This window comes from Anser cygnoides, chromosome 4, assembly GCF_040182565.1.
Source record: "Anser cygnoides isolate HZ-2024a breed goose chromosome 4, Taihu_goose_T2T_genome, whole genome shotgun sequence".
In the NCBI taxonomy this organism is placed as follows: Eukaryota; Metazoa; Chordata; class Aves; order Anseriformes; family Anatidae; genus Anser; species Anser cygnoides.
The window spans coordinates 40,640,576-40,778,650 of NC_089876.1; the positions used below are offsets into that span (position 1 = coordinate 40,640,576).

At 43.8% G+C, this 138,075-nt stretch overlaps 1 protein-coding gene and 1 long non-coding RNA gene across 4 annotated transcripts; one reads left to right on the top strand and one right to left on the bottom strand.

Annotated features, from left to right (window-relative positions):
• Positions 1–60,858: 60,858 nt before the first annotated feature.
• LOC106040974 (uncharacterized) lies at positions 60,859–102,903 on the bottom strand. 3 transcript variants are annotated; one of them, XR_010831472.1, is made up of 6 exons: positions 90,032–95,076; positions 89,017–89,238; positions 87,997–88,106; positions 74,306–74,421; positions 68,242–68,371; positions 60,859–66,823 (listed from the first exon to the last, which is right to left on the bottom strand). It is a non-coding gene; the product is annotated as an uncharacterized lncRNA (long non-coding RNA). The 3 variants fall into 3 exon arrangements; XR_007167456.2 differs by lacking the exon at positions 87,997–88,106 and having other exon boundaries at positions 90,032–95,073; XR_007167455.2 differs by lacking the exons at positions 87,997–88,106; positions 89,017–89,238; positions 90,032–95,076 and adding an exon at positions 101,747–102,903.
• Positions 102,904–133,607: 30,704 nt separating this feature from the next.
• On the top strand, positions 133,608–137,588 carry NOCT (nocturnin). Its single transcript, XM_048074956.2, has 3 exons — positions 133,608–133,998; positions 134,102–134,389; positions 135,118–137,588. Exons 1-3 carry the CDS (start codon positions 133,623–133,625, stop codon positions 135,951–135,953), a joined length of 1,500 nt encoding a protein of 499 aa, XP_047930913.1. The 5' UTR covers positions 133,608–133,622; the 3' UTR covers positions 135,954–137,588.
• The last annotated feature ends 487 nt before the right edge of the window (positions 137,589–138,075 follow it).

The following is a 138,075-nucleotide window of genomic DNA, read 5'->3' on the forward strand; positions in this document are numbered from 1 at the left end:
ATTTCTTCATTTTCCATTTATTATTTATCCTTACATTCTTCCCAGGGATGTCCTTCTTCTCCTGACACAATATGCTACTGATGCTGCATGCAGTGCATAACATCTGAAAGATACTGCAGGGTTTAAAAATATTCTTATCAATATATGTTTTTTTGGCATCAGCCTCTAATCCTTGTAATTTTTACTACCTCTGGAATAACAACTTTTCCAGGTGAAGAGATGCATTATTATCTAAATCACAGTAATGTCAAACAAAAGTATATGCCACTAGTGCCATGAGGAAGATTAAAAAAATTAGTAAAAGATTGTATATTATTTGAACCAGAAAAAGCCTTGCAATAAATAAAAGACAGGTTTCATTTACAAAAACAAGTTTTTGGTTAAAAAAAAGAAAAAACTTTCAGAATCTCTCGTATACGATGGTATAAATACTCAGAGCCTGTGGATTCCTTTCTCTTACTGCCTGCTATTTCCTGGACTGTTTACACCGTGTGTGCTTCAACTGCTGCCTACGTTTGGATGAAATACACAGCAAGAATTCCCATATCGTTCTCTTTTCCCTCTTGCCACCTGTCACAGGCTTCCTCCTACACACAAAGTACCATTAGTATCCAAGTATGCTTGCTAATTTCCTGTCAGGCAGCTCCTGGGATTTACTTGAGAGTTAGAAGGAGGAGGAGGAGGAGTAAAGAGCTGCTTGTTTTCCAAGCTGCTTTTCATCCAGGCTATTTTCCCCATAGGAAATTATGCCTACTGGACTATCTAATTGGACCCTCTCTCCAAATGTAATGTGGTAAAATATAAAATATTACAATTTAATACAGTAATAGTAACTAGCAGCAAGTGAAATTAGCTGCTGCCCATTTGGCATCGACTCTCTGCCTGCCCTGCGATCAGCTCACCACAGAGGAAGACTTGAGGCTGCTTTGATGGTGTTGCTGTCCGGCCAGATGTGGTCCACCAGCTCTCGTATCATTTAGAAAGGGTTGGAGCTAAAACCCAGGGCCTGTTCCCCATTGAAAGCAGGGAAAAAATCATTTAAAATAATAATAGAACAAAGAAACAAAAAAACAAAGGTCGTACAAGACAGGTTAAACAAAACCCTATGAAGCCAAAGCCTTTAAAATTGGTGGTGTTGAGGGGGACAACGTTACAAACTGACCAGAGCCCTGCACAGTATCAGCTGCCAAAGGCCAAGAACAGGAAGGCTTCAGTCACTTGCCACTCCAAGGAGGTCTACTGAAACTGAACAAGACAAATCATACAGGGAAATGAACCTAGATTCCTTACAAAGCATAAAGTAACTTAATCTGTTTTAAAAGTCACATGGAAAAGCTCCCCATCCATTCCCAGAGTAGGAATCAGTGGTTTTGATTGATTTATTCATTTTCCATATATCATTTTTAAAAGTGCTGTGAAACCACAGCCAAGGTGATGCCACTGGTTAACTATGTCTATGCAGAACTTAGGAGATAAAATGATTCCAACATCAATCTCTTTTTCCAGTTTCTTGCTGAAAAACACAGCAATAAATTGCAGACAGTTCACTGCAAGGCTAAGATGTAATGTTGTAAAAACTTCTATAAAGCTTCAGTACCAACTTTAACTCCAGTGATAGGCTGTATCACAGGGTCCTATTGCTGTGGCAGGAGATGGCTTTGGTAAATGGTAGCAGCAAATCAATTAAAAGTTGCGGTAAATAGCACAATCCCTTAAAAGCCTCCACTGTACCAACATGGTAATGCTCGATGTTCTATTTGGAAATAGGATGCGAACACCCCGCGAGTGCATTTTCAAGGTTTGCTTAAGGATAAAACATAACTGTGTGGTAACTATAGCCGAGGAGGTTTAAGGAAGCTTCACGGAGGCTCTGTCGTAAGAATGTTTACAGCACTGCTGTGACATTACAACTCTCTGCTCTTCCGTGTACAAGTCCTCACGCTAATAAGAACCCATTCTTTGGCACACGATGAAATACCAACTGCCCATCTGGAAGCCCGTGCCCGCTGTGAAGGGGAGGCATTGCGTGTTCGGTGGAAGCGCCAGAGCCCCTGAGGCAGCAGACAGGAGCTGGGGAGCACGAGCAGGAGAAGCAGAGGTGGGGCAAGGGCCAGATCCTGGCTCTAGGGCAGCACTGCCGTGCCGCAGGCCACTGCCCCCAAGAGCCAGTGCTGCCCTGGGTTGCGGCTGGCAGTCCCAGCACAGAGGCACTGTGCTGTGGTTCACACAGAACCTGAAAGATGCAGGACACAATTTCTGTACTTTAATCTTAGGCGAAAATCGGGGGTGAAATGTTAACACCGTTAATCTGAGATTAGCATATACGTATATGATGTTTTCCAAGTAAAGGCAAGAGTATAATTATGTGTGATATTTGCAGTTTGGATGTTAGAGAGCTACCACCTTATTAATGAAGACAATTTATAAACCTTTGGAAACAAAGAAAACCAAAGAAAAACAAAGTGATCTCAGCATTTTCAGAGACAGGTCTTTGAGCTGCAGACGGTTACACAGAGCTCAGTATCGACAAACCCCACACTAAGCCCCTATGAACACTCCTAAAAACAAACAAACAAACTTTACAGCCTGCACCAACAGAGGACTCCTGCTCCCAGCTAATGTAAGCCCGCTATTTGCTCCAGAGTCTACTACAAACGAGCACAACTGAAAAGATGAAAAGAACTCCGGATAACGTTTCATCATCTTTCATCTAGATGTGGAAAATTATGGCCAGCTAATATTCATGAAATGAATCGTGTTCCCCCTCAGTACAGGGCCTCCTCTATAAATAAAGAATAAATATCTGATCCTGGCAAGAACGCGTGCCCCACACCGTACCCCGTACAGCGCCCCCTGGTCTTTCAGTTCTGCAGACAGAAGGCGTGTTCTCCTGCATGCTGGAAATAGCCCACGTGCAGGACCAAGTGCAAATACATTAAAGGCTCTGGCAGCCCATCTGCAGATCTCTCCTTTACTGAACAGCACAACAAAACAATAAAACACATTTCCCTCTTTATCATGAGCATCAGCCCCGCTGGAATTTAATGCACTCATCCCTTTATGCATTACAAAGTTTACTCCCAGCTTCGGTGGAACAGATGGGGACAATACAGAATTAAACAGAGGGAGAAAACACAGAGATGACCACAGGCTAACAAGGCATATGCAAGCATGCACACGTATATATTTTATAACCTCAGTACATCCCACACTGCCAATTACTCATTTAAGGATTTGGCAGCAAAACCACCAGTTACAATGACCACTTTTTTATTGCGTTCATTTTTAAGTTTAATATATCTTTTTCACAGAAGTGTGAGCAATTTAAAGACCCAAAATTCCATCACGCTGCAATGGAAACCATTTTTGTGTGCATCTATGCAACCCCAAGAGCAGTACAACCCCAAGAGCAATTGGAGCCTTTGTGTACAGCTACAGTAGATCTAAATATATACTCACACCCTTTCTGGCAATTTTTCTGTGACAGAAATTTAGGTCATAGGCTTACCCGTTTTAGATTAACAGCTTCTGTCCAGCTCCTTACAGAGCTACCAAGGATCCAAGGGCACCGCGTTGAAGACTGTGTCATTTTAAAATGATTTTAGCGTAAAGACTAAAACATTAAAATTGAGAGCTCCTGCTTGTGCTTCTAGAAGTGGCCATCGCACATAACACTTATATGTTAAAAATACACTCTGGCACTAACAAGCAGAGAATTAGGAATAGCAAAATTGGTACACAAGTAAGACTGGGGAGGGAAGTAAGCCATTAATGTGGGGTTTGGGTGTTTTGATGTTTTTGGTTTGCTTAAAACAGCAAGGCAAGAAATAATACTGATACATTTGTTAAGATTGGGTTTTTGTGGGGTTTTTTTGTTTTTTTTTTTTTTTTCTGAACAGAACTCTGTTACGTGTACATGTACAATGGTGGGACATACGGTAGCAAGGACATCATCTTTCTCCTCCTAGGGAAATATACCTGTTAGATACAGACACATGCACCCAACTCACATGCAATTATGTCTGCCACTGCCCTGCTACTTGTAGGCTTGCCTGATGCAACCCCAAGAATTGTGGCTATCGTGTCCTTCCCTGCTGCTCAGACTAGCGTTCGGCAGCATCTCATCAGCAGTGAACTCACACCACCACCAAAAGCTCTCTCCTCCCCGTGCCAAGGCTGCCCTGAAGGATCCCAAAGCACGTGCAGGACTCCCCCAAGGTCTCCACATTAATTCTCACCTGAAGGGCACCAAAGGACTCAAACCACGGGGAGAAGAGAAGGGCACCTGCATGAACAGCTCTCTTGTGAACCCCTAAAGCTATGGAAAATGCCAGAATATTTTATAGCTAACGAAATTACATCTTTTCATTTTTTTTCTCCCTAATGTAAAGGCATTCCACAAACAGAAGAGAGAGCAAACAGCATAAAGCTGAACACATTCTGCTTTGAACTTCATGGGCATTTCTTGTAGAAACAGCCACCCTACACAATCCAAAACCTTATAAAATCTTAATTGGGCAAAAATTAATTAAATGCATCAACTAAGCACATGAATAGTCATGTGTTCTGTACACAAACTAGAATAAGCATATACAGATTATGTTAACTCTATATACTCTAGATGTTCACAAAATTTCTATATGTAATTATCAAATTTGTCATGCTAAATGTGATATAAATTCCATTTTATCTAAAATGCATCACAAAAGCCATGTTTCTGCACCACAGTATAAAATTATACAGGTTACATTTTGCTTTCCTTGCATTTCATTCTGGAAATAATTTGAGATTCTACAGTAAAATGATGTAATGCAACAAGTTTTTACCTCTTAAAAGTGTCACACAGTTAGAGAGATCAGAGCTCTAGAGGCAAACTTTTCAAACGCATTTACAATTATTAGCTTATCACTTTTTAGGACCTCCAAATTCATACCTGTCACAAATACACTTTGAAACAATAGCAATATCCTCCCCTTTCCTTTTCAAATGCTAAAGTGATGCTTTATAAAACCTTTTTGTTCTGCTCAAAAAGAAATCAAAGTAAATAAGGAGAAATGTGTAGGTCTTGCACTGCACTGGTAGCAGGACTGAACTTGTTAATTTGATGAATTGTCAAAGTTAGGCTATAAAGTGCAGAAAGTGTCTGTGGCGTACATAAGAGGAGTTCTGGAGTTTACAACTTCCCACTACCACTTACTTTGAAAATTCACAGTCAGCAGTAACTTCCACGCCAGAAAGCTAAAACTCACATTATTGTTTTTCATAGTCAAAGGAGGCGATAATGCGACTGCTCTTAAACAAGGCTACTTCTCTTTCCATTCACAATTCCTACAGAAGCCAAGACAAATTATGTTTTCCATACTATCCTATAAAGGCACAATCCCAACCCGCTCTTGTAGCCATACAAATCCAAACAAGTGTTTTATTTAAACATATGCCTCTTCTCATGATCAGGATCCTACACATAGGAAACTTGACATTCATTTTGGTATACTCACATTTTTACAGCTGCTATAGATGGGCAGTTACTTTGAGCTAATATGTCATGTTGAGTAGTCTACACTTTTAGGCTCATTTACCTAAATAAATGCAGAATGTGGCATGGTCCACACCAGTCACAAGTTTGCTCCCAAAATGTCCAGGAATGTCAAATCCTGCCAGACTTCTTTTTTCCTTACCCTGCAGTGGACAGTTTTCTAAACAATTCTAATTGATTCCCATCTGCATTGAGCACAAGTATTTGACTACTTCTCTATAGACAGATAGCTGGCAATAAAAATGAAGCCCGTTTCTCCTTTCCCTCCTGTATTTTCTTTAATCACCGCCATGACCCATCTAGCTTTATCCTGACCTTCTTATAAAGAACACCTTTGAGAGCAGCTCCCAGAATCTACCCGCACATTTTGGGGTAACCAAAGGGGGCCTGCTTTTATTTCTATTCTGTCAGTGTGTAGTGCAGCAGTCCTTACTACCTGTTGCTTCTATCAGCAATCCTCAAAAACCACAAACACCAACTTTTCTGCGTTTAAACGCAACTTATGTACCTCATCTCGCTGGTAATCTGTAAACAGACAAAATTGCAGGTTAGCTGGCTACATGAATTTCCCCATTACCATCTTCCCTGTGAATCAAACTGAGATTCAGAGACTAAGCATTACAAAACCCAGGTCCTGTAAGGACACCTGGGTGTGCCTATCATACCCAGCCGCACGGCACAGCCATGAGGCACCTATACAGCACCAGGAGTCTGTCAGCTACGCCATGTGTACGTCCCTGGCTCCCCCCAAGAAAGATTAAAACTGGGGTTCAGGGCTTCTCCTGAGCTCAAAAGAGTGCCCTGGCATGTGCTGTCAAAGGTAACAAGTGGTGAGCACCTGAAAATAGAAGAAAAGTGGGAAGGATAAGTGTGTCTTTAGAAAAAAATTAAGGTCATGGAACTTAAATATTTTTTCCAACAAGCAACAATTTGTGCACTGGCAATACAATGGTGCAGGTATTGAGCCACATTAAGAATGGGCCTTCAGGGCACCTCTTCTCTGCCTGTCTTCTGATGGAAATCAATGTGATATATACACAGTGCACAAGTTGAATTGCATCCTCCATTTTGTGAGGCAGCAAATACCTTCTTCATTGATTTCATCTCATCTTTGCTTTTTCATTTGTTAGAAAACAAGGGCAGTTGCATGTTCCAGCCCCTGAGAACATTATGCTGCCACAAAGATACAAGAATCAGGTATAAGCAGCTTGAATCCCTAGACATCTGGAGCCTTCTTTCTGCTCAAGTAAAGACAAGTGAAATAAGATTGAGCTGCATTGCCTGCTGCATGGCACATGCAGTGATGCGAGATTATCACTTCAGAGCCCTATTTTTGTCAGCTTTAGCTGAACTCTAGTGTTATTTGCTTATACATCGTGTTCTATGTACAGTGCTTGAGAATGAGTGCGTGAGAATGATTTAATGCGCAAGCATTATTAATAGTATCTGGAGGCAGTTCTTTTTGCCTTAAAGAGTAATAAATGGGTGCTGGACTCGTTGGGGGAATTCTGATCTCAATCCAGCAAAGCATCTTAAGAGGTTGAGGCTTCTCATATGCTTAAAGCTGAGCATATGCGAAAATATTTTGCCAGGCTGCAGCTTTTAATAGCTCCACATACGCTTATAATTAACACTCTGTGATTATTTTTCATTATTGGATTTTTGTGAAAACTGCAGGAGACCTGACAGACCTGTCATCGTCTGCAGTCACTCAACAAAAAAAATGAGGCAAGCCCATATTAGTGACATTTAAGTCCATTTGAGTCTGGTAACAGCAGAAATCCGAGCTGTAAAGGAGACAATTTTACAGTGCCTGCTCAATGAAACAACACATAGTCGTGGTGGTGATCAGAATAGCTAACTACAGCAAGAGAGTCACCTTGCTAAATAGCTGGATGCTACCCAGTACTAAAATTGCCAGGGCTTTCACTTATTTACTTAGCTGGCGATCACTGATGGGATTTGTCCTTTGAAGTTTTATGCAAGTTTGACTTGAAGTTGTATGTGTAGGTGCCCTGAAATGGGAGCCAAGGAAGGACAAATGGTATGTGCCTCCTGCTTCCCTGGGAGAGGGGGAGATGCCTGGGGAAACCCGACCAACTCCCTCCATCTGAAACTAATTTTTACCTTTCTCTCTCTTCTTTCACAATGGTTATATACACACACTCTGCAGCTGGAAATGGGACTGCAACGCCCATAGGAATTCATCTCCTCCACTCAATCTAGCCAGCAGAGGTGACAGAGGAAGCAAAGGACTTCTGCACAACTTTATAAAGGAAGAATGTGCCCAGGCTTCCCAATGTTTCCCCAGAAGCATACAAGTTGCTGGCATGCAGGTCACCCCATCTTTGCTGCAGCTATTAGAGGTACTGATCATGGCAAAACAAGCAACACCCCACAAGTCAGCCACCTTCTGAACTAAGGTCTCGGACGAAAGACTGCTGCAAAAAGAGACTCCCCCTTTGCACAGCCCCATGGTTACGTTCCACTGTTAGACATGGGGAGGAGCTGGGATAGTGCTGTGGCACAGGGAGCACACATGGGGAGACCGAGTTTACCACCTTCACTGCAAACAATAGCCATGAAAACACATGCACGCCTTTTGTTTTACAGTGCAAGCTGGGAACATCCATCTGTATATTAACCCTCTTCTCTTACATCCTGCCTACCATGCCACACTAGCTTTCAGTGCATGCATATTGTTTAAAAATAAGCAATTCCATCCAAAGCAGTTCTTATTACCAAAATTATTCGAGTTCTGTTAAGCTACATTCCTCTCTCTCATTCGTACAGAAAGAGGGATCAGCACAGATGGAAAACTGGTGCGAGCACGTGGTAGGGCACAGATAAGAAGGAAAAAGAAGGCTTTCGAGGGAAGAGAGCTCTCTACCCCCATCTCTTGATCAATATGGGGAGAGACGTAACAAAGGCATGCAGCAAAAGTTTTGCTACCTGCTTCCATTACCAGCTCTTTGACGAGGACAAAAAAAAAGTTTAATTTCTAGTTAAATACGGGGTAGCTGAATCTTGTCCTAATTGAACATCTAAAGGTCCACACAACTTACTGTTCTGTGAGCCACCACATAACAACCCAGAGGGCAGGATGGTGGAACTGAAATCACATCAAAACCAGAGGGGAAAGGGGGGCCGATGGCCAGGAAGGAGGCTCTGGGTCTGCTGGAGACTTCTGTATGGGTTGATTTCCTACCACGGTGTGATCACAGAATTAATTAGATATTGTTTTCCTATAGTTCAGGAGCAGGAATGGAAAGAAGCCTTATTCCATACGCCAAGGGAAGAGTTTCTAGAAGCTAGTACTTTTAATGCCATCAACATCCTGGGATCGGATTGCACAAATGTACGTTCCCCTCAGAATTACCACATCATTGAGACCAAATTATATGATTTCATTACCTGTATATCAACCTGAGTGAAGACAGGTGTAAATCCCGGTTTCCATCGTTGGGTTTACCTGTAGTGCAGCATTCCCGACTCGGGAATCCTGATCCTCTCTAAACACCGCAGACAGAAGGTGCCAGCTCCAACAGCAAAACCTGCCCAAAGAAAATATTGCCCTAGCCTAATGTTTTGATTCCAGGCCATTACAAGTGACAAATTACAGTCAGAAACAAGATTTTGGAAAACAATGTGTGTGTATACTTTTAACCTTACAAGTCTGAGCAGAAACGAGTGTTTTACTGGCCAAAATAGACAGGGAATGTCTGAATATAATAAAAGGTGCATCTCATCTTATGCCTCACTCCCCGAATCTCACTTAATAACAAAGATAAATCCTGAGGTGTGATATACCCAAGTTAAAAATAGAGTACTGCAATCTATAGGACTTTGTTCTCAAAAGCACAAAAAAAAAAAAAAAAAAAAGCTTTTCAGTTCATGAAGCCAAGACAGAAGAAAAAAACAGTAACAGCATGGGATGCTGGTCATCTTTCAGTGGAGAAGTTTATTTTCAAATGCTCTAATATACGTAGACATTCAGGAATCCAGGGAAGGAGTCCAAATAAACACATCCTGACTGAAAAACTAAACCAAAAACTTTGGATGCACAGGGAAAATATATTGAACTGATAGAGAAACACTCAAATTATGTGGTCATGCATAAACCCCTCCAAGGCTCTGTTTCATCTTTTGATGGTTGTAGGCCTTTTAGCAGGGCTCCATCTCACATTAATACCAAATCTAGGCACTTTGTTGTTTTAAGAACGGCTTCTTGGTGCCAACCAGCTAGAGATGTCCAGCTCTCTAAGGAAAAAAACATCTTAATCGTCAGTCAACTCTGATCTCCGTCTTATTGACATGCAGAAAAAGAAACCCTCGCTTTTAATAATAGGGCTTCCTTTCATGCAAAGATAGCGGAGGCTTTCAAAAGATAAATAATTCATGGTCTTCCAAGCTCTGAGAATAAATTTGTTCCTTTCCTGTTTTGCTTTCCTTCAGGATATGACATCTTAGGCAAGCAGGGGGAAGGAGACTGCTCTTTGCTTCTAAGGATATAAACACACTCAATGTTTCATTCCCCACTGCTACAAAACTATAAGATCAATAGACAAGCGCTGAAAAGCTTTTCCCACCAGGCAGAGACTGTGCCATCTAAATAGTCTCTCAAAAGATATAATCTCACAAGCAGCAGCAACAAAGGAGCATCCGACGCATGGCTAGGGAGCATGCTCGGGATAATCTCACATGGGGGACAGCTCCACAATAAGGCATCAAGTTAATTAAGCTTGATCATATCAGTGACTGGTGACCTGTAGCTCTGTCTCCATTATTTTAAGTTTTATCTAAACTCTACGGGGACATGGGAAAGTTGTTTTACTTACTGTTGTGACATATTCTGTAAACAAGAAAAAGAAATGTAGACCAGGTTGAATAAAAATGCAACATACTCCGTCTGGCAAGCCAGGCTGTGTTTCAGTAGGCCTAACACGGCAAAAAAAAAAAAAAGCCTGGATAGAGCAATGTCCAGTTTTCACCAGAGGCTGACAACACCAGCAAGCTAAGCATTGGTGCTCAAAACTCAGCGGGGCTGATCCTGTGCACAGGAGTCACTCCGTTCTCAGCCCAATTGCATTTGCAAAGGGCCCAAAATTCAGCTTGGAGACAATTCTAATGTCTCCTGTTTGTAGCATGGCAGGAATCACCTTGCTTTGGGTTTACTCATGAATCACACAACGTGGATGCATGAAGATAAAAGCTGCCATCTGGCCAGGCCAGGCCAGCTGGAAGTCCAGGAAAGCGTTTCTCCCAAGGAAGGAGGTGATCCTGGGGGATGGTGTATGAGCAAGAACACCAGGGCAAATATCCCTATCCGGCCTGCAGGACTATTCCCTAACACACCCTTAGTCAGTCTTTAGTCACAGTTCACATTTATAAAGAACACAGGTCTCCATACTTGCTTTTAAGAGCCCCCAAAGCATTATGCAGACAGGTTATTGCCAGCAGCCACAGAATAGCAAATGTAAACACAGTTCTGCATATGACAGAGTAATATTTTCTAATGATAATTTTAAGCAACTTATCCCTCTTCAGGAGACTGAAAGCACATTAATATGAATGATTTGCTGACCGAAAAGGGAGTAGTGTCATTTGAAACTTATAGCTGCCGAATGCAAAGTAATGTTGGGGAGGATGGGGAATGAGATGACTGTGTAAGTGATAAGTCATTAATTTGCACCTCAGTGCTGAGGATGAATTATTTCCTGCAATACTGACAAAAGAAGCCATGAAAAAAATCTCTGCCAGACATTTTTATAATGACTGTTATTGTCAGCACTTCTAATCCAGTTAAGAGTCTACTCAAGTGATGAAGGAAGTGAAAGATAAGGCTTCCACAAACACGGGCCACCCTATGAACCAGTTTGCTGATTCAGAAACAACTGTATCAAACAGTGTGTGCTGGTATCCACAAAACCACAGCTTTAAAAACACAGCGTTATGAAAGAGGAAAAAGCAAAGAAAATCCAGTGACTGATTGCAAATACTTTGCGTGACACCTACAACCATGTTTCTGAAAAGCAGTGAGGTTTGAGGACGGAACAGAGGGGAGAGCACTTGAGTGCCGAAATGACACCCACAGCTGCTGTACCTGCAAGCTCTGGGAGCGGAGGTTTGGATACATTATTGAAATGGTACTGAAAATGCATTCAGTACTCCTCTTCACAGGAATTTCAGTTCCAAAGCAAGGGAGTTTTGCCAGCTTTGAGGATTTATCTTCACCACGGTGTGCATGCTCACATGGTGGAAGCAGAGTTGTATGTCTTCTCCTGCTATTCCCTGTTCACTCCTTGTCCGTTTGTTGGTTTTGCTCCCGCCAGCACAGCAAAGGTGAGGGGAGAACCCAGCAATGCCAAATTAAGCTCTTTTGCTCAGCACACAGTACACGTTATTGATCAGGTACTATGGTAGGTATTCAGCAGCAGTCCCACCAGCTGTGGTCCCGTTGAGCACGGTGCAGCTAGGCAAAATCTTATTTCTGCCAACTCCGCACTGCTAGGACTGCAATACAACTACTACCCCCACCAACTACATTGAAATTAGTTCAGGTAATCCTATCCCTACGATACCCATTAAAATCTAAGTGCATCCCCTGCCTCAAAGGTGCTGGGTTTATAATGCCCAGCACCTCACCAATATAGTCAAACAGCCTCAAAAATCGTTTTCCTTCAGCAATTTAAATGTATGTGTGTTTTTATACACACACACACATATATATACTTAGTACTGCCTTCTTAACCAGTACAATATAAATATAATAAAGCAGACGCTCTGGTGTGTGCACCCATCAGCACAGTTTTTCAGCCAAATCTTCGTTCCACGTTTTTTGCCAACGTATCTGTGTCTGTCAGGAAAGTGATCTGGAACCAGAAGACGAGCGTCAGGAAAAGCTGGCAGGGAGGACACAAGCTGTAGCAAAACTCCACTCAGGCCACCCAAGTTTATTCACTTAGAGAGTAGAAATAAGACAGGCTGACAGAAGTACAGCTTTACCATAGCCTTGCCATGTATCAGATGTGCCATTATAAGCTGAACGCTGTTATAGATCTGACCCGAGCAGAGAAGCGGAGCAATTCATGAGAAATTAATTTCACCAGATGACTAGAAGGGCCTTTCGCTTCCCAAAGAGAGCACACTTTGTCAGGTCACGGGGGCTCAGCTAATTAGAGCTGCTTCCTTCTCTTCCAGGACTGAACGTATGAAGCAAAACTGGTTACAAGGAAAAAGTTTTCAGAGAAGAAAAGGTATCAATTTCATACTCTCAACACTATTTTCTGTCCCCCATCCAAATGTCTCTCTAAAAAAAACGAGGGGGGGGGGGGGGGGGGGGGGGGGGGTTGTAACCTTGGTAATAAAGTCTGCAGAGGCCAGTACTAGATACTCTGCAACTGCTGATTCACTGTCTGTGCAAAGGGCCCTTAGCAGCATCTTGTTTTTTGGGATTTCCAGCAGCTCAGCCAGCAGCCCAGACAAATGACCACTGTCATTTGGGCAGCGGGTGCGACGCATCCTGAGCTTGCACCATGCACACCACAGGCTCTGGCTACGCGGACACCAGCAGACCTGCAGTTCCTACAGACCTGCAGTTACAGCTTCAGCTTCTTCCCAAGTACAACCCATGCACAGCGCAGTCGGCCTACTGATGCCATGACTTCACTGCATGTAATCACATTTTTGCCCAGGATTTCTCAAAAGAAATTAAGGAAACTTCCTGCTGTACAGCCCCTTGAATCTCCCTAATTCTCTCTTGAGTTTGGATCACCCCAGTTCAACGCGCACTCTTAACACATGGCCGTGCTTGCAAAATCCCCTAAAGGATGCTTTTCCTGGGTTCAATCCTTGTGTCAAGGGGTGCCTTCATTTCCCAAAGGAGGAAAGTCTTTCCGCAGTTCTCTGTCTGCTGAGAACTTTGTTAATGCAGTTTTACACAAGCAGGACAGGGTGTTTTCTATCAAAGTAAGGCCAAAACATGCACAGTATATCACATTCTGTAGTCTTGGTTTCAAAATCAATAATGCCATGGCCCTTGCATTTTTCTCCAGCGTTTTTCAATGTTTAACAGTTTTGTTCCTACATTACCAACTGATGACTATTTCTCCAATTTGACACTGTACTTCCTTTCCAGATCTCATCATTTCTCTCCTAAACTGCTTTTGCCCCAGCCTGCAGCATGTCATTGTCAGAAAAAACTGGCTATAAGAGCCCCGTGTAGCCAGTCTCCAGCACTGTATCTGCTCCCCTCAGATCCTTCCTGGTGCAAAAATCCTTTCAAGTTATTGTCTGAAGAAGTCTTTTTGTGTTAACTGTTCATTCGACAGAACTTGTTTTAGGGTTTTACTCTCAGAAGGCACTCAGGGTTGAGAAACAAGTGGCTGTGGAAGAGCAGGTCCACCTCTGCTGTCATATCATGGAACAAGTCAGCCCCTATTTCAGCTTCATTGCTTAATCATCCTGTTGTCTTTGATTAATATAATTGGGTTGCACTCTTTCTTCATACACTTACATTTATTCAGTTGAAAATGACAATGTAGAGCACGCTTAAAGACAACAGGTTTTATTACTCAGGATTAAGCAAGCTAACAACAACAACAACAACAGGAGTTTCTCTGCCAGGAGTTATGGGACTCCAGAGGGTATTTACACACTGCACTGTTTCTGGCTGCAACTCCGGGCCGTATCCAGAGCCAGCTGAAGCCTGCCTTGTGCCTCCTGCCAGCAGACCCTAGGCAGTCTTTCACTGATAATTTAACTGTTTCCAAGATCAAGCCAGACCTGGAAAGTAATTGATTCCTTGTGTGCTAGAATAATTAAAATAATCGAGGGCTTTCTGAACAGCCTTGAGGGACTTGGAGCCCTTTCCCTGAAACTACATTAAAAATAGTTCTGAAAATATTTAGAAAAAAAAAAAAAAGTCCAGAGCATTTCTCACAAACGATCTATAAGAGCCAGTTATTGTTTGCCTTAGATCTAATCAGTTAGTCCATAAATAGTGAGAGTTTAGACTAACTTTAATAGAATTATAGTGAATTATTTCTTCTTTATTCTCAGATTTATTGCTCTTCTACTGTAAATCATCTGCTCTCATGCTTCATAAAAAACTTACAGGAAGAGAAGAGCAAAACTAAAACCTTTATAAGCAGCTTAACTAGTTCTTATAGAGATCTTCTAGGGTTTGAATTCAGTTGGCTTGCAGGGTGCACAGGCTGATCTTTGAAAATAAACATGTTTCAGAATCTTTCTTCAAGTTCAGACCAATCCTTCAACTTCAGTAAGATTTTGGATGTATGAGAAACTCAAACTTGGTTCTCCCATGTGTGTGCTTTATAAGCATCTGCAATTAAAGAGGGAGGGAAGCAGCTTTACACGACTACCTTTGAAACATGCCATTACAGCATTTAAGGGAGAACAGAGAGAATCCATGCCCTCAGGCAGAAAATACAAGCAAAACAAGGGTTATTTAACGGCTGTGGGTTTATTTCAGTTTCCTTCTAAAACAGGAATTTTGTACTGCGGTTCCTGTGTGGACAGCAGCACCTGGTCATCAGATGTTACTGCAGGCTCTAGGCTGGTTTCCAAAATACACCTCAGCTGGGTAAAAAGTGTAAACCTGATTTATAGGCTGTAAATGCAGCTAGAAAATGAGCAGCTTGGTTTTGATGATGTTCCTAACGGCGGAAGGTAAGAAGAGCCACTGGCTAACCCCTGACGCACTTGCAAAAGATGCTATAATGACTTGTTGTGCAACCCACAGAAGGCCCAAGGACATTTCAAGAGGGTGCAGTTTGTCCCAGAAAGAACACGGCAGCACACGGGGAAGATGAAGGGGGCCAGTACAGCTTCGGCACTGCCGCACGCAGCAATTCACCTCATTCCCAACGAGCATGGAAACAGTAAAGGTATGTCCTGCTTACACGAAATCCTTCAGCCCTGTTAAACTCCTTTCCTTTCTATGGGAAAGAGGGAAGGGCTGCACCCTGCCCTGCAAAGGGACGTGCACAAGGCCACGTCACCCTTAGCAGTGCTTGAGGCTGCAGAATGCCCTGCTTTGGATTCTGGGCCCACCTCATCGACTTCAAGCTGAACATTTAATGAGCACAAGAATTAAAACTACAAGTTGCATTAGTCAAAATCCAGCCCAATTCCTACACAGCCATCGTTGCTCCCCCAGCACCGCCATACAGCCCCCAGGTTGTTAGAGCCCCAGAGAATCCCCATTCTTGCTAGCATGAGGCTTTTAAACCCATAGCTCTCATATACTTAAGGCCAATTTTATTATTTCCACAGCTGAAGGCTAAGACATCAAAGGGGGGCTCAAAGATTAAGCTTCCATTGGAGTTTACACGGAAGGAGCAGGATTGTGAAGAATGCTCTTAGTCCAAGTTTCTTCACAAATTGAGAAGCCGGTAATCTTACAAGAAAATAAAGATTTTTTTTAAAGATAGTTTTTAACATTTCAATACAAAAATGATTTCAACAGAAGCATTTTCAGAAGGGTAGGGAAGCAAAATGAACCAAACAAGGAGAAGCAGTAAGTAACAACTACAAAAAAGAAAGCAGATGATTAAAAAAAAAAAATTCTATTAATAGTTGCACTAACACTTGTAGCAGCTGGCTTCAAAACCTTCAGGTTCAAGATAGCCTTGAACCTGAAGAAAATTGCACAACTTCACATTTGGAGCAGTCCCATTCCACACAAAGGAAAAGACCAGCTGAAAATGAGAGATACTGATCTATTTACATGGATTTATGCAGCAGTACAAAGGACCCTGGGATGGCACTGATGAAGATGCCCTGAGGATCGATGCATACTCAGAATAAATTTAGAATGTCAACAGTAAATATAAACATATATTTACTTAGGGACATGGTTTAGTGGGTGGTATTGGTGGTAGGGGGAAGGTTGGACCAGATGACCTTGGAGGTCTTTTCCAACCTTAATGATTCTGTGATTCTGTATAGGATCCTCACGCTACTTTGTGTAGTGGTGAAATCCAGTCTTTCAAGATGGAAAGTTGTGGTGACATCTAAGCAAACTTCCTGAAATCTCTAGAGATTCCTGGGTCCATTACAGGCACAAACAGTTAATTGCTAGTCGTATAAATGCCTTTTTTCTTATGTTTCATGACAGATTTAGTAAACTGAATAAGCATTTCAAGGGATAGCAAAGTATTTACATTTTGTTTATTTTTCTGTTAAAAAAGTAGCCATCCACTACAACGGGGATTTTGTGTACTACACAGCACAAACCATGCTGGATAAGAAAGCACAGCTTTACAGTTAATTATTAGCATATGAGTTGCTTCTTAAAATGGAAAACACAGAAAAGCTTACATTAGCTGAAGCTGGGCTTGCTAACCCCAAATCTTTCAACTGATGTACAATGCAGCATAATTGTGACAGCATGCACTTGGCCAGCATACAGATTTCTAAACAAGCTGTTAATATATTTATCGAGATTACATTATGATTGATTATTAATTCATTTCCTATGTGACTGAATCAATATTCAAAGTCTAAACTTAAAGCCCCCTGTTAATTATGCAGGAAGATGAATGATCTTATAGGTTAGCTTTGTCAAAACCAGTTGCACCATCTGTCAGAGATTAATTAGGAAAAAATTTATAAGCACAAATGAATTTGTCACATTTACTGAAGAAAAATGACTTAGCTGATGAGAATTATTTTCTAATGAATATAAATAATAAATACAACTGTAACCTCTTGAACTAGACATGAAACTTCGTTTCAAAATAAGGAAAGAGACAGAAGTATGAATTCAGAGCTCTGATAGATTTTCATGGATGCCACATAAGGAAAACTGTACTAAAGCAGATTCTTTTATCTTTATATATGACAGCGCAACCTGTCATATATATTCTTATTTAAGCCTACAATTCTTTCAGGTCCTTTTTACTTCTTAGTAATTACTCAGATAACTTCAAATCCACCATTAAGTGATTGGTCAATAGGTATTTGTGTGCTTGCAGAAATAAAATAATAATTAGCTTTAAAAAAAAAAAAAATCAGAGGAACCCTTCAGAAAAATACAAAGTACTGGACATAAAATTTTGCCTGGACTCTTTATAAAAAAAAAAAAAAAAAGCAGGTACCATTCAGAAACCAAGGACAGACATTTGCATTGAAGTAAATGTTAAGATGATAATGTTGTTCTTTCTAAAACAGGATTGGAAATTGTGTTTTATCTTTTTAATGTAGTTATTAATTATTACTTACTATTCATATTGCATTAGCCCCTAGCAGATTTGTCTGCTAACTCTTACACAGAACTGTTTAGATCATTTCACTGATAAAGGTGTTTGTAACAATCACAAGAAGAATCTTAAATTATATTCTCAGTTTAATACAAATTCATCTTCTGACTTTCAATTTTCTGCTGGCTTAATCTTAGGGCTTTACTTTTACAGGACAATGCATTCTGAAATCTCGCATTCAATACCGCTCTGAAGACCTGACAAAAGTACAGTACTACCACCCTCTTTGTATTCCATTTTCTTCCAGAAATGCAGTTCAAGTTGTGTTGTGTTTAATGCCTGCTAGGGCAACTGCTTGGGAGGTACATCAGCACCAACTGCTCCAGGTGCTTCGAGGAGCTGAACAAGTAGGTAATAAACATGACTAGGTGCAGATATTGCAGAACATGTTCAGATAAGGCCATCACAAGCAATTCTCTCCGCAGACCTGCACATCAAACATGGATAGATTCCCCAAACCCAGGCAGCCTGAAGGAACATCGTGGGTTATTCCAGGAGCTCTAAGCGATGCCATTTCTTTAAAAATATTACCTGGGGGGGAGTGAAGGGAGGGGGGAAATATAGCTGCCTTTTCCACATTATTTGCTTTGTGTTCTTACTTTTCTTTGTTGCATCTCCTGAACAGCAGTACTGACACACCACAGATAGTTATGCTTAATGACAGTGCTCTGCCTTCCCACACTATCCTCTTTAATTAGCACTGATGGTGGTGGTCAGCAGTCATAAGATAAGCAGTATCAACAGAAAAAATAAGACTTAATATTGCTACTAATTGAAAATGTTTCACAGTTACCGTGGAATAACATTCACAAAAAAAGCTCAAGGTTCAACAAGATTCAACAGGATTTTTTTTAATTCCCACCTATGGGCTCAGTTGAACAATTCACCTCCACTGGTTCTTGTACGTTGTGTAGCAAATCCAGGCTGCAGCAACAACAGGTCTCCGACAGAAATTTCCAAGCAGCTGGAGGCTGGCCATAAGAAAAGGCAAAAACAAGGACGGCTCTGTACAACACAGTGGGATGGTCTGAAAACGCAAGAGCCGGAGGTAGCTCAAGTGGGAAGAATAGAAATAAATGAACGTAAGAAGGAAGGCAAGAGGAACACAAGACTCTTTTGTAGGAAGGGAAAGGAAAGGAGTTTGTTTTGGTCATGTAATAATGAATTTTTTATGCACTCTGAGGCAAATGTTAACGGTGAAACCTGTAACAAGCAACCCATGCCGGCTAAGGCAGCACAAAAGCATAGATGTGATCCTTTCTTGTAGTCCTCAGAAGAAGCACAATGCTCTCAGCCTCAGTGCCCATTTATATCAGTACTAATAATAAGGTATAAATTGTCATCCTGGTGGTACCACTGCCAGTGCTTGGGTTAATGAAAGCCCTAACCAACTGGAGGACCATAGCTGATGTTAATGACAACACGTTCGCTCTGTTGTGCAATGAGGTGATGTTTGCTACATCTGGGCTTGGACTGCAGGTACACCGTGCACTAGCAAGCATGAGAACAGATGGGCGAGAAGAGAGAAAGAAGGTGTTTGTGGCTGCCTAAATTTTACACTGGCTCTGTCCTCAGCACAGTTCAGAGCAACATTTATTTTATGCAGCAATTTGCTCTGCTACCATTTTAGTTATAATCAAACAAGACCATTAGTTCTGCTTCTCAGAGGAGGAAAAAAACCAACGAAGTCAGGCTCACGATACATCTGTATCCACCATCCCTTGCCCCTCTGTCTTCTTCCATGTCGATACACCAGCTCCCTCCTGACACCTCCACCAGGGGAAGATAAGAAATTTACAGACAATTTGCACCATCAAATAAAGCCTTATTTCCCAAGGAAATCTGCCTAAAAACACTTATATATAACATGTCTTAGATTCACATACCAACCTGGACATTGGTTGCTGCTTCTCAACAAAATTAAGGCTAGACTATAGAAAGAGAACCCGAGCACGTGTATGTCCTGTACATTTTGATCAGTATGAGTGATACTAAATGAAGGACAAATCCAAAGAGAAGGACAGCAAGATCAACAGAATAAATCTAGTGGGCAGAGTACAGAGTTTATCCTATTTTCTGCAGTCAAAGTAGACATGAAAATCTTCAGAAAAAAAAAAAAAGTCATACCAGACAGTACATAAGAGTAAATAAGAGTACATAAGAGTACACAGAAATCTGTTGGGTGTCTCAAACCACAACTCAAGATCTGGTTTAAATGGTTCATCAAAAATCACTTCAAAGAGCAGCACAGACTTGTCCAAATCTTCACAGTAGGACAGTAAGAAGGTCAGTAACTCTTGTACTTTGCTTTTAAGCAGTGATCGGTCTGGTCCTTTCAGTCAGTAAGTAGTAAAGTTTACTATACACCTAATTAAAAGGTATAACAACCTTGAAACATCTTGATAACTCACTCAAAAAAAAAAAAGCCACCTGTTTTTTGTAGCAAACAAAACAAGCTTAATTCAAGAATCAACTCAAATCATTTACACAGTCCTGGTTTTTTCCTACCCTACCTAAAAAGTTTTATTTCAAACTTACAAATACTTTAGCTAGTACATATTTCATGTATAATTTAGGGTCCCATGTATACAGAGGCTTAACTTTATATCAGTGAAGGTGGTAGTTTAAGAGAACTATTTATTAGAAGAAAGCCAAGCACAGCCATAAAAAAAAGTTTGGTGTGTCATGATTTACCTCGTACTTTATGCTGCTCTGGAATACATTAAAAGGCTTTGGTCCTTAAGGCTAATCCTTAAGGAAACAATTCTGCCTTTAACCATCTAACTACTCTGTGTGCCTATTTACAGCAAGAGTCCAGGGCCCTTTCTCTGCCCAGTGAGATCACCTTAGACACATAGCACGGAACCGGAATAGCACCACTGTAGACTTGAACGTTGATATTTTCTTATTAAGAATTCACTTTTCCTCTGCTACAGTCAACAGACATCTTTTTGCTACCATCAGTAATCCATCACAGAAATCCAGGACACGTGTTTGCTCTCAAAGCACTTATCGATACCCACTTGTCCAGGTTCATCCCCACAAGCTCCAGGATTCTTCTTACAAGAGCTCCGACTGCAATGCTCCCTTTGTAAAGTAAAGCCTGTCACAGGCTGCAGACATATTCAGTAGGGTCAGAGGAAGGTGTTACCAAATACATTACTACTAGGTGGAATTCCACCTTCTTCCTGGCAGGTACTTAAGTGTGTTCAGAGTTACTCCAGTACTATCATATGAAATACCAGTGATCCAACCAACAACAGAGGAGCTCTCTCCAGACATTTCTCTCAATAAAAACTAGCAAAATAAACATGCTGTATCATAAGAACCAATGAAACAAAATACAAAAATGTATTTAAAAAATAACTCATATTTACTTTAAAGTCCATGTTATGACCGCAACTCATTCAAAAATGTCTTAGAAAAAGTTATGATATATTGGTGAAAAAAGTTATGATATATTGGTGAAAATTAACTATAGTTACCACCATTCCAGTTGGTGCCTCTTTTGAAATAAAAGGTAGACCCGCATTACCAACTGGTAATGAGGCCAGAAGCAAGATACAATCTGCAGCAGTCTTATGTTTGTTAAGACCGCATACAGGGGGATGGATGCAATGAACTTTACAAGTCCCTTCCAACCCAAACCATTCTACAATATCTACATTATATCTTTATCAGCAGTAAAATTTGCCCTGTCTGCCAGGCTTGTGCAAGCCCTGCATATGCAGAGGACTAATTGCTGAGGGATCTGGCAACCAAACAGGGAGCTCCAGATTGTGCCCTGGCCAGAAAGCTCTGACTTATGAACCAGTGGTGTGCTCAAGTATATGCCACAATGCAAATCCAAACCAAAAGGAACACTAAGTTGGTAAAGTGAAACCTACATAAACAAAATAAAAATAATCCTGGCAAAATCTTGGACAAAATAGGCAGGATTTCCAACTGCTTTTAAAACCAGATTGTAGAATAACCTAACCCAAAACTTAGCCAAAACAGAAGTCAGAATAAAATTCTGTGAAGCCACAGACTTCCTGTTGCATGCTAGTCCCCAGGGAGACACAGTAAACATACTAAATGCAAGAGATCGACAGCCAAGTTTGTCAAAGAAGTCCTTCAAAGAAAAAAACAAAACAGTGATTCAACTTTACTGGGATTCAGAGGTATGACTTCAAGAAAGGTAGGTTTTTTGAATCTGAACCGAGGGCGTTTATCTTTCTCACAAATACTATATACACGTGCATCCCTCTTTTTCTTTCTGTTCTGCTATTTCTAATTTGACGGAGAAAATTAAGCAGTAATTTCAGCCAGGTTCTGCTTTTCTACTGAAATCTATTTTCATCAGATTATCACTTCCAGCAGTGATAGAAATATTAATGATTTTTTTGAAAGGGAATGTTGCACTTAAATATTTCAAAACTATTGTTTTGTTTGTGTCAATGAGAAGGAAACATATTGACTGGAAGCTGCAGCCAATGCTGCCTTTTATAAATCTCCTGTCAGGCAAAGAATGGCTCTCCATAGATTCCAATATGATGTAGAGCTCTAAAGCAAACACTGCTATTGCCAAGAGGCTCAAAGGGAACTGCCATTGCAATATCGTGGCCTGAATAGTGGGATTTGAGTTTATCTTTCCTACCACAGAAGCAGAGTAAAAAGAGGAGATAGCTCAGAATACTTCATGTAGAAAGTTGATTGATTTACCGAAATGTCAAAACCTTTCGATAAGCAAAATCGCTACGCTGAAGTTTACAGGCAATTTCATTAGATGACAGGATAGTAGAGACAATGCATTTGAAGCTGCTCTCACCAGCACTTGGACTCTTACTTCAGTGCAGCATTGCACACACATATGCTCGTTGTGTGGGAATATACAAATTATATAGCATTCTGGCTGCAGTGTCTATGAAGTCTACAAGTATGCCGTCAGCTGCCTGGTACAAAAAGAATATAAGGAAGGACCACTGCAATGCTAGAAAATGCATATTTAAAATCAGATACATTAGCATGATCTAACTGTTCCTAACTGCACACTATGAGAAACAAAGATATAAATCAGCAACAAATGATAATTTAGCTAATTTAATCCCCTATGAGATTCTATAAGAATGGTTTGGGTTGGAAGGAACCTTAAAGATCACCCAGTTCCAACCCCCTGCCATGGGCAGGGACACCTCCCACCAGACCAGGCTGCCCAAAGCCCCATCCAGCCTGGCCTTGAACACCTCCAGGGATGGGGCATCCACAGCTTCTATGGGCAGCCTGCTCCAGTGTCTCAAATGGAGACATACTTCACAAATTTCTTCAAATATCCTGGCTCACAGTTTAAGCCACGCAACTATTCAGAAATTTGCAGGAGGTGGCTGGTTCCCCCAGTGGTTGGGACAAATTTTGCATACAAGTTACTGGGGCATCAAGTCTTTCAAGAACCAGCAGGAACAGATGAGAGGAAGTGCTGCACTATGCCCAAGAACAGCCTTGCTGCTTACAGAAAGGTGTTTTTGTAAGGTTTATGCAACTGTGGAGACTGCAGTCATTCGGTTTTCTGCCATCATTCATGAGATACAATACTGCCAAAGCACCCTGGCCACGTATATTCCAAGAGATACAGCGCTGCACGACACAGGGAAAAAAATGCTCATCTCGCACGGTTTAAATCAAATCAGGATTGAAGTAGTTTATTGACTTATTAATGACACATAATTAACCAGAAAACAGTGAACTATACATGTTCAGGATCAACATCAGCAACAAGGGAAAAACCCCAGCACCGGCCTATTTCCAAGTGTTAATGAGCTCACATGGACGTTTCTAGCCACCTTTCTACAGCTAAACCCCAACAAGTCTGCAGCACCCATATGCTCCCCAACTCATAGCCCCCAGGGATACCCAGCCTCGCCTCAGCTCACCTGAGCTGGGACTCAGGTGTTTGACTGGTGTTTGACCCCAGGCTGGCGATGCCAAAGGAGCAGATGACCACCAGCTGGATGAAGCAGGGACTGGGGAATGGCTGAGAGGCTGCTGAGCCAAGCACCCTCCGGATGATTTCAGGTTTTCCTCACAGACACTGGGTACATTCACGTGCCCCATCCTAACAGCTGCTTCTGTCCAGGCCGTTATGCTGAGCCACGAGAGCACCCTATGCTACTTCCTCTGGATTTCACAGGTCGAAGAGTGCAAGTTTTTATGGTTTGAACTTCAATTCAACAAAAAAGGTCTTTTTTTTCCATGGATTTTAAACCAGCATGAGCAGCTGCACCAGGGGACCCTGCCTGTCTGCCCAGGCAGGTCCTTCACGGCAGGCTTCCCAGGTGCCCCACAACACATGGGCTCTGGTTGGGAGCAGAGGACACCCCCCAGCCCCTCTCCACCAGTCTGAAAAGGCCAAGCTCACACAGCTGCACTGCCAGGGTACAGCAGTGTGGCACTTCCCTAGCCAGGCATCCATTTCGGTCAAGTGCGAGACCCTTCTTGGTTAGCCATTGCAACCGTGTTGACAGGTAGGGCTGAAATTGGTTATGGGGCTCGACAATGACAAATGTTCACATGCATACACCTGGTATGACAGCAAAAGTTTGTTTCCTGAGCAAACCAGTTAAGCGCTAGAAGAAATAGAGCATCTAGAGATCACAAAGGCTCGGTCAGGAAGCAAGAAGGTGCTGCAGTAGCACTACAGCAAGAGTTACCCTCAGATAGCCTCCTCACAGACTAGGCACAGAGAGCCATCACCCACAGACCCACCAGAGAGACACGGCACAGTGCTAATGCTTGGAGCTGAGCTCTGATAGAAGGGGTAACACTGGCACCTTCTAAAAGATACCTGCACAGCTTTTTGGAAAGCAAACAGGAAACAGGATTTGAAAAACCTTGCCATCGCTTCCAAGCAGGAACTACTGGACAGTAAGTCTGCAGTTCATCGCAAAGATTTCCCCATGCTGTTGTTCTTACTCATGGAAGCACCTGCAAAACTACAGCAAATATACACATCCCATTCACACAATAAATATTATGAAAAATCCCACAATCTAGTAAGTAAATTTTGAAGGAGTTTATTCACAACGAACTAAAGGATTTGACAAATGAAATTCTGTCTGTAGCTCTCCAGAAGCAATTGTTTTGATTACAAACTAAAGTAACTTGGTCACTTTCTATTTTCCAAGTTCCTCTCCTATGCAAATCTTCAAAATCCATTTTTTAAACACATCTTACCACTCTGGTGATAATGCTTCTATTTCTGTGCCCAAACCCCACAGGCAGCAAAGAAATAATAATTAAAATATATACTTGTCTGAATTTTTAATTAATGACATGCTCTGTTTGTTCCCTTTGTTTTATTGACAGATACTTCAGACACATTCATTAAAGGGTTCAACGAATTTTGTAACAGATACATTATACACATCAGCCATTCCCTGGGGACATACCTCCTACCAGTCCTGCAGCGTTCTGGTATCTGGTTTATATGCCACCAACCATCTTGTTTGCTGTTGGGTGGGCTGACACAGAGGACTGATGTCCAATTTAAGTTGCAGAAAGTCAGAATTCCCCAGGAACTAAAGTGTTTCCTTCCAGAAAATCTCTATGCCATCTGAGCTCAAAGTATAACGTAGGAAAACAGGCCCAGAAATCAAACAAGGCTTGAGCTTTAAAGAAGCATCACATTTTAAAAAGGGCATGCCACTCAAGTAATAAGCTAGTTTCTGGTTCAGGTTTTCAGAAGAATATCTGCTCAGCTGCTGGACACATTCTGAAGAAGATTAAAATAAACCTTCATCCTCTGCTACAGGCTCTGGTTACCAATTTCTGATTTATTATCCATTTATTTGGAGCAGAGGAATTGCCTCTAGTCCTCTTATTCTCATCCCAGCTGCCTACCCTCTCTGTGTATGTGGATGGCAGAAATGGCTCCATGTTCTTTCAGACGGGGCAATCTTTTTAATCTTGATGGGTTTAAGTGACAGGAGGGAAGCACTACTGCGGCAGAAAACAGTTTCTTTCTTGCCTTTATTGCCTCCTAGAACTGTAAATCTAGCAAGGTCTAACCCTGTTTCCCCACCTTCTGATTCACAAAACCCTCATATTTAGTTTCAGATCGTACTTTGACCTGGCAAAAAGACGTACACAGTACTACAAAAACAAAAATTCTGTTTTCAAGTAAGTTTCATTTGCGTGGACACCACTCCATACCCCACTGTAACCCATGCTTTTGTTATTCACATTGGAGCAAATAATTGTAAAATATTTCACTCCAGGATTTTTGGAAGTAGAAAGTAAATGTAATAAAATATAGGATTCTCTCTGAAAGTCTTCAGCTGCAAAACATATTGCAACATTTTCTGTAGCTTCATGGTCTCAGAGTTACAGGGAAGAAGCTCTCTGACAGTTGGCATTGGCAGTGGAAACAAACAGGAAGGTTCCTCCCTTGGGAAAGAAGGGGAACTTGTTCTGTACGTTTGTTATCTTTCTCTGGAGATGCATCTGTTAGTCAAAAGGTATTTAAATTTGGGTGGAGAGTACTGAAAAGTCCTCATGCTGTGTAGCAAGGAGAACAGAACTGTACCTAATCTCCCTGAGGGGAGACACCTTCCTGAGGAACGGTGCACATGAGGATACATGGAAAGCTGGCTGCCTATTTGAGACAGGAATTTCTGGTAGCCCCAGTTATCCGTCAAGTTCCCTCTCCCCACATCCCCATTGTAACAGCAAGAAGGAAACAGTGAAGCTGCTTCTGGACATGGATGGGTGGTGGTCAAGTTCAGGGTTCCTACTAAAGCTGCAGAAGATACCAGTGGAGCTAGGGTTACCCATGCGAGGATCACCCTTTTCTACTGTTCAGGCACTTGAAAGGAAGGAGCTGGAACAGTAGGGCCATAGGGCTGCAGCATCACAGACTTCATTCTTGGGTAGCAAGATAGTAACACAGAGGCCATCTTGACATTGGAGACACCAACACAACACAACCGAGCACTGAAGCATCCTTCACAGTGTGCAAGTAACCCTTAGCATCCGGAGCTGGACTTGCCAGATGCACCTGGGATTTCACAGTCAACTGGTAATAAGCAGCAAGTGAAGCTAATCAGGAAGGTGGGGAAGTGCTATGTCAAAAGGCACAAAGCAGCCTTTTCTGCATGGGATAACAAAAGCATTGTGCTGTGACTAAATTAATGGTCTGTATCCATTCAAAGGCCAGGAGTGAATTTGCATCTGCCCAGAAAATGCCACGTCAGCATACCCAAAGTGCAAGCAGGCCACCAGGCATCAGATCCACACCAACCCTAGCGTCACAGGGAGAGTGAGAAGGTGAGACTTACTGTTGCCAACGCAGCACTGCTTCATTGCTGTTAACTGTGTGCCTTTCCCTCCACAAGAACATTTTTGTTTGCCTTCCCACAGCACCAGTACTCGTGAGAATAGAATATTTGCTTAGAGTTTCGGAGGATTAACTGCATGAACAAGGTCTCCAGGCAGACGCTAGCCAGCATGCTTTGAGAGGAGCCCTGGAGGTATCTGAACCTTGCTATTGTTTCCAACGCCATCTGAAGGGAATTTCACCGGTGCGACAGGTCACTTATTGCCCCAGCAACCAGAACACATATTAAGAATAATATTACTCCTTCGTCTTGGGTGTGCGCTTTGTGTTTTCACTTGTGTCCACTGTATAGGGATAATTTTAGATACTAGCTGCCAATAGCTGGTCAATATCTCACTTGAAGGAATGCTGTATTCATTTGGAAAATAATTCTGCCTTGCGTGCTGGTCCAACATCCTGAGACAACTTGCAACATGTTGAAGCAATATGCTCAAGTCCTGTAATGAAGTATATTTTTTGAATCCTCAGGTCACTGACTATCAATAAACATTGCCATTTAGCTAAAGATACCATTTCTCTGGAAGGTAGACACAGTGCGATCAATAACATCACTGCAGCAATCATATCCCTTGTGCTGATGAAATCAGGAAGTATATTTTGAAGGTAAGTTGGAAGTAGAAAACCAATTATTAAAGAGAGAAACTAAATTTTGTCTTGTTGATTGACACAACCTTCTACCATCAACATTCAGTGCAAGCCCGATGAATGAACAACGCTATGCAAGTCAAGATGCAACAAACATTACTGATACAGCATCACAGAAATCGGATTCCTTCATTCTCCTCTTGTTCCTGACTCTCAAGCTGGCGGCAAATCTCTAGATCACTTCTATGTTATGAAGGCAGCTGCAGAACCAATAAAACCTTGCATACAGCACTGCTGATATTTCATGAGATGGTGGGGAATGGCATCCGAAGTTCAATTCTGGGTCATAAAAGTAGTCAGGAAGGGGAAAAACATCGAGTTAGGTTTGATCATCTGGGAGGCACAACCCAAGAACGACATGCAGGCATACAGCTACTCGGGACAAAAAAATTAAATAAAAGTCAGCTCTTGTCACCAGAGAGAAGCAAGGTGTGCCCTAACAGGGGTGTGGGCACACAAAGGGTTTCAAACCATCTCCTCCATACGTCCCTCAGCCTGACACAACAGCTACTGCACTGGCACGCTCTTCCCTTGCTCTTTAGGCACTGCCCAGCACTGTTACCCCAGCGGGTTCCCCTGCCAGGCCAAATCAGTGCTGGTAACCCACAGCCCAGCATTGCCCATGGTAGAGTTGCATGTTAAAAACAGGGCTTGCAACCAGTCACTTCTTCACCACCAGTTAATTACCAGTTGGTAATTAACTGCCAACGTTTTGAAACACAGCTTGCGAAGTTGCACAAGCTATTACCAGAAATGCTGTTCAATGAGCAGGAAGAGGTGATTTTATGACCAACTAGCAACTGTGCCGCACAGTTTTGAAGACTTCATAATGCTGCTGTGTGTCATTAATGGACCTGAAAGCAAGAGTTGCAGGGCACCATCATCAAACACAACACCAAGCAAAAGGAGCTGGAGCACGAGGACTAGACGAAGCAGCAGGACAGCCCACAGACAAACAAATAGGCAGGGTCATTAGGAAAACAAGAGCAAGCTCAGCTCACCAGGCAATCAGCTGAAGCAGAACAACATCACCTGCAATGGACTACACATCTACAAATGTGCACTCTATTAAACATCTGCCTGGCACATACTCTGTAGGCCAACCGTAGTCAACAGGAAGCTTTCTGTGACTTCAGCACAATCTCCCCTTAACTCTCGCTGAGTTTAAAAGAATACTTTTTGTCCTTTTAATGCAACCATGTAATAGACTCGAAGTGGAAGGAAGGAGGTCTTATTTAAGGCTTGAGTGAAACCATGAGTGAACTAGTTGTCTGAGGAGGAAGGCATCTACCAAAGAAGAGGAAAGACATTGAAACAGAAGAATCACACATCATTTTTATATATCTTTTATGAAACAAACCTTGATCCCATTTCAAAGCTTCTAGACTCTTCCGGAATTTGAGTGAATAAACAATTACACCAACTGCCAAAGCCTTCAATAAATCACTGCACTCCATCAATCGTAACAAGTACAGTCCATCAGTTAAAACTGACATGAGACACACAGAAGGCGTAAAGATAAACCATCACTCCAAGAAATAAATTTTAATCCCTATTCCAATTCAAACAGGGAGCAGGAAAGTTAGGTACAAGAAGTCACATAAATTAAACTCAGGAGGGTGGGGAAGGGAACAAAATCACTACATTCCTGGCCTCGAAAGCCAAAGGCAGCACTATGATTAAATAATTAAACTGTCTCACCTTGTGCAGTCAAGCTAAATTTCAACAGGAGTAATTAATCTTCATGTGGTCTTTTATACCCTGCCCTATCTGTACTTTCAACCAAAGTAAAACACTTCCTCATATTGCCTGTTTCTTTCCGAAAGGTATAAATATATGAGGAAAGAATAACTTTTCATTTAAATTAAATCAATGCCACTTACAAGGTTGCTATTCAAACATAAAGGCTTGTCCTTGAGTAAGTTTTCACACACGCTCGTAGAGCGTATTGCTGGATAAGCACTAGTTTGCTCTTCCTGAGAAAGTACTGAAACTTTTAAAAGATTTCTGGAATTTCTCTGGAATTTTTATCCACAAACAAACAAAGAAGGAGGCACAAAGCAGGAGACAATAACAGTCCAGGCCTTAAGGCCCCACCTACTATGTGGAATACCAGATCCAAGCCTCCTTACTGAATTGGTAAACCACGGACTTACACCTTGGTCTCAGCCAAGATGATTCTTTCTTTCTTGTATGTTATTTCCAGACTAATTAACTTATCACACTCTAAGATATTTAAAAAAAAAAAAAAAAAAGGCAGCTTTGGCTAGACTAGATCTAGCCAACTAGATTTTCTAGACTTAAAGGCTTTGGGGAGGAAGAAGAGCATTGTTGTGGGTTTTTTTGTTTGTTTTTGTTTGTTTGTTGTTTTGTTTTTGTTTTTTTGTTTTGTTTTGTTTGGGTTTTTTTGGGGGGGGGAGTGGTACAAAACCTGCTCCTCCAGCTTCCTGGCTGAGTCTGGTTAAGCTGCGTGAGTTGATGCTCCATAACCACAGCATGCTGGACAATATACAGGCAGACAGCTGCAAATCCCAAGAGCTCATTCCACTGCTATTCCCTCAGCAACAGCAAAGACTCTCAAGTATTAGACAAACACGACTAATGTGACATGGCCTGAGCCAAAGCAGAGGTTCAGAGTCACATACTAAGGGAATGTTATCACATGGGAATAGCACTGCATTTAATGCCAGCTACAATATCAAGGCAAGCTTTATCTAGGCAAGCTTTACACAAAAGTGGTTTTGAGCATCAGTGTTTGGACCTGACATTGGATTAGGAACACTTCAGGCACCTCTTTGTGAGGTGCCATAGCTTCATGTCACATAAGCCCACTTACAGAAAGTCCGGGAACACATTTCGGACCAGAGATGCTATTAACAAAAGTGAATAAAGAACTCAGAAGAAAATGTTGCACACACATTGCATCAGCCAGCCTGCCGGAATGCAGTGCAGACCACTGAGAGCTACCAAGCCCTCATCTATCTAACCTGGCATTGAGGCTGCCTGTTTGCTTTGCCTGGCTGAAGATAGGACTCAGATTTGGATGAGATAAGGTCGACTATGAGTGGCAGCAACTGAAAAGATGGGGGAAAGAAACAGAAGGAAAGAAAAGAATGGCTTTAAAACTCCTCCCTGTAGCCTTGAACTGTTGCTTATACAGCTCTTACCAGGCACAGCTTGACTTTCAGGGTTCTTAGGCTGCTGTAAGAGGCAACTTGCAGGCAAAGCATGCCTCCAATTTAATCTTTTAGCAGTTGTTTTAAATGAATACTCCAGGTAGCTGTTTAGAAACAGGAAAGGTGAAAAGGAGACGACGGATAAGCAAGGAATAACAGGACAATAAGAAATAACATGAGAACAGTGGAAAAACAGCAATTTTCCCTTCCGGGAGGTGATTAATTATCCATCGTAACATATCCTGGAATATCTCAATGCTTTAGTACCAAACCTTATACACTGTGACAGGGAATCCACAATGTATTAAAAACAAACAAACACAAAACGTTTTTTCCCCTCCATCTTGACCAGCGTTCTGGGCTGGTGTTTCTTTTTCTATTTCCTTGGGTTTTTCCTCTCTCGTTCTTTTTGTCCCTATACCCCTGCCCCCAACACACACTTTTTTTTTTTTTGAATTTTATTTTACTCACTTTTTCATTTTTTCCATTAACGAGGGAGTAAAGAGCAAGCATCCTCTCATTCAAAGTGCAATGCTGCCCTCCAGAGCTGTCAGGAAGAAAATTACTTCAGGAAACATGAAAGCATCTCAGAGTAAACTGCAGTCGTTCAAATGAGATTGCTGGAGCTAGTCTCATATTTATTCTCTGGATTGAAAGCCAGTCTGCACAGACACGTTATCTGGCTTAGCCTGGTTTACTGACAATCATTTTGCCAGCTCATCCAAATATACGATCTGTGCGCAGATTACAAAGCAAACAAGGAACTTTTCTCCTGTGTAGTAGAATCATGGAAAAAATCCAAATAATAAATTAAGTCATCGCTTCTTAAAGTCACTCAAAATAAGGAATGATCGTAAACTTTTCAAATCGTCACTGGAAGGCTCATTCGAAAGAGATTTACTGAGAAGAAAAGCTCCAGAAAAATCCTGGGTCTGACAGGAATTCAGGTATCAAAAAAAAAAGTATTTGATTTTAGATCATTCTTCAGTCTTAGTCTTGGGAATAGATGTTCCTACACACACTCCCAAAAATGATGGTTCTGGTGCTGTATCAAATCATATCAGGCATCTGTTTTCTACAAAAGATAAAATTTCGGCTATAACTAGAGAATAAAATTACTCCAGTGATTTATAATAATAAAAAAATGCACAACTGGAACAATATTGTTAAAGTTCTGCCTGGAAGAGCTGCCTTGTTTATCATCTGCAAAACCATAATGTACAACCTGCAAGGAGCTTTCATTTTCTGTAACACCAGGTTCCAAGTCAGCAATTTTCACTAACTTAAAAGATGCATCACCACAAAGAGCAGCCCTCCCTCTTCTATTCATTAATATCACTTCCTAACGGCTTCCAGGAGGTAAAAAGCAACAGCAACAACAAATAACATGATTTCCAAACTGTTTTCTCTCACCTCTGAAGTCTGGTGAAGAAAGTCTAGAGAGGGCCTTAAGCATTAATATACAAATGTGGGTCCCAAGCCCTCCCGTCGCACTGCAGAAAAGTTGGAGCATGGCCGTACACAGTTACCACGTCTTAGAAGGCTACATCCAAACTCGTTGTTGGGATTTATCTGGACTCTACTGAAGCTCAGGACCCTTCCAGTCTGGGGAGACGACAGGAGAGCAACGGGGAAGACTGTTTCAGGGCTACCACCTGGTGGGGGGAAGCACTAGCAATTTCACACAGCCAGTTCACATTTGTTTTTCATTCTGATTGAACAGAGCAAAAGCCACCTTCCTCCTGACAGCACCAACCCCAGAGCTCGTGACGTAGCTCTCTCACCAGCTTGCAGATGCTCTCATCTCCTTCGCAACCAAGCTGCAACGGGTCAGACCCTTACCAGTGTGGATCAGCTCACTTTAACAGATACAGCCTGGTTATGGCAGGTGGGACTACAGCCCCATTTATTTTTACCAAAGAAAGCAGCAATCCTGGGCAAACGCAGCTCCCTACTGTTTTGAGCAAAGTATGTCTAGATGATTGTTGTCATTCCCAGCAAGTGTTCAACCCTTGCAAATACTCAGCATTTCGCGTGCAGGGATCAGAGGAGCAGGCAGGAAGCCCTCCAGGTGGAGACATCCTGACACACACATGCTGCATCAAGGCAGAGAGATCCCAAGAGGTGATCTGAGCTACCCTGGAACAGACACCCTGGAGACCAGATTTACACGTTGAGCTCAACAGAGGCAGTTTATGATTCATGCACTTATTCCTGGATTTCAGTGCCAAGCAGAGCGAGTGAGAAGCCTGGGAAGGGCCCCAGCCCCCCAGGCACAGACAAGGAGGAGACGTCCTGCGAGCAGTCCTCTCCCAGCTGCTGTACCACTTGGTGACCCATGATTAATTCTGCTGCACTTTGCAGCTCCATCTTCCCATCTTCACAATCAGGAAAAAAAAATGCTTGTTAATACCTACACAACCTCCACAGTGCACTGAAAAGATCTCTGAAAGAAAGCTATTAAACAAGCAGACCTGGAAGACAAACAGCAAGAACAGCAGGATGTGTCTTGATTGTTGATTATCCATTGAAGAACAAAGAACAAAGTTTCTGCTAAATTTTAATTCAGATACCGGTTTGCTGAGCTCAGAGGGTTTTGTACACCATAATTTAACTCCGTTACGCCTTTTGGTCGCTTACCCCTCACATCAGAGTCTAGGCATTTTATCCTGTGTACCTGTATCCTGTGTACTTAGGATCTAGGATTACATGCAATCAACATTCATAGAAATATTTTAATTAGTGTTATAGGAATGTATTTTATCTATAGCTTGAGGCAATGGGACAAGGCTGATAGCTCTCTGAAAATCTTTTTATGACTGCAATACTAAAGTTTGGACACTGCCATGTTTACTCCCATCATACTTTTTTTTCCATTTCTACTTAATTTAGATTTTCTGCTCAGTTTGTGCAATTTCTAAATCTCTCTCGCCCCATTTCAGGCATTTCTGTTAGCTATGAAACCTTAAAACGAAATGTTGTATGGCTAAATTTGCTCACTGTAAAACCACAAATCATGCACATACACCAAGGGTATCATACGTAGTGTAGAGGGACTAGAATTCAATTAAAGTACTTGCCATATTCCAACCTACAATCCACTGAGAACAACAGTTGGAGTTGAAAAATAGATGACAGCTTTTTTAATTATTATTGTCTGTTTTAAAGACCAATTTTCCAGATTGTCTCCAGATGGTGGAATTTTAAAGCCAATTTACCTATTCCCTTCACTGAGGGTTTTGCAGTGGTTTTCTTCAGAAAGCTCTAATATTAGTAAAATTATGAACTGCTTCCAGTAGGAATAATCCAATGAAAAGAAAAGCTTGTTTATCTAAATTGGTATTATGTTAGATAATCAGGGTCCAATCTTGTAACCCCTTCTGCAGTAATGGCTTCTGAAGTGTTTCTAGCAGTGCCTGGGCCTTATCCAGTTTTCCTTTCCTTCTACGAGACACATCCAGTTTTCTGGGAGCACGTGGCATTGTATGTTCTGGTCCTCAGCTGATGCTTGATGGGTTCCCAGAATATAAAGTGCACATAGGTGAAAAGCTGGGGATCTATAGCCAGAAAAACTAAATCATCATACAGTGACTGAATAGCAAGATGTTTATAGGAACGGAGTAGCCTCTTCCACAGCAGCACAACACAGGTGACCCTTAGCAACCAGCTCTTTAAAACCCCAAATGGCTCAAGCTCTGGAGTCAACAGTTGCATCACGGTTTTCTGGAAAATCCTGGAAAGTTCAAGAGCATACAGACCCTGATGCCATGTGTGACTAGGAGGACAGAGGGATACTCCTTCAGAGGGTACTGAAAGGGAGCGAGCAGGTCAAACTACAGGTCTGCATGAGAAAGCGGAGGGGATCAGAAGATCTGGGGATCTAAAGCGGCTGGAAGGGGTGGCTGGAGGTCCCCAGTCCCCGAAACCTCCCAGTCAAGGTACCAACCACCTCAAAGGCAGGTTGGTAGTTAGGCAGTGGCAGACTGCACTGAGATCCCCTCAGGGCTCCTCGGCTTTGGGCTGAGCACGGCCTGGTCCCTCAGCCCCAGAGCAGCAGCAGGGCCACACGGGGAGCACGTAAAGCCATGTAAAGCAGCCAGAAAAAAGGCTGGGAGCAGGAGAGAGCGTGCCCACAGCTCCGCACTGACAGTTCATGTTTATCCAGAGTTACGATGGGCACCTACTACAGCCAGAGGGGCAACAGCAGGCAACTGGCACCTCCAGGACTAACGGTAAGCATACCTGAAGGAGCACCACAGAGAAATTACAGGGAACTAACCAGTGCGAGGACAATTAGACACCCTCCCAGTGACTCAAAGTGAGGGAATGCAGTGGGAGGTAATGAAGTCGAGTTAACAATTTTCTCCTTCCTTCCGAAAGCTTTGGAAAACTCACCGCGGCTCGGGCAGGTGACAGTATGCCTTTCTAATGCCTGACAAACAGGATGAGAAAGTTGACATAAAAGAGAAGAGGTGGCAGCCTGAAATGATGTGGGATCAGCGTGTGTTATAAAGCATAAAGCTTTGTAGCGCCAGGGTTTCAAGATTCAGCATTCCTAGCATCCATAAATTACAGCAGCGCAGTCAGAAGCCAAGCAGGGCTGTGAGCAACGAAACAATGCACGGCCCCAACAGGGGCAGCATGACACGTGGCAGCCAAGGGAATCCTTTTTGCCCGGGCATACAGAAGAGACAAAACAAAACCAAAAGCCTTGACTCAGAAATGCATGGCCTCATCTTTTCCCTGATAAGATCCTGCCTATACATAAAAATATATAAACACAGCCTGTTAGGCAGAAACTAAGTATTTTTGAGAATTTTGTTCTGCAGCCTGTTTAGAAGCCTTCTTAAAGGATGTCTAAGGAAATTTTTGGTTGCAACACTGATTTATTTATTTTTTTCCTACCAGGAGAGATGCTTAAGCTGAAGCAGGTCTATAAGGATCAGAGCTAGGAAGAAAATGGGGCTGGGTGAAAGAGAGAAAAATGAATAGGAGGCAATACTGCAAACAAATCATCCATCTTTTTGGCTCTGCTCTGCCAGCAGCAATAATGCAATGCAAAAGCCTTATGTCCCATACAACCTGCCAAGTACAAAATCAGCACAGCACATCCTCTCTGTCACCGAGATGCAGGAAGAGATAAATTTCTTGAATCTCTCTGAACAATAAGTAGATGATGTAGTGTTAATCCCATTAGGAATAAGAGAAAGAAATCATTCACAACCATCCCTCATGAGTTGCCAAAGCCAAATGGCGGGGGCGTTTTATTACTTTAGTCTTAAAAAAAAAAATAAAAAAAATGCAGTCTTCATGAACATGATAGACAAAAAATAGTGTCTTATACTGAAGGCCCGTTGATCATTATTAACCCGAGGCCAGCCCAAATCTGCTGGCATTGGAAGAAAAATGGTTTAGCAGATCCTTGTCATGGCTTGAGCCAAGTGCACGACACCAGGGTTTTAGACAAACAGCACAGGTTGTCTCTGTGGAAGAGGAGAAATGCTAACTCTGAGGCAGAAAGCCAGTGCAGAGGGGTGAGGGGGTTATAGCAACAGAAACTAGATGAGATAAAAAACATCCTGCACTACATGAGAGCTTGTCCATCGCTGCAGAATATAGAAGACAATACTCCATACCACATTTGGGGGTTATAACTGTTTAAATCTCTCGTCTAAAGTGGTATCCCTAAATTGCATCTCCCCATCTCCTGATACTCACTGCAGCCAGCTCAGCTGCCCTGTGCTGAACTCCTCCGTGTTTTCACCTTCTCCCCCTTCAAAGGCTGTTATCACACACTCAGCTGCCTGGGGCCCAGAGCCATGCCAGGAACCTGTGCTCAACCTCATCCCTCCAGGCTCCTCATGGCGACATTTCGGCAGGGACAGTGTCGGCCCCCTCGGTTGAAACATCACTGCCCTGGCACAGCACAGCCTGCAGGGCTCAGTGGAAACACACACACAGAGGGCACCTAAGCAGGTCCCTGCGAGCAAGTGCAAGCTCGGTAAAATTCAGGTTAGTGGCACGTATTTAGAAGGGCACTCAAGATTTATTTTTTTTTTCTTTTTCTGATTAAAAGAGAAAAGAGGCCATCTTTTTTTTTTTTTTTTTGAAATATTTTCTCTCATCTTAAAGAGAAAAAAAAAAGAAAGCTCAAGACCAAGGGAAGATACAGTAAAGAAAATTTTATTTTTCCCCTGTCATCCTCCAAGGGAAGGCCATTAGGAGTATCAACTAGCAAGTGTTATTTCACTATGGGCAGGAGTTCCTTACAGCAGTAGGGTGATTATTTGCCTCAATTCTATAAAAGCCCCCTCTATTGTCGAGCAATGCCAATGACCAAAGCAATCAGCTCCATGAAAGCTCGCCGTGATGTGCAGCACAGAGTCTGAAGCACCTGGTAGTACCAGCAGAATCAGTACAAGTGTGATAAATAGCCAGCATGCCAGAAGGGGCTCATACCTGTACCTGCCCTAACCCACCCATGCTCCCGTGGCTCTGCGTGCTCGGTGCACGTCCCTTCCAGTGGGCAGGCACACGGGGACTACATGCAGCACACAGCCCCAGCTAAAGCCTAATAACACAGATAACACAGAGGCCACAACGCTATGAGCAATGCTTACAGACAAAACCCAAGTCTGCAGGTGAGGCCTGTGATTCAGGTGTCCACATGAAGAAGCAGGCTGGGTTACGTGGTACCTGAACTATACATAACATTAGTCCCCTTTTCCCCTCTTTCCACCCATTTTCCCTTATTCTAAGGGTTTAAGCAAGGATCAGGGTTTGGGTTTTTATCAGCAACTTCAGCTCTTTTAGACAGAGCCACATACAACATACTTTTTCCTTTTGTTTTCTTTTATTTTTTTCCCTCTTGTCTTGAAGGCTTGAGCCAAAGCCAGTCGAAGTCAATTGAAAGACAACTGATGACTTCAATAGGCTTTGGCTCCAGCCCTAAATGCACACCACATGCTAGGCATGATGACTGGTTCTATATCTGTCTCTAGGAAGCACTTAAAAATTGAAATGAGGAAAGGGAAGAAGAGAGCAAGTCTGTGTATATCACACACTGTATGTTCAATTGGCTTCAATAAATTTCAGAAGCAGCGCACATGCTGGGAGTTGTTTTCAATCAATAAATAACACAGAGGTTGAATTGTTCACCTGCCACCTCATTACTGCCCCCCAGCAGAGGTGGAATTATCTTTTAGCCTCAAGGTTACTTGCAAACTAAAAGTTACATTTACAGAAACATCTATTTGCCAGCCTTTTATTTTTTTCCTTTATTTCCATTATAGGCAGCAGCAGTATTTGACACCCACAAGGACCCTTCTCAGCAAGACATTATATATCACTCCATGGAAATACATAAATGACAAATTATCCCTGATGGCATTGTGTCTCTGCTGACCTGATCAAGGTTTAAAGGCAGCTGGCAATTAAATGCCATGGCTACAGACCTGTTAAAGGCTTAGGCAGAGCCGTATTTATATTAAGCAAAGGGAATTGTACCTAATGGTATTTTGTTGATGTATTTCTCAAATGAATTTGTGTTGTATTCACTCTTTCACTTCTCTTAGTGAATTCTCTCTCATGTATTATTGCTTTACAAGCTGAATTCTGACTTGCACTGGCAATTGTATGTCTAAACCAAGAATGCTGCTTCCCCTCAACTCCCATCAAGTATTTTGGTAAGGACTGAGAAAGTAGAAAGATGCCACTTGCCTCAAATCTACAATAGCTGCAGATCAGTTAGCCTCCATTACCTTCCCCAGGGAGCATGCATTCAGCCTAACCACTACCGAGAAGTCCTAGAGAAAGGACTTAGAGCAGATCATCTAACCCTTGACTCCTGGAGAAACCGTAGGCAATGCACTTGGGCAGACACGATGATGAGACTGCTGCCGCCCTTGTGGGTGATCCCGCTGGGATGGAAGAGGAACGTGTGGCATGCTGGCATCTCTCCGAGGTTCAGCGCTCCAGTGTGGCCCCAGGGCAGGGGTACAGGTACCTCCTGAGGGAGGCTGCTGACCAAAGATGACTAGGCATGAGAGCAACTCCTGGCTCCTCAAGCCTCCTGGCTGAGCAGGAGTGGGAAGGGAGAGCTGCCACACTCAGAGGAAGCGGCTGATAACCAGAAAGGAGGATTGCAGGGGCAGCAGCCAGAGGAAGAATGGCAAGTCAGTGTTTTAAGAGTTGGGAGTGAATCTGAAGCTACATTAGCTCTGTTGTTTGGTCTGCCACGCATGCACGTGTTCCTGGCATAAGCCAAGAGGTTTTTGGTCTAACTTTTATCAGAGTTAAACAGTTTGTGTTCTAGTCCCCATATTTTGACGTTTCAAGAAATTAAAGGTCAGTGCTCAAATAATACATGCCACAAAACTTCCCTCTCCTTACCTTCCACAAAAGCCCTCCTACCTTACTACAATTTTTTCAGCTAAAATTAAGTAACTCTGAGAGCAATTAGGCCTACAGAAATAATAAAACTTCCTTTTTTTTTTTTTTTAAACATAGCCAGGCTTAAGCTGGTAATACCCATGTCAAAGTTAGGAGGCATTACAATTCAGATCCAGAAGAAAACATCCTGATGAAGCTATAAATCTCTGTTAATTAATAATTCTCTCATCATTAATAAGTCTTGGCCATTTAATTAATAACCTTATGATTTGCAATAAACCCAATATCAAAGATAACTTTAATCTTCCATCCACTTAGAAGAAAGCCCCTTCCACTTCAGATGAAGATGACACAATCACATCCTCAGCTCTTAGCATTCCTAGACTTTTCCCTCAACACTTACTAGAGATACAAATAATGGAATTTTCAAATGCGTTCAGTGCAGGAAAAACCTCTGCTCCTATCCCAGTCAACAGGAATTTTCCAACTGATTTCAAAGGAAGCAGAATGAAGCAAAATTTATGTACTTTTTAAAGTTCTATGCGCGTGGAGTTTTATTGGCTTGGGGTTGTTATTTTGTTTGTTTTGTGGTGGTTTGTTTTTTTTTTTTTTTAAGTCCAAATAATAATTGGAGTTATAACGTATAACAAATTTAAAAGGAGAACATAATTTATGTTACAATTCATTAATATACTTCATAGGGATCTCAGAGGCTACAGCCTGCTGTTTTATGATCAGTATTCCTACCATGCTTATCAATTAAATTCAATGATAAACTTTGCAAGCCAGACAGTTTTTCATATTATGTCAGAAAAGAAAAGCTATTCCATTTTGTATGATAAAAGTATCGTTATTAATCATGTTTATTGAACTACTTTCTCCAACCAGCTATCATTGAACTACTTTCTCCAACCAGCTATCACACAAGCTAGGTCCTCTACGTGCACTGGACCAAAGCCATCTCTCCCTTGTACAAGACAGTCCCCATCTCCACACTACTTTTGCTAAAAACTGTCAAGATCCCGGCATGGCACGGCAATCTTAGTTGAGTCAATTGCTCTTTTCGTACTAGCAGAGATCTGAAGTGTGCCTAGCGTTAAGTAAGCCATGGATCTGACAGCCCACTGACTCAAAGAAAGATAAGACCATGCAAAATCTTTAGTAGTCAGAGAAAACCCAGCAGAGAAAACTAGTGACCTGCAGAGGCATCCTTCTCTTACAGATGCAACATCACAAGGTAGCAAAGGATTTGTTGGAGAAATAATTGAGACATCCAGAGGTACCTGGTCAGGACAAGGAAAGCAACCAGAGGACCAAAGTCTTTTAGGAAGGAAATGGAACTGAGGAACAAAAAGGTTTACAGTTGGCAAGGAAGAAAATCAGGGACCAAGGCACCTTAAGAGACTGAGAATGGGATTGAAATAAATCAGGATAAGTAGTAGAAAGACACAGATCTAGGCAGACTGTGAACATTTAAGGAAAAGTTGGTAAGTAGATCAAGGAGAATTTTCTGAGTAGTGCACAGAGAATCTAAAAGAAAATGAAAATTCAAACAGCAAAATCACCTATGCCTTTTCAAAATGTCACTATTTAATTCTAGAAGGGTTATTTTGACCCAAAGGCTTTTTAAGCTTTTCAGTCATTAGTAAGGTCAGACAAAGCTTTGGAAATGAAGGGTATATGATTACATCTATAGGTTACCCTAGAAAGGGCACTACAAACAGTAGGTGGATTAAGAATTTTGCATGAAAGCTGTGCACCTTGTTTCCTTTATATCTCCCTTCTGCAAGGAGGACACAGTTATTTACACCTTTTAGGTCCAGTCCAAAGCAGACTGAATGCCTCCAGGAATATCCTTTTATATAGCACCAGGAGACAACTGAGTTCAGTTCCAACATCTTTAGAAAGAGACAGGACGTGCATAAACTGTGGTCATCAACAAGCAGGTAAGTGAATAAAACAAACAGTACAGTTTAAGACTGAAACACTTTGCAGACAGGCCCCAGTCACTTAAAGCCTTTTAGTCTTACTCTCCTGACACATACTGTTTTAGTTAAAAGCAGACACTTCTAAGGATTGCTCAGAAAGATTAGCTTTGTTTGTAGCATGAGACAGAGGGGAAAAGTTTGCATAGGACTGAATCTTTGTCAACTAAAAACAGTATTCAAAAGATGGAACTGGGTGGCTTTCATGTGAATTAAGCAGAAAAACTCTAAGAGCTTTGGGAAGAAAGGCTCATGATGTGAAAGCAAATCTCACACAACAGATATGAATGTAACCAAGCAAGTTATTTGACAGTTGACCCTCCTTTTTGTTTACAAAGTTTTATGTATTTTTATATATAGTTTATATATATATATATATATATAAACACAGATGTGTGTATGAAATCCATGCTACTGCCTCAAAAGCTAACATATAAAAGAGAGACTGTAGGCAGAAAAATCACAAGAGCACCATCTCCACTACTTACAATTATCACACAGGAGAGATCCTTTCTTGTTGCTGTTTAGCAAGGACATTCAATTCACACATTTTCCATCTTAATTGGTCAGCAGTAAAAAGCAAATGGCTCTACTATACTTTACTACTAGCTCTCTAGTGTCAAAAAGTCTCTTAACCGAGCCTAAAGATATTTCTCTCACAAACCTTATTCTCCCTCACAAACCTTATTCACAAACCTGTTCTTCCCACGTAAGATAGGTGGGTGGCAATCAAGTCTCTTCCAAGGAAGAATATTCTATGTTATTAACTGCTTTTCCATTAGAGGAAGGCATGTCAAAGTCATGCACTCTCTTTCTAAACCAATAGTGTGTATGTGCAAAGTACACATCTCTTATACTGTCCATTAGCTTGGAGTATTTCACTTACAGTTATAATAGTCTATTTTTCCTTCTTCCATGGGTAATGGTGCATGGAATGAATGTCTGAATCTTGAAATGGCACTGTAGACTACTAATCTTTAAAAAAGTTTCCAGCAGCAGGAGAGGCACAGGAGAGCAATTGTTTGCAAGTGTCTTCCTGATGGGGGAGAAGCCATCAGCTCAGTTTCACTGTAAGTCAAAAGACTTCAGTTACAGCTTTAAAGGGAAAAGAAAGGGGAAAAAAAAAAAAAGAAAGAAAAGAAACCAGACTTCAAGGCAAAATGTGAAGCACACTTATCAGAGAAACCCTTCTAGAAACATATGATTTTGCTTACTATACAGCTGCCTAAGATTCCTGGTGCAGGACTTAGTGTCCTAGATAGTCCATTACAGTCCTACACTTACACTTGCCCTGTATTCAATCTGCTACTGAACTGTTCTCTCAGCCTCTCAGTTTTGCTGAAACTGTTTCTGTAGAGTAGCAAAGACTTCAAATGATTACTGGGAGCTGCCTTTCAGTTTCAGTATGCTCTGTTATAAACTGGATAAAGTACTAGACAAAGCCTGTGAATTAGCTACACCTGCATGTATCACCAGCTTAGAGCATCCTGCCATTGTTTGACTTTTACCTTGATAGTACCTGAGATGTATTGCACTTAAATTATTTCTAGACACCTTGTTAGATTAATCTTGGACTCTTTGATGCAATATGAAAGTCCTGAATGGCCTCCTGTCAAAGTGACATGCCTCATACTGAAAAGTATTGCAAATGAAGATATTTAGAATTCAAGACTACTGTCAAGAGCATGAACGCTGGGCAATAAGAATACAATGCTAGAAAAGCAAATTGAGATGCAAGTACTTCTCTAAAACATTTTTTTTTCTGTTCTTATTACTGAATAGGGTTTTAGGAAAAATTAACACCACCTGAAAAGTGAAGCTTTATTTCCACAGAGCATACATAATATCAACACACAGAAGTCGTGCTTCACCTCTGTCTTTCCAGGAGACTTCAGTTCTGAATACCTAGAATTGGGACAGCGATACAAACTTCATGCCCATTCAGCCCATTGCCAGTGCCCCCCACTGGGTAAATGCTCTTTCGACCCTAACAGTAGCAGCTATTGCCTGTAGTCCAGGCACTTATCTGCTCAGAAATAAGCTGCAAAGCTGGTGCCTGGGAAAGCCTCTAAGGAGCAGTCCTTTAACAACTCCTCCTCCCAGCTAGTTCCCTAGAATTAAAAATATGGACAGTTGACCATTCAGTGACCAGGATGCAAAGAAAAAATAAATCTGAAGCAGGGACCAGCAACGCCGTGAGCAAGTTCTCCCAAGACTGCAGAAGTGTCCAGTGATCACCACCCCTCTCCTGAAGGCCTTGCTCACACAAACACAGCCTCGTGCCCAGCAGCAGGCAGCAGCGAACATGGTCCCAAGCCTGTTGAGCGCAGGGCCCTTAGCACACCGCTTCCTGCCACGACCCAGAGAGCCCACGTTTAGGAGACTTCTTCTTAGAAAAAGTGATCAGGCATTGGAACGGGTTGCCCAAGGAGGTGGTGGCGGCATCACCGTCCCTGGGGGTGTTCAAGGAAAGGTTGGACGTGGTGCTTAGGGACATTGCTTAGTGGGATGATATTGGTAGTAGGGGGATGGTTGGACCAGATGAACTTGAAGGTCTCTTCCAATCTTTATGATTCTATGATTCACTGTGCTGGTGGAGCACAGAACTGACCGGCTCTGGCAGCCACAACGCAAGGTGAGGAGTAGTGTTTGGAAAGTACACTTGACAGATAGAGCAAATACCCCCATGTGTGATACTAGTGACTTAATGCACCATTGTTCTTTCAGCTAGAGTCAGGGCTCCGTGCAATTAGTTAAATGAACAATGCGCAGTACTGAAACCACGGGGACCAGACAGCGCAATTACTAAATTGTTTGCAATAGCAGGACAATTGCAGAGATGGAAACAGAAGACAGACCAGTAAACTCAAGTAGTTGCTAACCATCATACAGTATTTGTACAGGACAGGGCAAGAAAAGAGCATTTAATGTTTTGTTGACATACAATGTCCTAAAGGACAACTTTACAAAATGGATTTTGTGCACACAGGTGATAATCAAGTGTGATAACACATAGCCATGGTACAAGCGAAGATCAGTTAATTCCACCTACTTGTTAGGTTTACAGTATGAAATACAATGTTGTGTCAAGAAAAATACAGGCAATACCTCAATTCCCCCTGGCAGATGCTCTAATACACAAGCTGCTGCCCTGAGAAATGCAGTGATAAAAGGCTGCGCCCTTTTGAAAATAAAATTGTCACACGCACACCTAAAGGCATTTTGTCAGAAATAACATGAAAGAAGAGAATGATATACTGCCTCTTACATCACTGGTGATAATTATTCTGCAAGCCTGCCCCCCTAGATGTCAGTAAAGGGCATCTGGAGCCTTCCATCCTTGAAAGAGGGCCATAACATAACAACCAGGCAGCCAAGGAATGGGCTCAGCTCCACACCGCCCAAAACCCCACGTAACCCAAGGCACAGCTCCCAGCACGCAGTTACCTGTGACTGCTCGCCTGAGGGTAACAAGCCTGTCCAACATCAGTCCGATTTCAACCTCTGCAAATAACAAATGGGTCTGTGAAATACGGCCTGCTGCTGGATAACTCAGGAACAGGAAAACAAGGCATTATGAAACTTCTGATTGAGTCGTAATTTTTTCCTCCTCTTTGACATGTCTACAGCAGGCAGAGCGCGTTAAAAACCATGAAGATGCAAGAAGGAGCAATAAAAAGCAAATCACTTCATAAGGTTTTTCTAGTAAGGCGATCTGAACAAATCTCGATGGTAAGATTCTTCCTCAGAAAGCTACAAAGTCCCGCTTTCTGTAGGAAACTACCCTTTTAGGGAAGGTGTGGCAAAGCCATCTGCAGCTTTATTGCAAGGGTTTTTAGCGTGGCGGAGCAGGGAAGCAGTGCTGATCCCAGAAACAGGCTGTTCAGCCAGAAAGTGGCGTGTGCCAGATTCCACAGAATCTTAGCCCACGTGCGTTGAAATCACAGGCGCCACTTGCAATTTTATGGGTGAGTATTCTTCCTATTTATTGGGCTGGACCAAGTTCAGCTCCTACAGGAGGAATGTGACAGATTTCATCTGTCTGACAGCCAAGCCTAATTGTATTTTCTGTACGAAATGACCAAAGACAAAAGTGCACATGTCTAGGTACTTCGGTGATGTGCCATATGGAGGTTTAGATAAAGGTTTTGTCAGTTGTTAGAGCTCCCCACAATAACTGGACATGGCCTGCATCCCGAGCAACCGGAGCGGTGAGGGCAGATCTGAAAGGCTCTTCTGGAATAGAGAATTAAGGTATCGCAGTGTTTTTGCATGAAAACGTGAGATCTCATGCATTTCACTTTTCAGTAGAATGCACATTTATCCTTGTTTCTTATCAGAAGCCTACGTGTGCATCTACATCTGAAACTGCACGCAGGATTTGATTTAAAATATGTAAACATAGGGATAATAAATTCCAACATGCAGAAACAGCCTTCTCATCACTTGGACCACTGAGTGCAGCGGAAAGAGAAGTTAAAATTGATCAGACCTCAGCACTGCTGGTAGACATCAGTCACCAAACAATAAATATTTAACTGGTGAATTTCAGCTAAAATAAACATAATCCCATCCAGTCCAACCAGATGGAAAGCAGCAACCAAGTCAGCACAATACAAAAAACAAACAAACTTTAAATACCTTTTCTTGCATGAGATATACTCTTTTACATAACACAAACAAAGCAAAGGGGAATATGCCCAAGAAGATAATCTCCAAACACTAGCACAACATTATACCTTCAGTGACTATAACCTTTTCAGTCCTCACCACCCACACCACCCTAGTATTCTTCTTTGTTTCTTAACTCTTCTCGCTTTGTAACCTGGTTTTCTTCCCTTTTCTCTTGGCCCCTCCCCAAAAAGCCATCATCATCTTTATCAATTTAACCTCTTCAGATTAGAATAATTAAGCTTGCTTTCCTCAAAACTTCATCCTTCCCTCCAAAAAAAACTGCTTTGGCACAACTTAGGAAAGTAATTTTTATACCCATCATAATCTGGAAGTGCCGCATTACTGAACTCATCCTATGTTGCAAGTAGCCCTCCTGTGGCCAGCTGCATAGCGTCTGTAAAACTCCTACTAACGCGTCATTTCTAATTAGCACAGGGCAATTAAAGAAGTCTTTGGGCCTCAAATGTAAGTTCTGTTTAGTAAAAGAGCTATTAAGAGGAGGACATAAACTTTCAGTATTGATGCTGTTAGAAGAACAAACTAAGGCTTTCAGTACATCATCCCCATTACAGTCATTGTTAAAAGAATGGTCTAATTTGTATAATATAATATTAGCCATGGAGTCCTTGTAATGAAAACAAGTAACCAATTTTATTGCCCAATATATTTTGTGAATAGTTACGTGTTCTAATGCAATGGCCTCTTTAATTTTCTCTGTGTTTGTTGATCCCTTTCATTGCAATGGTGAAGCTGCAAATAGATGTCGAGAGAGGCAGCAATGAAAGATTCCTGAAGAGTCAAGAAGCAAAGGCCATAATTCAAAGAAAGCACAGAGTCTTAAAGCACTCCAGCCCAGTTAGTGGGACCAGATCGTAATGGAAACAGAAAACGACACTGCTTCAGCCTGTCATTATAAACTTGCCAGCAAAGCCCTATTCCAGCATTTATTACTGATGCCGTAGAAGGTATATTAGCATTAGAAGTGCCTCCATTCACATTAGATTCACGTCCCTCCAGCCAGCCTCCCCCAGTCTGTCCCAACAAGACTTAAAAATGTTCTTACATTTGTGAAAATGAATAGCAGATATCCAAGGGGTATTTACCTGGTGAGGCAGGAAGTATTGCTCAATACAAAATGATTGCTCTTGGAGTCCACACAATCAGATTTCTACTAACATTCAAGACATTATTGTGATGTGCTTTTTAGATACTTTGATTACTTTGACCTTCTTGCTGAAACAGAAGCAAAAAAAAAAAAATGTAGCTGGCATAAGTATCTGAAAGCTTCTCTGATTTTTCCAGCTAATAAAAACCCAAATCTCTTTCTACAAGCCTTTCTTCACTTCAGACAATTGCAGCTGCAAGAGCACTGTGTGTACTTGATTATAAAAGGCATTACACAGACTTAGAAGGCATCCAGTAGTAATTCATTGACCTTATAATTACAATATCCAGGAATACCAAGGGTGGTTTTGGTTACAGTATAACTGAAGATGTGGATTCAGCCCTATCTGATATGCCTATACACACACTCCAAAATACTTAAATAAAAACAATACATACATACTGGACTCTGTACTTCTAAGTCCAGGTAACTGCCAGGCAAGCTCTAGGACAACCTGACATTGCTAACTGTTACTTACAAATTACTGAGCACACCAACAAATGACCATTCTCTGATGTAACCTGCAAACAGCAGCAATGATTCTTCTGGAAGAGCTTACTGGCAACAATTTGTTTGTTTTTTCCTCCAGTTGTTGCATTTTGCAAAATCTCCTGCAAAAAGTTTCCACTCTGATTTTCAAAAATAAATTTAAGAAGTCCCTAAGGACATCCTTGGCAAACACTGCCTTGATGAGGAAGGAAGACAGGGGAAAAGGGAAGCACAATACTGATGTCGGAAGGAGGAAGAGCAATAGCAGAGCAAGTGATTCCAATAAATCTCATCCAACCTCTTCCAAGTTGTCAGAGGGAAGTGAAACCTCCCCCTGCTGCCTTCCAAAAGGTCATCGAGATTAGAACTGCAGCAAGACTCCCAAAAGCAGCCACACAGGGCCCAGGGATGCAAGGGGAGAGGGCTGCTACATTGGATAGGCAATTCTAAATGAAGATAAAGTCTATGTTTTCAGAAGCTAATAACTTGTTTCAAATATAGCAGTCATATGTGCAGTGAAGGAGCTGAGTTTCTGCGTAAGTATTCACAATTAAGTAATTCCAAAAATATATAATAGCAGCACTTGTTTTTACACCATGAGCCCAGATGCTCTGTCACAATGAAATCAGACTCGTTATTTATTACTCAGCAGAGACAGTCCGTGAACCCTCCATCATTTCAGCGGCCAGCTGAAAGACCAGCTCTGTCAAGTCAAAGGCATCTTAAAAAGGAGGCACCTCAGGCCCATTGTTTAGGCAGGAATCTACTCACCACTTGGGCATCCAGGGAATGATGCACCCTGCCTGAAGCTGACCCCAAAATACCCTGCCAGTGACAGGTTCTACTTCTTATCTTTGCTTCTCAGCAGCAGACCAAGTTCTTCTGCATTTTTACAAACATCCATAAATTTTTCAGTTCACGAACAAAAGCACTCTGCTTCCATTTGGTTTCCATTCCTCTTTGTTTGGCATTTGGATGGCAGAAAAAGGAGACATATCTCTATCAGCAGCATACACTGTGTTTTCCAGAAACTGTGCACAAATCCTGAGGGACAGCAATAAAAACGGTCTGTAAGTACCTTGGATGAGTTTTCAAAGTAAATGCAGGATTTTTAGCCACACGATTCCCATCTATCTTAACTGCTTCATTGCTGCTTCACAGAACAGGCACACCATGACAAATACATCCTCAGAGCTGGCCAACATACACATCGCCACATGCCATCAATTTTTCAATCACGGATGCTCCAGTGCCCTGCCACAGCACAGACACCGGTGTGGAGAACAAACAACGTGGTTATTATAAGCACTACCTAAAGCTCTGTGCTACACATCGCCTCCCCCTACCAGCCTTCCTCATGCTGAGTGGTATTTTGCCTCAATAATAGTCCAGCTGATTTCTGCAAAACTATTACTCCACATGAGTGAGAACAGCAGCTTCGTAACTTTTCACAAACACCATCAGGTTGGAAATAGCTGAAAAGCACTCCGGCATACTTGAGCAATGAAAATACACCGCTCCTTCCTGAAAGTTTTGTTAAAGTTCTTATTGAACAGGAACTAGGGAAAAAAATCAATTCGCTTCTAAGATATGAGATACTGATGTGTCTCATCTCAAAGAAACGGCCAAACTCAGCAATGAAAAGGCACAATATGGCAAGGAAATGTGCAGGAAAATACCTGCTCACACAAGGTACCAACCTCACCTCGGCAGAACAGTTTTACAACACCTCTTGCGGCAAGACCTACACCGTGATCACCTAAAGCTCAGGTGGGGAAGAGTTGCCCTTCTGGAGCACAGTCAGCCACCTCTCCTCCCAGAGTCAGCAGGAAGGTGCAAACACGCCGCTGTGCGCACAGGACAGATCAGTGACCACAGACTGCACGGAGCTCTCCTCGGTGGCTCTGCAACGCCCTGGCAGCCTGCTGGAAAGCAGACAGGACGTGGGGGACGTGGAGTCTGCTTGATGCTAGCACACCCGGCTTGCAAATGGATGCAGCAGGAGGGGACCCCAAATGCTAGGAGAGGACTTCCTCAAAGATTTTGCACATCTCTGGTGGGACACCAACAAGCTCCCCACACAGTTAACAGTTTAAAATGCACGCTGATTTTCCTCAGAAGCTCGCTCTCAATTTACAAAAATACAATTCCAAAACAACACCACCGCAAAATTACATTTAACATCCGTAACACCCTGACAGAGTTGTGCTCAACAGAGGCTTTCTTTTTTTCCCAACCAAACTCACCAAGGAATTAGCTGTTCATTTTTTCCCTCGCAGCAGCCTTTAACTTGAGCGCTCACATCAAAGCTTTCACCTTTGCAGCGAAAGATGTGGGGATTCTCCTCAGAGCTCTTTCACAACAGACTTTAAATCAGGCAGAAAGGTCAACCCAGACCAATGCAAAGCTTTACCATTCGCAAGTCTATGCACACTAAATTATTAGCAATTTTCTGACAAGTAGATATTGTGCTTTTGGGAAGGATAATGAACCAGGTTAACTGCATGGCAACTTTTAAGGATCTAATTTATTTTCAATTAGTAAGGATTTTAAAATCATGGCCTTTTTAAAAACCACTAGAAATTGGTTTGGTTTGAACCTGCTTTAATACTTCATCCAACAACCAAAAATTAATCTGATTTCATTTGTCAGAGATAACAGCCTCAGACTAGTCTCTAGGGGACAACAGCCCCTAGATGAAGCAGTCCAAGCACTTTCCAACAGCCTTCTTGGTTGTCTCAGCAAAGGCCATAAGATGTAAAGAGATCAGATTAGCTTGTTGGCCAGATTAGATGTATAAACACACTGGGGTTGCAAATGGTTAAGTCAAGGTGTATCTAAGTACCTCAATTACAGTCAGTTTAGGACTTTTCTTTCATAGTACATTTCATTTAAACAATTCCAACAGGTTCTGGAAGTGAATTTCAGTTATGAATACAGTGATGATTTCTTTAAGGGAGGAAAAAATCCTATGTGACCTTTGGAAACATAAATAATTGGGAATATACGCATTCTGGTTAATTAAGAATATTCTTCACCTTATGCTTGTGACGTTTCCCGTTCACTTCAAGCACTGAAGGACAAAAAAGCCTCTCAGCAGAAGCGCTAACAGCAGTATCCCTTCCCCAATCTGTTCTCCTCCATTTTCCCAGCCTCTGGCTGACACGTGCATTAAGCCCTTGCACACCAGACAGAACCTAGACACCCTTCTTACTGGGGCCAAGGTGTTCTCAGGATCAGCCCACAAAACTATCTTCACTGCCCCCAGTCAAAATTGTATTTGCCTTCTTCAAAGTAAGCCAACATTTATTCTTTCCATTCAGTCCAGCATGGATAATTCCCTCCAGCAAAGGAAAATTGCTTTCATCACTGTTGGCCAGTCCTGCTACAAGAATGCAATATTTTTAAAGGGCTTTTTCTCAGGAGAAAACGCCATAAGCTATATTTATCTCTAACTAATCCATTTCTAGCTCTTACTCTAAGATTAAGGAATTAGAGGCTGCTACAGCTGCTGTCCTTATCACATTAATTACTGTAAATTGGCTGTCATTTCAAAAAAGAAAATCCACTTCCAGGGAGTGCCTAGTTCCATGCTTCGAATACCAGGCAAAGAGCGGATTGAATATATCGCTAATGCAACACTCAACAAATAAAGCACACAAAGGCGATTGGTCTCAATACCGCTATTCTTAGTCCATACGCTGGGTGCAAAGCCGTAGATCTAACCATGCATACTGTTTAGGCTTGATTTCTGTCTGGCACAAACTACTTCCAGCGGTTGAAAAACAGACACACTTCTTATGATGTGTGTAAAGAGGCCTAACGTGCCAAAACTGAACCAAAACTGCAAGATCTTGCTATAGAATTTAGGTATGGAATTATGCCTTAAGCAGTGCCTTGGTAACCTCCTTCTAAGCATGATTGCTCTTCAGAAATGTAGCAAAATTAAAATGCATAAGCAATGCTAATAGTTATCATAATGTTGTGATAGCAATTCTGCAACTCAAGGTGCTGCATTTTTGCCCTAGTAACACGACTGCCAATAGTGCTCATCTTAGAATCCTACTGAGGAAGCACTTCAACATGAAGAGTTCAATATATATAAAATTACTAAGAAATATGATTTTACTTAATTCAAAAGTGATTCGGGGCTACTTCAAGCTATTAAGTCCTCTCTGTAACAAGCTGCTATAAAGCTGGCCACCTCCTCTGATGACAACACACACAGCACGGTGCCACAAGAGGTTGGTTTAACAGCATTAGGAGTGCTAGAGAACCCACAAACCCTTTCTTCCTAGTCGCATAGGATGTGTACGCGTATGTTCCTCTCTGATGCATGAGCAGTACAATAGTTTCTCAGCATGATCAGAAATCCAGGCATGAAAGAGAATCTATGTATTTTGATACTTACATGTTGCCAGCGAAGCAGCAAACATCATTAATATTAAAGGAATGCCTTAATTCCTACTTTCGTATATGTTAAAATAAACGTGAAAAATCTTGGTTTTGCTTTTTTTTTATTCACTCCTCTGCAGACAATTCTGAAAATAGATTCTTAGTTGCTGATGTAGAAACCAAATTATGATAACAACTGAATACAGTATTTTGTAAGCAATGTACTTTGTAGAGCCCGACATTAAAACCTTCCAAGACCTCTTCATAGGAGGTCATAGGGGATTTTTTTGGAGCTACTATCAGGGAACTTGAGAAACAAACAGATTCAACTTTTAACTTTTATTTATTTATTTTTAAATCAAACCAGATGCTGCTTCAGAGTTTCAAGCCTTTGAGATTCAGGTTGAAGTAGTAACACTGGAAAAATTTAGACTTCAGGAGCTGATTTTTTCAAAAATCACTTTAGCACAATAGCTAAAATGAGTCTCTTACGTGATCATTAATATCTGTCAATATGACTATTTCCAATTTAAGAAAAAAATGTAGACATTCTTCTTAGAAGAAAGGTGATGAAAAAGTAGTAAGTATTCACCGTATTCATCAAAGAGATTCAAGTCAACCAAACAAAGCTACGTACCAGCCCTGATTTGTGTTTGATGTCTGCCTAGCAGCTTGGTGCCTCGCTGGCCATATGACTGACACCCAAAATACCATTCCACTATGGAATTACCAAATAAAGACAATTCGTTCAGACAGATACCACTCGTGCACTGGGTGACTCTTCAGGGCTTTGACACTATTATCTTTCATTTCTCCTCCACGCTACTCCCCCTCCCAGTAGCCCCGGTACAGATTAATTACACAGCCTGCCACTGGCATTGCCAAAGCCAAGATGTGAATACAAAGAGAATTTCCTAACAAGAACTAGCGCCAGCTCTGATGCTGGAGAGAAACACAGTCCTCCTCCCTGTGACCTTCTGCCTTCCGCAGCCTAGAAAGGAAAAGTCAGACGGTGACTGTCCTCAGACTAAACCAAAGACACTTTGGCTGTTGAAGCAATTGTCAGCTCTCATTTCAAAACTAAATTTCAAGACAGACGGATTCAGCTCTCAAGGGAGTCATCGTTCTATTGAAACTGTATTTATTTTTGGAGACGCCGTAAATTGGCTGAGCAAAACCTTAACTGCATTAAGTTTTTAAGACTCTTTCAAGAAACTATTTCGTGGAATAGCTACAAAACCCAGAGTTAGGCCTACATATCACCTCCTGAACAGTAATCTACTCTGACATGTTTTATTGAACATAACCCAATAATAAATCCAGACTCCCCAAACCGTACCCTGGCTGCCTTGCTGTGTCAGTGCAGGATTCCCACTGCACTATCAGATTAGGATCTGGAATGACAGGTTCAATTGCCTAAATTATGTGGTGACTGCTTGTGGAGACTAGGATATTGCTGGTGGTTGTTTTGTTTTGCTTTGGTTTGTTTGTTTTTTAAACTACTATTTAACCTACTCTTTCCAGCAAATTTCGTGAAAGATCCTACACAGCTGCTAGCTAGAAGGAAGCCACTGTTGTATAAACCTGTTTATGGCTTAAACAGTTTAAATATAGCATCCCATTCTCCAGAGTATGGAAATTCGTTATCATACCCATAGATTATGTGGCAGCAGCAGCCTTGAGTAGTGTTCTTCAGTGACCCTTATTTATTCTAAGCCTAGGGAGCTTCTCAGGTACCAACCAACGGAGCAAAAAAACCCTCTCTCTTGATGTCAATCATTCCTGGCCCATGTGCACTCTCTCACTCATGCATCTTAACTCTAAAGTGATTGGTCTTTTCCCTCTGGAGTCAGACTGAATGATACAGCAGCCTTCTCAGTTGTGATATTAACATTTCAAGTCAAGCCTCAATCCACTTCTCCGTCTGAGAGACAAGATACGAGACCTTAGGCCTGCAAGCACTCCAGGGAAGTTTATTTTGATTCTAAAAATCTCTCGCCTTTTAGAGACTGGAAGTCTTTCAGTAACCAAAATGCCTCAAGTTTAAACTCCTTCCCTAGAACACAGAAACAAGCCATTGAGATTTGTAATGAATACTGATTTTCTGGTTCTGACAGAATGCTGAAGCCCTGCTAGTTTTTGGAAGCACCCTAGCAAGCACGTGCGGTGGCCCTCCAACAGGGTGATTTCCAGAGCAGTTTTATGGAGTCCCACTAGGGCTGGAGTTTGACCTACGGAAGGAAACCTTTCTTACCATGCTTCGTGCAGGGAGAGAGACCTTTCCAGAGGGGAAGGGTAAGATCAAACAGCTCTTGTTTCTCTAACTCTCATGCAGGCACCTGGAAGTCTGGATAAACATCCCATTACACACCAGAGAACCACACATAAGTGAAAAATAAAGTGATACAGCTCTGGCAGAAAACAGCTTTACCCAGGTTTAAACTCCGCCTGACACCTAAGTTAAAACATATTAGAACAGCTTCTGGCTTCGTTGTAGTCGATGGAAAAGCTCCCATAAACGTGAAAAGACACAGGATCAAATTAATGTTATTCACTCCAACTGTTGATGTCTACAGAGGCAAAGAGAAACTGTTCTATAAAACAAAGGGATACATTTCACATTATTCTGTAAAACACAACCACAGCTGTAGATGCTGAATAAATGAGACCTACCTTCAAATATAATCCATACTCTTGTTTATTTATATCTTAATGAAAAATTCTCTTTTTGAGCTAAAATGGTCCACTTGCTCTCAGCTGTAAGGTGATTATTTTTTTTTTCTGGAATGCTTTGACATGCAGATATCAAAGCAATGTGAATAATAGAAGTAGACAGACAAAGAAAAAATCATCTTTAAAATACAAGTGTATGAGGATATTTTACGAGTGAAGTGAATCTGCTTATGCCGTATAAAGGAACTGAAAGATAGCATTGACTAATATCTTATTTCCCAGATCCCTAAGCTATTGTATCTCATCCTGAGATTAGCCCAGAGCAAATAGATACACATTTTAAAAATGCAATTTTTCCTCAGCATAAGCAACGCTTGATGAAAAAAATTAACTATAAAATTGCAAAGTCTAAAAGCTATAAAACGCAAAGCGGGAAAAGGATTGGACTCTAAATGACTGACTTGTAACCGCGGTGCCTGGTTTGTGCCATCAGAAGGGCTATCCTCCCCTTTACATCCTAAGCCTATCCCAAATTTCAATAGCATCCAACGTGTCGCCATCCTGTTCTGCCAAAACAACCCAAAGGCTTTAGAGCTGTGACACAGCACCTCCAGGTCACGCAACACAGAAACAATAACCACTTCCAACGTGGCTTCTGTGCCAGGACCCCCTCCCTGACTGCTGGCAGCACTGGGCACCACTGGATCATCCAGATCCCAATCCTGGGAGGAAGCAGGGGTCACTCAAACCAGCATGTGGTGCCATGGCCCTGAGGCATCCCACCCTGAGCCGTCTCCAGAAACTCCCCTTCTCACAGCCTCTTTGGGACTCTGTGGTAGGAACCAGGTGGCATTTGCTCATGTGAGTGCTTTGGTACCTGGGCACCGGGCAGGGAAAGTCAGGTACGCTGCTTTCTACATCCAGGGCTTAAAGATCAGAAAAAGGCATTATTAATACCCTGTGCACACACCACACCATGGCACTTAAAGAGCTGTGCAGACCTGGTTTGATTACTTCAACAAAATAGCCCTCTTATAAGACCTTACAATAGCTTTCTCCCTTCTTCTTTCACTTTGAAAGCAAGAATAAAATTACTTCAATTTCTCAGAGTTACAGTTCCGTCAGCCCAGCAGGCCATACATGAAGAGTTTCACAATGCTGCCCACAACTCGGTATTTGAAAACATGGCGAATTACATTATAATTGGGGTCTGGTACACGCATTTCTTTGTCAGGTTCTTGGACTGCACCGCCATCTGTGCAGACGTACCAGAAAGAACAAGAGCCAAAAGCAAAACAACAGCAGAAGTGTCCATTCCCCCTCCAGAAGGGGGCTGAAGCTCTCCTGTTCTGGTCAAGACATCTCTTTCATGCAGAACTTAAAATACACCTCACCTTCAAGGAGAGGATAAAAAAGGTTGAAACAATTAGCTGACTAAGGCAAAACAGAACTTCCCTCCACCCCCACTAACGCAAACTATTTCCAGTTTTCTGGAAAGAAAAAAAAAATGAAAGGGAGAAAACAAAGTAGACACTTAAATTAGAAATTATTTAAATTGAATTTCATATGAAAAATGCTCAGAAGCTGGCCTGTTTAAGACAAACCTCAAGTTTTCTGCATGGCTGGAATCACATTAGCAGAGAAATGATAGCCTCATGTATTTGCTAATCTATTACCGTCAAGTTAGAAATAGAATATTGCATTAGCATGCAAAAGGCTGAGAGCCAGCGCTACAAGGGAAACTGGTATTTCTGTAGTAAGCACTGCAGAATGGCAGTGCAGATTTGTATAAATAACGAGTCAGAGGGAAAAAAGTGAGCCTGCACTGTTCTGAGGCTTATGTGCCTTGATTATAATATTGATATTACATTCATTTTAATGTGTCAACTGCTCTGAATAACCTATCGAAGGCCAATGTTTTACGTTGTTGTGATGGTAGCCTCTCTTTCCCTCTCTTTCATTTCCTTATAAAAAAAATAGAAGAATTAAAGCTCAGATGTCCTGAAATCTTTCACCCACTGATGACTGCCACATTCAAATTAAATTTGAAGGGTTTACTGCAGCTCTCAGTCTTAGCTGTATAATTTACAAAGCCTACTCAGAGTCACTCCAATCTAATTTGTGGTTCAGCAATGATCATCCTTTGCTGACTGCGCCTACCTGAAGTTCTTCTTTTGAAGATGAGAGAAAAATAAAATAAAATAAACTTTTGACACCAGCATCTTTCCTCTGGGCAAAGCTTCAAGAGACATAACCAGTGTAGCCTGGCATGCCATGTGCAGCCTGATGCAAGTTTTGTTCCTACCTATTCTCATCGTCTTTAAAAGAAATGAGCCAAGTTGAAACCCGTGTTCCAGTCGCTGAAAAGCCGTGAGAGTCCTTGTCTGGACTATAAAATTCATCTCTCCGGTCTTGACTGATCTTTGCTTCTTCTTGAAGAACTTTTCTTCGTTCTCAGAGGATATCAGCAGAGATGCTGACCGCTGCCTCATACATACTGCTTCTGTTCAGGCCTTATACTTCCCTGCTTCTCTAGTAAATTTGTATTTCCCAGTTGCAGCAATAGCAGAGTCCCTATAAATATTCACAGTTACTGGCTTTTCTGCCTTTTGAGGTTAAAACTCTGCTGCCCTGGGCAAAGGGCATGCCTGTATCTTTTTTAACAAAGGAGAAAAAAACAAATTGCTAATGATTTTGATAAAAAGAATGTTCAAACTATGACAACACTTACACAGAAAAGAACTGCTCTAAGGAAAAGGATCTCGAGGTTCTCTGAGGTACGCAGGGCGTTAGACAAAGCGTTCTCCAAACCAGCTGGGATACACCTTGTCCACACCCTCAATATTTACACTTACAACAACCAGAAACTGAGTCAGAGCCGATGAGTTTTCTGCAGGCAGGGACTTAATGCATGGTCTTCACGGGGCACTCACGTGAAGGACATGCAAAACCAACAAGGGAACTGAGGAAGGGGGTTACAGTTTTGCCAGATGTGCGAAAATCTTGTGTTAGTACAAACACACAATCTTTCCTGAATCTTCACTCACATCAACCAACGGGCTTTTCTGACAGTTTTGCCCAAGAGGCCACATGCTGTCCCAGAACAGGCCCTTGAAGATGGCTGTGCAGAAGTCACCAGGGCACATTACCACGCAGCATTTCAACCACATCTATTGTGTTCCTGTAAAGCACGGGTTTAAGGTAACTGAAACTACTGATTATTTTAATGCCAAGTCTGGCAAGTCATTTTGGCTGAAAATATGTCTTACGTTTAAAGCTTTTCAATTTGATACCATCTAACTGTTTGGAAACATTTCATTTAAAAATGCACTGAAGTGTAAATTCTTAAAAGCAAAAACATCTCTGAAATGAAGGAGTTCGCAAAGATAATACTTGATCCAAAAACATCTTTCCCCCTTTGGCTTTTCATTTTCTTCAACAAAAAGTCAATTTTTCACTAGTCCACCTGGGAATCTGAGCGAGAGTTAGGAAAGATGAGAAAGGGGGGATAGGGACAAGCCCTCAGACCCCAAGGCATCCAGACTGCTTGGTCCCATGTCATTGATGGCAGTGTGCAAAACACCAAATAAAGAGCCAGCCAGTACTGCAGCACCTCAGGCAAAAGAAACTGCAGAGTACAGTTGGGTCCCAAGGCACAGGACCCAAATAAACAGCCTGCTGAGCATCTGTCGAAGCAGAAAACCTGCTTCGCTGTCAGGTTCCCGTAACTCCATATCCTATTGCTTCCAGGTTAAATCTCTCCTACTTGCACATAAACAGGAGAGATCCTCAACGTGCCACCTAATTATATACTCAGATATTACTAAATATTGGGTCTAACGTGTAACTGCCTGAGATGCAAGAAAACTGGTGGTTCTCTGCTCAAAAGCCACTTAGCCAGCTGTCAGAAGGCAGTACAGCAGTACCTCATGTAGGCATATTTCAGTGTCTTGAAGGCAAAATCTGGACAGATTCAGGCAAAAGCATCTCTTTTTTTATTATCTGCAACCTGAAACACTTTCAAATTACATAGTTTGAGGGCTTAGACAAATTGTTACATTTTCCCATACTTGAATACATGACAGGAGATTATATTGCTTATAACAGAGACATGAAAGGGAAAACCAGTATACATAACTTCAGTAATCACTCCTTCCTTAACTTCTGCATTTCAGCTGAAAATCTGATATCCATTCAGCCTTGCCCAAAGGGGGACAGATATTAGTGTAGCCAAAAGCAGGGATTTAAATAAATCTAGTTCTATTTGCCTCCTCATGCAGATGTGTTTGCACTGGAAAAGAATTGTTCACAAAAGGCAATTTTCTAGTACAGCTTTGCTGAAATAATTTGTAAAAAAAACTTTCCCATGCAAATAGACAAGCTGTGAGAATCTGTTCAGTAAGATGTTTTTATACCGCATATCACTATTGCAGTGGAGGCAGAAAGGAAATGTAAGAGAATAATATCAGACACTTTAGACCCCATTTCTCCAATCCATTTCAATTTCTTCTCTCTCAAGACTTCTCAAAAACTACAGTAAAGGGGTTATTTATCCGTTCTCTCTGCAACTTTGCAAGAGTTAAGTTTGAATTGCCATCTCCATGTGGACACTGCTGGCTATTAAGATGTGCATACCCTACAGGGGTGTAATTAAGGAAGCATTAAGATGTTTTCACCAAAGGACAGTTCATTTGTTTGCAGCTGCACTTTTTTTTTTTTCCAGCAGGTTAACTACTTGGCAGCCCTTGCATGTCCTAGAGTCAATCTCTGTCTAAAGGATGGAGGTGAGTGGGCAGGACCAGGCAGTTCATCTTCTCCATCTCTCATTTATTACCACATCACTCAGCAGTCTTGCTGACCTTCCTCACCTTGGAAACAGGGACCACACGCTGCTGGGGCCAGTGCAACAAGACAAACAAATTCCCTTTGAAAATAAAATAGAATAAAAATCTACCTAATAAGTGACAGAAATATTAATGGCACACGGATATTTAATAGTCCAAATATTTTAAAAGCAAGCTGTTATTTCATTTACTCCCGTTCCCTTCCCACCCCACCCGCCATACACACACACAACGGTTAAGACATGTTGCACAAGTGCTGGTAATTGTGCACCCACAGTTACAAACAAAACTATCACGCTTTCATCTCCAGACCGAAACAGCAACCACTTCAGGGCTTGTGAATGGAAAATATCCTGCTCTGCCCTTACATCAGGGCTGTCACAGTTTGAAAGCCCCAGCAGGACAGTCCGTAGCCTCCAACAGCAGCGCCTGCACAGGTATCATGGGCCGCATCATTTATGCGCCTCTGCCATGTTCCTGAAGCAGCAACAGGAAGTCATTAGGAGGAGGGATAACGAAGGATAGCTTCCCAGGTGTTGAATAGGAACTGACCAGGAAGACAAGATCCCTTGATCCACAGACAGAACAGCAATGCAAGATGCACAAACCCTCCTCCCCCCTGCTATGGCCACCTGTGTCCCGCTGCAGCCCACCCCAGGCCTGCAGGGGCTGGCAGGCCCCATTAGGTCCACGGCCCTCACCCCTCAGCAGGGCACGAGGGCCACACATCCTCTCCTCAGCCAGCCCCACACAGGGTGAGAAGAGCTCACAAGACTCAGCAGAGGAGCAGAAGAGGGGAAAACCATCAGGAGGCCCAAGGCTCAGTGTCTCTGGGGACAGGAATGAGTACAGGACTGCAACGACTAGCGACACCATTAGCTTTGTCCGCTGCAGAAGCTGCTAAGGGGACTCATGCCCCATGTAGACCCAGAGGCAGACCGCCGGTACCATCATGGGCACTGGCTATGCCTGCCACGCTCAGCTGGCCGCTGCTGAAACCCAAGGTGACATTCCAGTCAGCATTCATAAAGCCAGCTTCCAGCACCAGCAGCCTCATAAACTGAAGCGGAGGAGGCTGAAAAATGTCAAATCGGACGTGAGCGAGACCAACAACTGCTCATCTCCGACACCGTAATTCCCCAAGTCTTCTCATTGAGGTTTTGGGACACGATATAAAAGCAGCCTTTGTTTCTCTGCTATGTTTCCTCCCCGTGCACCCAAAGTCTTCCTCCTTTTTCTTTTTTTTTATTATTTTTTTATTTTTACCCAGCAATGATGAACTAACTCCATTCCTTTCAGAAAAGCAAGCGTCCCTTCCTGGGCTCTTCCGCACAGCCCAAACCTTGTGCAGAGCAATCTCTTGGAAACAGCTGCACAGCAGCTACAGGAGAGCATGAAAGATTAATTAGGTACATGATGGAGCTCTATATACAATTTGGTATTTAAAGTGCTTCTGCATTAAGAATCAGATAAATCCTGAGCAGGAGAATGAACTTCTCGAGCAAGTTTAAATGTGCTTAGATCTGTGATTGATAGACATGAGTGACTGCTTCATACTCTAGGGTGACCCTATTCACGCTCTCTCCTCTGACAACAATGCCAGAATAAATTGCCCTGACTGACAAAGACATAATAAAAAACATTATTCTGGAAACCCACTCACTTAACCCATACCTACATGACTGTGGTCTATTTAAAATACCAACCAATTCAGTGATTAATTTTGGTGACTTACTCATTTTTATTTAGGGAAGCAATGGTTGTGGTGCATAATGATAAATCCATTTTGATTTTAAGGTGTCTATCACCTGAAAAATGACATTCAGAAACACTTAAAAATTAACCCTTCTATTCATGGTCATTCAGCAACTCCCAAGAAGTACTGTCAGGAACATGTTTTGGATGAGCAGATTTTGGTAGGAGCAAACGTCTGGGTAGATTAAAGAGGGTAACAGCAGGAGGAGATCTTAAAAAACGACAGTCCTGCAGCCACTATGAAGTATCCAGGAGCCAAATTCACTATTACTACTTTATCATTTTTGTTACCTTTAATTCAATCGACTCTGGTGCCCACATGCAAATAGCATAACCCCAAAACAATCTTACATATATAAGAAAAGTCAGAACAACTGAGTTGAAACAAATTGAAGGAGGCAGATAGGAAGAGAAGGGATTACAGATACAAAACATGAGCTGTTCTTTTCAATCAAGAACTGGTATCACGAGTGAAACCAGCTTCTTCCTGTTTCTGACCTTAGCAAGTATAAAATTTATCTTAGTGTAACCTTGCTAGCAATTTGGTTGGGGTTTCAGAAAATCAGGAGAGACAGGCTAGCATGTCCTAAGCTGTGCTGGCTTCATAGAGTATCAAAACACTTCAAAACTTTTTGTTACTGCCTCAGATAAGTGGCTATGACCCGGCCAGCGTTCAGTGAGGAAGAAACTGTACTGACCAGGGAGTCTATTTACAGACTCACTGTTATTACCCTAATAGCACTTCAAAGGAATTGGGCAATCTAAATTTAATATGTACTGAGGATTGCTGTTAGCACAGTTAACTGAGATAGCAAAGATAACTCTTTGCTACCGTTAGGGAAGAAAGCCAAAGAGAAGGAGAAATGCAGCACTCCAAGGAACTTTTTCTAAAAGTGGCATATCCTGCCTGGTGTGCAGAAACGAGCAACTGCGATTCAGTGAGGGTGAGCTCCTGCAGGAAGCCTAAGCTAGCAAAGGGGTACGGGAGGGAGGAAGGGGAGAGGCAGGCTGGGCAGCACGCACTGCTGCTCCGCAAGGTGCCGTTGTTGGTCACCTCTCCTGCCCACCTGGCACAGCTCAGTGATAGGTAGGAGAGATGCCATGCCATCTGGCTCCAGAATGACAGCTTTTCAGCTTGTGTAAGTGTATATTATATGTATACACACACACACACCTGAATTATTAGATATCAGAGCTCACATCTGATCTATTCTCATCCAGAACAATCCCCAGATGTATTGCTTATGCAGCCTCACTGGCTCTGAACTGCAGAAGAAATAGGAGGGGCAGGGAGGGAGTATTTTCCCCACAGTCCAGAACATCCAACAAGAAATAAGAAAAAAAGTGTTTTTCCCCACAGACCCATATATCCACATTACAACACTATGCTATAGCACAGTCTGAAAGAGCTGAAGAAATTCTCTCTTTCTGCTGAACTATCTCTAGATACCAGGCAGACATTATGAATAGGTATTTACAGAGTTTTCAGCCTATTCTATTGGACCGCCAGGGACCAGCCTTATATAACCATCAATAGATGATGAAAAGCCAGAAGTCACCTCCACCACTTGTTATGTGTTTTCTTTACTTCAAAGCCTCATGTACTGCTTGCTCCAGCAGTGTGAAAGCTTTAAATTAAGGTGTGCTAGTATGGAGTAAGTTTCACCGTACTTTCCTTAGATTGGCATTCTAGGAGAGATCTCTGTTTGGGTCTAATCTTATGGCTCTGGCTCCTAGCAAACTTAATTCATTTCAAGTATTAACTGCGCTTTAATCTCTTAGAGAGTGCACACACTCGAGCTACCAGCTAACTAAATCACTTTCAACAAGAACCTAGTTACATAGGTACATGTTCAGCGCACAAGGCAAATTGTACATGTCAGCACACAAGACCCGCCTTCATTATTTACTCCCCTGTTCAGTTCATTCCTCAGTAATCCCTGCTCCCCCCTAGCAAAATCAGGAACTGTGAGCAGCATGTGTGACTCAGGGCAGAACCAGCCTCGCAGGGACTGATCCAAGGAGGTGCTGAGCGGCTGTTCCCACCTGGGGCTCAGACCTACCTGAGACCTCTCCAGCTGCACAGCGGTGGGCAAAGCAGGCTTCTGGCCTGGGGGCAGCACCAGACCCGGGCTCCATCCTTAGGTACTGAGCTCCCCGCACTCCTGGCGGACAGCAGATGTCCCGAGAAACAAGTCGCCTCTACGGTTCTCCTTTACACACACAGAAATTGTTTCCATCTGATTTCCGGCTGCGCTACAAACGGTTCAAAGTAACTCAGCATATAATGGAGATCATAAAGCTCAAGGCAGACCACGTACAGATTGTTTGCCAAATATCACACCTTATGGACTGGCCACATTAGCACAGCAAGGAAGGAGAGAAGAGTGCTGGTGAGTCATGAATAATACATGCTGCAGACTGAGTCTGTAATCGCACTTAAACTATTTGTTTTCCCTATTACCAATGGAAATAAGCAACATAAAATTGTAGGGTTTAGTAAGTGCGTATTTTGTTTCACATGGAGGAATATGAAGTCCTTGGTACAGGAAGAGTATTGCAAGCACTAGGCTTGCATTTTCTAGGTGCTGCAACCTGAGGCACAGAAAGTTAGCAGTTACTGGCTGTGCTACTGAATTACACTAACAGGTGAATAGCTCACAACTAGCTAGACATTTCTACGTATTGCAGGCAACCAGCATGCAGGATAAGCAAAGAAAACAGAATTTCAGTATCAGTGCAGCCCTTGCTTCCTTTGAAGACTCTTGCCATGTGACAATAAGTGGCCTTACGGTGCTCCTCATTCTCTTTTCTGATCCCTGGACCTGAGCATCCATCTTCATCTACAGGGGGCAAGCCTAGGAACTGGGGTAACCAGTCGCTCCTCTGTAACATCTCAGAGGATGTAGAGACACAAAATGCCACATTTAGGAACAAAATGAGCAATGCTGGCAAAACAAGATCTGCCTCCATTGTGCATCCCTTGAATTGGATAGATGGTCACTTCAGGAGAAAAAACAGGAGAGTCAAAGATTGTCATCTCTCACACCCCAACAGCACCTACGGAGGAGATGCCAAACATGTCACGAGAGAGACAGGATTTCAGGAAGCAAACGCTGTGCCCTTGTCATGAGAAACCAGAACGGGAGCCTTCATCCTGCTGATTTATAGCTACTTCTGTAGCATTACAGCCCTGCCACGTGCATCTGCCCCGATGGCTCGTTACCCGCTCCCCAGCACCCTCGGGGCAGCCAGCACCTCTCCCTGTGGATGGGGACGCCCTGTGCTCCAAGAGCCGTAGCACAGAGCCTGGACACATGTCCCTGGACACACTCACTCGGGGACTGCTGGCCATCAGTGGCCCACAGGCACCCCAACCTTCTGAGGTTTGGGCCATAAAGCCACAGCGAGCTCTCCGGGATTTTAAGGCTTGCAATGTGGCCCGAGCATGCAGGGCTTTAACCAGCACAACAAAAAAGCCCCGCTTGGGAGGGCAGACCTCCTGCACAACGCTGTATGAGTTCTGCTCTGAAGGACTCTGAAGGGCTGAGGAAAGCAGGGAAATGCCATGCCTCTAAGGGAAAAGGATCACCATAATTATTTCCTTAAGAAAAAGCATTTTCTCTGCTTTTCAAAAAAAAAAAAAAAGGTACACACGAGCTGGAGGCAGTCACCCAGCATGGAAAATGAGTTCAAATCCTAGAAAGTTATTAAATGGAACAGAAAATAGTCTTATAATGGGAAATGCCAGACAACCCTAGTAAAAAGTAAAGCTTCCAGTCCCACCTGTAATTGCCACCGCTGCACTCTTAATAGGTTATCCACAATTATACACAGATGGTGAGAGATGGCACAATCTTCACTGATGTTTGCAATTATATATTCTGGTTAACAAAATGCTCAGGCAAATTACGGGCACTCCTGGAGATTTCTCCTTTCGCTCTTAAAGACCACCTTGCATCAGAAGATAAGAATTAGCAGCCGTAACAAACAGTGTAAAGAGAAACTCTTATAGCAGATGACAATTTTAATCTTTTATCTTATCTATTTTCCTAGTGTATTCTGAAAGATGCTGTTTATTTTATAAGGTGTATATAATATAATACTCTTTTACTGCAAGTGACAAATAAATCAACAAAGAACACTGTTTTGGAAAAAAACAAAGGAAAAACAAAATTATCTTATGCACAATCAGGGCATGATGAGAGATTATTTTCAGATGTAAGTTTGGTACAAATAGAATTTTATTTCTGAAAAACAAATTTGATAAGACACTTTAGAAAAGCCCTTTTGGGCTTTTAGAAGAGATTGCATTGTGCTCAGAATACTTCAAGGGGGGTGTTTGAGTTGAAATCCATATTTCACCAGAGTTGATGTTCAAGTATTAAGTTGAAAAGTGTCTCGACTTTTCACAGGAAAACCTTATTTAAATCCCAATAAAAGTTTGCACAAAAAAAAGTTTGTAATTGTTCTAAACTGTTCCTTCTTCTAATATCAAAGAAGGAAATTCATATATAAAATGATTTGTTGAAGTTCTTTATTACTTCTAAATTGTTTTTTTTTTCTGTTTAAGCACAAAAACTTTCATTTCCTCCTTAGACATTGAAAGGTGGTTTAATTTCTTGAAGACCATTTTGCAAATATTTTTCATCTAAAGAAAGGATTACATATAGCAGTTTCTTGATATCAAAACTAGATAAATGCTTGTAATCACCAGCATGACTGCATTGTAAGTAGCAACTAATACAAGAAGCCATTTAAGGTTAAAGCTATGAAACTTTGGAACAGCCACAACATAGAAGGCATGAGGTACCTGTTCAAAGCATTGCGAAAAAGCTGACATTTAACTACTATTAACGCTTTCTAAACTCATGTTTATACTATTTACACTTAATTTCTATTTAAAACTTTCTGTAAGAGTATGGAACATTTGAGATAGGTGCTCTCTTAAACCCCGTTGAAACTTTACAACAGTAGAAAGGCATTAAATTCTCATGTTAGCAATGTTCTGATAGCACCCTGTCATACGATGAAGTCCCTGTAATTACAGTGAACTTTGTTGCACACCTACTCACAGATCAACTACTCATGAGAAGAGACAGCTAACAAGGCAAACACACAAAGACACTCGAGGAAGGAAAGATCAGAGGAGCACATTCTGAATACTGTTAAAGCTCAACGAGGGTGTGGCTGCCTTCTTTGTTAAATGTCTAGAAGGAAAACAATATAGAACTTCTATAGATTGAGGAAGACAGTAGACTCTTCGTACAGCCTTCATCTTTTCCCCACTTTTTCTGGTCTTGTGTGAGAAGCCCACTCATCACCTCCCTCAAAGAGAGGGCAAAAAGCCGTAAACCCAAGCTGAGAAGCAGCAGCTACTGAATTCAGCACCACCAGTAAAATGAAGTTAACTTGAGCAGAGGCAAGTCACTATACTCATTCTGAAAAGAAAAAAAAAAAGGCATGTAATCACAGATTAAGGCACTACATTTACAGTTAAAAATAAATCTTTGAATTTGTCTGTTTATCACACGGGTTTATTCTCATTTCCAGGAAAATGTAGTTTATGCTCTTTAGCAGAAGCTGTTAAGATCCTTAGAATTAGTTCATTTATTAGTCTTAACGCTGCTGTTAGGATGGAATAACTTCTGCGGACTAAGCAATTGAGCCTCTCTTAGGTTTCATACAACTCAGATCGGTCCCTCACATTGTGCTAACTCCAGTACATACATGACAGGATGCCTTTAATCTCACAATTGTTTTGTTCGCTTAGAAATAGCTTAGTTAAGTAGGATAAGAGAACGATGTTCACAATCAGTCCCAGGCATATTTCAGCCCTTTTGGTTACAAATTTATACCAAAACACTGTCACCTTTTAAATCCATGTACTAACTGCTAGTGGGTTTGGTTTTATTGTTTTTATTTTTATTGTAATGCTTTTTTTTTTTCCTCTCCTCAGAACACAGCAAGACACCCAGGCAACTGGTATCTTATTCCTCAAGAGATTATAGAAACAAAATTTGGCTCGAATGTTGTTTCTACAGAAAATATTTATTTTTTTTTAATAGAGCATTCAATAGATTGTAAATACCTCTTTGCAATCTTCATACCTCACAACCCAAACATTACTGCAATAATTACTGCATCATCTAAAGAGCAGGAGAATCGCGTCTGAAGAGCAGTCACGAACATCACGTAAAACGGGAGACGTGCCACCAGAGTTAATAACGTGGCTGAGAGCAAAGCAGCCATAGGGTTGCGATCCCTGGTGTATGACTTGCACAAAGAAAAAGGGCTATCAGGCTCTTAGCCTGACAGCATCTGCTAAACCAAAAGTCCCAGTCAGAGCCATGATAGCAGCAAATCTGGATATGTTGAAGTTATTTATTTTTTTCCCCCCAAGTTACAACAATCAGAAAACCAGACACCTCCTCTCAGACCATGAATTGTATAGTCACATATTGAGACTTTAATTCTCGTTGATGACTAATACCAATCTGTTCATAGTAGCTAAAAACCTCCTCCTAACAAAAACTTTTCCGTATCTATGGGGAAATAGTTGGTTTTATCTAGCTTAATGTTTCATTACACACCCTCTGGAACTTTTCTAATCCAAAATGTAATGCCTTCTAGGCAACCCCAAGCATGCACGTACTAAATAGCCCTGTCAACCCCAAACAGCGGTCAGTCTGAGTTATAAGGAAAAACATTGCACTGAAATGTAAAGGCTCAGGCTGGAGGGCTGCAGCAGGGTAATCAAGAGGGTAAGTGCGCAAAGGTGAGGGGAATGCTCTGGTTAATTAGCGAGTGAGAGACCTGAATAGGCAGAAAGAAATAAAGGAGCCCATTCGCCACCCACCTGGGAGACATGCAGACATCTGCACCAGTAATCAGCACAATACCAGCCATCTTCGTACCAAATTTCTTCAGATTACTATGCAGAATGAGGGAGCGAAGCAGATTCAGACCCAAGCCTCAAAAATGGGTTTCTGTGGAAATTACATTTGGTATGCTATGTCAGCAGTGGCTAACCAGAAACACTCACTCACCACAGGTCAATTTTTACCTGTGCAAACGTAGAGTAATTCGGTTTTACTACAGAAGGTAGATGAAAACTTTAAAAGTAGGAGAGATCAACACTATTTATCCAAACGTGGGTCAATTTTCTTTCCTTAGTATGTAATAAAGCTAAGAAGCCTCACCTTCCTCGTGTTTTCACTTGGGGATTTTCACACCTTAGATATTACAGCTTTAAAAAAAATAAAAATCCTCTTTTTAGCAATGAAGAAGGCTCTTCGCAACTACTTTACAGGGATTTATATAGGACAGCACAAGGTGAAGAAAATAAGAGTTGTAGAAAACGTGCTGTCTGCATTGTGACCTAATTCTCTGAACTCCTGATTTTGAAGGGACTACACCACCGCTTAAACTCTCAGAGGCACAGATATCAAACTTCAGAAAACAAACCTCATCAAACATTAAACGCTTCAGACTGCATGAGATTAGGAATTGGGATTTTGGTATAAATCCTTCTTATGTTCAGGATCACTAATGCCACTAGAGGGTTTGCTCTTAGAATTAACAAAGGTAAAATTACTAGGCAAATACATTGCAGCAAAAGCATTTCTTAATTACTATTACTTAGGAAGAGCAGGTTCTGAAGAGCCGTGTTCTTTCTTGCTTGCCAGCTCAAAGGAACAGATTGGTTTGAGAAGCAGGAAAAATCAGCTGACACTATTCTTCTCACACACCTCGGCAATGCCAAGACATTTTGTACCTACACAAAAATATATTTATTTTTTTAAATCAAGAGTGCAACTAACCCAGCCATCAAGATCAAAACATGGCAAAGGAAGAACAAAGTCCATATAGGAAGAAGCAAAGCATGACAGCTCCCCCTGAACACCTGCTGAACTAAAAAAACTTCTCTCCGAGCTGGTGGGCACTAGGGCAGGTGGAAAATGGGACATGGCAAAGCCATACATAGTAACAAAAGGTTTTTTTCTCTTTCCAGATTTTGTTTTAAATGTCGATTCCACCTCCGCCTGGCCAGGAACCTCTCTGGTGAAGTACCTGTTACTAACCTGGGTTTCAAACTAAGGGGTTGGGCTCCATCTCATTTGTGCTTTGTTTACACCCCTTTCCTGTAGCCTGTTCTTCCAAGGTGGGAACTCCTTATTGTTGGCTTCACAGGGGTAACCTCCTTGAAGAGGGTCATTTCTTTCCCAAAAGTCAAACTGAATGAAAGCAGAGCAATGACTACTCTAGAGTCAAGTGAGGAGACTCCTCTCCAAGGACAAACACATTTCCTTTTATTTACTACACTTCCTCCTATGGCCTGTCCTGCAGCAGCAAATCAGCATATTCAGGTCAGTACTTGGCAGTGACCCCATGAAAGACAAAGGCTAACTTTGGTGAAAGTGTACTCTGAACAAAGAAAGTAATTCAGATAGAGAAAGGTGAAGATATCATCCAAAACCCACTGAAGTTGCCTGAGCCCTCCAGGCCTCATTTGGGCTCCAGCTCTAACTCACTGCAGGGAAACGCGAGCACCTCCATCCTCAGGAATTATTTGAAGTTACGTGACAGCGAGCCCTCCAAGGCAAGCAGCTTACGGCCACCCCAACACGCTTGCTGGGGGACCAACACGGAGCCAGACGGGGAAGGGGAGCCCCAAAGGGTTTCATAAGCACAGAAATCTCTGACAGCTGAGGAATAAAGTTGAACCAACGCTATTCCGGAGCATCTTCTTTTATTTCTGGCAGCTTCAGCCGTCACATAAGATTTCAAATGACGCTGCTCATGCTATGTCATACAGGGTTGCGAGCGTGACCTTGAGCATGCAGTATTTCTTCCACACACTGTTGACTGCATCAAACAAGCCACCCAGCACTCCTCCCCCAGCTCAGCCACTGCCAGAGCATTCAAACCTGCTCAGGATACTAACAGATCTCTCACCGCAGCGAAAGGTGAATCCTATTTGGGTGTATGACAGAAAAGCACTTATAAATTGCTGAATGTTAGCTTTAAACCCAAAGTGTAGTCTGGAGAAATAAAAATAATAAATCTTAAAAAAAAAATCTTCTTACCAAATACAAATGACTCTTTCTAGTGATTATAAATATAACCGGTGAATCGTGAAGACCATAAATACTTCCCACAGTTCTGGGACTAGCAAAATAAACCACAAGAGCAAAATTCCTGTGGGTTATGATGTCAATGTTACCATGAAATGTATTAATGGCCCAGCTCACTGTGTTCCCATATTTATGTTTATGTAATAGATGGATCCAACCACAAGTTTTAATAGAAAAACATAGAAATATAACTTGGAAATCGAGGTTTATCTCCTGGCACTTATAAATGCATACTTCTCTTTCCACATTATCCAGAAAGAATTGGCAGTACACCAATATGAGGCATATTGACACGTCTTGCTGATAGCACATGAAAGCCCTTAATAGTTAGAGCTAAAGTACTTGAGCAACAGGATCCCTAGGCCAACGTGACTGCAACTGCCATTTATTTTTCTTCTCTGTCCTAAATTTCCCTCTGAATTGTTAGTTTGCTGCACCAGAACAGCACCTTCTTACCCTGCTTTGGCTCTTTTCAAGAGCCCGTAGTTCCCCAGACTGTTTTGCCCGTTTTCCTTTTCGTGGTGATGGCTGTTGGAGTGCTTGATGTTCTAGGCCGCCGAGTCCAGTTTTATTTCTATTATGTTTGCAGCATCCCAGATCTGCCAGCTATAGGCACTTTAAAAATACATTATCAGGAAACAGGATAGCAGCACTGACTTTACTTAGGCATTAATTTAGGCAGAGTCCCTATTCATAATGCAGTAAGAGTATTAGGGGACAAAAAATAAAAATCTGCGGGTTGGTTCTTAGCAGTGAAGGCTATCACCTTGAACTCATGGAACATCCTAAGGCTGCTGCCTTGAATTATGTTTAGTTTCAGCCTTTTCCTATCTCCTCTTCTGCTGAATGTGCTCCCACCTCTTCCATGAGGACAATTTTATTTTTAAGATAATTTCTATATTTACAGCTCTCTCCTCTCTTCCTTCCCCATTCCCTCTGCAAGCAATTCTTTCCTTTCTCTTTCCAAAAGGTTTACAAGAAATGAACCAGGACAGCCAGATACTGCTTTCAGATGCTGCATAGAGGGTCCAAAACCATGCCTGGCAGCAGAGTAAAGAGTTAGTACAAATCCTGCTGCAGACTGATGTTATTTTTGTGTTTACCGCTCAGCCACAGATACTCAAGCCACCACCTTTCATTATTTAGCTGCCGCTGACACACATTTGAGAGTCCAGCCTATTCCCTCTACTGGACTACCCTATAAATACAGCTTAAATGAAACCGCCTTCTGTGTCTGTGGTGAAAACAAATGTGAGGGAGGAGGATCAATCCATACCATAACATTGAAAACAAAGAGTACTGAAAGGCAACGAGGAAACGGTTTGACACAGTGGCCTGGATAGCCCATACCCATAAGGTTTTGCTGCCACACAACCACTGACAAAGCATGCTAGTTGGCACAGAGCTTGTACTACATGGGGGGGGGGGGGGGGTGTTGTTGACAGTAGAGCTTCACCATGCCCTAAAGGTCATTTTTGTCCATCAGAGATCCCTTGTGCAGTGGTGTAGCAGCTGGTACAGAAGTCAGAAATGTTTTTTTGCAGATCCCTCCTCAGCACTGCCTGGCAAAATCACTTTGTCACAGGGCCCAATTGTCCCCTGGAATAGCGCCAGGGCACCACTAACAATGGGTACTGCAAGGGTTTAGCACCATGCTCTCTAACCCTTTCCTCAGCTGGCTTTAAAACCACAATAGCTGGAAGACTATTCTCTCACTACACAATAGCACCTACAGGAAGCACAACACCGCCAAGGCTACAAGAGGGGAGATTTCTTTTAAAGACCACAAAGAGTCACCACCTACAAGAGCTGCCTCCTTCAGCTAAAGCTGCTTGTATCAGACATATCACAAGGAATAGCCTGTTTCAGCCACAAACAGAAAAAAATAATTATAGCAGAAATACCATACTTGCAGTTATCCTTTAGGAGCTACGATTGTTTCTTCAACTTCAATAGGTAAAAATTACGGATGCCAGAAAACTTAAATAATTCTATTACCTCTTTGATGAAGCCAAACATGCCTTGACATCTATTTCAGCTGTTACCATTCATTACTGTTTTGCAGATCTTTAGTATACTGTTTATCAAAAGGAATTGCTTCAAATTATTTATGTTTTAGGAGCTGCTCTATCATAATTATTTTTGCACAGTTGAACCCCAGTAAACTTCTGTCCAGCTTTCTTGTTTCCCTTTCATTACCATAGCTGATCTTACATACTAATTAAAACCAGGCTATGCTAATTAGATCGCACTGTTTTCTTAATGAGATAAAAAGTCTTTTTTTTCCCCCCAAGTTGGTTGCTCATTACTCACTTCATAAGAGAGACTGCAAAGTTGCATGACCTTCAACACCATCAGGTCTGCCTTCTGCAGCAGAAGAAAAAGCCTGTCTTTTCCCCCTTCCACTCCATGTACTATAAATATCAAATCCAGTTCCATAACAAGTTGCTGGTAACTGACAACTTGCTTTTTCTGTTTTGTGCTTCTATTTCTGCACAAGCACAGCTCCAGGCTCTACTGCAACAAAGAAGAGCAAAGATTCTGTTTTCCTCCCTCTGTTTTGTAACCTCAAAGCAGTTCATCCCTGATTTGCAATTCTGTCCTCACCTTTCCTCTTGGTTTATAATTTCATCCAAGCGTAGTTGATCTCAGCATTAGAGAGGAAATAAGGATAACAAAATGGAGGACAGGCTCTTTACATAGGAGAATTTCCAAATACTAGCAAAACAATTGAAATTTTGATTTTCTTGGTTACATAACATGAAGAACAAGTATGTTACCTAATCCAAAACATCTACTTGTTTTCAAATTCTGTAAGGCTAACACACTTATCAGCTGTGGGACTCCCATGCCCTTACAAAATTGCCTCCTACTGCATACTGAAGATGTTGCTTCCATGTTTTCCACGGAGTTGCATGATTGGGATAACTGCTTTCCATGGAGCAACCTTAGTTCTCAGGCAACATGATATGGCCAGAACCAGACTCATCTTCAAGTCACAGGCCAAAGTCTACATGCACATCCAGATTTCTCCCTGTTACACTGTTGTGGTTTTTTTGTTTGTTTTTAAACAGACAAATTCTAACATCTGATTCTACTATATTTATTTTGACTTGATTTGTGTAGCTTGACACATTTTGTTAACATCTCCAGGGTCAACCATGTCGAATAAAATGAAATACATGCATTTCTTATGTAGCAGTGAACCCAATTATTCATACCAAAAAGACACATTCATGTGGCAAATCGAAGTGAGGGATTACAAGATTTTTATAGTATCATAACTGCAAATTAGGCCTTTTTTTTTTTACTGTATAGCAGCTGGTCCAGCTGTTCATTTAACAGTGACATGATCACATAAGCCACTAACTACGAATCTGTGTCCTTCACCACAAGACACAATGTAGTTCTCCAATGTTCTTTTTCAATCTACTCACAGTTCTTTTTTTCTATCAGACCCTAATGTGCCTCCAAATTTCTCTAATGTTCCTTTTGACCTTCACAAAGCGATTCTCACTGAGGCTTCCACTGTGCCACAGAAAATTCCTGAAATTTTTGTGCCAGTAATAAGTACAGCTGTAAACAAAAGGTGGTCCTAAATTACAACATTGGGTCTGAATACCCCCCACTTTTAGAACCAAATTCAATTGTCTGAATTTTGCAAGTGGTTCTTCAGTTGAGCAAATTCCCATTCTACATGTTGTTAAATCTTCTTAAGTTCTCACCATCTGACTGCTGAAGCTGATGTACAATCAGAGTTCGTGAAATTAAAAAAAAAAATGTTACCTCTGGAAAGCAGGTCAGGTTCTGGAGGAGGTCTGGTCAGCAACACACTTCTCTGCACCGAAGCATCCTTCCACCATCCAGGAAAGGGAGATGATTTGTCTCTGGAGGTTGCATTCCTAAAACACATGTGAAGGAGAAGTTGCAGACAGCTGGGACATACATAATATCATAACACTTTTCACAGCAATTTAGCCTCCTCAGCCTCTGTGGCTCCAATTGTCTTTGTGCCACTTCACTGAAGTGGATCATTATTAACCCCTTGGCCTAAGCACCTAGTTCATCTTGCAAGACTTGTCAGGTCATTTCCTAGCTTGCAAAGGGTAACTGTATGCATTCAGGTACTCTGGTGAAATCTCCTTTGTCTGCAAAGATCATCCGCACTGTCTGGCACTGAGGATGTCAAAGACAAAGCTCTGAGGTGAATGAGACCAAGACGTGTAGACACAGCTGGTGGGCTATCTCCTCCCCACCCTGCCCTGAATTTGCAGCACCTCCCAGAGGAAATCCCTGATCTAGGATATATTATGGTCAGGTTTACAACTCCCTGCTGTCAGCAAGTGCAGGGGTACCCCACTCTATATTGAGTTGGCTGGATCAACTTCCATCTGCAGGTCAAACCTTCCCCCCAGCCTACCAGCTCTCAGCTGGCCTGGCTCACCCCAAGGTGCAGTCACTGCAGGAGATACGGGGGACACAAAAGCCAAAGCCACCAGGGGACAGGACTACTTCACACATGCTCTCAATAGCCGGCCTTTCCAACTCTATCACCCCCCTCCACCTTTGTTTCACCTCCTTCATCAACCTCCTTCCTCAGCATCTGAGGGGCCCCTCGCCACCAGGCCTGTTACCACGGGAGGGCTCGCTGCTCCCTCCAGCTCTCGCTGTGCAAAGGGATACTGAATTGCACCCTCCTTTCTCCTGGAAACAGAGTTCAGAACTCCCATCACCTTCAGCAAAACCTACTGCTGCCTGTCAGTCACTGACTGGCTCGATGGCAGCCATTAACTCCTCTCCAAATAGCTTTATTATTTTATTCATGCAGTGGTGCTGCTGTGAAGCAGCTGATGTATTTCATCCTGGAGGAGCTAGTTTTTCAGTGGCGTACAGCTTGTAAAAATCACTTTGTGAAGCACTGTGTTTTTCTCCTGGGTGAAAAGTGCTGTACGAATAAAGATCATTGCCATCTTATGAAATTCTCAGTGTGGCAAATGTTTTGCTATGGGTTGTCCTTTAGGAACTGTTTGGGCAGCCAACACCGAGTGTAACCCAAGCTACCGAAGCTGGGGAAGGTCTTGCACTACCTCTGCTTGTTTCATTCTGTCATCTAAAGCTGCATTCAAGCGGTATCATTTCCAGGATTTACTAAGCTTTTGCTGCCTCAAGAGAGCTTAGGACTGAGAAGAAAACTTAGCAACTTAAAAGAAAATATCCACTGCATTATGTAAAGCTATTCTTAGCACATACACATAATTTCTAAGAAGCATAAGTCACGGTAAGTGTTTTACGGTATTTAATAATAAAAAATGGTAATCCAAAAGGAAGTTTCTGCTCTGCCAGTCCAAAGTAGTTAAGTGTAACATAAAATTTTAGTGCAGACAGTCTTCCTTTCATGAACTCCTCCTTCCTTGTGTGCTGCATGTACAGATAGCTACCTATCCCGCCTGTCAGAAGAGACTGAGAGGTGAGCAGTCACCAGGCTCAGCAGACAGCTCACCTGTTGTCACTCTGGAAACCTAAAGCTTTTGGCATGATTTCATATGTAAGGGCTATCAGTACTAGCCTCTCACTGCTGACAAATGCCTTCCCTTCGTCCCCTTGGATATTTTTTATCTTTAGGGCAAACTCATTTGCTGTCACAAAGTTCACATAGCCAGTGGCAAATTGCACCGTGTGCCTGGTCTGCAGAAGGCAAGGCGTCATACTTAGCGAGCCAATTACATGAGATGAATGGGGCTCGGGTGCCGAGACCAGAACTGAAGATAGAGAGGCCACCTGATAAAACAAACCATTAGGATGAACCGTATTTTAAACGCCCCCACCTCCCCACACACACCTTTTTAACTTCTCCCTGCGATTGCAATTTTTTATTTGGAAGCTGGGAGAAGACCAGGTTGTGGCCCTGGGCTGCCACAGTAGTTGTATATTATGGGGAGTATGCTTAGGGTGACAGTTATAAACACAGTCTCCAGAAAAACACTTCATTTACAAAACAGATTTGACAGCTCGGTTTGTTTGCAATGCAGAGCACTCCTCACAAACCCCCACATGGTCCTGTGAGCCTTGATTACTTTTTTGATGCCAGCTCTTCCATAGAGACCTCTGAAATGGAATTGATGAATGAGGTCCTGTCAGGCTCCATTCCCTGGGTGGCCTTGAATCCATCCAGTTATCTGTTACACTGCCAGCCCTGACAGTGATGAACACAATGCAGGCAGCTGACAACACCCCTATTCATTACAAAAAGGGAAAAAAGGGAAAAAAAGAGAAAGATGGAAAGTCATATGTTTGCCACCTTTCAATGCTTCACTCATCTGCACTACCTTTAGAGGACCTGCTTGGGGAGGAGATGATGAAGTCTGTTTATACAATTACGTGGAACAGGAGATCCAACATCCCTAAGCTCCAGTAAAGCTGAGCATCAAACTGCCCAGATGCTGGCATTTCTTTTCCTTTTTTTTTTTTTTTTAATTAAGTTGTCTGTGGCTCACATTTATTGCAGAGACATGTTCTGATGTGTCTGTCACAGGCACAATGGCCACAGAGCAGCCCGATGACACTTCTCTTTTTGTGCGTCATGGGCACAGTGTCTCTGCTAACCAAAGTCCTCACAAAAGGATGAAAGCTGGGAAGAACTGCTAGTCTGGTTTGCTGCAATTATGGCAGATTACAGAGCAGCTTTATTTTCTCCATAATCCTAGCTGAGCAGCAAAGTTTCTTGCATGAGAATTGCTTCTCTGTGTGCTCTCTTCCGTTTCACCTTCAGCAGGTTGCCTGAACCAGCCAGTGCCTGCTTGTTGACTTGTGTCATCAGGACTGACCCATACGAGCTCACCAACAAGTTTCTTCCTTTACAGAGACTGGCAGAGTGATGTATATTGAGAGCCATCATGCTCTTCTAAAGTTACAGACCAAAGAAGAGAAAAAACAAAACATTCAGACCTACAACGCAGAGCTTGTCATCTTTCACCCAGACAGACATTGCCTAGCCTCACTCTTTCCTTGCAGACTCCTGGAATTAACAGTCAGTCACACATGCCTGAGTTTATACCTTAAAACAAAAACCACACTACTTGTATTCCGGAGACACAGAAATCTCATCTGTAAGGCAGACTGAAAAAACAGTCTAAACCACCATGACAGAAAACTAAGGTTTTTTGCTTTTAAACCCAAAGTCTTTTTCCATGGCATGTCTCAGTTTTCCACCAATAAAACAGAGAAGACCCAAAACACACAAGCACCCCCTCCATACACTACTTCAATGTTTCATTTAAATGAAGAACCACCTGGCTATTTCCTGCCCTTATTCCTCATTACAACTCAGATTTTCCAAGCTGTCTCACATACCATACCACAGAAGGCTCATATTACACTGAAAAAGGACACATTGCAAAACAATTCCCAAACAAAGATCATTTCAAACATATGTTTCAGAATTTGATTTTGCTCAGAAGTCACAATTCTCATAGGAAGTTTAAATGAAATGATTTTGTTTATTTCGACTTTCCCAGAAGAGAGAACTCTCATAATGAGCGTTGGATTTATCCAACTGATACTAACCATTTAAAAGGCATTCACTTTTCATCAGCTGTTTAAGCTTTGTCTGTAGTCACTGGAAGAGGCTGTTCCAAAAGCGCATTGCATCTTAGAAACCTCTTTTTAGATGGACCAAGCCCTTCAGGTGCTTCTCCCTCTTCATTTACTACTGAGGGAGTGACAACACCTGGCTTAGCCTAGACACTAACTTTGGTTAATAGTAAGATGTCAGAGTAACAGACTGCAGAGACCTTTCCTTTGTTTTCTCTTTTCTATGCTAAAAGAAATGATGCTTTATCTCAGAAAACGATAGCTCCATCATTCACAAAACACATTACGATTCTTGAAAATTCTATTTAAAAACAGAACATTTCTTACACAGAAAGCAACCACTCTGCTTCTCTTGTTGTTTTAAGACAGGCCTTCAGGCAAACGGAGTGGAAGAAATAACAAAACAAGAAGTACAGTTGACAAGGCAGTACTGCAGAAGCAATGTAAAAAGACCCAGTGACAAGATAATCTGCACAGGTTGTAATATCTTTAATTATTTTGCCTATTAATATGCTAACATATACTTTTGCCCTCATGATCTCACAAAAAGCAAACTAACCCACAGAAAGCACAGCCTGTAAATTAGTGGTTACTCGTGTACATCTTAATACCCCCCTCTGCTAAGCTTCCGTAACCCATTTTGTAAAACCCGGTGACAATGGTAAAACCTAATCTAATACAAAAGTGAAATATTATTCAAATAGACGCTTATGAAAGAAGGAAAAAAAAGGTGGAAGGCCCCTGATGAATGGCTGCATCTTGGCAGCCCTCTCTTTCATAAATCCTGGGGACTTGCAAGTTCAACCCTACCTGCTGACTCAGCTGTTGCAACACCCCGTAAGGAAGGGCAGCTTTCCTTTCCAGTAGGCAACTCCCAGGCTTTACAAGCCTGCAGCAGATATGTCCTATAAATTGCATGATCTACCCTGCCCTCAGCAAGGATGCCATTTTCTGCACAGGTTTAAAATCCTCTTTCATCATTTAAAACGGGAGTACCACAGACAAGGAAGAAAGCAGAAATCCGTAAGATCTGTGCTGCCACAGACACACTACAGAGGATGTTCACCACTGGATTAACCTCTGGTAGACACTGCTCCACTGGGCAGACTGAGTAAACCCTTTTTACGGCAGTAGTAAATCTGATGCTCAGGAGCATAAACCAAAAAGAAAGCCAAACTCTTATCTCAGGTTGGAAGATGCAGGAGAAGTGGCTTTGCCTGCTGATGAGATACTGTACAAGGTCCACAGTACAGTTCAGAGAGCCAAATTAATCCTGAGCAAATCCATTCTCTCAGCCTTACAAATACAATCAATCAATATTCATCTATACTAGCAGAATGTGTTCCTGGAAAAAAAGAACATGGTAAAAAGAGTTGTCTTTAAACAAATAAATCATTAACTACTGAAGCCAGCATACTGCAAGCAGTTACTGAACTTGCCCAGCCAGCGAAAAGCAATAAGCAAACAGCTTAAATGCAGAAAAACAAGGGAAATAGCAGACTAATGTAGTCTGCTTTAATGCCAGAACCATAAATACATGCTAGATGCCAGTGATCTCAAAAATCCTATCCAGTTCTGACCTCGGACATCCTGAAAAACAGGTATGGTTCTTTAGAAGCCTCCCTATGGAGCCAAACACATACACACCTCAAAAGCTCTTCTGCCCAAATCTTAAACAAAAACATACCATTTAGCAGATGGTGATGGTTGTACAGATGGGGAGAGAGAGCTGCAACTGCATCAGGAGACACGAAAGCCCACGCCTCACAGGCTGGTGGCACAGAATCACAAGGGGAAGATGTAGAAGTCTTTACCCTGCCCATAAGCTTGCCCACCTTTCCCCATAAAGCCACCTGAGCAGGTGTGGTGGAAGACCTGGTCCTGCACTACAACCTGGTACCACCAGATAAACACAGAAAACAGGACTGGACAGGGCCCCCTTCCCAGTGCTGTGGGGCCCCCCCAAGCACTCCCTTCCCCAGGGCACTGGGAACTGCTCCTGTAGCTCTCCTGATAGTGTTAATCAGTAATAGGCATTTACTGATCTCCCACAGTTTATCACCCAAAATAATCTGCAAAATGTGGCAAGGAAATGTATTTATTTTCTGTTCCAATATAAGCACAGCATATGGCACTGCCATTCAAGAGTTCCCAGAAATGCCTGCAGTTATCTTTTTCAGCTTATTTTTGCGCAAGAAATCACATGTGTCTAATTGCTTGTGCCTGGGATTGGGCAAATAAAAATATACACTACCTTTAATCCTAAATGATCTTTTCATATGACAGCCTAGAGCGCTGCATTCAGCTAAAGCTACTAAAATGTAACATGGCATAGTGCGCGTGTATTAAAATAAACTGACCTTTTTTGTGGTTAACTAAAATGAATGCAGAATTAAGGCTTTTGTACCTGTCCTTCCTATTCATCCTAAATGCAGGAAATGCACACTGCCAACGCCTTGAGGCGGACAAGAAGGCTCACAAAACAAACCTCAGTGCCTTTTCTCCTATCTTCCACCTGAGCTGAGTAAACCTGCAGCAGGCTCACTGCTTTCACACTGCCGGGGTGTCTGTGAGTCGCAGAGTCATAGTGCTGCAAGGGAACACCGAGGCGCTGGCTGCAGGCTCCTGCCCCAAGGACGATTCCACTACACCTATGTTATTCCCTACAAATATTTCTCAAACCTCATCCAGGAAGCCTCCAGCAAGGCCGAGTCCACAATGTTATTTCCCAGTGTTTTGACCATCATTATCTTCGAGAAGTTTTTCCTAATGTTTTATCCAGACTTCCTCCATTGCAGTTTATGCCCATTTTTTCCTGCTCATTTTGATGCCAGATCCAGTGTAAGCTTAAGCTCTCTTACAATGAAACAGTGGCAAACTAAACCTTTTTACCTAGGTATTTTTATACCGCCAACCACCACAACAGGATCTGCGTCATCTGAACAACTACTCGGACAAGTAGAACTAAAGAAGCTAAATAAACAATTTCCAGGAAAAATGAGGTAGCCTGAACTTTTAAAGAGCTACAAAGCCTGGCAATTTCTTCATAGATAAATTACTGTGGGCTCTATAGGAAGCTTTTGTGCAACGCCAATCTGCAGAGAGCTGCCTCTTGTAAACTTGCGGCTAACTCAATCCCCAGCACAACTCCTGTATTTACACTAGAGATGAGTTTTACTCTAGAGGTTAAGGATGGATGACTGGATCCTTTGGCATCTGAAAAATCATTTTTTTCCCCCCCACTTCCAATCTGGTTGTTGAACTTTTCTGCCTTTTGCTGCAAATAGCCACTGAAGTCTGACTGATCTAGACCCGTTTCCCTTGCCTTTCTATCCACTGGTAACAAAAACTTCTTCATTTGCAAGTTCTCTGCAAAGCGTCGAGCTGATGGACAAGAATGAACTGCCAGCATCACTACTGGGGCAAAAGAAACCATCAGTCCTGCCAGGACTCTTTTATTTGAGTTAATCAAAAGCATGGGAACATCTTAAACACCAAGAGCAACTCAGAAGCTTCCAGAGTTTCCCAAAAATGATTCTGATCAATGGACCAGATTAATCAAAGAACGGAGAAAGGTTCACAGCTTGCAGCTCAATTACAAGGGTGATTCACTTCTAAGCGCACAAGGCCTTAAAATGGAAATAATCCAAGCAAAGGAAAGGAGCAAATCAAAGCTCTGGGAAGAGCCCTACCAACGCAGGAACAGGGTAAAGACAGGAGTTATTTTTACTCGCTTCTACCTCTCACCCCATAAAAACTGAATACAACTCACAGGGAAGGCGTTTAAGCGAACACCTGGGATTGCAGCACCTCCTGAAGGATAAGGCCCCCCAAATTACTGCCTCATACCAGCCACCCCACTGCCCCTGATGCAGGCAGAGGCATCCCCATGCTCTCACACGGTGCCTCCGAGCCCCTGGAAGGGGCAGCCGGGCTGTATGGAGCTTCTTATGCTTCTTTGCCTTTTGAAAGGTTGCACCAGGGTTTGAGGGCCTGTTCCACCCGTCAGGCAGCGATCTGCCTCTGCTGCTGGGCTCACCGGGCTTTCAGAGTTGAAGCACTCTAAAAAACTTCCCAGGAAAGGTAAGGTTTGGCAGCTGAAAGGAAGCTCTAAGCTGGCGTCCTGCTTTTCTTTTCTGTGCCCCGGAGCTCGTCTGTAGGAGGCTGCATGCACCCCAGTTTGTCTTCAGACCCGCTTCTCTGCTGCCTCTGATCACCACTTATGCACATAGAGGTCTCTCGTAAGCTAACTAGTGGGGTCCTGCTGAGGAAAATCTTTTACTTTAAAAAAAAGGGAGGGGGATAGGGGTGGACCAGAGTCAGAACAAAGCCCTTGTTTAACTTGAAGCCCCAAACGCCTTTCTTTTCTTGTACTGTATGTGCTATTGTTAAGTTTTATCAGAGGAACAGATATTTCAGGAATAACTTCAGAGTTACCACCACAATGATTGATGACCGGTCAAAAGAAACATCCAGAAAGCAATAAGCTGTAAAAAGGGGAATGCACTCCGCCTGGCTCAGGATTGCCTAGCTGTGCCTTTCAAATTTCTTTCATCACATCTGTGCCTGTAAGCTCTGCAGGGTGAGAACAGGCAAGGACTTTGTGAAATATTTGGAGGAGCCGATAGGTAATCCGTATTGCCATCGGTAGCAACCTGAGGATAAAAGATTTAAAGAAATGGAAACACAAGGACTTGGGGGGGAAGGGGGAAAAAAAGAGCAAGAACAGTGAGATTTATGTAAACCCATTGGGAGTGCACTGGAAAGCTCTGATGAAAGACTGAGATTGCTTTGAAAGAGAGTGTATTGAAGAAAAAAGCAAGGGTTGTATACTGGGAGGGAGGTTAGCTGGGTCACTTATCAGTCTGTCCTGATTTTCCCCCTTCTTTCCCTGAAATTGCGCACATGCCATATGAATCTCCCATACCCCAAAGCCTGCTCTTAAGCGAAACATCACACAAAAGGGTGAAATTGTGTGGAATTTGATTAACTTATGGTGCTGCTAGTGCCAAAGCCAAAGGCAGTTTATGTATGAGAGGTTGGGGAGAAAGACCACAGCACAAAATAGACTTAGATTATATGGGGGACACGTCCAAAACCATGCATAACTAAAAAGCCTATACATCAGCGAGATGTTGGCTTTTACAGGGTCAGCACTCAACTCAATGCCAGCTAAGTAATTGCATGCTACCTACCTATATACACCTTCCATACTTTCAATAGTGCTTTGGTGTTTTTTTTTCTCCAGACTTTGTCCGTCCCTACGCATAGTAGGAACCTTTTCTATTCTGAACCAGACGATAGAAAAGTGAGTTATAGCTATAAACGCCTGCCAGTGAGTACAGCTGGCTGGCTGCTACGTGTCATGGCTCCCCATTACAGCCAGGGGACAGCTATAACCCAAACCAAGTGACCTGCATCCTTTGGAAGAGAGGACATTATGGAAATGCAAACCCTCAGTGCTAGCTTTGGTAAGCTAGTCTATTTTGATAACACCGGAAAAAAAAAAACGAATAAAATTTCTGCTAACACAAGCAATTATGGTTTTAAAAACAGGGGCCAAATTTTTAAAGTAGTTCCTAAGTACAGGAAAGCAAAGAGGCATGCACCATCGGGTATGAAAGCAATAACAGAGCCTCAGTACTGTAAGCCAGATGTCTGAATTTAGTTATTTAAATTACACATTCCCCCCCAAACGTTAGCTTTTGTCTTTTTGGTGCACTTTTCATGCAAAAGCACAAAACTTAGTATTTGTTATATCTTCTTACTGCAGATCAAGCATGCTGCTCATGAGAGGCAGGTACAATTCTTTGCCGTGGTTGTCTTCCATTTTTGCCAGTAATTATCACAGGTTTGTGCTGAAAGACACGTTAACCTCTGGCACTGGCTTTCAGCAATTTTGAGGCTTTTTCCCCCTCACACACACCTCCTTGAGAACAGCAAGCAAGCACCTCCAATCAAACAACGTAGCTTCCAGAAAAGCTTCACCGCACTGTCAAAGCTTAAAGCTGCCTGACACTTGAAGGCAATTTGATCCATTCTCAGCACTCCTGGTTGTTACTAAGCTCATTTAGAGGGAATCAGTTAAGTTCCCATCCTGCCTATTCCACCCAACCCCTCATTAGTTTTGCAAAGATTAAGTTCAACCTGAGCATATTGCAAAAGAATATAAGGCTGCAATCACTTCCTTCCATGATAAGCATGGAAGCCTGTTTCTACAGACAGGTGGAGATGGGCACAGACCTCTGCAGATCCCACTGAGACATCAGTAGTCCTTCAGCCAAACATGACCACTCCAACCAAAACGCAAGTACAGCAACTGATCCTTATGACAAAGCAGGCAGAAGCAGTTTCCACGAGGATAGCTGCAGCAATATAGAGTAGTAAAAGCTAAATCCAGGTGAGGTTTAAATAGTTGTGTTGATAGAGTAGAAAGTGCAAATCCACCTGCATGCAACTCGGCTTGAGATAATTTTTCCCCTGTAAAAATCAAGGACTGCTTGTCATCTCATTATTTGGTCTGTATGCGTGTGATGTTACTTTTAAAAAGAAAAACCCTTCCTCACCAAGACTGGAAGGAAAGTGCTGATAAGGAGTTTGGTTCAGCTTCTATTTATTTGGAGTTATCTCTCTAGTGACAAATCAGCACACCTTCCCCTGTTGTTTGCTATCGGTGTCTCCATCAGCCGATGTCTAACAGCTATGGTCCCAACTTACCAGCTGACTATATGGCACAAGAGGAAATCTCAGAAGGTTCTCACTCACTGCCAGACTTCTCATTAAATACAGGGAATTCACATTTTCTTCTGATTTACGGCACTATTAAAAATGATATGAGAAACTTTCTCTTCTTCACAATTTGCCTGATACACCTACAACAGTGTCAAACGTGATGCAACACCACCTTAAAGGCAGTGCCAACCGTGAGCGTAATCCTAGGTCTGCTAAATTCAGAGCACCCCATTTTTGTTCACAAATCTTAGTTATCGAAACAACCCACGTTTTTCACAAAGACGTGTTTCTGCCTAATTCACCAGGAGGAGGCAAGGCTGATTAGCATCGGGATGAAACAGATTGGCTTGAAATGCCAACTGCCCTTTGGTGGGGGACTCTGAGGACTTGAAGCAGGGTTTGGAGATAAGAGGAAGAACAGCTTAAAAGGACACTGAAAACCCAGAACAGAATGTGATCAAAACCAAACTTTGCTTAGAAATTCCTCCTGATCCTCAAAAATCTCTCAGCCATCCAAAACATGAGCTCACAATGCCAACTGATCTGTTTGACGCTCACCGATCCCTGGGTTTTCTAAAAGTCACAGGTCTATCAAGCTAAACAACACAGTAAATTGCATTCACATCATGCATTTACGCTCCTCTAGTCTGAGCTGTCTATTGTAAATATAATAAATTTGTACTGACAGTACATTTCAGAAAATGCACACAAAACCCAAGTCACTGGGATTTGAGGTTGCCCCTTAAGCAGGGCTGGAGAAAATTTGTCCTGTGCAAACACAGGTCCAAGCATGGCAGTTGATTCTCAGCATTAATGTGCAAACCTTTACAATCCCTACAGCTGTGCTCAGATCCACATCAGCTCTAGTTTCAAGTCCTTTTTTCAGCTCGTTCCTGCCTTCTTCTCTCAGACCATGAACACGGAGCAGAAGCCAAACCTCTTTGCTGGACGCATGATGTGGAGGCTTTTCTGCCCAACCACACAGTCCTTCCACCCCATCCCAATCCCCCAAAGACATTAACAAACAACAGAAAGGGCAAATCAGTCTGAGAGCTGGTTTTAAAACCAAATAGCTTGGAAATTACTTCAGTCTTAAATCCAAGTTTGAAGGTCACCTTTATATTACCTTTAATGCTTGCAAGATAAAAAGGGAAAGGTTTCAGAGGTGCTGAGCGCCTACAACTGTCTGTGGTCTGTAACATGTAACGTTTGTGCTCTGAGACTAGAGACGAGCTACTGGAGGTAAGTGAAGCAGGAGAATAAATGCATTAGCAACACATCTACCTTCAAGAAGGCATTATTCCTTACATTTCCAGCTTACATTAATACATCTCTCTTGCTCAGTTCACGTAGCTCTTTCACAGAGAGATATCATTAACTTTTCAAGAGATACAAAATAGAAGGGCATGCCTTTGAACTTGGATCAGTTCAGAGATAAGGCATTATCTGGTAATAATCCAGGTTTTTCTGAAACTCGAGGGAGCCAACAACTGCTATTACAATGCAGCTGCTTAGCAGAGAATACCGGGCAACACTTACACCTTAACAAAGCATTACATCCATTTTCCTTATTCTGTATGATTCTCCACCGAGTCACATGATCCATTAAAAAAAAAAATGTAGCTTTTACTTACAGACAACTTGTTTACACCAGCTGATATCACTAAAATAATACCTACTAAGGAAAGCACAGATAAAATAGCAAAGGCATCTTACAAGAGCTCCTACAGCACAATTCCAAGTCACGCCCTGAATTTGGGCTACCGGCTGCTGCTGGTGAAGCCAGCAACGAGTGGCTCAGGTGGCTACAGGTCCCTGCTTTCGGATAGGAACCACTAACATGCCTTCACCCTGAGAGCTGGATGCATCACCCAAGCTCAGGGAGGCAACGACTGAAGAGGCGCTGCCAAATTTAGGTCAGCTGGATGTGGTCCTTAAGGCCGCTGTTACATTCACTGCAGAGAATAAGCCACTGGAAGAAAAAAAAAAAAGCTCTTGGTGTATCTCACAGCAGGCAGATAGCCTTCAGCTGTGGGAGGCATTAACATTTAGCCATTTGAAGGCAATGGAGCTGTGACAATTTACAGAGCTCTGCCCACAGGCCTGGGGGCTCTTGCAGGGTTATGTCCCAGACTTTATTTATTTTTTTATTTTTAAGTCCATTACTGCATAGTAATGAAGAACAAGAGCAAATGAATTGTATCAATATAACAGCACTAAAGTGATAACACATGGAAAAGTGCTGATTTGAACTACATAGCAGCACATATAGCAAATGAATTTGTGTACTTTAATCAGCATGGTCAAGAAATACTGAAATGCGAAACAGATGAAGTTATAAAGCCACTTTAGCAGCTGCAGTTCCTCAGAGTTTTCTCAATTATGAAATTTCCAGATATCTGCTTCAACTGTATTTTAAGAAAAAGAAGGTAAATATATAGTCTGTATTTTCAGGAGTAAAAGAGATTGAGCTTGCAGCTTGATTTGTACCAGAGTTGGCCTACAAGATTCTTCAGTAATTTCATTGATCAGGAATAAACACATTAAGGTTAACAAGCGTTATGCTTGCTAATCCCAATCTAAACGAAGAGTCAACAGGACAAATCCACTTATTCTCAGAAGGATTTAGTTGTAAATATGTACATTACTGCTAAAACAAATTAGATGTCAGCTCAAATACCTGCAGGATCTATTTTCTTTACTAGTCAGTCTACAAGAAGAATTCAGAAGAGACATAAATTTGTAGTCACTTTGTCAAAAATCCTATTTTCTGTTTCACAGGCTACTGATAAAATCCTCTAACTTGCTCATTCATAAAAAATAAAATCTTAGAACAGACTCAGTTTATGCTACCCATCCTTTTTCTGAAATGTGAATTCAAACTGGTACAAGTTTGTGCTCTGCTATCAAAACACATCCCCTTAGGCTCCCAGCAATCTGAGGACAGAGCACCCTGTTATAGGGAATAAAATTAACACACCTCAAAAAAAACACTCACCTTTCCCCGGAAAGTTACCAGTCTCAGCTAAGAGGCAACAATGGGTAACACGCATATTCCCAACATGATTAAATACTAGGAATCGTGTTGAGAGAAATCTCCAAATTTTATTTTATTTTTAATCCTGCTGGTAATCTCTACGGTGGTTTAGATTTACCTGTTGTATTTCCTCTCTGCAATGAACTAGGAGTACATAAGGCCAGGTACTGCTTCTCAGGAGTAAATAGCTGCTAATCTTGACCAGATCATTTGTGGTTGTGATCACACCTGGAAGCCATTACACAGAGTGGGCTCTGTTCAACCATTTGATTTTTCTTGCAGAAAGTGTCTTTTTTAAAAAACAAAAACAAACAAAAAAAACTTGTCGTGTATAAAGCTTTGCAAAATACTAAAACTGGTGGTTAAAAAGGAGTAAACTGCCTTGCCAATGCAGAATTGTAATTTACCTTGACCAGCTTCTACATCTGAAACTAAAACATAGTTCCATTATTCAAAGAATTCTTTTTTTTTTTTTTTCTGGAAAAATAGGAAAGTATGAATCTTATAGCCGTCTAAATGTCATTCTCACTTCTTTCCAGGATGCACTTTGGACTAAAAGATTGGGATTCATCTGATCAGATTTCAACATCTGTATCTGACTTGGTTGTCCAGGCTCCTTTCAAAATCAATGAAACTTAAGCAGGCATGTCTCTATGGCACAATTAAAATCATACCAAAGCAGGCATCTAAAGAAAGTTAAGTAAAGAGCACCTATTTTTCTTGGACAGGCAAACTAACGCAAATGTAGACAACTGCCTCATACATGTATAAAGCCAATAAAATTAAATTCCACTCAGATAAGATCTGTGGTGTACAATGCATTGCTCATGAAGTGTAATAAAAAACCCACAGTGTGGAACAGCTGTTTTATGCTGCTTAGCCATAATATTTATTCAGGCCTATTCTAAATAGAAACAGGAGTCACCGCTGTGTGCATTAAATCATCTGCTCTCCCTAGTCTGGGTAACTTGAAGCTCTTCTAATATTTTAAAAGAGGGGAGATACCTTGATGAATAACCCATGGGGAAGACAACAGGCCTACTGTGTCCTAACAGCTGATCTCACGAACTTTGCTTAAGAAAAACTGTGTAGTCAATGTGCTGTCTTACAGGTATGCTCTGGCATTAGGGTGACTTACTTCTGAGTCTCGGTATGCTCAGAGTATTTCTCAGGCTTCCAAGAGTAAATCCAGAGGAAATCATTTTGGTGTGAGGATGTGAATTTATCAGTTCAGTGAGGTTAACGCTGGCCAGCAGTTGCACAATATTTCCAAAGGGAACACCATAGAATAGGAATCACAGGTGGGCTGCTCTATCCGCTGCTCAGAAATGCTTTCTTCAGTTTGACACTCCTTTTGTACCTATATAGAGACATGTATTTTATACTCCTTTACATATTAATTTTATTTGGAAGGTAGGGAGACAAAATAATGTAAGGTACGTGCCAAAGATTATACAGCTGCAACGTAAAAGCTTGCTGTTTGCAGACTCTAGTCAGACCAATCCCAAATAAAGAACAACAAGAGAGGTGTAAGAAGAATACGTGGTAAGAATTTTGGGGAAAACATCATTTAGGAGAAAAAGATGCTGCACAGTTAGTATGGGCTTTGAGGAGAAACCGTAGAACCAAGTAATGGTAATGCTGCATTCATTCATAGGCAGCATGTTTTGTTTCGTATTAACATCATGCTGCCAGAATACCTTAGAGATATAAAAGAATAAAATTGGTGAGTTTCCTGCATTGTAATTTGTGCTTTTTGACAAAATAATCTTTGATAATATTTTACATCGATTCTGCTTGTTCCTTCCACTCTTAACAGTTATGAGCTTGCTTGGCACGTGGCTCTTTTTGCACTTCCTTGTGACAAGAAGCATAAATACAGAGGCAGCAAAACTGCAATAATCATCTTCACACCTTGCCAACAAAAAGAGCTGGGTTTTTGACTGATGTTCAAAAGGCTGTGCTAGCATGCACCTCAGAATTGAGTCCCAAACATATCTGTATTGCTTCCATAATGTTTTATCTATATATCAATGTCATGTTCCTGTGATGGGGAAAAGGTTTGCTTCTTCCCCTGTTCTCTGCGGCTGGCTGAGACAGGCAGGGGCCCTCCACGTTGCGCTGTGAGGACAGGGGTCACTTGCATTACTTACAGTGTCTGTAGTTTACACTTTTCAATTAGGAGGTAATCAGCACGTCATTATGACTGAAAATTGTTCGCATGACCTTTGGACCGATTTTCATCTGGTGAATCCCCAGGGGCAGCTTGACTGAAGGAATGACAGGAGAATGAGCTGAGCGAGACTCATGATAAATAAGAACAATTATCACACTTATTATCTGATAAATAATGTATCGTGATTCGCCATTAATCCATCACAAAACACCTACTTCAGGAGAAAGCCTTCAGCCTGACTTCCTTTTGTGTATCCCCACTTAGTGTCAGGTATTTGTGTTAAAGCAACATAAAAGGAGTGTTTACTCAGAAGCAGAGAGCCGCCTCTGCATCCTTGATTATTTCAATCAGGGAGGATGAATTATGGCCCTCGTAGAAGCAACAAATTGATTCTTCTGACTCACCGCTGCATGTTTAAGTACCAGAAGCCCATCACAGGAATAGGCAGTAAACACTCTGATCCTCTAGGTCAGAAAAGATTTCAAACCACTTCACACGTTACAAAGATTATTATTCTTTGTTTTCATGCGTAAATGCACCGAGATAAGTGCAGGAGATAAGGCAGGCAGGGACAGAATTTCTCCTAAATAGGGTAGGTGTAGGTGAAGTGCAGACTTCTGACTCACGAGCAGGGCAGCCTCCGCTGGGAGTTCTCCAGTGACTCCCATCTCTGGCCTGCTTGCTGCTCCCCATCTCACAGGTCTCACCCCTGCCTCAGAGACAGAGCAGGACGTTACGCCGCACACAAGCATGTATTAAGGAAACCAGCACTGATTTCCATAGGGTGCATTCGCTGCTGCCCCACCGTCCGTCACGTTGTAATTGCTGCAGAGATGGGCGGCACTGGGGTATAAAAGGTGATCTCTTCCTAATTTTATTCTGCCTTCATTTGTGAACAAAACCCTTTGCTATCTAGCATCCTAGCTGGACGCCTACATAAAATGTTCAGATTTTGGAGCGAATTGTCACCATGCATATTAGACACCCAAGCTTAATTGGATTTGCCTGACTAAAGACACAGAAGAAATCGGTACCGAAACAAGCATACAGACCGTGCACTCTTCCCAACCCTGCCACAGTCACCTGGCATGCAGAGGTCCCTTTGCTTGCGTAGTCAGTGCCTGGAGAACAAGCCCAAAGCAAGAACCCACCAGCTAAAGAATTCAGTTCTCTAGCAAAAAATAATACTGCTTGAACAGGAGCTTACCAATGGGTACTTAGCAAATGCTGAATCCATTCAATAAATTCTTAATGTAGGAAGGAAAAACAAAACATTATTTTGCTACGTGCTTTCATTGTAGAAATTCCAGCAAGTGGAAGTACATGCTAGTCACTGATACTCAGTAAACAACCTGGACTTCTTGAAAATTCACTACCTTTGTCCCAGGATATTTCATTTATTGATTCAGTGCCATTTTTAAAGTGTGTTTTATGTTGTCGTTGTTGTTTTTCCCTTTTATTTTTAGGGAAATGTATTTTTCCTTTTATTTTAAAGGGAAATATTTTTCCCTTTCAAATTATTTCTGCTCTTATATCCTTCAGCCCTGGTCCCCATTATGGTTCTATATTTGAAAGTTCATTTTTAACAGCTGTGCATGTTCGTTTAGACATTTTAGAAGTCTTGTAGAAAGCTGTTCCTATTTTTTTCAGTATTTTCTTTATGCATTTCATAGTATTCCTTTTTCCATCTTCACATTTCCTCTTGTGTGCATCTGATCCTCCTTAAACTGTGCTTTACCTTCACACAATAAAAAATAAATAAAAACTTAAGTAAATCCCTAAGTAGCTGAGCTATTGGGGAAAAAATAAAAGACTAGTTTTCGCATAATATCACTAGCTGTGAGAATTTTTTTTTCGTTCCAAAACACAGAACTATTTGGCTGTTTCAACTCCTGTATTTTCAAGTCTAACTCAGAACTCAGCAATATTTGTTTAAAGGGATATTTGAACATAAGCCTTCAGGTACCATGCACTTTCAGATAGCTCACACAAAATCAGAGGTAGAAAGGGATTAAAGAGAGAAGGGAAATACTGAGGAAAAGGCAGCAGGCTGCCAGAGAAAGGACCAGAAAAAAGGAGGCTACCAGCAGAGAAAGAGTCTTAAGGGAAATTTCACCTTAAATTTTACTCCGGCATTACCTAGACACAGAAAATGTCCTCACAGCAGTTAACCTGCAAAGTGAGGCTTTCTGATTAATTAGGGATTCCTACCACCACCCCAAGCCTCGTTTTTATTTCTAAAAATCCAGTGGTTCAAAAAATACCAAATGCTATGGTGACAGCTGTACCTTCTCAGTAGTGCCAGTCTTTAAGGTTTCACAGCCAAACATACATAATGTTAAGGACAACAATTATTATTTTTTTTTTGGACCTTTTACTCCTTTGAGCTCCCAGCTTCTTAGAAATCAATATTTTTGGAGCATTAGCTTGCTATTAAACATTTTTCACCAATAAGCCAGCTCAGCTGGAGTTTTTATTTAATGAGCTGTATTAATCATCAATCACCAGGTTTCCTAAAGCTCTGTTTTACTGAAAGAATGACATCTTTATAGAATATTCTTGCCACATTTTCCATGCAACTACCTACGCCAAATGGGCAAACAGATTTTGTGAGAATGAGATAAACCTAGCAGTAAGTCCAAGATGGCCACGTAAAGGTAAGCACTTTTCCCCTCCAAGTGCCTGCTTTCATGTCCATATTCATGCTTCTGTGTTCAGCACTCCTGAAGTTTCAGATTATGGATTTCCCTGGGGTCACTCACGTATGATATTTCTTTCTTTTAAATCTGAGCAAAGTTTATGCAGCAAGGAAAACAACAGTAAAAAGAATAACAGAAATGTATAATCAGTGCTAGAGCCTAGAAATAGAAATCTGGCAATCACTGGACATCACTGTGTACAAACCTGACTCTGGTTGTCCTGTTCAGCAAATTCCTTAAAACACGTGCAACTTTATGGATATTCTTATTAGTGTATTCAGCCTCCTTTTTCATCAGCTGTTCCCATTTTTTACAGATGAGACCTTCCTCTTTGTAGGGAGGGCTCCGGAGAAGAGCCAAGGAGCACATTGCACAGTGGAGGGTGTTTAACTATCCAACCATGACCAAGGCATGAGCATACAACCCTGTGGTGACAAATGCAAACAGGCTGCTATGCCTAAGACTGTTGGGAGAATTCGCTCTTCTAAAATTTTCTGGGATCTTTCCCACAGTAAAATAGAAATCAAACGTAGGGTTGGACTGAGAACAATAGGTCATCTTTCAGCAGAAAGAAACAGGTAGAGGTGAGGTAATTTTATCCATGTATTGACCAATGGGGGAAGACGATCAGGAATTTGAAGGCAGACGGCCCTGCCAAAGCAAATGAGCAGGCCCTGGCTGAGAGAGGCATTTCTCCTGTTGCTCCTTGCTTGTAGTGCCATTATTCTCGCATTAAAATCCAGCAGGGGAAAATACTGAAGCAGAATGAAACAGACGTAGCTAAGAGGCAAAAAGGAGGAATAAAAAAAAAGGTTTACTAGGAAAACATGGTCTAGTAGAGCACTAAAATCTGAGCAGCTCTTAGGCAGGGCACCCTGCATCTCCGGGGAAGCGCTGTGCATCGCGAGTCCTGCCGTCATTAATGGGGTTCAGCTGTAGTTGGGCTCATAGGATCTGACAGCGCACAGCAGCTCGCAGGAAGTTTTCAGCACCCGAATAGTCACGCTGGGAAGTAAAGTAACAGAGAGCTTGAAACAGCTAGCATTTTCGGTCTGCCTTACATGCCCATGCACACAAATAAGAAACGCAACAACACAGCGAATTAAATGCTAGAGATTATTTGCGTAAAACAAAGAAGTGATCAGACAAATGGTACGAAGAAAAAAAAAGATTGGAGTGTATAAAATCAGGATGCAGGTGCTAGAAGGATCCCACAGTTTTTAAAGAGCTAGTACAAGAAATTGCTAGCGGCAATGACTTCCTAAAATCTTTGAGAACGGGCCAAGTCTCAGAAGGCTGCAGTGAAGGAAACAAACCGCCAGTCTTTAGGAAGGAAAACTCAATAACCTAAAAGACCAGAAATTAGAAACTCACATTCTAGCTATCAACAGATGAGCAACTGCAAAATCTTTGAAGTATGTTGGGGAAAAACAGAGCTAACACTGAACAGCAAAATGTAGGAAATGTCAGGCAGGGAGCAGTAACACAAACCAAGATGTTTAGCAATGCACGCTACCACCCTGGAACCTGCTGGAAGAATCTGATCTGTAACATCTAGTGGGAGGTGAAATTTTCTCCTGCTCTAAAGATCCAAGTTTCAGAAGTGACAGTCCTTGTTTTTCACATTAGCGCAAAATAACAATGCGGGGACCAGTGAGATCATATTGTATTTGATTTTTTTCCTATATGCCACAGTAAAAGAAATTAGACAGTGTAGTACCTCATGTCCAAACACCTACCATGGTTATGTACAGTCAAAATCCAGTCCAGTTCTGGTGCTCCTTTACTGCTTTACTAAAATGTATCTCCTCTGCCCAAAACCATTCCCTTGCTGTCACATTTACGTCACTTGCATTGCTAAAAGTACTATCATTCATTTAGATAGAAAATATTTATTACCGAGAACAAAAATTTCTGCCCTCAATCTCCTTGTCTTTCTGCTTATACTCAAGTGATTGAACATAATTAGATTATTTAATGATTTCGATTTTGAGTTACTTTTGGACATGCCACTACACTTCCATTTTCATCCCCTTCAGAATTAATGATGCCGGACAGCTGGCAATGCACCGAGCTGCTGAGCCAGCAGAGGGAGCAAAGAAGGATGGGTCATTCTCTCAAACACTCTACTGTTAATTTGAAGTTTATTTTCAATTAAAATTGGAGGGAGAAATGGGGGAAAAAATGAAAATCTGCATTTAAAAAAAAATCTAAAAACTATAGATTAGAGGACTGCATTTTATCCTCTCTTATAATGGAAGGAGAATGAAAACGAGCTAAAAATGCAATCAATTTCAGTAAGACCAGGACTTTGCCTTACCTACTCAGAAGCTAATCACAAAGGAGGAAGATTAATAAGGGTAGTGGCAGTTTCAGTGACCCCAGACAAGTAAATACAATCCTGTGAGCTCCCCCTGTGACCCTGCTGGGGAGGGGGTGCCTTCAGCATCTCTCTGCTTCAGTCTGAACTTGTAAAATTAGAGAGACATAAAATCTGGTTGCTCTGTAATAGTTGTACTGGGGAAAATGTGTTCTGATTGTCATGGGCTCAAACATTGCCATCTGGGGAACTGCAGGCGGTCCTTAGCTCAGATGGAGTTGCCCTTCAGATTGCAACCACTGAGGAAACCAAACAGGATTTGGTCACCCTTTCCAAAGGGGATACAATTTAGGGGAGCAGAAAGGGCTGTGCTGGCGCCACAGGTTTAGTAAAGGAACAAGCTGCCTCACCCAGACCTTTGCAACAGGCTGTGCAAGAGCACAGGCACGGACCAGAATGACGATGGCTTCTCCAGCATCTGATCAGAACTGCTCAGCTGCTAGCACCAGGGTTTGAAACGCTGCTGCTAACATACGTTACTTGCAAGCCGAAGCTGATAGGCAAGAAATTAAACCTGAAGGGATCCTTCTGCTGATGCTAATTGTCATCAGCTTGCATTTCATTAAATGTCATTCATTTGCATTTTGTGGCACCGCATTACTATACTTACCCCGCCATTAACAGCAGAGCCGGGGTGTGACAGCAGAGCAGCCTCCTGTCCTCTCCACCTGCTGAGAAAAGCCCCGTGCCACACAGGCTGGGGGAGCTGGCACCAGGGAGAGCAGCAGCCAGAGGTTTTGCAGTAGCCTCCATGTAGCAAGAGTCTCTGTACACAGTGGCTCCGGGTGGGTTTTTGCATCTTGAAGCACAAGTGACAATGCTGCAACCAGTTCCTTTTCTGGCCTCGCTGACTTTTTCCTCTCTAGCGTCTTTTATCCTGCCTGTCAGCCAGCTTGCTCTGCTCTTAGCACAACTTTTGACACACACTCAGCCCACAAAGCTGCCCAAGCCAGGCGGCTTTAGGAAAAAAAAGATGTGAAACTTACGAACAACATCCAATAAATCACCGTATTATTTTAACCAGCCCTTATGGCCAAAGAGAATAGATGGCAAGTCTGAGATGCAGCGCATTTGGGGGGCATTGTTTACACAACTTAGTTACTCGGAGCAGCTCCTGGGTTGCTGCTGCAGCCTCGAGGTTACACACTGCTGGTTTTCTATGACAGCTTAACAGATCCACAAGGAGGCTGGAGGAGCAGGGCAGCCCCAGCTCAGCCCCTTGTCCCACCACGCCCCACCTCCTGCCGGCCCGTGCAGGACTGCCACGCACCTGGGGCCGGGCTGGGAGTGCAGCTGCAGCCACACACACAGCGTGACTGCGGTGGAGTTGCTGCAGCTGGAGGCGAAGAAGGGGCTCCTCTGAGTATCATCTGTCATCCGTGTTGTCGCTACGGAGCTAGGATGATCAGCTCTATCAAAGACCCCTCTGACATCCTGGAAACAGCTTAATGCACTCCATCAGTTCTGCAAGAGATACGTTTTGAACAAAATTCAAAGGGGCTGGGAGCACACTCGGGTTAAGAAGAAGCCAGAAGCTTTCCACCTGCTGGAAACCAAAGGTCATCAGATAAACACAGCACCAAATGCAGCCACAGACACAGCCCCACACACACACACTCCCTCACTCCCCCTCCCCTGCCTCGCTCTCATGTCAGCGTAAGTAATACCCAGGCACCACAGTAAAACTGATCCCAGGCACGCAGAGCCTGCACTGCTGCCTTCTGCTTTGCAAAATGAGCGTGGCACTGCAGGAGCTTCTCCTCACCCTGTACCTCACCCATCTGGGGTAAGTGAACCATGCAGACGAAACCTCCGGTTAACAAGCTGGAGCACACTTATTTTCCATTCTTTGGCCTCGAGAGGTGCATTTCAGGCCACTTTGGTCCTCCAAAAGCAATGTTTTGTTGGCCCTAACTGCTGCTTTCCATAGTGAAATCTTTTCCACAGGAACATAACTGTTATGCCTGTAGTGTTACAGGCATCTCACTTAGAAGCACAGGCCCAGCCCTAGCATCACTGGAAACCTCAGCCAGTATTCTATTTTCTCCCCATTTTTAACAACAGCCTCTACATTACAAGTATCTGCTGCCTTCCAGAAGTGTATTAAATGATGCAACAAACTCATCTCATTTTCATTCCAACTGGAATTAAAATCCAAGGGATTTTAATTATTGATTCATTGTTGGTCTGTTATTCTTTAAAAACTTGCAGCCCTGTGCATGTTTGTTCTTGAAAGCAAGCTCTGCCTCCACTGAGCAGCTGCAGGATCACACGCTGTGGGAAACCTCTCACACGGTGTTTGATGTACTGTACCACAGCTCTCCTGCTTGTGATTTAGCACCTTTTCGTAGGATTTATGTAAGTTGTTCTTTGTTGGTAATGTTCTTATGTTTTGGAGGAAATTAAAAATCAAAACAAAGCATGAAAACTATTCGAAAGAATTTAGAGCAGAAAATTGTTTTGTTTTAGAACATATGGCAATCACAAAAAGAATTTTAATTAAGAGGAACAAAAGAAACAAGAGGGCTGACCTTTCAAAACTGGAGATCAGTAATGAACTTCAGCACCAGACATTTCAAAGACCTCAACATGTTCAAGTCACGTGTCCCAGGTTTATGCACCAAGAGTTTCATACCCCAATCATTGCAAAAAGCCAGGGTTAGACCCTCTGCTAGCATCAATCAACTGGTGAATGCAGATTGCATTCCCTGTAGCCATACTGGCTAACACAAACTGATAGCCTCATCCTTAGATTTATACTGTTGTACAAGCTGTGTTTCCTCCGCCAAATCAATAGGCTGTACAGCTTATTTTCACAAGGGTTAGTTTCCACTTAAGAGTTCATGTAATGAGATGGACATGTTAAATACCGAAGAATATGAACAGCACTGCGAACAACCTCAATTGCCCCCCTAGGCTTAGAGACTTTTTGAGGATTTGCTATATGTGCTTCCAAGACCATGGAATTTCAGGTGTAGGAAAAACAGAAACTCATTTTATATTTTGGAATACAAAAAAAAAAAAAAAGAGGAAAGCGTTCATAACTCTCACCATAATCAACAATTACGATGATCTTTTAACTAGTCACCTCTGTTTTACTGACACACACAGGAACTACAACTGTACCTGCCACAACCTAATACCAGGATTTGGAAACCCTGCTAGCAGACTCAACCAGCAGATGCAATCATCCATCTTGCCAACCTTTTTTCCCCTGAAAGTCTCCTAGTTACAGCAGCATTTTACTCTGCAAGTAAATTAGTCTGCTCAGAGCTCCATGTTGCTGCAGCTAGCCTATTTCCAGTATCTAAGCTTCCCAGGTGTGATGTGTTTATACTGCATGAAGGGCTAACCTTGCCCTCACACAGTTTCTCTTTGACATCAGCTTTGTAGTAAGGGATAGCAGTCTACTTCTGCCTCACACTACCTTCTGTGGCCAGTAAGGAAAGCAGTCTTTACTCTCCTCTTGACTCCAGCGTCCTCTCACATTTCTCACCCATCGTCCCTGGAGAAGAAAGGCACCTAGCACATTTGAATCAATCCCCCATAGCTATTGCTTCCTATCACAGGTATGTGGTCCAAGGCATAATGTCATCCTTAAAGGTTATGTCCATCCTGTTCACTTTCTTTACGGGGGAAAGAAAAAAAAAAAAACTTTTTATGTTTTTCTCCTAAGAGGGAAAATGACCTTTCATTGCAGAAAAACATACTAGCTGCACCATTAACGCTGAGGAGTCAAGTCCTCGCTGCTTTGATTGAAGAACTGTGCAAACAGACGTCCTCCTCTCACTGCTGTAAAACTGGAATGCTGCATTTTGTGGTATTTACATTAGTTGCTGTCAGTTGCACTTAATGCAAACCGTACATATGCCAGTTACGGTACGTTATAAAACTGCCTTTCACTTAATAGAAGGAACCCTTTCCACCCAATAGGCATGACATTTAGTGTGTCACATCAAGGGATGCCAAACATTGTCTGCCATCAAAGGTTTCAATAACAACATATGTACCTATAGCTCAAGTAAGCGTACATGTTAAAGAAAAGCTTTTAATGACATAAGATATGCCATCCTTATAAAAATACCTCATTGCCTTGTTTATGACACTCAGTTTGACTGATATAGTTCATTAGTACTTAAGTTGCTCTGTACAGAGATGTTCTTCCCACTCCAGACAGGAAAGATAGCAGGGTTTGGCCAATTAAGCCATTTCAATAGATGAATGTCTTTGATTGTCTCCATACATGTAACAGCAGATCTTTATTTCTAAAATAAAGCTCTGACTATATGAAGGGCCAGGGAAATCTGTTTCCACCTTCCTCAGTTTCTTGTCTTTTTTTTTTTTTTTGACAGAAAACAGAGGATTTGGAATAATGAATCGTCATTTTGATTGCAATGACTAGCAGTAAAGAGAAACTGATACTATAGATTACTGCAGCGATCCACAAGTACAGGGTGTGCTTCCACTTGGCTTTGGTTTAACATGTTAAACTTTTGAACATTACCCAGAATATACAGACTACTTTACAAACATTAATCGTAGAATATTTCGGCCAGAAGGGACCTTAAAGGTCATCTGATTCTAACCCCCAACTAATAATAAGGAGGACATTAATGGTGGGTATTAACCATAAAACTTGTCTGCTTTCTGAAAAATAGAGAGTATCTAGGTACCACAGATGATCCCTGAAGAAACCCAGGCATTCCTGGAGTACCTCTGGACTTGAAATTCCTGCAGACCACTATTACCCACTGCTGTCAAACATCTGCTTTCAGTGCCGTGCAGCTGGGATGAGTACTGATGTACAGTGTCGCACAGACAGAAGAACACTTTTGTACTAGCTGCTCCATATGAAGTTATGACGTTGACAATTTGGAAACCATAGGCATAACACCTCTTCAGTATTCCTTTGCACTACTAGTACATAGTAGTGCAGTAGATACTTTCCTCAATAAAATGCCTCAAGTCTCGAGCATTATTACTTACTCAAGCGGGGAGGGACTGTATGGTCATCTGTTCATTCACTGGGATGTATGTCAAAGCGATTGCCCTGCATTATGGAGCAAGCCTGACTTTGTGTCTTAGAAAATTCATTTTTAAATGCATGTCTTCAGCAACACTTGCCATGATTACCTCCCCCCCAGCCCAAGTAATCTGCAGTGACTAGCACAGTCTTTGAAACAGGCAAGAAACTGAGACACAAAGACAATACAATATTAGGGAATCAATCTTGCAGAAAAAATGTAAAAGTCAGTATTAATAACTTCTGTAATGTTTTCCAGTTAAAGATGGTCAAATGAATAGCTAAGCTGGCATTTGAAATGCAGGGTACAACTCTTGTTGCTCGGGTTTGGCATTCAGATGTTTATAATTATAAGCCAGTCATACTTAGTCTCTTACAGAGACGTGGCCTTTTCTGCCCTGTTTCTCAGAAAAGCAGAGTGTGAGTATCTGCACTACTACTGAGCCTGCAATACAGAGCCAAATCTTGTCGGCTTTAATCAGACAAAAGCCCTAACTCCCAGAGTGGGTTTACCTACACAAGAACGGGAACCTTTAGCTAGGAATATCTAAGCAAAAGCTTATTGTTTGAAATTCATTTCAACAGAAAATGCCTGGAAACATCCTCAATGTACCTCAACCTCGCATTTTCTTTGTCAGGCAGTTATAAAGGTAACACAAGCTTCAGCCTGGCCAAAACACCATGCAATTCAAAAGCATTGCTCTGCATGTCACCAGGTAAAAGGATGAGGAGGACCATCGGGCTAGGATGCTCCGCACACACTTTATTTAAGTCCATTATGCACAACCATCAGCAAATGAAGGTCTCTTGCAGGGAGGCCAAAGACCCTGGAAGATGGCTCCCAGCCCGCTTCTCAGTGCTGGAGACAGAACCCAGGCTTGGGGATCAAATCATCTAGGTACCCTGGGCAATCCCAGGCACAGGAGCATCCCAACACCTCTACAGTCATTAGAGGGCTTCCTGCGTTACTTTTGTCCAGGACAGAGGATTTGTCTGTCAGCTATCTCTCAAGCTGCAGCTGTGGGTGCCTGCCCACTGCTGCAGGCCTGCCATAATACCTCCATCCTCAATGGTGGTTTGGTTTTTTGTTTTTTTGTTTGTTTTTAAGAGAAGAAGCCCAATTAAGATAAGTCAACAAAGACAAGAAACTCAACTTCCCTTAGTGATGTTTACACCCTCACTACATCACCTACCCCTGCACACCAGTACCACCAGCACGTCTCCATTTCCACACCCCTTCCCATCGCTGTCATAGGCAGGTACACACCACCTTCCCTACCCTTCAGCTTTACCTAGGGGAGACCAAGATCAGGTAGCCTTTTACCACCCAGATTTACTCCACACACCCAATCCACCCAGCTCTCCCTCCAGCAAGAAACCCTCACCCCCTACCCCAGCCCTGCTGCCCTAAGCACCGGCTGGGCTGAAATAGGGCCTGGGCCAGGTGGGGCTGGTCAGGGCCATCAAGGCCTGCTGGGCAGAAAGCTGCAGGCTGCAGATGTGGTCTTCCTATCCATATATATATACATATACATACATAAATACGCACACACACACACACACAAGAATTAAAATTAAATCTCACTTTACCTTCCTGGCTGCCCTTTGATACTTCCAGCAGGGCAGAGGGACATGACTGTGTTGCTTGGGGCTGTCTGTCCTGCCGAGGGTCTTCTCACCTCAGGTGGCAGGCATCTGAGGAGGGCTGAATGCTCATGGCAACCTGTGCTAAGCTTCAAAACACCCTCAAATCACCCTCAAAACACTGTGTGTTCAGCAGCCTGGTCTGCTGCAGCCAGGGCAGGTGATAAAAAGACTACGGCCTGATCTAGCAATGCATGAAATGGTGCTTCACAGGCCTACCTGTTTTCCAAATATATTAACCTGCCCTGGTAGCCTCCTTTTTCTAAATAAATATGCTGTCTGATGTGCCCTTACTTGCAAGCTGGTGACAGGTGCTTAAGCTGGACAATTATTGCGTGAGAAGGACGTAATTAACAGAGTTGTCATGTTTGGAAATCTGTGATTCAAAGAAGGAACAAACAGGTGGCTAAGCCACTCAAATAAGTGGCTTGTTCAGGTCATTACCAGATCAGCCTTTGTTTGGAGGTTCTTTGGTGCCCCATCAAAATCCCAATGAGTGCCATTTACATTACATCTTTTGTGGGGCATTGTAACAAATGGTCATTTATGCCTAGAAAGCAATAGCTTCATTTCTTGCCTCATGGAAAAGCAGATGAATGGAAGGATACTTCTGCAGAGCAGAGAAGATTATCAGGGGTTTAGTGACTGCTGAATTTTGCATTTACCAAAGCACATCCTGAGACTCTGGTAGAATGCTTTAGGCTAAAAGCAGGACTTTCAGATCCTAATACGGAGCAGACAATGGGGTGGGGGGATAAGGGAGAAGGGAATTGTATTAAGCATGCAGATCAGCTATCACAGATCATCCCTACAGCCAGCACGGGAGCACAGCTACCCAGCTCATCTCAAGCAAAAGGCATTTCAAAAGCAGGAAATAAAAACCAAAATGAATTCAGAGAATCCCCTGCACCAAGCCAGAGTGCAAAGCCTGCTGCCTACAGCGCTCATCCTGCAGCTCCCTGTGGGGAGAGGAGAGGAAGAGCTGCGGATTCAAATCGCTCAGGGATCCTGTCCTATATTTCAGGAATCGGGGAGAAGAGAGTTTCTGCTCATCTAAATGAGCTTATGCTTACACCACACTGTGAGCAGGTGGATGTTTAGGGAATGCTTTTGTGACTGGTCAGCCATGCTTACCAGAAAATATATGCATTTTAGCCTACCATTGGTGGTTTTGCTGGTTTTTTTTGTTTGTTTTTGGTGTTTGTTTGGTTTGGTTTGGTTTTTGCCAAAAAGCATCCTGACAGTGTAAGCATTATTCCAGCTAAACAATGCTTTTCCAAAAGCCTTAAATAAAATAAAGATTTTGCTGGAAATAGCATGAGTAGCTCTTACTCTCTAAGCCTTTATTTTCTGTGGTGGAATCCCAATCCATCTCTAGCAGTCCTGCTATTAAGAGAAAAAAAAAATTAATTTGAAGCTAGTCACTTGGTCCTTCCTCAGGTTTTGGTGAAGGAAGAATATTAGTCAAACAGAAGAGAAATGACCCCAAATGGCCCCTACTATTCTCAGCAGGCTGGACAGAGGTAGCAAACACAGCACAAGCCCCCTTTCCATCAGGAGGTGAAGCCATGCTGTGCTAGCCAGACTTATTCAGCAAGGAGGCAAAACTTCCCTCTCACTGGCCCAGTCTCACCCCTCCCAAATAAACAACAAATGGGGGCAAGGGGGACGGCAGATGTGATAAGACAGTCCTGTCTGTACCCAAGCACAAACCATGGAAGAACATCTAGGAAAGAAGAACTTTCCCTCGCTTTGAGAAATAAAGACACCAGAAGACAGCAAAAACAGAAAAAGGAGAGAGATTCTAATATCAGGAATCACCACCGGCATCCAGTATCCTCACTGAGATAGAGGAGACAGCCTTTCTCTGGGAAATTTAAAGTCCAGACTGTAGACATTTTTATCTGCCACTTTAAAAATGCTTTTATAGTGTGTGTCAGGTATTTTTTGCTCTCTCCCTGTCATGTGCGATTGCAACACCAATGGAAAAAGGCCCTACCTCCATCTTGGATTAATCCAAGTGGCATTTCGCCTCTAGTATTTTTATATAGATACTGTCAGTCACATCAATTTTAAAATCTCGTTTTAGTCAGGACAGCCTTACAAATGCTGCCTGACTTCCCTGGAATTGCCCGCAAGTATCTATATTTACTCTTATTTCCCTGATGGTTTTTTGTTTATTTGTTTGTTTTACAACCACTCTTCCCTGTAATCTGACTGGCAAATCCACAAAGCAAGCAGAGAGCAAAGAAGCAGGCCCTAGAAGCTACAAAGTGGGGAATAAGTCTAAATATTTCAATTTTAAAATCACTTTTCCTCTAAATGCCCTTCAAGCTTTAGATTTACCTTCTAGAGAGCTCGATCTATTTTTAGTTCACAGGGTCAGGAGACCTTTCGTTGCCAATTGCTAGATGGCCAACAGTTCAAAAGCTATTGACCAGCTAGGAGAGCAATAGTACAAAACTGTTTTAGGTCTCATGACCCTGTCTCAGCCAAATGGATTGTTTTTGAGAAGCTCTGGGGATAATAAATTATATAGCCAAATAGACACATTAAAACACTTTGTCTGCACAGAAGACCAGAAAGTGCGGTGGTGATGATAGGCCACGTTTTAACTGTATAATGAGCATAGGTCAGATAGTGGCTTTTAATTTACTTAGAGCGCAGTCGTTTGGATGTTAAGACCTCAGTTCCTCCATCAGGCAAGGGAAGCTAAAAACACGACTCTGAAATCTCCTCACAGCTTAATCCAAGTGAACTCACTTCACACCATTTACCTCCCTTACAATTAATTTTGGGACAATGTCAGGCAAATAAACATACAAATAAAAACAAAGCATTGCACTATTGCAGCAGTCCTGTGGCAAGGCAAACCTCTCTCAAAGAGAGAGGAGAACAAACAGGAAGGGCTACTAAGGGACTAACAAAATAACAAAGCCTCATTTTTTAGCAAATCTCCTACGAATTTGATATAAAGCCACAAGAAGAAAGGAAGGAGCCACTGATAACAAGTTGCACAATGCAGAGTTTCTTGCATCGTAAAACCAAGACTTGAGCACCCGGTGCAGAAGCGTAATGGCGTGTGCTGTCTCTCTGGAGCCAGGGCAGTTCTCCCCAGCTCCAGGATGAGTGAACAGGACGGCAGCTGAGGAAAAGGATAAGGTAGAGGGAAGAGCAGTCTGACAGAGAAGGTATAGGATGTGCTGCGGTGGCCTTGGGTGCCGCTCTGCCAGGAGAATGCTGCAAATGTCATCTCCTAACCCTTGGAGTAGCCTAATTAACCCTGCAGAGCTTTCTGAAAGAAACAGAAGAGGAAAAGCAGAATGGTTTAATGACCCATTAACCAATTGATGTGGGTTTATATTTTAACTGAGCTTAAGGCTTGTGAACCGAAGCAGAAAAGAACTTTGTTATTGGCTTGGCCCAGCCTTTGCCAGAAGGGGTCAAGTTCATTTTTCAGACTTTGAGAAAGTCTGAGATAGCATAAAAAGGAATAAAAAAAGAAATTAAAAGGAAAGAAAACCCTTAAAGAAAAAGATTCTGTTAAGGAAAAGCCATGGCCTTTTCAATTTCTCTGAAGTTACAAAGCACCCCTTAATGTTCTTCAGTCCCTCCCTTCATGCAGCTCAGGGTACTTGTATCTGCGTCACTGCCGTAGTGGGGCACAGCACCTGAAACAAGCCACTACAATTCTTTTTTTTTTTTTAGTATTTCTTGCTGTGGACTCACAGCAGCTCCCTTCAAGGAGCAGAGTCCTGTGAACCCTTTGAGTTTGCTGACAGAAATTCATTCTGCATCCATAATGCCAGGCAGCTGCAAGCGATCCTAAAATCCACTTAGTTCACACATCATTAAAAAAAAAAAAAAAAAAAAAAAAAGGATTATTAGCTTAAATATAGCTTTCCAGGTTAAGGCACATTAAATGCCAGCCTAAAGAGTTTTATATTGACAGTGACAGCAGGATTTCAGTCCCTAGAGCTGGGTGTAGGTGTTTGGCAGCTCAAGACAATCAGACAGATGTCTTCTCCTTCCCAGCCTTTAGTCATCCATGTACCTCTGCTAGTTTGTTATTCTAGGCAGCTGTCTATTTTACTGGTATGACAAGGCTTGCATAAGCCAAGCCACTTAGATGCATACTTTATCCATTTTCCCCAGGACTAGTTTTGCTCTAACACACACAGAGTCAGTTTGTTTTATCAAATCAGGAAAAAAAAAAAAAAAAAAAACTCCTAGACATCAGGAAAAATACACAAAGGAAGTCCCACAGAGCATGTGCGTCAGAGAGCAAACAGTACATCCCAAATTTGTCTTCTGGAACAGTGAAATCATAACCAGAAACTCTGAAGCTCAAAGACATATTTGGATTTCAGCCTCAACATATGGACCTACATAAGGTCACTAAAGCAAGCATCTGAACAGAAAATGCCTCTCCTGCAGCTTTTCTGCATGCAGTTGACATATGTTTTTTTGATGGGACATGTTCCCTCTTGTTATTACAAACAGCATCAGGACTATCTGTTACTTGTATAGTAGCTGTAACTCCACTGATTTCGGAGGAGACACAGCGTATAAGCAACGCTGACAAGTCCAGAGTTGCCTGTTTATTTTTATTGGCCCTAGCCTCTCCGTATAGACAGAAGATGTAATGAATCTGTCATCAGTATTTACTCATCCCCCATCATCCCCGTACCTCAACACCTCATAATCTTTAATGTATTTGCCCTCACGCTCTCGGAGGCAGTTTTGTTGTTTTTATCTCACAGGTGAGAACTCGAGGAGAGGGATGCACACGGGCTTGGACTCTCATTCTCTCTTTAACTCAGATTCCCCATTTGTAAGTTACAGACAGAATTCCTTCAGAAACCTGCAGCAGATCAGGGTTTCAAGGCTGTTTCCCAGCCTGGCCCAGCAGTCACAGGTCTTTCCCCAGTTCCTCATGCAAATGCTGTCGCAAGATGGGGAGCTACTGCCCCAGCCCCTGGGCAAGCACGAGCACCAAGCATCAAGCACCAAACACTGAGCATTTCTCCTACTCGGAGGCAGGAGGGGCTCAGGCTTCACAGCACATTTCCCCACAGATCCATCTCAGGCAGCACTGTTATTAACTGTTAATTCCCTACAGCACGCCTGATGCTGTGCAAAGGGGATGGCTGTTGAAAGGAAGCTGACTTCACACAGTGAATTGATGTGGTTTTCGTCCTTTACCATCTCCCTCTCTTGCTTTTTTGTCTTTTCAGTCAATCAGAATTCTTTAAAACTCCGTGTGAAAAGTAAATAACCAGCCCCAGCTCATTTCACCTCCTAACACAAGCTGTAAATAACATATTCCCAGTCATTCATATTCTGTGACTTGAACTTTATGCTGAAGGGGGTTATGTGTGTTAGCACTGGAAACATATCTCTAAGGCAGGCTGCGCCTAGTAGTTAATAGTTACGTGCTGCATACCTGGGCTGAGGAATCATTATACCCCCTGTGAGCAATTCAGTATTTATATATAATGATCTCATTACCAGGCAGCTATTCCAATTTTATCTAGACTTTAATATTTCTTGAAGCAAAAAGCATACAAAGGGGGTTCAAAATGCCAACTCAATCAAACTCCATATTGATGGACAATTACTCAGCTGCAGGTCAGTATAAATAGAAAAAGGAAAAGGACTATCCTCCAACTAGACTAAGCTGTCTTACCTTGCTTGACTGTCTCAGTCTGTATGTTGGACTGCCACCAGCCGCCTCCACAACGTGGTACCTATGTGAGCTGGTAACATTTAAACCAGAGCCGATGCAACACCGCTGCTTCACAGGATGCTGTGCAGAGATTCTCCTTCAATTTCCGTCTATGTTGTCTCATCTCCCACCTCACTTATCCTCAGAGCTTTACGCCCAGTCTTTGTATAATTTTAGAATCAGAGAATCGTGGAATGGCTCGGGTTGGAAGGGACCTTAAATATCATCCAGTTCCAGCCCCCTGCATTGGGCAGGGATGCCACCCACCAGACCAGGTTGCCTGTCCAGGTCCAGCCTGGCCTTGAACACCTCCAGGGATGGGGCCTCCACAGCTTCTCTGGGCAGCCTGTGCCAGGGCCTCACCACCCTCTGAGTTAAGTATTTCTTCCTAATATCTAATCTGAATCTCCCCTCCTTTAGTTTAAAACCATTCCTCCTTCTACTATCACTATCTGACCATGTAAAAAGTTGCTCTCCATCTCTGTTATAAGCCCCCTTTATGTACTGAAAGGCTGCAGTGAGGCCTCCCTGGAGCCTTCTCCTCTCCAGGCTGAATGTCCCCAGCTCTCTCAGCCTTTCTTCACAGGAGAGGTGCTCCAGCCCTCTGATCAATCTTGTGGCCCTCCTCTGGACCCGCTCTAACAGGTCCCTGTCTTTCTTGTGCTGGGGGCCCCACACCTGGATGCAGCCCTCCAGGTGGGGCCTCACCAGGGCAGAGCAGAGGGACACAGTCCCCTCCCTTGGCCTGCCGGCCACCCCTCTGTTGCTGCAGCCCAGGATGCAGTTGGCCTTCTGGGCCACAAGTGCACACTGCTGGATCATGTCGAGCTTTTCATCCATGAGGACCCCAAAGTCATTCTGTACAGGGATGCTCTCAACTAGTTCTTCTCACAGTCTGTTCTCGTCTGGGATTGCCCCAGCCCAGGTGCAGCACCTTGCACTTAGATCTGGTGAACCTCATTAGGTTCACATGGGCCCACTTCTCAGACTTGCCCAGGTCCGTTTGGATGGCATCCATTCCTTTTGTGGTATCAACTGCACCACTCAGCTTGGTGTCATCTGCAGACTTGCTGAGGGTGCACCCAATCCCACTGTCTATGTCATTGATAAAGATATTAAAGAGCACTGGTCCCAAGACAGACCCGTAAGGGACACCACTCATCACCAGCCTCCACCTGGACATTGAGCCGCTGATCACAACACTTTGGCTGAAGCCTTCCAGCCAATTCCTTATCCACGGAATGATCTGCCCTTTAAATCCATCTCTCTCCAATTTAGAGATCAGAATGTCATGTGGCACCATGTCAAAGGCCTTACAGAAGTCCAGGTAGATGACATCAGTCAGTCTTCCCTTGTCGATTGATGCAGTCACTCCATCATAGGAGGCCACCAGACTGGTCAGGTACAATTTGCCCTTGGTGAAGCTGTGCTGTTGTTTTTTTGGATCACCTCCATGTCTTGCATCACCTCCTTGTCTTGCTGGTGCCTTAACATTGCTTCCAGAAGGATTTGTTCTGTGATCTTCCCAGGCACAGAGGTGAGGCTCTTTTTATTTATTTATTACTATTACTTTATTTTTTTGTGGATAAACAAAAATACCTGATATTCCCAGAAGATCCCCCAGCAGTCAGCCCAATCAGGGTCTTTACATTTGTAATCTACTGCCTTAGACCCACCTCTCTTGGTACTAATAATTAGGCTCATGCTGTTTCGCTTGCATGTTCTCTACACAAACTTCCCACAGGGAAGCAGGCCCTTTTTTCCCATTCTCCCCTCACATTACTATGTCAGTCATAAAGGCTGGCAAGCTCTGTGCATCATATTTTGCCTTCATTTTGCTCTCCTTGCTTGTGCATAGCCTGTGATGAAGACTGCAACAAGAGCACCGCATGGCATGAACAGATTCATTTTAGTGCCGCAAATATTAATGAGAAGAGGGCTGGGAATTAATCCTGTCTCGCCGTGACAATCTCAAGATTGGAATCGCACAACCTTCCCTGGATGGGGGCATCCATCTCTCCTACCCCAGCAACACATATTGGGCAGCAGAAGGAAAACACTTTTCCTGTGCTCCCAGCACATATGACAGTACAAATAAAATACAACTGGCTGCTGCTGAGAAATCCCAAAATATTACTTCCTTACCTAAAACATTAAGCAAAATCCATTTATTTCTAAAACTATCTCAGAAAGAGAGAATGCCCTACTGACCAAAATTTGTTACTATCCAATCCTGCTCCATGTACTGTGTCTTCACGTTGCTGAGCCCCAGCCATACATTCTTTTGCTGTGAGGAAACTCAGTAGATTTTTCAAGTGGTTAATGATATATATGACATGAGTACGCACGAGTATATTTTTCCTGTCTTGTGGGTTCTTGGCTTGTTTATCTGCTTGAATTTCTTCTAGAGAAAATTCAGTCAGGGCACAGTAGCCCTGATCAATTTTGGTTTCCCCATTCTTCAGTTCCTAAGCTCTCCTGCGTCTTTAGTGACGGTCACCTCCTATCTCCGTGGCTGTACACAGTGGTACTGTGCCACCACACAACAGTCTCAGCCACAGCAGGGAGGGCTCTGCCTTTCCTTCTTCCCTGCCCACTGCCAGAAAATGGGTGTCTGTGGGGACTGTCCAGTCCCTTGTTTGCTGGTGGTGACCAACCCTTATGAGAAGACTCAGTATGCTTTGACTTCCTTTTTCCTTGCTATTCTCTTAAGCACTAGTGCCAGGCTTAGTTACAACCTAAGCTGGGGGGAAATGCTCACCTCAAGTAAATGACGAAAATGTTCATTGTTTATTTACATGTTTGGAAAAAAAAAAAAGGATAAAAGGAGTGTAAATGAACAGGCTCTTATACAAAACCTGACAAAATGTAAGAAAGAAGTGGTAAAATGTCAGCCAGGGAAGAACTACTGATAGAGAACATAACCTGACAACTTTATCAACACCAGATACATTCTTGTGCCCTTAGCTTAGAGAAACAGGCTCTCCTGTCACAGCCTCTCTGCTTACGTTCAACTAACTGAGTAATCTCCCAAATCTACGGCATCATCCCCATCCCTATCATCTCAGTGACTTCATTAGGGCAGCCAGATCTTTCAGGGAGAGCTGAAAAGCCTACCTATGATTCACAGAATCCCAGGAAAATTAATTAGAAGATCTCCCCTTTTTAACATAACACTGCAAAATCTGTGGTGTCTTTCTGAAGGGATGTGAGGAGCTGCCATCGTTGTCCAGAATCAGCAGCTGTCACAGGGCTGCTCCATCAGCTCTATAATCTGACAAGGGAAAAAGCACAGTAACAGCACCGAAGGGAAAGTTCACACCAAGACTATCTGAAAGTTATTCCTAGCTCATAAAGGTAATCCTAGGTACGATCATCACCTTAATGGCTGATAATGTATTCATCATTAGAGCAGAAGAAATTAAAGTTTGTGTGCCAGTACTGAGTGTGCCAGGCTTGCATTTTCAGCTTCACTGTACAGGCATATCAGTGTATTGCTTTAGCTGCTTGTGTTTTATTATTTGTTCCTATAGCAATGGCTTTGTTATTTCCCTGGGAAATAAGACCAGTCTGTCAGACTACATGACCAAATTTCTGCTCATTTCTATTAGGTGCTTGTGCACTACAAAAACATGATAATAATCCCCTCAGCCTGATGACTGTTCTCCAGCATTACCCAGAGGAGGGCTAGCTGACCTCCTACAAATCTTACAAACTGCACTTACATTTACTGTAAGTTCACATTCTGTTACAAGTAGTCATAAATACTCTAAGTATTGGAGTATTTACTGCAGGTACAAAATCTTCTACACAAATTGGTAACAACTCAACTAACTATCTGTCTCCTCTTGTATGTTGTTATCCATTTGTTTTCACTCCTAATGACCACAGTCTTATATTGCCTGTCAGACGATTGTGATATATCATGTGATGCATCAGGCAAAAGACTAAATGCAACTTACTGGCACCACCAGTAACATAAAAAGCATCTAATGTAATGTTTTATTATAATCTGTCGTGCTCACTGTGATCTGCAATTATTTTTTACTGAGCTGTGCATTTTTTCTTTCAGACACAGATTTATTTTCAGCTATGTTCCGAGGCTGGAATAGTGAAATTAAGTGTTTTCACCTGTCATTAGAGAGATACGGAGGTGTATTCTTTATCTTCCCATTCCTTGTATAGTTTATACCAGTACAAAATACTGGTTTGATGCAAGCAAAGTGATTGCTACAGGTATTGGCCATCATTAGATAAGAATGCTAACGAAGGTGCAGTGGCACCAGCTAGCTACTGCAGCGCTTGTACGGGGTTTCTGCAGTGCTCATACTACAGTTACCCATTGCATAATAACTCCTGCTCTGCACAACTTCATTACAGAGGTTACGGCTGGCAGAATTAAATCCACATCATACCTACCTGTACTGTAATTGCACCTTTGCCTGCTGCATAAATATATCTCTCAAATGTGCCTATTTAAAAGCAATAAATATGACTGCTGCAAGGCGATGTAGATTGTCTCCTCCCCAGCCTTGCTCATCTTAAAGGTATCACGCAGCCCTTGCCTTCTTTTGAGACAACATTTGAAATGTCATCCATTTCTTGCTTTCAGAACAAGAAAGCATTGCTAAGGGCAAAGGCCTTTGCTTTACAGTGTACGAATTTGTCTTTCTCTTACTTCCTAATCCTATTATCTATATCTGCTTTATCTGTTAAACCCAAACTCGGCTGTATTCTATTGCCATTAAAACCTTCCAGCAGTGTATCTTCAGCAATCAGAAGCTCACTTCCTAATGCTACTTTTTGGGTAGCACACTCCAAACTGCCCTTTATGTACTCTTTTCTTCAGAAGCCTTTGCTGCTGTTCAGGATCCCTTTGTGATGTGAGCACTCTTCTTTGAATCTGTCACCCGAAAGCACTTTCTGAGTGACTGCATTCATTAACTCAGGGAAATAAGTTGTGCTTGCCACAGTGGAGCCTTCTTAAGTGAATCCGTATTTGTTTGAAAGAACAGATCTCTTAAAAAGATAAGATCTGGTGCGGCAAAACCATACACTCCCCACTAACGATGTACTTACCTAACGTAAAGAAGCAGTCTGGCAATCCCAGTGAAAACAGGGCTGCACTGTAAATAATATGCAGAATAGCACCGCACATTGAAGTTGTAATTTGATTTTCCTCTGGGTATCAAACATGTATTGCTAGTCTGCGCAGCAGCATCAAGCAATAAGCAGAGTGCATGTCACATGGCAAAACTAGCTCTTGGCAATCATCTGTCTCCATCAGCATTCATTTTCACTGTATTTCAGGAGCATTTCTCTGACATTGATATTTGCACCTCCTCGGCATATGTATATCCATAGCAACATACCGTGAGCACAATACTCTTCCCTATTTTCCCCTTCACCCCCCTTGCGTTCCTTACTAGCTCACATCTGTTTACAGAGGGTTTCATCTTACAGTCCTACCATCCATGTGGGTTGTTCCAGCACTATGTTCATGCCAGTAGTGTTTTTCTTTGCTTGTTTGTTTGTTTGTTCTTTGAAATATGTGTTCAAGACCAGGGCAGCTTTAATTAGTGTATTTGAAAACAACCCGAGTCAGTAGAAAAGTTATAATCTTTCTGGCCTGACTATTCGTTGCACCCATTACAACATCGCTGTGTGACTTTATGGGGTAGACAGTCAGTCTGTCCGAGGGTAAGCTCTGTATCCTTAACGTAAGCTGAAAGCAGTCTTCTCATTATGTTTTGATAGCCCAAAGCCACAGGAAATAGAGAGCAGGCTGGGCATTTCTGTGCTTTGTTAGAGTGAAAGGACAATCAACATCAGGAACATTAGTGGTGGCAGAACACAAGATTGCTCAGCAGTGTATGAAAAGAAAACTAGTCATCTGAATTGGATTTTCAACAGGGGCCTAGGAGGCCAAATTTAATCATCCACCTAAAATTATCACACAAGTCAATATTCCCTGCTTCCCTTTGCGAGGGAAAGAAACTGATTCTCTATTTTGCAGTCAAGCAGGTGGCCTTGAGGCAGCTAACCAGCTGGCTGATAGCTAAATACCTTTGCCAAGACAAAAGCGAGTAGCATGATGGATTATCTGCCTATTGTACTGGAAGTGGACCCTCCTTGCGGGTCAGGCTCCCGAGCTCCCGCTCTGCTAGCACACAGCAAAACTCGTCTGAGAGCTGATGGTCCCAAAAGCCAGCCTCTGCCTGGCCTCTGCTTTAGTTATCAGCTCTGTTCAGGTCAATTTGCTGATGGGGCAGCAATAAAAACACTCGAGTCTTAAATTTCACTTCAGAGACTCGGACGAGATGCCGGTAATATCAGCCAGGCGTTGCATCCCGCAGCCCACCCGTGGCGGGCACGCCGCGCTGGCACTCGGGGCTGGGGGAGCACCGAGGTGACATACCTGTGCCAGGCTGGATGGGCTCCACGGTGCTGCAGCACCACCAAGCTTAGCACGGCTGCAAAATTGTTCCCAGCAAGCTGGAAAAACGCTTCAGCCGTGCAAGCAAAGCACAGACTTGCAGAGAAGGTCTTGGGGTTCCTATGTCCAGCCCGGGCATGGATGAGCTTCCCGGCCACTTTGCTCGTGCCTCAGTTTTCACGTGTGAGAAATGGCTACAGCAAAAACAAGATGTGACATGGACATTAAGGGAAGAAATCAAGTGTAAAATGAAGAACTCTGAGGTTGCAGGCTCGTTTCTCATTATTTCCCCGTCAATCCCCTCTTCCTATCCCAGCCTGCTCTTAATCACCCTGTCTACGGAGCCCCATCACCGTTCCTATCACTCTCCCTCTGCACGCAGGCACCACGGCACAGTCTGTGCGTGAGGATACCGTCAAACATTCCCGAATGTTTCTCGAGGCAGGAGAAGCTCTGCAGACTCCTGCGCAGCCGACACAGGCAAAGGGCATCCATAAATTACAGGAGCATTGTCTGGGCCTGAGGACAGGTGGATCTGAGGTAAAATGCTCAGAAATAGCCAGAAAGTAGAAAGGAAAGGGAATTATTCTTTCTGTAAGAGATTTTCCATCTGTACTTTATATGACATTTTAACTGGGAGGCACACGAAGGGAAAATGTTTAAAATACAGAGTGTTGCAGCTGCGAGAGGGTTTCCATCCTAGGCAATGCGAATCTTTAGGGAGAAAAACACAGGTTTTGTTACAGTTCTGTGTTACGAATGCACAAGTCAGGAGGTTTTTCCCCACTGCATCAATTTATGAAGACAAAATATTCTCTTTCTTTGGGGGAGAAAGGAGAGAGACCTGATCCGGCAGATAGAGGTGCATGTCTGATCAGATGCATAATTTCCACGAGTTCAATCAATGAGCCCATTCATGAGCTAATTCAACTTCCACATCACCGTTTGCAGGATTGGGCCCTACAACAACAAAAAATCCAAGGAACAGGCAGGAGATGAATTGCAAAAACAGCTTCCACAGAGCACAAAACGCCTCGGGTTGATAGCTGAGAATGCACTGTGGTCTCCAGAGACAAATTCCCTCATACCAGCTCTCTTACCGCGTCGCAGAAACATTGTTTTCTCGGTTTTAGATTTTTAGATGAAGGCAAGAAAGAGAAATACTTCAGTGAAACTATCTGCCATTCATGGAAGGAGTTTGCTATAACTGCCATGTTATTTTTTGTATTACAAGGGGAACCAGCAAGGTGTGTTGGGAATATTGGAAACAACACAGAGGGAACCGAGTACTTACAGTGTAAATTATTACGTTTTTCTTGCGCATATCTCTGCACCGCAGCTGTATGCTCTAGCTTTGCCTGAGGACGCACTGCGAGCCTGTACCCGGAGGTGCAAGGCTGGATTCTGCAGGGCGCAGCGAGGTGTTGTCTTTGGGACCGCAGAGATGTCAAGCAAATGCCTGCAGACTTTGCAGAACAGAGGACAGAAAACTGGACGGGTGGCAAGAGAGAGCCTCCAGCGGGCCGGAGGCAGCCTAGTAGCCTCCTTCTGCCTGCGGGGAGACATTCAGAAGTTGCAGTTTTCACACCAGCTGCACTTTTCCAGTCCCCGTTCGCCCTTTCCTGCTCCACTTCTCGGTACACCCAGGTGTGCCCTCGGATCTGGCGCAGGTCTGTGGCGAACTGGAGCTGGCTACGTGATTTGCAGGTGGTGATTTGCAGCGCTCAGATGCTCAGTGTTTGTTGAGCTTGTCCACTGACAGCAGGAAACAAAATGCAAACCTCACTTCTTGATTACTTCACTGTTTTCCTTCTGTTTTGCATAACCAGAGATTCAACAGCCGTCCAAGCTGGAAGACAGATGATTCATTTACCACCGCAGAGGCAACGAATGCCTTCCCCCAGCCCTGTTTTGACAGGTCAGTATCACCTAGCACTTCTGAGAAAACCAAGCTCCATGCGCAAGGGTAGGCGGAGAGAAGCACATACACTGATGAGAACGTTGCCCTTCCTCGGGAGTTGCAAATGCATTTAGGAGATAGAGCCAGATTCACTACATTTAGCTAAGCAATAACTAGGTGGAGATCGCTAAGTGAGTTTAAAGGTAACTAAATGCTGAGAGGACTGAAAGGGCCAACAGGACTTGCCTCACTTCTGAGTAGGGCTACGGCAAACATTCACCAAGAAAATATGCTAATATTCAAGGATTTGCATTTCATCAAAACAATTACATTTTCAGCTTGAAAATGAACATCCTGAGATCCCTTTCATTCACTTGGATTCCTCTTCTGAGCATAAATCCAATTAAATTTCAAATTGCAAAATACATTTCTAATCTATCTTAGATATTTCACTTCTGGCAAAAATTAGGATGCCTGTGTGTTTGTGGTGAAACCTGCCACCCCATGAAACTCATATTTTCAACGTTCCTCAGTCTCCCTGGATACAAAAAGAAAAAAACACCAAAGATGTAAAGTACTGTGAAAACTAAAATGTATCTGAGTCAAATGGAGCTATTTAGTTGTTTTTTCTCTTGGTAGTCAGAGAGCCATGAAGTACTTTGTGTTCTCAGTGTGTGCAGTTTCCAGAATAATAGCACAGGAAATGCGTACCTAAGTATGAAATCAGTGAAAAGGGAATGGAGAAAGACACCAACGTACCAGGATGATGCAATTTGTGCACAGCCAATAATGCTCTGTGACACATACCTTGGGGAGCACAAGCCAGTCACAGAACTCGTGCCCATCTCACTTTTGCTGATGTGAAGAGCACCCTGACACATTACCACATGAATTTTTCATGAAGTATCTATTCCTTACCAACCGCCTCCCGCTACAAGGTCAAAGACCCAACCATGGGCTTCTAAAAATGCCGCGTTCCTGCAGTCCTTCCTTCCCAATCAGCCCACATGCTGAAGGGAACTCTCAATTCTAATTCTAAAAAGAATTCTAATTCTAAGAAGGAGCGAAGCTACTGTCTGGAACACCACAAATGGTTTGGGGACAAATTGCATGTCAAGCTCAAAAAAAAAAGAAAAAAAAAAAGCTTCTATCATGAAGTCAGGTAGCAGGAAATTAATGTTACACAATACCTCCTGGCCTGCAGGCGGAGTGGGTAGGTGTTACCGCACAGTACAGCGTCTCCAAGTATAGGAAGGGGTAAAAGACATGCCAGGAACAGAGGGAAAAGAAGGTGAAACCCGAAGGACTGTCTGGTTGCCACGTTGCTTGAGCCTTCCTGCAGGAAGCCTCTGAGGGGAACCCGCAGCTGGGTCAACACAACAATAAGCGGGGCCCGAGGGACCTGCATTCGCATCCCAGAAAGGCTAAAGAAGGGCAGGATGGGAGGAGGGAAAACAAAAAGAGTATATAAAGTTCAACTTATCCCCTTTCTGCCTGTGAGTAAGAGAGTGCAAAGCCAGGGTTAAGGCCTCCAAGGTTACAATTCTAAAGACAAATTAAGTTTTATGTATGTAGCCAAGATACAGCATTGTTTGGGAGCAACTGAGAGTAGCGCTTGGCCCTAGACTCTCGTCATATGCTGTTAAAATCCAGAATATGCACAGAAATTCAAAACGAGATATGGATCTCTCCGGGCTGCAAGACAGTTCCCACCCCAAGGCGTATCATTAGCCAAAGTCAGCATAAAAAATGGCACTGGCTTGTGAGGAGACATTCAGGAAAGGTACATCAATAAAATAAGAATTGCTCACACAAATTTCCCTTGAACCTTTTCCTAATAATAATTAATTCTAAGATGTCTGCATTTTGAATGAGCCTTGGTAAATTCTTGGTTTAAAAAAGAAGAAGAAGAAGAAAAACAATAGAGAGGGCTGTCTTTCCACACATCTCCCACCCACAGAAAAGAAACCACCAAGGGTCACAGAAACCTGGAGAAATTCAAAATACACACAGAGCTGTCAGGTAGGGGAAACCAAGCCCTCCCACAAAGTGGAGAAAAGAGAATAAAATTAAAATGGTCCCAGCCTCAAAAGTCCTGCTTATAAAGTCCAGCCTTCGAAACACCCTAAAATCCCAGCAATGCAGTCAGACTTTCAACCTGGCTGAACTCGAGGGGTTTGGGTTCCCAGTAACACCCCTCTCCTGTCCTTGCCCAAACCCTAGAAGAGAAGAGTGGCTCAGGCTAGGGACTGGCCACCAACAGAGCCCACGATGCCAGCCAGCTGGCATTTGTGGCCCGACTGAAGTCAGAAGGTCTGAGAAATGCCCCCAAACAGCCCCTTCTGCCGAGATCCCCATCCTTGTATGTCAGATCTAAGGCAGTGCATGCTGACAGCAAGGAACGCTCCTGGCTGCCTGTGCAAGCCAAAGCTTTTACAGCTTTCTCTCATCCATTTTGTCCCTTAGCACGTTTCAAACGGTGACTGCCTTTGCATATATTCCCTCACCACCTTTATCAACAGCAGCTCACAGAGCCAGCTTAAGGAACCCAAACCTGCCTCCCCGCGCTGCAGCTCCCCAGTCCCACGTTACAAACAATGCTTTCAGAAAGGCTGTTTTTGAGCAAATCATGTATAACATTGCGTTTAGCACCATTCCCCTGTAAAAGGAAAGGAGGAAATATCACTAATGGTTTTTAACCTATTTTTCGTTACTGTTGCTGGGAAGGGTGGGCTAAATGTAATGCCAGTGATAGGAACGGGCTGAAGCGTGGGCGTGTGGCAGGTACACGTCTGCCTTTCTTCACCTCCACGAGCATCAGTAAAGCTTTTCATATCACACTGTTATCAGGGGAGCATATCATGTCACCGTGTGGCAGGAGAGAATTTCTGTTCCTCTTCCCACCTGCTTTTTACATCCAAATTCCTTCCTGATAGCGACTGATGATGACAAATGAAGGCAAAAAACAAGTTTTACTTTCCTCCTTCACTATTTTCCCACATGAAGCAGATCTCTGCGAAATGCTTTGCTGCGCCTGGCCACCCTGTCTCAGTGGCTCGGCAGGAATACATCTGTGACAAGGGTGATGGTGGTTTTCAGGCAAGGAATAATCCTCTCTGTCTGGTCTGCCAAAACTGCAGCTTATGGGTCTGTACTGCTGGTATGGGTCCCGCATTTCCCTGCAAACATCCCCCTGACATCGTGGTCAGCACACATTAAGGGCTGAGCCCGTCCTGTTCTTTGAAAGAAAATTAAACTGTGGGAATATGCTAGGTGTTAAAAATAAATGGGAAGGGAAGGGAAGGGAAGGGAAGGGAAGGGAAGGGAAGGGAAGGGAAGGGAAGGGAAGGGAAGGGAAGGGAAGGGAAGGGAAGGGAAGGGAAGGGAAGGGAAGGGAAGGGAAGGGAAGGGAAGGGAAGGGAAGGGAAGGGAAGGGAAGGGAAGGGAAGGGAAGGGAAGGGAAGGGAAGGGAAGGGAAGGGAAGGGAAGGGAAGGGAAGGGAAGGGAAGGGAAGGGAAGGGAAGGGAAGGGAAGGGAAGGGAAGGGAAGGGAAGGGAAGGGAAGGGAAGGGAAGGGAAGGGAAGGGAAGGGAAGGGAAGGGAAGGGAAGGGAAGGGAAGGGAAGGGAAGGGAAGGGAAGGGAAGGGAAGGGAAGGGAAGGGAAGGGAAGGGAAGGGAAGGGAAGGGAAGGGAAGGGAAGGGAAGGGAAGGGAAGGGAAGGGAAGGGAAGGGAAGGGAAGGGAAGGGACGCCCCCCGCAGGATGCTTGACGCCCCCCCGTTGCAGGCCGGGGCCTCCGCCCAGCAGCGAACAACCCCAACCGCAGACAGCCGCCGGCAGACTCCTTGCACGGGCCTTTGCTGCCATCTCGTGGCGCTTTGGGAACCGGCACAGCGCTGGTTTCCCCGCAAGGCCTTGGGAAGCTTTAGATGGCTCTGCCGGCCCCATCAGGCGGGCGCTCGGGGCCCCATACGGCCGCAACGCCCGCCCAGCGTCCTTGAGGATGGCACCGCAGCTGCCTGGGGGCGATTAACCACCGCCCGACCTGCTGCGCTGCACAAAGCCCTCCCGGGTGTGCAGCGCGTGGGGAAATAAAATAACATCACAGGCCACAGATGTGTACGTGGAAGGGCTTTGCTTCGGGAGGAAACCGCAGCACCAGGCAGGACGGGGTGAGGATGTCGTCCCGGGCATCCCAGCAGCAAGGGGCCAGCTCTAGCTCTGGCAAATGATGGGGAAAAGAGGTGGCTGTGAAGCCAGACAGACCTGCAGAGCCCACGCACGCTGCCCAAAAGCAGGGAGCAGGGTGAGCCCTCCGTGCTGAGCCCAGCGCCACGAGACCACGGCCCCGTGGTTCCTGCACGGCTGCCCCTACAATTCTCCAGCCGTGTTCTCTTTGCCTTTTTTTTTTTTTTTTTTTTTCTGGATAATCACTTTTCTCCCCTTTTTGTTTAACCTCCCTGGGTTAAGGGTAATTTCAGGGTGGTGATGCTGAAAAATTGGTATAGCAGAAAGTCTTGAAGCAAGTGCCACCTAAATGTGTATTTCCAAGGAAAAAAAAAAAAATGGCAGCAAGATGTTTCTCCAGGAAGATGCGTAAAAGCTCAGAACACAAACAGCCGTGAGCTAGCCAGGAAAGATCTGTGATACTGGAAAGACTGCGGGGAGCACAGCTGAACCAAGGGCCCTGGACGAGCATGTAAATGCACAAGGAAAGAAAAAGGAGGTGTATAAAACATGAAACTATGCTGGGTTCACAACTCTCTTCTGTCAGTTTCCGAGGTCTGAAAAGAATAACCTAATCAAAGCCAGGCAATAGCAATCACTGCCTCATTAGTATCATCTTGAAATGTCCAGGTCGTGTCAAATTCTTCTTCTGTACCATTCTGGATGCGGCCCCGAATGATATAATCATATAAAGATATCAACGTAATTAAGAAAGAAATAGATGGGTGCAAATGGTTTCACTTTGAAATCAAAACCCAATAATGGAAGGAAGAGCTCAAAAATCAGCTCACAACTAGCAGCTGTCTCTAGTACAGACATGAGTACAACACTTTGTCATTCCCTTGCCTGTCTGCTTCTGTGCAGTTAATTACTAATTGTGAGGTGCACGTCCACGGCATTTCCGAAGGATCTTAAAGCACTTTTCTGACAGCAATAAGTACCATCTTTTGATATTCTTGGAAAGCAGGCATGCCTCCAGACCAAAAGCAGAGGAATCCAGGCAAGATCCAGTGAAATACTCTGCATGAGAGTCCTTGGTACCTGGACATAACACAGTTGAGAAACCAAATTTCCATTCACTTCACAAATTTTTATAATAGTTTCCTCAGCCCAGAAGTTATCAGTGACCTATATTATCAGTGCATGTGCTGGTGAATTAAAAGAATTTTCTCTTAGCATATCTACAACCCTCCCCTCACAAGTTAGAAAAGTTGTGTTTGAATGAATTTTCATGGATGTTTCATTTTGTGCTCATTGCTGAAATATGCTGTGTCTCCCAGTTAAAAAACTTCCTGGAAAATTTGTGTTTGATAAGTGAATGAACTCTTAAGGCCCATCAGATGAATGGTACAGCATTCGTTATACATATCTCGTTAGGGTATCTTGTAACAATACACAGATAACTACCGATACAGCCCGAAATACCCATATTTTTCAGGCCAGCATTACAAAAGGAAGCCTACAGTTCAGTTGCACATATACAAATACGAAGTTCATTTGTTTAAATCACAAATGTACTTACACACACGCATGTCTGCCCAGGTTCTTCAGGGTGCTTCCATTACTGATGGCCCCAGGCACTGCACAACAAGCATACTGCATCCTAAGGAAACATAACCAGAGCCAGGAGACAAAGACTTCAGAAGGAAGAAAATTGAGCCTTTATGATACAGAAAATAAAATAATAATAATAATAATAATAATAATTCATACTGGTATTGCTTTCTTATATTTCAAGAGCAATTGCTGTGGTTTTTGGAGGGAGCAGGGAATGCATGACATGTTACTTGAACCACCTGTAACACCTCAGTCACCTCTGGATGGAAATACACACACACACACACACACACACACACACACTGAATTCTCAGCATGGGAGCAGAGATGAACATAAATAAATGCGGATATAAGCACTGGTTATGAACTGTGGGTGTGAAATCTGATGCCAACGTGGACTTGCCTTCAGTTGCCTCATTGATTAATGTACTGGAAAGACTAGCATAACTTTCAAGGACAGCATGCTCTGTGATCAATTGGCTGGATTTTCTTGAAACCTTTAATATACCATGCAGTAAAGGGATAATAAAATAATCTCTCTGCATTTGCAGAACCTAGCAGGAATTCGAGCTCCACACGAATACATTCTGTGTGATCCAAGACAAATGTGCTGTAATGACAGAAACATTTCTGAGCCTAGTACAAGCCCCCATGAAAAAGCATTTCCAGTCTGAAAAACAAAAGGCAGAGAAAGAGGAAGGCTTTAAGATCCCTGATCCCCAGTCTCGCAGTAGCTAATCTCCTTCCTCTTCAAAGATTGCAGCATTTTTCCCTCAGCTCTGCAGACTCCCCGAAATGTATCTATAGGGAAATATGTCCATTTAGCCATGCATTTATTCCAGTTGTTTATTCTGGTATTACTCCAATCTCTTATTTCCCTCTGGTTTCACAGTATCAGGTACGAAGGCTGTTGCGTGGCCTTTTGCACTTTTTTAATGTTTGAGGAGATTGCTGTAGATAGCCTTGAGCTAGCTAACCTTCCTGTCATTATTTTTCCAGGGACACCAGGCTCACCTAGATTCTCTTAAATCTTCTTCACAATGTCCCGATGGACAGCAATGGAGTATTTTCAGCTCATGGATCTTTTCTTCAGAATCATCTACCTAGGCAGCAATAGCCATATTCAGTCTGAGCAAAAATGCACTTTTTTTTAACTAGGTCTTCCATTTAGTTATAGAGTCGTAACATGTCTCCCAGCTGTATCCGAATTCAAAATAAGTGGCCTTTCATGTATTTAACGCTACAGCTTTAAAAAGGCCTAGGAAAAGCTTCGCAGCTGAATTTGTTTCCTGGGAAGATAAGAGCGGGGAGAATAATTTCTGATTTTATGGCTGGAGCTCTCCATTAAGAGGTCTTCTCAGCTATTTTCTAGCAAATAAAAATACCCAGCTACTCCCCACTGTTCCCCTCCAGGGAACCTCGCAGTCCTGCACGCCGCGTCCCGCCGAGGGAGGTGCGAGGGATGCTGCAGACAGTGATTCACACAACGCTGCTGGCACCCATAGCACCCATAGTGCCCGTGATGCTGGCCGAGAAAGGCCATATGGCTGGCCGTATGGGGCAGGAGAACCACGCACAGGTCCCTACCCTCCCTCGTGCTCTCTCTGCCTTGACACTGAGCAGCCCTGGGGGTTAGTTCCTGCTGCCTTGAGGCTATTTGCCTCTCTCTTTTTGTCCAAGAAATACCTTTGTGCTCAGCATCTTCTCACCCTGGAGCACCACAGCCAACGCCACCCTTGCAGGCAGTGCCCCAGTGGCATTTCTGTCCCCTTCATCCTTTTTTTTGGAGGTCTTTGAGAGCCCCATATCCACGTCAGGACCCCCGTCAGGACACCCAAGCCCATCACCTCCACTGAAATAACATTGGAAAGTTATTTGGAAGACCAAAAAGAGGAGGATGCATGAAAGGAGGCTTTCTTTCAAAGGTCAATGTTTGAGTTCATCTATGTGGAGAGCCAGAAAAGGGAAGAAAAAGGAAAGGAGAAGGGGAAGGAAAAAGAGAGACGGCAGAGAGATGCACGCTAGCATTGCCTGGACTGTCAATTGGGTGCATGCTTCACTAAGTAGTCATACGGCACTTTTCACCTGTCAAAGCCAGGATGCTTTCAGAGCCTCCCTGCCTGTCAGTCCTCGCTAGCTCCTGCACCCAAAGGTGACACCGAACCCAGCACCTCCTGCCCACCTGCTGCAGGGGACCGGCCACAGCTGCAGCAGCTGCCTGCCGCCTGGTAACATCCTGCCCCTCATTTTCCCAGGCAAAATGCTTCTGCTACTAGGAAACACGGGTAACAGATTTCCTGGAGAAAAGGGCTTTGGTCGAGTTTCTCCATTCCAGTTGCTTTACTTGAAGCTGAGGCTTGCTATGCTTGCTGTTCCTTCAAAGCTCGCTGCATTTTGATAAAGGACATCAGTGCCTGCAAATCCTTTCATCAGAGAAGCATTGACTATTTAATTTTACAGTTGTGGCTCTTTCCCACAAGGAATACAGAGAATTCATTAGCAATCACACATCAGAGAGTGCATCCACCTACACGTTCCTCTCCTTTGGCAATTGTATAATTACACAATGATTTCTTATCAAAGAAACTTTTCCCTTTAACTTCCACACAATAATTGCCCGTGGCTCTGCCTCCCTTTATCTCCCACAAAGAGAGGGAAACTCTAAAAACACTTGTGTCGGGGGTTGTTCTGCTTCCCTTTACACATGGGAGCGCGGGGCACGTGCAGGCATTCGTCTACTCCCGAGGCAGCGGTGAGGGGGGTTCCTCAAACCCTCTCCAGCCAGCCGGTGACAAATGCCCGGCCACGGGGGACAGAGGAGGGAACCCACAAGCTGCCACAGTGCTGTCTTTCCACGTGGCGCCTTCCCTCTCCTTCTTCCCACTTCATCATCAGCCCCCACGCAGTAAACGAGGGGCTGCAAATTCCGACGAAGGGAGCGGCCGAGATGATCACTCATCCCTCCGAGAGAGCGCCCTGCCAGCCGAGAGCCGCGCGCCCCGCGTTCGGTGACTAAGGCACAGTCCCGTGTGTTTTCCCGGCTCAATCGAGTGTGCGAGGAAGCTGTCACAAAAGTCCCCCGATGCCAAGAAAATAAAATTTCGGGTAGAACGGCAAACCTGAGCTGCATTTCAATGGAATTTCGTTTGCACCTGTTTTCTCTGCATTGTGGTTTATTTTATTCTTTTTTTAATCTTTATTGACAATTCATTAAAGCCTTATCATCCCTCTCAACAGCAAAAGAAAAGGGAGCTGTTATTGTACCTGTCTGGATAATTGTTGCTGAAGTGTTGTCAAATTCTTAGAAGTGGCTATATATCTTTCATGTCAGGCAACTGGGACTGATACAAAAACATTTCCAGGCGGCTGTAGGTTTTTTTCTTGCCTTTAGAAGAAGACGTAAAAGGAACAAATAAGTCAAAATGATAAATTATGACAGAAAAAAAAAAATCAACATTTGAATTACTTGATAATAGCGAGAGCGCAGGGCTTGAGGGAAGATTAGAGCGGCGTCAGGAAGGAACAGAACTGGAAGTTATTTAAAAGTGATAGAAGCCCTCTAGGATCTGCAATCCCACCATTGTTTCCCTTCGGAAAAGCAGTTCTCAGAAGCTGCAATTAACCTTAATTGAATTCTGCTTTAGCAATATCTAGAATTTTAATTGACTGGGAAGGCGATCATAAATCTCTGCTCAAAAATACAGCTCGGCCATCAGCAATCCCCGGCATGGCACGGCGACACGTCGCAGGGGCGGACCGAGCTGTTCTGCAGGCAGGGCTGGCATCAGGCCGTAAAACAACCGCCCAGAGGGGAAAACCCCAGCAGCAAGAGCCAGTCCTGTGGGCAGTCACCTCCTCCCACGCGGGGAGCTGTAAGAACGAGCACCTCCTGCCACCAACATACGTGTGCACGCCCTGCCCGCGGCGTCCTCAGAGACCGATTGCTTCAGCCCTCACAAAAACAGCAAACACAGATGCAAACGCTCAGATATTTAACCTGCACATCAGGGTGTGCTGCGTACTTCTAGCTCCTAGCACGGCCAGTGGGCGGTAGAAGTCCTCAGCACCTCCGAAAAGTCAAAGGTGCTCGGCGAGAAGTGACAACGGAGGCCCTACTGACCTCCTCAGGGCTGCAGTAATCAGCAGGGCAAGCAAAAGCCCCTGGGGTCTGTTTCTTCACCGCAGGACATAAATCCCCTTTACTTTAACAGGAATTCATGTCATGCAGCAGCAAGACGGGATCCCAGCTTCCAGCTGCATGCGCAGGAGACATCTCCCCTCTCCTCTTCCTCAGCGCCTTTTTCCTTCCCCAAAGAGAAGCAGCAGGGATGGGGACTTGTTTCTGTAGCCGCCGATGGATTTAGATGGGAAGGACCGATTAGGAGTCGTGAACTAAGGCGGTGCTGCTGGCCCCGTGACATTGCTAATTCGGCACGTAACTGTCAGATCTTTACGTCGAGGCTGCAGGGAACAGAGCCTGGTACAGACAGGGGCTGGGGGCGAGGATTTAACAGCCTGCATCCGAGGCAGCTAGATAAAACGGGGTACTACAGTGAAAGCTGAACGTGGTTTGGGAATGATCAGATGAGTTACAGTCCGTACCCAGGGCGTGCTCCAGACTGACGCTTGGGAGAGTGACTTTAACGGTGACAGCAGGAACAGAGGGAACAGCAGGAACAACTGCTCCCGACGGGCAGTTTGATGCGACACCGAGCAGCTGCCCCCACAGCATCTGCAGTGGGAGCAGGAGCAAGCTGGGGACGTCTGACCCCCCCCGACACCACCACGTGCCCGCCTGCCTGTGTTTTATCATGGAGCCAGGGAAGCTGCAGCTGAGCCCGAGGTCTGCGAGGTAGTTCAGCACCCAGCCGGCGCTGCCAGCACACTGATCCCTGCACCCGCTGGCTGCCTCTTCAGGTCCCAGTGGGAGCTCCGACTTCAGAGGAATAACCTGATTTTAAGGCTTTTTTGCTGCCTTCCCTCTGCGACTGGTTTCCAGCACTGGGGAGGGGGCGGCTGCCACCGAGGTGTGGCTCTCCTGACTTCAATGCTCCACAAAGGAAGGAAAAGCAATTCCGTGGTGTATAAAAGGGTGGGGGGGTATTCTCAAGCCTCTCTCAAACCTGCTCATTTCTCCCTAGCTTATAGGATGGACAGAGGCTTTTTGAAGGGTATATAGTGATAGGACAAGGGGTAATGGTTTTAAACCGAAACAGGGTCGACTTAGATTAGATATAAGGAGGAAATTCTTCACTCAGAGGGTGCTGAGGCCCCGGCACAGGCTGCCCAGAGGAGCTGTGGATGCCCCATCCCTGGAGGTGCTCAAGGCCAGGCTGGATGGGGCTTTGGGCAACCTGGTCTAGAGGGAGGTGTCCCCCTGCCCAAGGCAGGGGGCTGGAACTGGGTGGGCTTTAAGGTGCCTTCCAACCCAACCCATTCTGTGATTCCACACATGTGGTTTGCCTGCCCAGAAGTCTTTGTGGAGAAGCAGCAGACCGGGAGGGCCAAGGCACTAAAGGACACCCTAATGTCTGGACCTGCTGGACAAGTGACCTGGGCAAATCGCCTCCAGCAGCAGCACCAGGGATGTCCTGGGGCTTGGCCAGGTGTGGGAGGGAAGGACTAGGACCAAAGCAAGCAGTGTCCTCCCCCATCCCCGCTGGCTGGCGAAGCCCAGCCCTCCCTCTGCGGGCAGCATTGCCCAGCAAAGCACCCAGACCACGCCAGGACAGCCTTCAGACAGGACTATATGGCTACGTTTTCCGCGGTATCCTTCATAAAGCAGGTTATTACATTCCTGGCAACTCACTCATGATCTACTGAGCAATGGGCAGGTTTTCCTCTTTGACGGTAACAGCCCTACACTCACGACACGGAAATATTGATTGCGTCTCTGCAGCACCCAAATTCGGTTCTTTCAATAGAGGTTTTGTTGTTGTTGTTTTTCCCAGCGTAGCCAGAATGTCTCTTTTAAAATATATCTCTCTTGCTTGGCATCATGGATGGTCTATTTCCCTGGCGGTAAAATATCCGCTCTGCCATCAGCTTCGGAGTCGAAATCAATCCCGAAACACAACGTTAGGTCCATAATGACCCACTTGGGCGGAATAAATCACCGCCCAGCTCCCCGCGGGCGCTGCTCGCACCGCACCCAGCCCGGAGCCCACCGCTGCCCGCGGCGGTGCTGGGGGCCGCTCTCCCCCCTCCCGCCCGCTGCCTTTCGGGCGCCCGCGGGCATTCGGTGCTCGGCTCCGAGGGCCGCGTAATGGAGGCGATGCATCTTCAGCGAGGAAAAATGACAGCCGCAGTAAGGTGGCCGAGCCGATTCATCACTTAATGCAAAGCGTTATTGTGCCGCAGCCGGGGCGCCGCGCCGGGATTGATTACAAATGGGATGACTCCTCCCCGTGGACTATCTGCTGCATTATTATAAATAAATACCCATTCATTTTGGAGTCTGTATTACAGCGGAGGATAGATTATAGCTCGGGTATACAGTAAATATCCCATTGAGTACAATGTCCCTTCCTCGCCGACAAATGAGTTTTGTCTCACATAATACAGTTTCGTGAATGAGATAAGGGAACGGAGAAACACCAGGAGACGGAAGATCTGCAAAAATCTCGATGGATATTAAGGAGCTATTTCTATGAAGGACACGCTAAAAATTCAGTCACTCATCAGCAGAGGGGGACCGAGGGGGGAGGCAGCTGCGGAAGGCTCCTGAAAGGCAGCAAGCCCTAAAAATTCCCCCAGCCCTTCGGATGTCACCAAGATGACAGCAAACCCTTGGTTTCCAAACATCCTGCTCACCAGCTCTACCCGGCCACGGCTGTAGGTCTCTGTCCCATACCTCTGGGATGGGGCGACCACCACGCCAGGTCGCCCCTACGTGAGGAAATAAGCTGGGGGGGAAAAAATCCTATTTCCCAAGGCAAGACTGGAAGTGTTTTGTGTGATTACACACTTGTTTTGTGCAATTATGGCAATTACACCCCTTCACCTTCCAGGCAGAAGGTTGGTGGGCAAGGGGAGGCCTCCTCTCAAAACCAACAACGTTCAATTTCAGAGGCTTTTATTCTGCCTTCGAGGAACCGGGATGCTTGATGTGGGGTTGGGGTGTCTTTTCCCCTCGTTTTCTTTTCATTGACTGGATTGCCAAAGGCAAACAGATCTAGGGGAGCTAGCTGAGAAAGATCGTGGCCCAGACCTAGGGTTTTGCATGTCCCTTGATGCTGCTAACGTGGGTAGCAGGACATCAAGCAGAAAGAAAAAGTGGCATTTTTCTCCCCTACTCCATCCTCTCCTTTCTGTTTTCCCTTGCTTCACCAGCAGAGAAACCCTTCCCTACACAGACCCAGAGATGGTGAGGATAATCAGGCAATTTTCCATCTCCAGTCAAAACGGCAGCTTTCCCTTTGACTACACATTCCAAATAACATGAGGATTGCTCGGTTTCCTTTGAATGTGCTACAAAAAACAACTGCCATTTTCCATCTGTGGCTGCTGGCTTCCTCCCTGCCCATTATTTTCACCCGACGCCCATCCAGGCCTGTTTCGGAAAAGCATTAACCGATACTCATCCGACAGGGAGCTGCTCTTCCCATTTCTCTTGCGGTCTAACCAACCCCTGGGGACAGCTCTGAGGGGGCTTTGGGGCCGCTGTGGTGTTTCTGCTTCCCCAGCAGCCCACCGTCACCGTTCAGCCTCTCTATCACTTGTGCTCTTTCCAGACTGATCCTGAGCACGCACACGTCTTGCTGAGGAGCCAACGCAGAGATGAATCGTAGTAAAACGCAATATGTAAGGATGTGATTTTGTGTCCTCACTTTCAAAATATCCACAAAGCTTGCGTGAGATCCAGAATTTTGCTTGCATTCTGGTAAATAAAAAATAATAATAATAATAATTAACAGTCACCACACGCCACCACTCCTTCCTGCAAGTGCCATGCTGAGGTGCTCAGCACCTTTCACCAGAATGGGAACAGATCTGCTGAAAAAAATCAATTATATCCGACACACAAGGGTAGATCTGTGAATGCAATTCAAGCCCCTGAGCCCCATCCAGTGCCTTATTGAATGGGTAGGATCACTTGTTAAGCTTGCATTCGGCTGCCAGCACTGCCCATTCCCAAATTTCATGGTATCCAAGTGCCAAGAGCTGGATGAGACCACCTCACCCCTACCTATTTCTGTTGATGAACTTCAAAAATCACAAGAAAACAGCATAACGCACGAGGGTGTGTGTATGACGTCCCTTAGGGAAGGGGGAAAATTGTCCAAACAGTGAAATAAAGGCAGGTCTGGCACTGACAGCACGCTTACAGGCTCCACCAACTGCCAAACTGAAAAGAAGCAATGTTCCCAGCGCACCACGGCACAGCTCTCAACTCTCTCGTCCAAGTCAAAATCTTTAAGGAAGCAAATAATTTACAGGACATCTGTGATGCTAAACCCACACCAAAATCTAAATAAACAGCAGCACAAGCCAGGCTTGCCTTGTTATCAGCTCTGCCTAAAGCACTGTTTATTAGTGCTGTAACTAGCTGGTGGCAACGTCCCTGGAACTGATTAAACACCTGGAGGAAAAAGAGGAGGGAAAATGGCACTATGCTGTGCAAGAAGGGTTTATTCTTTCCAGAGAAGATGGCACAAGCACAGAGGCTAGCGTAGCCAGTAAAATTGCCTGCCACATGTGCTCTTACTTCTTTGTATTCTCCTCCTCCCATCAGCTGAAGGAAAGGGTTAATTAAAAGTCCCCACAACACTGGTGAGGAAAAATTTTTTAAAGAAAATAAACTCGAGAAAACAGATGAAAACTGTTTCTCTGTGACAGTCGGAGGGCTTTTTATTATTTCCTACTATTTTCAGTCTGCGCCCTGAGAGGAGGCAGATCGCAGCATCACGGCCCCACCACCTGCACGCGTCCAGGAGGAGCAGCGGACGACCAGGCCGAGGGGATGCTCTGCGATCCAGCCGGGGGAACCCTGCCTGCCAGCGAGGCCAGACAAAAAGGGGATTGCCACCAGCCCCGCATGGCTTTCTCCAAAAGGGCTTTGAGGGGCTTCGTCTCACCCAGCAGCACTGAATCTCTTGCAAACTATAAGGTGATAAGGAAGCGGAAAACCTTCTTATTTGGGAGCAATTGCAAATACGTTTTTCAGCCACTTCCCAGCATCTCCAAACAGGTTTTTACTTTTTTTTTTTTTTTTCCCAATTTAATCACCCATTTGGCATACAGAGAGCGGCACCTCGCGAGGGAGAGCTGAAGTGCTGCCGGCTTGAAGCTGCAACCCCGCAGCGGGGGGGCACAGACAGGGCCAGCGCCTTCATCCTATAATCGTGTGGCAGCTGGGGGATAAAAGGGGGTAAGTGTGCCACCGTGGAGGAACGACAGAAGGAGAGAGACTCTAACAAAAGGAGGGAAAAGAGTTAAAAGAGAAGGAAAACTGGCAAGGGACAGGGTTGGAATTAGGTGTTCTTTAAGGTCCCTTCCAACCCAAGCTGTTCTGCGATTGCACCCCGCTACGAGGGGATCGACAGCTGCCCCCCGCGGCCCGAGGCCTGCACAAGTGGCCAGGGACAGCCCCAGCGCTGTGCCGGTGGGTGCTGTGCCAGTGTGGGCCATCTCGCTGCCACCCAGCAAGGCCTGAACCATAAAAAAAACATTAAAAAAATAAACACATAAAAAAGTTATTTTGGCTTTGCCTCTGCGCTGATCAACCCGCACTCAGAGCAGGGAAGCGATGCGCAACTGGCCCAGTGAGACTGCCTGCACAGTACCACTGTGAAACCCACGGACCTTGCAGGACACGGGGGGAAATGGCTTTTTTCCTTCAAATTAAGGTGATAACATAGGTGAGCAGGTTTCCTTCAAGAGGAGAGAAAACATCGCAGCTCACAGTGGTGTAACAGTGCTTGGGTAGGATGGAGCTGCAATTTCCTACACTTACCAGAAAAGCCATTATTGCAGTTGCAGAAGGCTTTGGGACAAGGTGAAGTTGGCCGCACCTACCAGCAGCAGCTGGAAGCAGTTTGGGTCTGTGCCCATTAATGTGGTTTAACACTCGCCCACACCTGCCCTGCATGGCGCAAAGTGCAAGTGCCAGGAGGAGGAGGGAGCCCTGGGGCAGCACTAAAACCCCTCGGCCGGAACAAAAACCTGACTGTGCCAGCCCTTGGACCCAGGCGGCCCTGTGGGGGGGCTGCTGTGCCTGGGCACCAGCGGCCAACTGGGTGGCCTCTCCCCCAGGAAGCTCCTTCAAGCCTCACTGGAGCCACCAATGATCAACCACCCCGGTTTTGTCACGCTTGCAAGCACGTTTTCTGGTCCACGGGTTTGCTCTGCACCACCCCATCACCAGGCCAGGTCACTGGGCACCACTGTTTTACCTCCGGCAAGGGCTGCCCAGATGCTGGCAAAGCAGGAGGGCTCCTACAGACACATCTCCCAATGCCCACACACCCCAAGAAGCCTCTTATTCCAGCCACAGACCCACAGGAGCCAAAAATCCCCTTTCCCTCTGCCATCTTCGTATGCCCTGGGCTCGCTGTTCTCCTGGGGGACACTAGCTGCTGTCCCACACCCGGATAAATGTGGGGAAATGGGCTCGGGCCCAGACAAGGTCCTACCCTGCCAGGGTGGGGGCTGAAGGGGTTCTCACAGGCCTCTCCCTGTTTCTGCACGAAGGACAAGCTGTTCGATATTGTCCCTGGTCTGTCTAAGGTGCCGAAATCACCCCAAATACCTTTTTTTATTTTCATGCATGGCAATGGAGGGATTCATGCATGGCAATGGAGGGATTTGTTTTTCTCCTTTAAAGTTGGGCACGCTAAGCAGAGTGATGTTCTCACACTGCATCAGGAATCAGCTCCTGACCTTGCCTTTCTCTGTAAATTGTCTTCCAGGCTCACAGCTAATGAAAGTCTATTACTGAGAGGCCACATAAATCCCCTAACATCCCTGGAACAAAGAGGGAAAAACAGAATTTCTTTCAGCAAAAGAAACCAGAATATGATGAGTTCAGAAAGCCCAGCTACTCTCTGGGAAAAAAAATGACAGCAGTTGCTCCCAAACTCAAGCATGTAGGTGCAAAGGGGAGAGTGGTTTGGTGGAAACAAATGACGAAGAAAGTAGCTGGATGAGACCTGAGAGAGTCACTCAAATGGGAAAAAACGGGAGCAAAGAAATAACCTTTCTGCATCTTGTCACTCTGTCCTAGAATCTGTAATGTTCTGTTTAATGCTATACAAATAGGCAGAGGAATTTGCCATAAATATGTTTTGCAGGGCACAAGATCTGTTCTAAGCCCTGCTGGCATTTTCCACACCCCGTGTTTGTCACGACAAGTGGGGAGGGAGCTGGAAGTTCACCCCTGGCCCCCAGTTTTTGGCTCCGCTGCTCGGGCAGCCCTCGGGTTGCGAAAGCTGGCACCGGGCGCTTGCACAACCGCCGGGACAAGCAGCACGGGCAGGGCCGGACCCTGGACAGCCGGACAGAGGGCCGGGCGGTGGGAGCTGCCCGCAGCCCTGCCTCCGGGGCAGCCAACCAGGGCGGGCAGCCGAGCACACCCCCGGGGAAAGTCCAAACCCGGCTCTGGCCACCAGAGGAAGGTGCCAGCAGGAGGTCAGCATGTGGCGGGGTTGTGTCCTGGGGCACTGAGGGACGGGGAAGAAGTGCTTGCTCGGCCATGCCACCTGGGGGTGATGGCTCATGGTGGCCTCATGGTGGCCTCATGGTGGCCAGGGGAGGTTCGGGTTGGAAATGAGGTGACATTTCTCCTCAGGGAGTGGTCAGGCGTTGGGTTGCCCAGGGAGGTGGTGGCGTCACCGTCCCTGGGGGTGTTCAAGGAAAGGTTGGACGTGGTGCTGAGGGACATGGTTCGGTGGGTGATACTGGTGCTAGGTGGCTGGAACTGACGAGCTGGGGGTGCTTTTCCAGCCCCACTGACTATAGGGCTATTAGGGCGCCCTCATGGCGGCCTCCCGCCCCGCCCCGCCCCGCGTGGGCACTTCAGGGGAGGGAGCTGCGAGCCGCTGCCCCCGCGTGACGTCACGCCGCGCCGCGCCTGCGTGCCCCTGCCTTATACGGCGGCGCTTGCGAGCGTGTCCTCCCTCCCCCCCCTCCGTGACGCGCGTGGCAGCGCCCCGCCCCGCCGACGTCAGCGCGGGGCTCACCGGCGAGCCCTGGGCCGGGCGCTACCACTCCGCGGGGCGGGGGGGGACGGGGAGGACGAGTGCCGGTGCCGCCGCCAGTGCCGGTGCCATGTACCAGGGCCCCGCGCGCTGCCTCTGCCCGCTGCTGCGCCGCGCCGCCACCGCCAGCACCGCGCCGCCACCGCCCCGCGCAGGTGGGGACGGGACCGGGGGACAACGGGAGGGAAACGGGGGGGCCGCGGCCTTGCGGGGCTTGTGGGGGGTCCCGGCGGGCACTTGACGGTGTCTCCTCCGCAGGGTGTCCCATGGGGAGCGGCAGCAGCCGGCTGTACAGCGCGCTGGCCAAGACGCTCAGCAGCAGCAGCAGCAGCGCCGCCGCCGCCGCGCCTCAGCACCGGGAGTGCGCGGGGCAGCCCGAGGCGGCCCCGCTGGAGCCCATCGACCCGCAGGAGCTGCTGGAGGAGTGCCAGGTGGTGCTGCGGCGGCGGCCGCCCCGCTGCCAGAGGGACTTCGTGGACCTGAGGCAAAAGGCGGCCGGCGGCCCCCGGCCCATCCGCGTCATGCAGTGGAACATCCTCGCCCAAGGTGCGTGGGGGCCGCCCCGGCGGGGACCCGGAGGGGGAAACGCGGCGGGGGAAGGCGTTGCGTGGAGCTGCGCCCCTGCCCTTAGGCGGCCCTGGGGCTGGCAGGGCAAAGGGAGAGGGGCGGGCTACGTGAGGCGGCGCTGACCGAGGGGAGGGGGCTTTCGGCGCTTGAAATGGGGGCTTCCCTTCCATTCCGAAGGAAACAGCCCCCCTCCTTGCGCCTGTGAAGCCAAAGGTAGCGCTGACTGCCTGTCTTAGCAGAGCATGGTCTGGTCAAAAAGCTGTGGCCTCCCGCTTTTAGCTCTCAGCCCCCCAGAAGAGAGGTCTGTCTTCCTGTAACTTTCTATGTGAAGCTTCTCTAGTTTCTTAATTCGTGCGTTGACAAACTATTTGGGGATTCAGATCGGTTACAGGAATTCCTAATTCCCGAAAATAATCGCTACCGATCTCTGTCAGAGCCCTAAAGTCAATACGTTTAAGTTGAATTACGCAATAGCCTCACCTGAAAGTCTTTCGGGGCAGGGGAAGTTCCCCAGGTAGGGACTGGCTTCGTGTTCTGCAGTTAGGTCACTCCTGTACTGCTGCATTTTTTTCTGGCCAAGCTGTGGCAACGCTTGTTGTGGAAGCACTTGCCACAGTGCAGTGACCTGTAGGAAGAGGAGGAGAAGTCTTAAATCTGACTTATTTTTGCTATCGGTAACTTCTTTCTTTCACCCCCCCTAATTTCAGCCCTCGGAGAAGGCAAAGACAACTTTGTCCAGTGCCCCATGGAAGCCCTGAAGTGGGAGGAGAGGAAGTGCCTCATCCTGGAGGAAATTCTTGCGTACAAGCCTGATATCTTGTGCCTGCAAGAGGTCGACCACTACTTCGACACCTTCGAGCCACTCCTCAGCCGACTGGGCTACCAGTGCACCTTCTTCCCGAAGCCGTGGTCCCCGTGCCTGGACGTGGAGCGGAACAACGGGCCGGACGGCTGCGCCTTGTTCTTCCTCAAAGACCGCTTTGAGCTCATCAACAGCGCCAACATCCGGCTCACCGCCATGAAGCTGAAGACCAACCAGGTGGCCATAGCGCAGACGCTGAAGTGCCACGAGACTGGCAGGCTGTTCTGCATCGCCGTCACCCACCTGAAAGCCCGCACAGGCTGGGAGAGGTTTCGCTCCGCGCAGGGCTGCGACCTGCTCCAGAACCTGAAGAGCATCACCCAGGGCGCAAAGATCCCTCTCATCATCTGCGGAGACTTCAACGCAGAGCCGACCGAGGAGGTCTACAGAGAGTTTTCCAACTCCAGCCTCAACTTGAACAGCGCGTACAAGCTGCTGAGCCCCGACGGGCAGTCGGAGCCGCCGTACACCACCTGGAAGATCCGGCCCTCGGGGGAGTGCCGGCACACGCTGGATTATATCTGGTATTCCCAGCACGCCTTGAACGTGAACTCAGCCCTGGGCTTGCTGACTGAAGAGCAAATTGGGCCCAACAGGCTGCCCTCGTTCAATTACCCTTCAGATCACCTGTCCCTGGTGTGTGACTTTAGTTTTAACCAAGACCCTGACAGACTCCTATAACTTGTTGGAATGCCACCCGGTATTGCAGTGTCTTAATTCACTATTGTTTTATTTTACTGAGAACTTTGGAAGCTGTTAAGGATGAGGAAGTACTGTTGACTAAACGTTCTCTCAGGCACGTGTTTGGAATTACGCTTGCCCTTCAGAGCTCATTCATCTGTAGCCTCTGAGGGAGGAAGAAAGGAGTCAGTGTTCTCGAGGTGGTGGTGGTCTTGCTGTATTAGGGTTTGAAAACTGGAAGGGAAACGAGCTTTATCCTTTCTCTAACCCCTGTGTCTAAGGATGTAATCCTCTAATGAATGCGGAGGCCTGAGTATTTAAATTAAAACACTTGTGTATGTAAAACAACTTGCCCTGGCAGCATGCTAATTTTGTTTATGTTAGGCTTGTGCCAGTACCAAAGGGAACAAGGCTCGACTTCTCAGTCAGATTCTCTGACCTCTCTGTTGCAGTACAAAGGAAGGTTAATGCAGTTTAGACATGAACAAATCTGAGCGTGTATTTGGGTAGTCTTCTAATTTTTACATGACTTAAGAGTGTATTCAAAGTGAGTAGATGATAGCACAGTGTGAGGGAGGCCCCCTCCAGTAGCAGCAAGTGAGGAAGCAGAGGCTAACTGCTGTGTGTCACGCAGTAATAGCCTCACCTGTCCAAACAAGCATGCATATGTCCATTACACACACAGGGCCTGTAGCTAAACACAGTAACTGGCACCTTTGTCCCTTCGGTACTTCCCTCCAGAGGGCATGCCTAACCACAGAGTATTTTCTCATCTGCTTCAAGCATTACTTTTCTGAATGGTTTAAAGTTGTAGTCTCATCAACTTTGCAGTTTCAGTAAAGGGCCAACCTTTGTGTTGAAAGACTTCTTTTATTTATCTTCAGAATCTAAAGCTACACTGGAACCTTATTAGAAGATAAAACGTATTTATTGAGGGACTTTGGTGATCCTGTACCTGACTTGAAATCATACAGCGGCAGCGTTCAGGAGCCCATGCAGGTCCTCTTCCCGTGGCCCAGTGCCCAGGCCACGACAGAGGTGGGGTTGTGTGGTAACTCTCGTGCGTGGAGTGGTGCTCAGTGGTATGATGTGGGTATTGCGTATATGGATTGCAAACATGCCTCTGTGCCAGAAAAGGGCAGAAAAGGTAGAAGAGAGACCAATAGCTGGAGTTGGGCTGACATTTAGATAGTTTGGAGAGACTAGGCAGAGCAAATAAAGCGGTACTTCCATGTAAAGTAAGGCCCACACTGACTGAAATGTTCTGGGTGTTTATTAATAAAAGTCCGTGGGAAAAAAAGTAACGTCTTACTGCCATCTTCTTTCATTTCCCTCATAAATGGGTGATCTCAACTAGTGACTTTCCTAGCTTCAAATTAGTAGCGATGCCACGGCTTCCGGACCTACTTCCCCAACCCTGCGGTCCTCATCTTACCAATTGCCACAACTGCTCTGGTTTCGTTGGCAAGTGTTGTTTCTCAAACTCATGTACCCAAACCTCCCAGTAAGTCTGTAGGGAAAGGTGTTACCTGTAGAGGAGTTCAGCTGATTTCTCCCCTAGCTAATGATGAAGCCTAGACCTTACGTTACCACAAGTATTCCTCTTTCAACAGCTGTCTGCAGCCACAACCCTGGCCAGCACCCATCTCAGAACTGCACAGCAAGGTGCAAGGATTCCTCCCTGAGGGGGCTGCCAAGCATACAGCACAAGTAGCTCCTCGCACCAGGCAGCTCTGTTCGTCACTTAACTTTTAAAACATCATCTGAAGAGCAAGAAAAGACAGGTAGCTGCTTCCCACAGCCCATAAGTTACTGTGTGTGTTCCATACTAATATGAAAAACACAAACACCCCTTCCAGGTAAACGACTCAGGTGCTGCGTTGCACAGCTGTAACGCATGGTGTGCTTTGAAGATAAGCAGATCGTCGTCGTGTCCCTGAACACTGTAAGTGGCTGCTGTGGGGGAGATCATGGGCCAGAGATTCAGATTCCAGTGTTAGTAACCAGATTATACAGGTTTCAAAAACACCTTTCAAAAACAAAACCAACAAAAAAGCCCCTAATTTCTATTTTTCCTTTTGCCTAGGCAACTCCATTTCCTGAAGGCTATCCAAGAGTGCTC

What these genes read in the sequence shown, in the direction of transcription:
- NOCT (XM_048074956.2), top strand. Translation starts at nt 133,623, where the DNA reads ATGGCGGCCTCCCGCCCCGCCCCGCCCCGCGTGGGCACTTCAGGGGAG. An exon ending in GCCGCCACCGCCCCGCGCAG is followed by an intron (nt 133,999 to 134,101) that starts GTGGGGACGGGA and finishes TCTCCTCCGCAG; the next exon opens with GGTGTCCCATGGGGAGCGGC. An exon ending in GTGGAACATCCTCGCCCAAG is followed by an intron (nt 134,390 to 135,117) that starts GTGCGTGGGGGC and finishes CCCTAATTTCAG; the next exon opens with CCCTCGGAGAAGGCAAAGAC.